General features: G+C 46.7%; 5 protein-coding genes across 5 annotated transcripts in view; 3 read left to right on the top strand and 2 right to left on the bottom strand.

The window, feature by feature from the left end:
- Positions 1-16,868, top strand: part of col28a1a (collagen, type XXVIII, alpha 1a) — a gene marked incomplete at both ends in the record, with an annotated part of 19,036 nt that extends 2,168 nt beyond the window's left edge. The window contains 30 exons of the mRNA XM_080527346.1: positions 1,120-1,173; positions 1,279-1,323; positions 1,436-1,462; positions 1,903-1,947; positions 2,053-2,097; positions 3,427-3,480; positions 3,637-3,705; positions 3,949-4,017; positions 4,272-4,340; positions 5,179-5,247; positions 5,364-5,432; positions 5,649-5,717; positions 5,850-5,918; positions 6,258-6,329; positions 7,339-7,407; positions 8,092-8,163; positions 10,088-10,156; positions 10,509-10,577; positions 10,681-10,749; positions 10,991-11,059; positions 11,223-11,291; positions 11,865-11,933; positions 12,563-12,631; positions 12,951-13,031; positions 13,278-13,313; positions 13,422-13,458; positions 13,585-14,139; positions 14,659-14,816; positions 15,593-15,884; positions 16,696-16,868. Of these exons, the coding sequence (XP_080383472.1) occupies positions 1,120-1,173; positions 1,279-1,323; positions 1,436-1,462; positions 1,903-1,947; positions 2,053-2,097; positions 3,427-3,480; positions 3,637-3,705; positions 3,949-4,017; positions 4,272-4,340; positions 5,179-5,247; positions 5,364-5,432; positions 5,649-5,717; positions 5,850-5,918; positions 6,258-6,329; positions 7,339-7,407; positions 8,092-8,163; positions 10,088-10,156; positions 10,509-10,577; positions 10,681-10,749; positions 10,991-11,059; positions 11,223-11,291; positions 11,865-11,933; positions 12,563-12,631; positions 12,951-13,031; positions 13,278-13,313; positions 13,422-13,458; positions 13,585-14,139; positions 14,659-14,816; positions 15,593-15,884; positions 16,696-16,868 (2,781 nt within the window). The remainder of the gene's footprint in view (positions 1-1,119; positions 1,174-1,278; positions 1,324-1,435; positions 1,463-1,902; positions 1,948-2,052; positions 2,098-3,426; positions 3,481-3,636; positions 3,706-3,948; positions 4,018-4,271; positions 4,341-5,178; positions 5,248-5,363; positions 5,433-5,648; positions 5,718-5,849; positions 5,919-6,257; positions 6,330-7,338; positions 7,408-8,091; positions 8,164-10,087; positions 10,157-10,508; positions 10,578-10,680; positions 10,750-10,990; positions 11,060-11,222; positions 11,292-11,864; positions 11,934-12,562; positions 12,632-12,950; positions 13,032-13,277; positions 13,314-13,421; positions 13,459-13,584; positions 14,140-14,658; positions 14,817-15,592; positions 15,885-16,695) is intronic.
- Positions 16,869-17,907: 1,039 nt separating this feature from the next.
- Positions 17,908-19,772, bottom strand: c1galt1a (core 1 synthase, glycoprotein-N-acetylgalactosamine 3-beta-galactosyltransferase 1a; the record flags this gene model as incomplete). Its single annotated transcript, XM_080527345.1, has 2 exons — positions 17,908-18,063; positions 19,167-19,772. The coding sequence occupies 2 exons, from the start codon at positions 19,770-19,772 to the stop codon at positions 17,908-17,910; spliced, it is 762 nt and encodes a 253-aa protein (XP_080383471.1).
- A 2,904-nt stretch (positions 19,773-22,676) lies between these two features.
- LOC308153505 (plakophilin-4-like) lies at positions 22,677-41,124 on the top strand (the record flags this gene model as incomplete). Its single annotated transcript, XM_080526664.1, has 20 exons — positions 22,677-22,820; positions 25,325-25,437; positions 25,980-26,014; positions 26,525-26,644; positions 28,403-29,170; positions 30,837-30,995; positions 31,631-31,808; positions 31,991-32,123; positions 32,999-33,212; positions 33,732-33,915; positions 34,922-35,039; positions 35,496-35,690; positions 35,980-36,156; positions 38,154-38,304; positions 38,625-38,817; positions 39,041-39,125; positions 39,646-39,763; positions 40,294-40,425; positions 40,698-40,771; positions 40,870-41,124. The coding sequence occupies 20 exons, from the start codon at positions 22,677-22,679 to the stop codon at positions 41,122-41,124; spliced, it is 3,546 nt and encodes a 1,181-aa protein (XP_080382790.1).
- Positions 41,125-71,238: 30,114 nt separating this feature from the next.
- LOC308154170 (protein TANC1-like) lies at positions 71,239-121,723 on the top strand (the record flags this gene model as incomplete). Its single annotated transcript, XM_080527344.1, has 30 exons — positions 71,239-71,302; positions 74,019-74,225; positions 76,026-76,112; positions 81,575-81,705; positions 83,118-83,364; positions 85,048-85,326; positions 95,434-95,553; positions 96,259-96,540; positions 98,906-99,051; positions 101,185-101,416; positions 103,869-104,035; positions 105,735-106,244; positions 106,963-107,066; positions 107,490-107,598; positions 107,905-108,027; positions 108,259-108,495; positions 109,155-109,349; positions 109,619-109,700; positions 113,706-113,839; positions 114,955-115,078; positions 115,348-115,523; positions 115,724-115,856; positions 116,321-116,350; positions 116,682-116,773; positions 117,149-117,295; positions 119,779-119,879; positions 120,145-120,331; positions 120,554-120,883; positions 120,965-121,125; positions 121,246-121,723. The coding sequence occupies 30 exons, from the start codon at positions 71,239-71,241 to the stop codon at positions 121,721-121,723; spliced, it is 5,415 nt and encodes a 1,804-aa protein (XP_080383470.1).
- Positions 121,724-122,508: 785 nt separating this feature from the next.
- LOC308152519 (WD repeat, SAM and U-box domain-containing protein 1-like) lies at positions 122,509-132,852 on the bottom strand (the record flags this gene model as incomplete). The annotated part of the gene is given in 12 exon segments (XM_080525517.1): positions 122,509-123,407; positions 123,595-123,729; positions 124,811-124,990; positions 128,499-128,522; positions 129,168-129,182; positions 129,489-129,595; positions 129,916-130,079; positions 130,082-130,148; positions 130,740-130,833; positions 131,166-131,252; positions 131,815-132,008; positions 132,455-132,852. Coding segments are annotated over 12 exon segments (1,617 nt in total). The 3' UTR covers positions 122,509-123,255.
- Positions 132,853-144,179: the final 11,327 nt, after the last annotated feature.

Genomic DNA, 144,179 nt, shown 5'->3' with positions numbered 1-144,179 from the left:
CTGATACCGTTCCTTATTCCATTCCAGTCCTTACAATGAGCCCGTCCCTCCGATCTCAACCTCCTCCAGCCTCCACCGGCCTCATCATCTCACCTAACCTCACCTAGCTTTAGCTTAGCAGCAGCAGCAGCATCCTCTAGAAGTACCTTTCCATTTGTGAACATGTCGAAAGAACAACCCCTTTCAGAGCGATTTTCATTTGAATGAAACTTTTTCTCTTTTCCCCTGATGATGTTACATCACAGACACATAGTATACACTAGCTGCTCTCCATCTTACCCTACTCTGTTGCCTCCACATCAACCCCACTGTGTTTCCCAGTATCTGGGTCCCCAGTGGGCAGTACCTCACATCGAGGTAGAACACTTGTTAGTGCCCCCCCTCTGTTTCCCAGTGTGATGTGTGTGATGACTCCATGTTGACAGTGGTTTATTCTGCTCTATGGAGGGGCAGTAATCCTCAGACAGGGGTGTGTTGTTCCTGGCTCTGGTTCAGCTGGATAACCAGACATCTCTCTCTGGGCCCTACTGTAGCTGTAGTGCCCCTACTCCTCTCATCCCCACCCCCCACCCCACCGCACACACCCCCACCCTCCCGACCCTGAATACACAACAGGTGCACGAGGCCTCTGTCCACTCAGGAGGGTCCGGACCAGGGCACGGCATCAAAGACTAGGAAGTGTGTTTCCCACACTGTCTGCAAGTGTAGCAGGCCTCAAACAGGGGGGTTACGGCAAGGCCAGCACGGCCGGCTGTGTTTTCACTAGCCGTGCTCCTGAATAGAGGCTCCCTCGCTGGACGCAAAGGTCAAGGATGGGAGATTAAGTGAATTAGGCAAACACACGGGGCCGGATCAGCACGGGGCGCAGAGCTAACCTTGCAGGGGGGGGGGGTCAGGGTTATGTTGTAATACACAGAGGTTATAAAGGGGTCACACATACACACACACACACACACACACCGAACGGCCGCTCTCACCTTATGCCATAACACGCGATGGGAAAGGGACTAGATAGGGGGCCCAAAAACTCACATTCTGATTTGTCCCCTTAATCTCCCCCTCTGTCTCTCCCTCCCCTTTAATCTCCCCCTCTGTCTCTCCCTCCCCTTTTTAATCTAGGGGAAAATAGGCGAACCGGGATCTGACGGGCCTGCCGGTCCGAAAGGATATCGCGTGAGTTCTCGTTTGTCCGATGATAATCCACCGTTTGTGTTGAATGGGATAAAGGAATGTTGTTTTTTGGACGGTAAAGTATTTTTCTGGTCTCTGTCAACGTAGGGGGAACCTGGTATCAATGGCCGCCCAGGGATAGACGGCTTGGAGGTAATGTGGCATGCGTTTTAGTAACAGGACTGTAATACCAATCAGTGCTGTGTTGTTGTAGGTTGTGGAGGTGGTGTGGAGCAACTTTAACGTGATTCTCCTCCTTCTATAGGGTCGGCATGGTACTAGAGGGGAAAAGGTGAGATATTTCATATTGTTGCCATATGACTCTCATCCATACCTCAGTGATAATTAAAGAGTACAAGCACATTACAGTATTTGGAAGGGAGTCATGTTCAGACGGTCCAATGGAAAGTGGAAGTCCCTGATACACAATGGAAACACTGTAAAAACATCCTGGAACACAATGAAAATGCAGTGAAAATGTCGTGAAAATGCAGTGAAAACGCATTGAAAATGCAGTGAAAACACAGTGAAAACACAGTGAAACTCAGCTTCACACCGCTTGTCGCAGTCTCTGTCCTGCCGTGACACCAGACAAAGGTGCCAATGCTGTTAGACATGGCAGGCATCATCAGTTGAATGAGTGAAATAACATCCGTTGAACGAGTGCCTATCGTCCTCCACTTGCACGCCATGGGTTTAGTTCTCACTCTCACCGCCCGTGCTGTTTTCCAGGGGGAGCGAGGAGAGTGTGGCGCCCCCGGGATGAAGGGAGATCAAGTAGGTTTTATGAATGGTCGTCCTCCGTGCTGGTTCCATTCTGATGGGTGGCTGTGGTCCGTGTGGATTAATCACATTGTGATCTGATCTGTTGTCTTCCCACAGGCTGGGGACGGCCCTCCTGGCCCACGAGGACCCAGAGGAGAGCAGGTGACTCACTGTGCTGCCGGCTTGGGCATTTTTCATGAGACATAACACTTAATTTATTTTTTCCCTGAAAACGTTAGATTGCACCAGATCAGTTTGCGTGTTCATTTTATGAGGCGGTAATGCAGGAATGGTCAGTATCTATGAAGGCATACGGTATATGTAGACACCAACTTAGGACTCTATTTGAAGAAAAACAGGTAACCAAATTCTTGAGATTAATCGTAGTCAACCTTTCTATAATCTCTCCTAATGTGTCTTCAACAAAACCATGTGACGTTTGCAGTGAAATGAAAATAAATACTTCATATTGATTCTCCCATAACTTTCTCCTTGAGCTAGAGAAAAGTTAATTGTTCTACTTTTTTTACCCACCAATTTAGATTGTAGAGCCCAAATAGACTTTGAATGCGGTACGTAAAAAAATGACAACATTTTGAAAAATTGAGGCTAAATAAAATTCAGTCCACTCAGTCCTCATTCATACCTGTGAATGAGTGAGTGGTCAAATTGAATGATTCCTGTGCGTCTCGCATCCATGTTGAAACAATCAGGGAAACATGGAGATGCACATTGAGAATGGCCACTCTCCTGCTCTGCACTTATGGAATGTGAAGTCCCGGATTAGATGTTATCCCCCTCCCAATGTAGCGTATCTAAAGCAGTGAATCCAAGCCTGCCCTGTATTGTTCTGATCTTTCAGCACACTTTGTTCCATAGGATTAGTGTTTCGGCACATTTTATCCATTCCCACTCCTCTTCTTAAATGCTTGCCCCCTCCAGCGTTGGCATGGTGACAGCAGCCAACGTCTGAGTGTGCTGAAGTGGTCAGACAGTCCTGCCCTGACCCAGGTTCCCATGAGGGCCACCTATGCGGATAATCTGACAACTATGGACGATAGTAGAGGTGTTACTTAAGCCCCCCTGTCCCCCCGCCCCCGCCCCCTCCCTAAAAACACAGGACAGGTTTCCCATTCCATAACTTGGATTTGAACTTTTAAACCCGAGCGTGGCGGGTAGGAGCTTTTAAATGAATTCCAGTACATGAGTCAAATAAACGACTAAATAAATCAACAATACATGTTATATACTTATAGTTGATTTATTGATTGATTTACTTGTTTGTGATGCATATCATTTGAATTCAACCACTGAATGTGTGTGTGTGTGTGTGTGTGTGTGTGTGTGTGTGTGTGTGTGTCTGTGTGTGTGTCTGTCTGTGTGTGTGTGTGTGTGTGTGTGTGTGTGTGTGTGTCTGTCTGTCTGTCTGTGTGTGTGTGTGTGTGTGTGTATGTGTATGTGTGTGTGTGTGTGTGTGTGTCTCTCTGGCAGGGTCCTAGTGGAGGCCCTGGGGAACTGGGTCCAGAGGGGCCGGCAGGGACTAAAGTAAGGCTGCTGTTCTGTACACCATCCTCTCCCTCCAGACATTTTACAATAAAAGAAAACACGGAAAAAATGTATTCGTCCAATTGGTAAAATGAATAATCCTACTGGCTCATTCCCAGGGTGATCGTGTTAATAATCCTACTCGCTCGTTCCCAGGGTGACCGTGGAACCGTCGGAATCACTGGACCTCCGGGGGATGCTGGGATTGGATTTCCTGGTTCAAAGGTGAATGGTTGGGTTCCCTTTATCCATCCTAAATGCAATGTAATGCAATGGTGCTGGTGGTGCTGGTGCTGGTGGTGCTGGTGGTGGTGGTGGTGGTGGTGGGGGTGGTGGTGGGGGTGCTGGTGGTGGTGCTGGGGGTGGGGGTGGTGATGTTAGTGATTCTTGAGACCGGACTAGCCGGCATGAAATCTCCGTTGATCTCCCAGGCTTCTAACCCCTTCTACTGTCTGGAACACATTCTAGGGGACTAAGGGAAACCAAGGCAGACATGGACCCCCTGGTGCGATGGGGATGGGTGAACCAGGACTACCGGTGGGTAACCTGTCTGACTGCAGCCACTCATACGGCTCCATCTAGCCCTCTCGTAGAATTCCTCACGCATGTGTGCTCCCAGCCAGGCACAGAACAGATATCATCAACTCAATTGCTTGTGTGTTCGTTGCTATCAGAGTCTCCACTAGGTGGAGCCATATCTCACATAAAGACGTTTATGACTGGAAAGCGAATGGAGAGCATTGTCTCTTAGACGGTATCCTTTTGTCATGTATACATGTGTTGTCTACCAGGGTCCCCCTGGTCCAGGAGGGTTGCAGGGGTCACAGGGCATTGCAGGAGAGGGCCTCCCCGGGCACAAGGTGAGTCTCACCATCACTGGCTTCTCAACGGTCCCCGTGGACCAGCTGTTGAACTCACTCATCGTCTGCCTCAAGAGCCTCTCTCACTCCCTTTGTATGTGACGATGTAAGTCTCTAGGCTGTAGGTGTTTGTGAGATAATAATAATAATAATAATACATTAGACTTATATAGCGCTTCTCTAGACACACAAAGACGCTTTACAAACTGAAAAGATCGAATAGTAATAATAAAAAGAAACAAAAGGTAAATAGAAGAAAGTATAGGGGCCTAATTAAGGTAGTGCTGGGGCAGATAAGGACATTATACTGTAGGACTGGTGTGTAAACATAGCTTTTCATTGTGATACTGACTTCAACGGCCTTGTGGTTAGAGCGTCCGCCCCCATGACTGGACGGTTGGGGGGGGGGGTTCTATCCCCTGGTCGAGTCATACCGAAAATACTATTAAAAATGGGACGCAGTGCCTCTCTGTTTGACACTCAGGATGATGGATTGGGGTTTAAGGCTCTGCGACAAAGTAGCAGACTGTCCAGGATTTTCTATGTGTATATTAAGCTGCCTCACACAATAGAAAGAATATATAGGCCCCTGTGCTATGCGCTGTTCTGTGTCCTCAGGCGACCAAAGATGAATAACTTTCTTTATGATAGCTCAAGTGTGTTAAGATAAGATAGGAGTTTAATCACCAGAGGGGGAAATTTGATTGCCCCAGCCCAATACGAACATTAAAAAAAACATTCAGACACAAAGAATATCAACGCAACAAATACAGGATGACAGCAACAGACAGACAATCAAAAGTGAATTCCTGCTGATGTCTCTGTGTCTTTGTTTCAGGGTGACAGGGGTTACGAGGGTCCTAAAGGGGTGCGTGGGCCCCCAGGATTGGGGTTCAAAGGTGACAAGGTATGATTCCTGAGGCCGAGGCCGCCAAGTGTTAAGTCTCTTATTTGATGATCACCATGAAAACCTCCTGTGCAGTCAAGGCATGACCTATGACCCCTTTCACCTCTGACCTCCAGGGAAATGGAGGAGCCCCAGGGTTGGCAGGAATCATGGGATTTCCAGGAGCAGGCATCCAAGGAGAAAAGGCAGGGACCTATTTGTTGTCCTCTTTTATTGTGCCTCAAATAGTCACTATGAACTGAATCTCTTCATCTCTTCATCTTATAAAGGAATGGTCTAAACACATTGACTTGTTGTGCCTCTCAGTGATGCCATTCATTTGATACTCATCCTTCTCTCTCTCTCTCCCTCTCTCTCTTTCTCTCTCCCCCCCCCCTACCCCCCTCTCCCTCTCTGTGCAGGGAGACCAAGGGCCGGTGGGGCCGTCTGGTCCTAGAGGTCCTCCAGGTCTGGGTATAGTGGGCCCAAAGGTAGGTGGAACAACATGTGGTTGTGGATGACACGGCGAAGTAGATAAATAGATGGAGATCTAGAATCTCAAAGAGAGGTCCAGATGTGTTTTATTTCATGTCATGTTGGAGCTGTGTTGTTTGTCTCCACAGGGGGACCAGGGGTTTCCGGGGGAGCACGGGCCACAGGGGGAGAGAGGGGTAGGGGAGCCAGGGCCAAAGGTAAGATGAGAGACCCCCTACCAGGCATACAGGGCGGTCTCAAAGGGCCCCAAACTAAGACAGTTCTACACTGCGTCAGCCTTAGGAATGAACTTCTAAATATCTGCCCACATCTAACAATTAGGTCTCTCGAGTCAGTGATCGACACATATTCTAGATTTTAATTGACAGAGTAGCGAGAGAGAGTAGGTTCATTGAACAATTCAATGAATAGATGAATTAAAGATAAGCAGGTGTTGAGCATGTGTGTACATACATACAGTACATAAGTATCATTGCATTTCTTTGGTGTTGAACGTGGATGCCTGTGTGTGACGTGTGATCTGTGGTGTCCTCCAGGGTGAGCCCGGTCCAGGTGGGTCGGCTGGTATCCCCGGGATCCCTGGGGAAGATGGAGCTGTCGGACCTAAGGTAACTGGGCCGCTGGGCACCTAGGTCAAAGTTCAACTGTGTAAATGGCAGTAGTACACAAGGCAGAGGACTCACATGCACGACTCAGGGATAATAACTTAAATCCAAAAGGATAGTCTTTAATCAAAATTTTAAAAAAGCAGCGTTCGAGCAGTCAATGAGTCAATGAGTAGGCAGATGGTCCAGTAAGGGGTAGGCAAAGAGTACAGTAGTACACAGGGTGGCAGTAATAGGGTATGCAGATAATCCAGTAGGAAGAAGGCAAAAGGCTAAGTCGGAATAAACTATCAGGGATCATAAACCTGGAAAGCTAAACACTAGGAAATAATGGCTGGGATGTTTTGATGAATAGTACAAAAAGGAACTGGCGTAGAGACAGGGGGAACACACAGACTAAATACACAGGCAGGGCTGGCCGCGGGGATACGCTGTCTACGCGATTTCCTAGGGCCACAACCACTAGAGGGGGCCACACTTTTGCCGTCGATTTAGCGCAAACTACCATCCGTCAATTAAAAACTGAGCTAGCATCCCCCCCAACCCCATCGACGAAACGTGGCAGGGGAGGGCTACAATCAAAGTCTTGCTTAGGGCCACCAAAGTCGACGGACCAGGCCTGTACACAGGGAAAGATGATGAGGAACAGGTGAAGCTAATCAGGGCGGGGTTAGACAATCACACAGACGGGAAACACAGAAGGGCAGGATGTAAAGTGAGACGAAATTTAGAGAGAAGGTGACTAAACACAAAAGCAAACAGGAACTATAAATGAATCACATGAAACAAAGACAAACATAAACTCAGGAACTGGGCGAGACGTTATAAACTGGACCTCATGGCGTTCCATCTTATTACACTCTGTGAAAACGAAGCGTTTGAATGACGTATTCCATAATGCACACTTAAATACTGGGCTCTCTGAAATGAGAAATGTTGATTGTGTACTGTAAGTTGTTGATTTGCCTATGTTTTTGTTTTTGTTGTTGTTGTTGTCGGTGGATTAAATCAGGGTGAAATGGGATTAGCCGGACTCCGAGGTACAGAGGGTGTGCCGGGCAAAGGAATTCCTGGAGAAAAGGTGAGAGTGTCACCTACGCTATAGGTTTCATGAAGGTGACACACCTTTAGTCATATTGGAGAGCACAACCTCATTTAACCTTGAGCAAATAATGCTCAAGTGCAATTGGTATGAATGGTTTAAGATTACTGTCAATGGGTGTAATGACAGAGAAAACACTGTGGAACCGTCACGGAAGTTGACTCAGTCAATAGACGTTCTCACAAAGTCAATATCCTTTAGAATAAAGTAAATATCCTTTTGACATACAGTTCGGCAATATATAATGCATTATAGTCTTACTCTTTTTATATTTGCTAAGTGTAATTATACATGTGTACACTATTTGTTTAATGTTTAGCATTTTCCTTCTTTTATTCGTTCTTTTCTCTTATCTCTTTTCTCTTCTCTCTTCTCTCTTCTCTTCTCTTTTATTAAAAACTGATTTTCTTTGATCTTTAAATTATTTGTTCTTTGATCGTTATTTTATTTGTAATTGATTTCTCCTGTGTGTGTGTGTGTGTGTGTGTGTGTGTGTGTGTGTGTGTGTGTGTGTGTGTGTGTGTGTGTGTGTTGTGCGTGTGTGTGTGTGTGTGTGTGTGTGTGTGTGTGTATGTGTGTGTATATGTGTGTGTGTGTGTGTGTGTGTGTGTGTGTGTATATATATATATATATGTGTGTGTGTGTGTTTGTGTGTGTGTGTAGGGTGACAGAGGTGACCGGGGGCTCAGAGGGCTGTCTGGGTCTACAGGGCCAGTCGGACCAGCGGGAGCCAAGGTATGTTCAACATGGGGGCATATGACGACCCCAACAGGTAAACCACTAGATTTTAGTTATGGGAATGTAAGGGTTAACGTCAGAGTCACATTTCTGGTGTGGGAATGTGATTCAGCTGCGTCTTGGTTGGTGTTCCATCATTTATGATAGATGTCAAGATGTTTGGGAATGCTAGGGTGTTTATGATAGGGTAATAAACTAAAACGTTTTCGTCACTGTTCCTGCACTAACTGATAAAAGTCGACACTTACCGCCAATTACATGCGTCACTGTTTTTTTGTGTCACCGCAGCACAATGCAGCTGTTTCATGTATTACTACCTCATTGTTTGCATGGCCACAATAGGTCCCCAGATGTCGACATCCAGTAGCGCTTATCTCCCGATTTGTTTGCTGATATTATTAGCGTCGTTATCGTCCAATATGGGAGGCGTACTGAAAGGCAGCTGGAAAATGTGTGCGTTGGATAATATCTGCGGACTCCCTATTGTTACAGAAAAGACATTGATAGAACTGTTTAGAGGAATATTGCCAGAATGCCTTGATTGCGCTCACGTAGTATATACTGCTTATGTTGATTAAAGAGGATTTGACAGGGCCATTGTTACTGAATAGATTTATTGTCGGGTGGGGACACAAAAGCCAGACAGGTTTTGCAAGATTTGTGATTATGTGCAGGTGCAAGTATGGTGGATATCCTTTTGGGGGGATAAAATATACAGTATAAAGGTTTAATTGTGTTAATATTGTATATATTGAAATTACCTTTGAGGCACAGAAACTGGAGGGAGGGGTTCGTCTGAGCAAATCAGCATAACTAGTCATTCTACACCTGAGACAATGGAGACCAGCTCCGCCGCTCAAGTGCTTGCATTTGCATAATTATCATAAGGAATAATTGTCATAAGGACCTGATCACCTCTTTTGTGTTCCCTGGGTCTGTCTGGAACACCCAGAAACTGGAAACAATGTAACCCGTCCACCTTTTGTGATCACTCTGCACAGAGGATCCTGGGAAGGATTGGGAGGCCTTGCCGACCTGTATAAATGTGAGGCTCTGAGAAGTGCTCAGGACCTCTGTTCATGAACTGACGTCGGCTCTGCATTGTTACTCACTACAATAAAGGGTCTTTCTCTGTGATGATCTACAGCTCAGTTTTCCTGAATTGTTTTATTGGTTAAGTAATTGAAACTATTAGAGTAAGGTTAAATCCACAACACAAGGAGATAAGCGAGGGCGTCTAGCACCCGAGAAAGGGGTAGAGAGTAGTTTCCCAGAAACCTCGCTTCTAGTTTAATTGTCTGGCTAATTGTACCCCCACCACTGGCCCAACCACACGACTACCACAGGCCCAACCACACAACATGTTGTTGTTGTTGTTTTTTAACGTAAATTTTTTCTGGGTGGGGCAGTCCCACTCATATATTTCATTTTATTGGATAGAGATAGTGAAGGTAGACAGGAAAGTAAGGAGGAGAGGGCATGTCAGCAGGGCATGGGCCGGATTCGAACCCATGCCAACACAGGCATATGTGTGCACTGTAGACCATGGTGCTAGACCACTGGACCACCCCAGGCCACTACGACCTGTTGTGAACTGTTTGTGACCTGGAATGTTTTTCCTCCCCTATAAAAGGGGAACCCTGAAGCCGCGTCTGAATGGATGCTCAGACTGGCCCCCGTTTCTGTATATATCTCCTTACTCATATTGTGGTGTAACAAGACTTTGTTTCTTAAACCTCATCTCTAAAGAGTCCAAATATGGTGGTAACCCTAGACTTCAACCACACTACTCATGACACTCTCTCGGTTCATAGTTGTGAGTTAGTCTGCAGGAACAAGGGAAAATACTGATAATACAGGAATTGACTTGTACTCAGTGTTTAATGTCCTGTACACAAGGTGACATCCTTCTTGTGTTTAGGGAGAGCCTGGCAGCTTAGGCCTGATGGGCTTACCAGGGCCTCCTGGGCGCGGCTTACCTGGATCAAAGGTAGGTGGCACACACACACACACACACACGCACACACACACAGACACACACACACACACACACACACACACACACACACAGGTGTGTATCCATTCCATGCATTACAATGAGCCCGTCCTCTGATTTCTCCCTCTACTGATACACACACACACACACACACACACACACACACACACGCACGCACACACACACACACACACACACATACTGATGACACAAGACAGTGTGTCAGTCCAGCGTGTCTCCAAAAACATCGGCTCCCACCACGAACAAACCCTTCCATTTCTGCTTCTGACTGAGTGAAATGAATAAAGTGATATGAAAGTGTCCATTATTATGTCCATGTTGACAGGGTGAACCTGGGCCGATGGGGCAGGCTGGCCACGTGGGAGAGCCGGGAGTAGGGATCGCTGGGCCTAAGGTAACCAGAACACACAGTATCCACCCTGTTTTCAATACCGAAAAGGCACTGCCCCGAGCACCATGGAGAATGAGTGCTGCGTATGTGTTTGTCTCTCCAACAGGGTGACAGGGGGAACCCCGGACCAGTAGGCTCACTTGGGTTGAAGGGAGACGGCTACCCAGGACCTCAGGTGAGTAGGCCTGGGGGAGAGCCTGGGAGAGGACCTGGGAGAGGACCTGGGAGAGGACCTGGGGGAGGGTGGCAGAGGGATTCAAGAATTGGTCCAGATAATATGATGATGATATAATGATGTTATGCTGATATTGCACATTTCAAGCACATTTCAAGACTAATGGCTTGAAGAACAGACTGAACATTGCATTGTGAGACAGCATTGTAAATGTGTTCCTCTTTTTTTTTTTTTTTTACAGGGTCTCCCAGGGTTACCAGGGCAACAAGGAGAGATTGGTCCTGAGGGGATAGGATTACCTGGTCCTAAGGTTAGCGCGTTACCCCACGAATCAACATTAAATACACACCATTCTCTCACGCACACACACACACACACACACACACACACACACACACACACACACACACACACGTCACTTGAATTGAGACAGTTCAACATATTGAGACAGTTCAACATTCAACGTATTTCAGGGTGACAGAGGATCATCAGGGGTACCAGGACCGTCTGGACCTCCTGGGATCGGCCTGCTGGGACTGAAGGTCAGAGCAGAACACAAATAATAGAATCCTGTTGGCTACAGTACTTCTTTTTAAAAAATGACGGTCGAGAGAGGACGCTGGCGTTGCTTGTTCGCCGCTTCTCCGCACGAAATCTAGGTGTAACTGCAGTATACAGAGCAGATTGTCCTACAAAGACACTTAGATTTAGATTTAGTAATCTAAAAATTAATTAGACCCCTATACTTTCTTATACTTTTATTATTTTTTTATTTTTATTTTTATTTTACTACTCGATCTTTTCAGTTTGTAAAGCGTCTTTGAGTGTTCACATTTTTTTTTAAAGCGCTATATAGGTCTAATGTATTATTATTATTATTATTATTACTTCTAACTGTAGAGATAATCCAGATAATCCAACTTTACATGTCGGTATATTACGTAATAACAATGTCATTACATGGTAGTCATAGATAGATAAGACATAGATAATGTCATAGGAACATTATGGGTGTACATAATAGCAACATTAGTATTATATGGTATTTTAAGTTGTAACATGGCAATTCTCCATTCGACTCGATGTTGACGGATATATGTGGATGTGTGTTGCAGGGTTCTGTGGGCCAGCCGGGGGCGTCTGGTCTGCCAGGCCTCCCAGGAGAGGGCATACAGGGGCCCAAGGTAGGGCCTGCTTGTTAGGCTGCCATGGCTGCTGCTCATTCAGACATAATGATATGATACAGTACTGCATTTCCTGGTACTCTGCATGTCTGTTACTCTGCAATGGCAATAATGTTCAGTCTAATCTAATCTAATCAAACATTGATGGGAATGATGACTAAGTGATTTATGGCCTCAGAGACTCAGAGACTGTGTTGTGTATCTGACATGTATAATGTAGAGATTTATTTGAAAGAAACCGGTCCAGCAGTTTTTGCTGTGCTGGTAGTCTAGTGTGTATGCATAATGTAGATGTGCTCCTTTTTTTTTTTTTGGGCTACTGTGCAATATTTTATCATGCTCACAAAATGTCTTATATTTATTTCGTTCAACCCTTATCTTAAGTTGGAGGGAGGGAACATATTCTCAGGACATATTTGCATACTCTGAGAACATGTTTATGTATTCTGAGAACGTATTTGTGGCAACGAGCCGGAGAAGCGTTACAGGGGAGAGGAGAGGGGATGAATTAATCATTTTTTTTGCTGATAGTGTCTTATGGACACCATGGGATCTGTAAGACTCCTTGATAAGATACCTGTGGTTCATCTGTTTTCTGTTTTTCTGCCTTGTCTTCTCGTGGCCTGAAGGGAGAGCCTGGCTTTCAGGGGCCAATGGGGCCTCGGGGACCGCCAGGAGACGGCCTGGAAGGAGAAAAGGTACAGAAACACAGACATCACTGTCAGTGACATGAGACAAGACCAAGTCTGGTACTGTGGACAGTGGACTCCCTTGTAGTGATTTGGCCAGCGAGCCAGCAATGACTACAGAATCTGGGGAAGATCTTCTGAAGCACAAATATGTTTATAATGAAGCGGTTTGGAGTCAAGCCAATTGGATCATTTTTTTCAAAACCGCCATCATACTTTTTAATGCAAATGTACTGTGTGGTCTGGCATCCAGGTTAACCTTTTGTCTATTTACTCTAAATGTTTTTGTTGATGTAATAAACCATTTGTTGTGTTGTCATATTTGCAGGGAGACAGGGGCAATAGTGGTGACCGCGGGAGGAAAGGTGACAAGGGGGAATATGGAGAGACAGGATCAACTGGACCAATGGTATGAGAGCCTCTGCCCTTCATTATACACACACCATGGTTTCACACCATGTATGCTAATTGCTAACCTACACTCACATTTCCTATGTGGAAACTTGTGAGTTCTGTGCATTGACTCATAGGGGCATTGACTCATAGGGGCTCATAGGGGCTGTTTAACACTATAAAGCCAATAACATTATTTGTGCATATACTGTCTGCAATGCAAGTGCCTAACCACAGACATAAACTGTGTTCTAATTTACAGGGGAAATCTGGAGAGAAGGGGGAAGCTGGACTGACAGTGAGTAGGGCATAAGAACGGACATGGTTTACTGTAAACCTGTACTGAATCAGTTTGAATATCTCAACAATTCAAGATACAAACACGTGTCTATTCTTTTGCTTACAGAGAGAGGAAGTCAGCAGAATAATCAGGGAGATCTGTGGTAAGTCATACTGAACATAGTATCTTATATACCAGGACGTGCACACGAAACAATCCCTATCGATTTCGATGTATTCAATTTGAGTGGGATCAAAATAACCATGTCTCTCTGTGTTTATTTCGGAAGGCTGTGGTCTCAAATGTCGGGAGAGCCCGCTGGAGCTGGTGTTTGTGATTGACAGCTCTGAGAGCGTGGGGCCGGACAACTTTGAGGTGGTGAAGGACTTTGTGAACGCCCTGATCGACCGCTTGACGGTGAGCCGCGAGGCCGCGCGCATCGGCGTGGTCCTGTACAGCCACGTGGACGTGGTGGTGGTCAGCCTGAAGCAGCAGTCCAGCCAGGACGACGTCAAGGCCGCCGTCAGGAGGATGGCCTACCTGGGCGAGGGCACCTTCACGGGCAGCGCCCTCCAGCGCGCCAGCCAGCTGTTCCAGGCCTCGCGGCCCGGCGTGAGGAAGGTGGCAGTGGTGCTCACGGACGGGCAGGCGGACCGGCGGGACGCCGTGCAGCCCGAGGACGTGGCCCGGGAGGCCCACGCAGAGGGCATAGAGATCTTTGTCATCGGGGTGGTGAATAAGAACGACCCCCTCTACACTGAGTTCCAGGCCGAGATGAACGCCATCGCCTCAGACTCTGACGAGGAGCACGTGTACCTGATCGATGACTTCATGACTCTCAACTGTACGTGTTCTGACTTGAAAGTTGAGAGTTTTGTGAAAGGGATTGGTTGATTCCTGTTCAATTTGCAATATGCTAAATGCCTACCAGGGTTTTTATTATGAATAGATTATTATTATTATTAGTACCGGTAGTAGTATTAGCAGCTTATTATCATTATTATTATTATTATTAGTGGTGTTGTTGTTGTGGTTATCATTATTGTTATTATTATTATTACTGTTATTATTATTATTATTATTATTATTATTAATTATAATAGTTTATTATAATAATCTATTAGTAGATTATGATGAGAAATTGCTGTTGTTCTCATTATTATTATTGTTATTATTATGAGTGCTGTTGTTATCATTATTATTGTTATTATTATTATGAGTGCTGTTGTTATCATTATTATTGTTATTATTATTGTTATTATTATTATTATTATTATTAATAATACTACTTTATTATTATAATATATTAGTAGATTATGATGAGACTTTGAGACTGACTCTCTATGCCAACCTGTATGTACAGCCCTGGAGAGCAAGCTGTTGAGCCAGATCTGTGAGCACGACGATGCGACACTCTTCATCTCCAACTTCCTGCCGCCTGCCCCCGCGCCCACCTCAGTCATCTACAGGGAGGCTCCAGACAGGGCCGTCGTACCCGACTTTGATGAGGATTATAGAAGAGTAAGCAAAGACACGTGGATGAACAAACAGGCATAAATTGAACAAACATGACATAAAGTAGGGTGGACCTACTGCTACTGTGTTTTATTGTCCTCAGAACAGCACATCTCCACAAGTTCAAACATTTACCCAGTAATTCACTATTTGGCTACTCTTTGTGGTAACAAGGGTATGTGGTAACCAGCACACAGCTACTTTTACGAGGAAAACACAAACTACATGAAGTTTCAAGTTGATTTAGTTTTAAAGTGCATTTTCACCAAGGTCTCAACACACTATATATCATATAAAAACCAAACCCATAAAAAACACAGCACATGGGAAGGCTACACAATGATCTCAACATGGGATATGGGGAAAGGCAGTGGGGACGGGGAGTTGCTATGGGCAACCGTATGTAGCTCTAAAAAGGTGGGTCCTGAGGTTAGTCAAAAGTGGTGCAGGGGATGACAAGCAATCCAGCATCTTTCAATCTGAGGGGTACAAGTGAGTTGGTAGACTGGTAGACTGTTGGTAGACTGTTAAGGGATGTTAAAAGTAATACCTTGAAGTCTGTGTGCTGTTTTGCTGCTCATCCAATTTTGACGCAATAGTTCTAGTGTATCAAGCCAGACAACAAACCATAAAATACCCCAACAAACAAGATACGATTCAAACCTTTTCCATCCATATTGTGGATTTGTATACATAACATATTGAACATTCCACTTGTCACATCCACAAATAGCTGTCATGCATTAATTACTCTATGACCCCCCCCCCCCCCATCTTTTTAGCCTGTACTATCAGTGGATGCTGAGACTCCCCGTCCCCCCCAAGTCCCAGAGTTGGGGGGCTTCGATGAGAACTCCATTGACACGAGTCAGATAGCATCATTCTACGAGGATCCCCTGAATGAGCTCCCAGAGTTAATGCCACCGTCCTCCGGGGGGAGGGGGAACCAACGCCCCCGTGTCATCTCTGTGGTGGGCCCCCAGACCCCCAATAACTGGCTGCACGTCCCCGAGACCACACAGCCCCCCCTCACACAGCCACCTCCTCCCCCACTGCCCGACATCTTTATACCAGGTGAGCCCTATGTCACTATTCACATTTTATTGGTCTTTAATAACTTTGCTTTTACAATACAAACTATCAATGTATGATGGACAATTTAAAAATGCTATGAATGTCTTTGCTAAAATTGTAAAAGGTTAATAGATACATACGTCTTACATAACACCGGGAAACAATGGAAATACATATCTTTTACACCACCTGCACCTGACAGGTCCTTTCTTTTAAGAGTGTGTATCTTTGATTGGTGTGGTCTGCTATTGTTTCTTTGCATTTGCACCACCCACTGGAAAAATTTATAGGTAGTTGGTTTATTTTGTTTCTTTGACTGTGCTATGCTATGCTACTGTGCAATAACCAAGGGAATAGTGCAATGTTCTATAACCGTGCAATGTGTTTACATTCTTGTGTTTAGGTGTACATACACTGTATATAAGTTACTAGTTCATATGTTTATATCTTTATAAAAGTACATAGTTACATGCTAACACCCCCCTGTCTATATACCCCCCTGTGAATAGGCCATATAGTGTATATAAGTATATAAGTTTACATAATAGATACATTCTCAGATTCCTACCGATTACTTATCCCCCTATTTATATCCCCCTATTTCTGTCTATTTCTGTCTCATTCTTGTTTTTTATTATCTGAGAACTGAGTTTTATTATCTTAGGACAGTGTTGATTGTTAGGACCTAGGGTTTGCATTTCAATTTCGTTGTACCCCTACAATGACAATAAAGATCATTCATTTTTCAAAACGGTTATTGCAGCTTCAACAAACCAGAGTAATCAAAGATTAATTTGTTGTTTTTTTACAGCCGTTGGATGTAGACTAACCTTGGACCCAGGGCCTTGCCGGCAGTACGTGGTGAAGTGGTACTACGACCCAGAGGCCGACGCCTGTGCCCAGTTCTGGTACGGAGGTTGCCAGGGCAATGGGAACCGATTTGACGCGGAGGCCGCTTGCATGAAATCCTGCGGCCAAACGTAACAGACACTGTACTACGACAAGGGCCGTGTGAAAAGCCTGCACGTTCCCCTGTGACATCACAACTGACCCAAGGGATGCACTGAGGACATGGGCCTACATCACTACCAGTTTGACCACAGCTCAGGTCCATGACAGCACTGCTAGACTGATACTCCATGCAATAGCAAAGGAGACAAAGTGACCTGCTCTTAACTACTCTGTTATGATCTTCATGTAGTCTGTGGACTCCCCCCCCCCCCCCAAACACACACACACACGCCCCCCTCCCCTTTGTACAAAATGTTCAATCTGTTTATATTTTTTACAGTGTTCTATTTTGCCTTTGGATATACAATGCTAAAAAGTTACTGTGCTGAAAAATGTCCACTCTTGTTTTCATCTGTCATACTGTCATATTGTATTCTGTTGCCATGGTGTCTTAAGGGACACCTTAATTTCTTTCCACAAATCACGAATTTACACCCATTAGAGTTCGCTGGTCACTGATCTATCTACATGTGTATTCTTAACCTTTTATCTTCTTTGACAACTTTAATCAACGCCATAGTGGGCTTTACTTTAGCAAACTGAATGTAACCGAGGATATATTAGACCGCCAGAACTCCATAGGAGACATGGCTACTTCTACTGTGTGTAGAGGTTGATGTTAACACAAATTATATATTAATATAATATTAACATTAACCCTTGGTATATACTGTATGTTGTAAAGAAACTGAACACTTGACTGTAAATATATTGTTTATTGTTTAACATTGTACAACAGAATAAAGAAGGAAATGTCAAACTCAGAAATGTTGTATTTCACATAACAGAATAAACTTAAAAATAAGAAAATGTAAAATTAAGAAATAAATATAATTATAAAATACAATTAAACATAAATCAAAAGAAAAATATTGTTATGTACACCAATATTATATATTGTAAAAAGAGAGACATTGAAATGGAATTCACAATGGCTATGGGGTACTGTATGGAATGACACAGACATACAGTACATACTGAATAGTGAATGTACAGGTATTAAGTGCTTTCTTCAGAGATTGACTGTTCTGTTAGCTGCCACATCAGGATTGTACCTGTGCTGGTATCCATAGGGCCGCAGATGGTAGGTTAAGTACTCCAACTCGTACATTTCCACAGAGTGAATGTAGTGAAAAGATATTGCGAAATCTGAACAGCAGTCTGGGCCCTGAGGAAACACGAAAAGCCAGACTTAAGTATACGGATCCTTTAAAATGTATAGACATAAATATGACTTCATGAATAACTGCGTTATCAATCAATGGCTGATAGCACACCATAGAATGAGGCACGATATTGATGATGCATCAAGTGGTACCACTAAGTGGTATGGCAGTGTATTAGAAGCATAAAAAAGACAACAGGCCTACCTCACCACTACAAACACCATACTCTTATACTGTATTGAATTAATCTCATCCACATAGTTCAGAACTAAATGAGTAAAACGTTTTAAAATACTGAAGCGAGCTGAATGTGCTAAATTAGATTTAATAAACCTAATAGAACATAGAACAAGAGACAGCGAAAACTATGGAAAACAATGTCAGCATACTTCACATAAGCTCAAGTTTGTTCAGAATTCAAACCCACCATCCCAAATTAAAAGTTTACTTTACTTATGAGATTACATTATATCTTTTAGAACAATAGAGTCAATAAAGATGAAATTAGATGAGGCTTTTTGTAACGTCATTTATAGTTCCTGTTTGTTTTTGTGTTACTCACCTTGTCTTTCGTTTCAGACATTTCCCTTCCTGCCCTTGTGCTTCCCGCCTGTGTGATTGTCTACCCCACCCTGATTTCACCAGTCCCTCATCATCCTGTATATTTAGTCTGTGTGTTCCTCTGTCTCTGTGCCTATTCATCTTTGTACCTTTATGTCATATGTCCCAGCAAATGTCCTAAATGTGTTAAGATTCCTGGTGAGTGTTTTTTTCTGACTTTGGCCTACCCTTTGACTGCCAACCTGTGTACCAAACGCAGATTTTAAAAAATTAAACACTATTATTTTGGATTTCTCCTGAGTCGTGCATTTGGGTACCTGCGTACAACAGCCATTAGGCCTACACTTTTAACAATTTTCATGTCAGGAAAACTGGGTGTGGGCTTCTATAGAGAGTTATGAACATTAAGCTGTTTTAATCACACTCTTTCATGGTGTCAAAGTCTGCAGCAGTTGGTCCAGTACGGTTATGAGCTTCCAGAATTCATCAATATAAATGGGCTCCCAGTAAATGTAAGTGACAGTAAATAGGGGTGTGTGCTTACTTCTCTTGGGGTATAGTGGTCGTAACGCAGGTACCAGGGCCGGGCTCTGGGTGTTCTTTTAATGAGATAATTCTGTGGTGGGAAGGGATGGAACGTTTGTCGTCCTTTCTCGTCTCTGGAGTCGCCCGTCTCCACTTCCATGGTCTGCATACACGTCCCCAAAGCCATATCCTCAATGTCTGAATTGTGGGTACATTTCCCCGAATCAAACCCCTCTATGAATCTCCTAAGAGCCTCCTTGCTCAGTACATAGCCCGCGCCACCGCTCATGTACCCTTGTCGGAGGAAAGGGGCAAACCTTCGTCCCAAGTACACAGGCTCCTCTGTGTCGTATCGAGACAAGGTGTAGCGTAGGTTGTCCACCACGACAAATGTGTCGTCATCCGCTTTCAGAAACCAGTCTGCGTCGTTGAGGTGGTTCTTATAGATGTACTGGAAGGCTCTAATGGTTTTCCAATAGAGCTGGTCCCTTCCCTCTGTCACATTCAGTCCCACTGTAGGGAAATCAGTCTCCACAGAGCTCATGTACAGGACCTTGTTACAGCGCTTTCCCCATGTGGCCTTAATGTGTTTGGTTCTGGACTCCAGGTTGTTGGGCCCTGTCATGACCCAGCACAACAGTCGAGTCGTCTGAGAAAGATTGGTAGCAACACTTCTGTCCTCAACTGGAATGGAAAGTTCAATGTTTAAAGGCACGCGCACACACACACACACACACACACACACACACACGCCTTACAAAATGTGTTCCCTGAGTTATATCAATAATGCACTGCCCAGACTACCAAGGTTGTACTCACATTGCCGTAGGCTACATTTTCAAGTAGCTATATGTACTGTAGAGTATCACAATGCATCACCATATGTATTGGATCTCATCGTGACATCGTCATATCCTATCACCAATACCGAGCCCTAATTGTTATGTCTCCCTCCAAATGTCTGTGTTGTTAATGGATTTTTTTTTTTTTAATTCTCAAGCTCAGAATAATTGTTGTTTGTTGTTTGGCTACTGACAGGTTGTTATTCCATTCACCTTCACAGCTCTGTTTCTTTGGTTTTTAGATCATGATGACATTTTACAGCACTCTAAAACTTTGTCTGACAGGCAAACAGGAGAAACAGGACATACAGGGGGAAAAAAAACACACACACACACACACACACACACAGTAATCTCCAGGATAACAAGCAAGCAATTTGTACTGTATATCACTATTACGAGAGGAAAACATTGTGTGACATTGTGATTCATGACATGCTTTCTATATACAAATGCAAATAGATTATCCAGGAATTACCTGAGTGATTGTGAATGTCTCGCGGAACATGTGTGCTGATATCAATACCACTGGTGAACCAAGGTGAGAACCATGGTGGTGCTTTATGAACAAAAATTCCCATGGAGACAAATCCTATACAAAGTCCAGACACAAAGAGTATTTGCGAGCCCTTATGCCTCATTCCCTCCTTTCACACCTAAACCTATAAATGACATAAAAAGTAGTAATGTTCAGTTGCAGCAGGTGGACAATCCAAATGTGTATAACTAAATTGTCAAAATCAATGATTGTCATGATCAGTTTACTAGTGAAATTGCTCATGTAAAATAAAGTAAGTCATTACAAACAACTGCTTTAAGAATATGATCTAACATTATATTATAGTCTGTTGATATCCTCATGATATAAACATCTTATCTTACAGTCAGTGTCCCAAAAAGTCTAGAATAATATTATTTATATAAAAATTATCTTACCTGTCCACACAAAAGTGTTTTCAAATAAGAATTAAAAAATGTAAAAATATATATTGTATTTTAACCTTACCATATAATAATATAATAACTTTTATTTGTAATGTACTTTTCCTGCAAACGTATATCCTATAACGCACAACCAACTGAGAGCACACACTAGGGTAGGTTTAAAGGCAGGTGTAACATACCTCCTACTTACATGATTTTTGTTTTCCTTAGCCACCACCCCTCTCATCGGTGATTAAGGCTGCGTTCGTAAATTTGCTCTGGAAATCTGATCAGCACTCATGGAATGCCTCTTGTCCAATCAAATTACTTGGTCCGTTTATGACGTTAAACCCAGTGTGCGCTCTGGCGCTCTCAGGGTGAGTTTACAAATGCAGCCTAGGTACTTTGTACAGTCAGCTGACCAGACATTAGTGAACTGAATCGTCTTTAGATCATTGTGTTATTGGTCGTTTGTGTTGCTAGTGGGAGCTGTTTTTGTGTTGAGGCTGTGTGGCCTGCAAGCTAGTTTGTATTGAAATCATTTTGTGTTTGAAGGTTAATTGCTGTCAGTTTGCACTTAATTTGCACTGGGAGGGGTTTCAACTCTTCTCCAGCAATGTATCAGGCTAGGGGAAAATATACCTACACTCATTTCAGTCCGGAATGTATTGCTGCTGCTCAATATTAATTTGCTGCTGTTAATGGCCAGTGATGAGTTTCCATTCAGAATACGTTTCCCATTGAAGATTTAATCAGGCATAGGGATGGGATAATGGCAGACAAAATAAATATGGGATGTTGTATGTATGTTAACCATGCCATCTCTATGATGGTGCTTTTAATTTGATGTCCATTATTTTCCACCTCATTATGAATAGATCTTTACAGTACACGAAGGGAAGTTTGCGTCGCTAGAGGGCAGTAAGAAATCATAAGCATCTTGAGGGTTTTCCGTCAAGGGTAGACGACAAGTAGGTAGCTTCATAATTTTTGGAGGATACGCTGTGTAGTGAAAATGATCGGACATTTCATCAATGTCATTCTCTGTCGTCGAAATGATTCGGTTTGTAAAATGTAGCTTATATCTCGTATGGAAAATGGATTCCCAACCGACCTATAGGATATATTACCCCTGATTAATACAGCAACATCTGGCTGGTAAGATATTGCAGCTCGTGCCTCGTAAGCAACTATTGCATATGAAATGCCATTTATTGATATCTACCTCCTTGCTCACCTATGCACGGTGTAATTCGTGATGTTAATCATGCACGCCTGTTATAACGGTGAGTAGTGTCGTCGGTTTTGCCCTCTGTGTATCGTACCGCTATCTGTCCGTACATTTTTATAATATATTATTATATTTGAACTAGCTGAACCAATGGTGACCTAATGCTATCCATTATCCATCTGACATTTTAAGAGACGTGGTTTCGGCTTATGGCTTCTTAAGTCTCTAAAAATGTAAGATGGATCATTCAGCCCATCAGTGAAATGTATCTGAAGGCTGTCTATCGCAGCTCCTATTGACAGCCTATATAATAATACGCAGTGGCCGGCTCTCTCAGTCTGTCACATCACGTTGGTGGTGTATCTGTATGGACTTGACATGTAGGTGGTTAGAATAGCTTCTCCCCATGCGCCTGCAATGCGTGATTGCTGTGGGTAGTGTGACCATGCAAGCCCTCTGTGTGCATAACTCCTGCAGAGGGATTCAGGACTCACTCAGCATCATCATGCCAGCTCCGGAGCAGCGGGGAGAGATGGAGGAAGGGGATGGGGAAGCTGGGCCCTTGCCACCCAGAGAGGGACCCAATGGACACAGCTTAGAGCCTGACACCTCCACCACCACCAACACCACCACCAACACCACCACCAACAACCTCTTAGCCTCCGTCAAAGAGCAGGTACAGCATCTACCTCCTCCTCCTCTTCTCTTATCCATACCTCCTCACTCCTCTTCCCTTATCCTTCTTGTCATTCTCTCCCATCTCAACTCAGATTTTGCAGTGTCAGCCAATGTTTCATGTCATGAATAATATCAGAGATTTTTGTTAGATCATTAACCTTTGAAAGAGGCTTTGGTTATATCACCATGAATTATTATTAGGCCTATATATAATTATGTTTTTAAATCTCAGATCATACAGCCTTGTATGAGTAGACCTATGATGCAGTGTAGCAATCTGATGGAGACGGGTTGGATTTTTTGTTGGGACAAGTTCACGGACAACAATGAAGTACTCTCTTACTTGTGACTCCTAAAGCCAACCGTTAAACTTTTGTCTTGTGAAATCGACAGCAGAGGTGACATTTACATAAATAGCTGAAACCTGATACAAGATAGAACAAGAAAGTACCAGATATTCTAGTTTTGTAGGCTACATTCTATTAGAGTGGAATGTTTGGTTCCAACATGAAGGATACCTCTTCTGCTGTTGTGACTGTCCAACTAGTTTTCCTGGAATGGTCTATCTCTAGCCTAATCAGGAGGAGTTAAACCGCCAGGGCCTGCTAATGTCAGAGTGGCAAGGCTGGCTCAGTCCAGTTACAACACTCTGCCAGGCTTCATCCGCGTATTTGAGGTCCCTAATGCGCAGTTTAACAGCTGTCAGGGTTTGGGTTCTCTCATATTTATTTTGTTGTTTGTGTGTGTGTGTGTGTGTGTGTGTGTGTGTGTGTGTATGTGTGATGTGGTAGAACACACACTAATTCCATGGGTCACTAGACATACAAGAGAGGCTTTGTGACCCCAGACAATGAGCAGACAGTGATCCCTTCCACAACAGTGTACAGCTGGTACAAGACATAGGCTGGCACTGCTTGGCATTGGACTGGCAGGACCCCATACAGAGAGGCACTGCAGTAACGCTGGTGACTGTGCCACTCGCAATGTCTCAACATCACAAGTGGCGTACAGGGCAGTGTCCGTCAATACAGTGGCATACAGGGGTAGTCCTGGCCTTGCGGGTAGTGAGTTGGACTGGTGATCAGAAGGTCATGAGTTCAAATCCCACCTGGGAACACCACCACTGGTGTTGTTCTGTCGGACATGCATTGAAACATAGATGGTTTCACCCTATGTACACTCTCAATGTCCCCTCAGTTGTTTACATAACAGGCTTACTGTATAGTCACTTTAATATACGGTACACATGGCCCTGTTGAGATGAAATGCCAACATCTTTAGATGCACTTATCGTGACATGGGCAGTGCTGACCCAAATACCACAAAGCCTCTTTTGTCAGAGTCATGTTTGGATCATGTCTTTATCATCTGGAGAGAAAGCTGGCCTCATGTTGACACAGAGACTTGGAAGAATAAATAGATTTGCGTACCTTCCCAACACTACAGTCACCTGCCAAATCTCAAAATGCCTGGGATTGGTGTTAAGATCCGCCAAAACACGACTTCATTCTAGTCCATCCTCGAACACATCCACTCATTCCACATTCCAACAGTTAGAACAGGTTAGGTTGAGCAGGCTGAATGTTTAGCTGAAATACCAGATGTGAGGAGCAGGAGAGGTTGGTGGAGGTAGACATCGGAGGACAGGCTCATTGTAATGCATGGAACGGAAGAGGAATCGCATCAAACACCTCATTTCGTTCCGAGCATTACAATGAGTCCGTCCTCCGATTTCCCCCATGGTTCCTCTCATACGATGAGGATCCTCTCATACGATCAATCATTGAAATCCAAAAAAGTGAAGGCTACTCTTTCCTGAAGGTCAAAATCGATTAAATTGTTGCTTGTAGACACATTTGGAGTCTTCCCTCACTTCTTGGAATTGAGTGTGATGCACATGAATATATCCAAGACTATGTCATTGACAAATCTGCAATGTCGGTGAAATGATCAAGTGTTTAACGGCTTGATGGAAAACAGGATTCAAATGGATGCATCCTGTTTGGTGTTGCGTACTGTTAGCCTAACAAGTAAATGCCTTGATCGCCTAGTTTCTCTGTAAAAGAAAACCTCTCTCTCTCCTTTATTCCAATTGGTTTCAATGCATGTCCAACAGAACAGTCGTGAGCGTACCTCCTGAGACATCTACTACCCCCAGCACTGCGTCTCCTGAGACACCCGCTTTTCCCCTTTACTGTTCCCCCCCAATACTTCTACTGCCCCCCCTGTACAGTTTCTCTGTTTCTCCAGTGTCTATACAAAAAAAAACTGTATTTTGTCTCTTTTTCTTAATTTCTTTTTCTTCCTTCTATCACGGAGACTGCCAATGGCCCCGGGCCTGAGCTAGATTACTCTTTCTGCTACGACTGGCGGATTGATGATTCACTTGCTTAGTCAAATGTATTAATTGTAAGTCGCTTTGGAATAAGGCGTCTGCTAAATGCCAAACATGTAAATGTAATGTAAATACCTGGTTTACCTCTACCTTCCCTGTTGCCATAGGAGCTTCAGTTTGAGCGGCTGACCAGGGAACTGGAAGAAGAGCGGCAGATAGTGGCCAGTCAGCTGGAGAGGTGCATGCTGGGAGCCGAGTCACCAGGCGGTGACAGTAGCAGGTACACACACACACACACACACACACACACACAGCACACTGAGAACACATCTCCTGTTGCCGTGATGAGCATCCCTCCTGCACTGGAGCTTGAGTAATGCCTTTATCTAGGCTCACCAATCACTCACATCCACTCACTAACTGCATATAGCTGTTCATCGGTGCATGGCACAAAGTGCATCTGAATAGGCGGGCTGGCTTCTCTGGAGGAAGAAAAGAAAAAGGCTTGACGCGTGAACGAGGAATTATAAGATACGAGATAAAGTGGGACGTGCTATCGGAAGAATGCAGAATGTATCGAATACTTACTGTACCTGTCAGCAATGTTTGAATGCAGTCAAAGCGGTTTTTCATACACCTTTTATTCATATGAAACACACTTTTCCATGGTTATATCAATGATGCATGATTCTGTGGGTTCTTATATCAGTCATCTGTTCACGATGCTGTGTGTGTGCCAGGTTTGGAAACCGCCAATGTATCTTTCTCTCTCTCTTTCTCTCTTTCTCTCTCTCTGTCTCTCTCTCTTCTCCTCTCCTTTAGCTCGTCAGAGAAGTCCTTTGCCTGGATATCAGCAGGTAAATATGATCACTTTTCAAAAAATGCCGGTCGAGAGAGGACGCTGGCGTTGCATGTTCGCCGCTTCTCCGCCCGAAATCTAGGTGTAATTGCAGTATACAGAGTAGATTGTCCTACAAAGACATTTAGATTTAGTAATCTAAAAATTAATTAGGGAGGAGTAGTACAGGAGTAGTCCAAGGTAGCACAAGTCCTTCAGTTCTAAAACATATCAACTACTGGACAGGACTGGAAAACAGGCCCCGACGGTAATAGACGGCCAAACTGTGGATGACAGCGTAATTAAGTGGCTTTTCAAAAATGTATGACGATAATGATGCTGACTACACAGTATCTAAGGTAGCAAAACATGCAATTAAAAAACTGTCAGGGCTAATTGACTACTGCCAAGAGCCAAACCAGGAAGCATTTTTAATGGAACAGAAATGTCTGTAATGTACATGACGCCATTTTCTTTTCTTTTCTTTTCCTTTTGTGTGTGTGTGTGTGTGTGTTAGATGCATCTGCAGCAGGAGAACTCCAGCCTGGTGGGATGGGGAGGTCTCAGTCCCCCCTTCGCCTTTTCAGACATGGACAACAGGGTCTCTACCCCCCCGAGCCAGAGAGAGCCTCCCTGCATGACAGTGAGGGTCTGTCTATTTCCTTATATGGTCACTGTACAGCGCTGAAGCCCTATTGATTCAAACATGAGCAGGATATTGAGCCAAATGATGAAAAACATTTGCTTTCCTCTGCCTCCCGAAACTCACCTGAATACCCTTTACCTCCCTCTCCTGGTCCCCTCCCCCCTTCCCTGTCTCCTCCCCTCCTTCCCTGTCCCCTCCCCCCTTCCCTGTCTCCTCCCCTCCTTCCCTGTCTCCTCCCCCTCCTTCCCTGTCTCCTCCCCTCCTTCCCCGTCTCCTCCCCTCCTTCCCTGTCTCCTCCCCCTCCTTCCCTGTCTCCTCCCCTCCTTCCCTGTCTCCTCCCCTCCTTCCCTGTCTCCTCCCCTCCTTCCCCGTCTCCTCCCCTCCTTCCCTGTCTCCTCCCCTCCTTCCCTGTCTCCTCCCCTCCTTCCCTGTCTCCTCCCCCTCCTTCCCTGTCTCCTCCCCTCCTTCCCTGTCTCCTCCCCTCCTTCCCCGTCTCCTCCCCTCCTTCCCTGTCTCCTCCCCTCCTTCCCTGTCTCCTCCCCTCCTTCCCTGTCTCCTCCCCCTCCTTCCCTGTCTCCTCCCCTCCTTCCCTGTCTCCTCCCCTCCTTCCCTGTCTCCTCCCCTCCTTCCCTGTCTCCTCCCCTCCTTCCCTGTCTCCTCCCCTTCCCTGTCTCCTCCCCTCCTTCCCTGTCTCCTCCCCCTCCTTCCCTGTCTCCTCCCCTCCTTCCCTGTCTCCTCCCCTCCTTCCCTGTCTCCTCCCCTCCTTCCCTGTCTCCTCCCCTCCTTCCCTGTCTCCTCCCCCTCCTTCCCTGTCTCCTCCCCTCCTTCCCTGTCTCCTCCCCTCCTTCCCTGTCTCCTCCCCTCCTTCCCTGTCTCCTCCCCTCCTTCCCTGTCTCCTCCCCCTCCTTCCCTGTCTCCTCCCCCTCCTTCCCTGTCTCCTCCCCCCCTTCCCTGTCTCCTCCCCTCCTTCCCTGTCTCCTCCCCTCCTTCCCTGTCTCCTCCCCTCCTTCCCTGTCTCCTCCCCTCCTTCCCTGTCTCCTCCCCTTCCCTGTCTCCTCCCCTCCTTCCCTGTCTCCTCCCCTCCTTCCCTGTCTCCTCCCCTCCTTCCCTGTCTCCTCCCCCTCCTTCCCTGTCTCCTCCCCTCCTTCCCTGTCTCCTCCCCCTCCTTCCCTGTCTCCTCCCCTCCTTCCCTGTCTCCTCCCCCTCCTTCCCTGTCTCCTCCCCTCCTTCCCTGTCTCCTCCCCTCCTTCCCTGTCTCCTCCCCTCCTTCCCTGTCTCCTCCCCCTCCTTCCCTGTCTCCTCCCCTCCTTCCCTGTCTCCTCCCCTCCTTCCCTGTCTCCTCCCCTCCTTCCCTGTCTCCTCCCCCTCCTTCCCTGTCTCCTCCCCTCCTTCCCTGTCTCCTCCCCTCCTTCCCTGTCTCCTCCCCCTCCTTCCCTGTCTCCTCCCCTCCTTCCCTGTCTCCTCCCCCTCCTTCCCTGTCTCCTCCCCTCCTTCCCTGTCTCCTCCCCTCCTTCCCTGTCTCCTCCCCTCCTTCCCTGTCTCCTCCCCTCCTTCCCTGTCTCCTCCCCCTCCTTCCCTGTCTCCTCCCCTCCTTCCCTGTCTCCTCCCCTCCTTCCCTGTCTCCTCCCCCTCCTTCCCTGTCTCCTCCCCTTCCCTGTCTCCTCCCCTCCTTCCCTGTCTCCTCCCCTCCTTCCCTGTCTCCCCCCCTTCCCTGTCTCCTCCCCCCCTTTCCCTGTCTCCTGCCCTTTACCCCCCTCACAGGGTCTGGGGGTCATTCGCTCCATATGACTTCCTACTCGGACAGTGGGTACCAGGACAGTAGCGTGGGCTACTACAGCAGTCAGAACGTGGTGCGCTCGGAGCCGCGGCCACAGCTCTCCAGCCCGGGGCCCAGGGCCGGCGCTAGCCCCAGCCTCTCCAGGAGTCCGAGGGCAGAGGGCCAGGCCTCGGCGTCAGGCCGGGTGATGCGGAGGATAGGCTCCTTACCCTCCCGGAGCCAGTCCCCGGCGGCGTGCGCGGCCCCGGGGGGGGCGGGGGGGCCCGTGTCCCCCTCTCGCGTCTCCCTGCGCACTTCCCAGGGTGGCAGCGCCTACGGCTCGCCCATCCTCTCCGAGCCCCGCCCCCTGGCCAGCGTTTTCCCCGGGACCAGCATGCCCCCTTCCTCCTCCTCCTCCACCTCCCCCCCCCCTCTGCCCCCCCCCGCCCCCGCCTCCTCCCAGTCCCGTGCCGGCTCCCCCTCCAACGGCCCCCCCCCCCGCAGCAGCTCCCGCCCGGGCAGCGCCTCCCACGCCACGTCGCCTCCGTGCCAGGCGATGGGGGGCGGCGGCGGCTCAGGCCGCCTGGGGTCCTCTCTGTCTCTGGCGGAGGGGAGGGGGCTGCCAGCGTCGCCCCTGCGCTCCTGTATGGTCGCGGTGCCCCAGCAGCACTACGGCTCTACGCTGCCTCGCCAGACACAGCCACTCCCCTACGGCCACGAGACCTACGGCCTCTACGAGAGGACCGCCCTGCCTCGCCCAGACAGCCTCACAGGTCAGGGTCTGTCAAACACACACACACACACACACACAAACCCACTTTATGAAATGTGTTCCGTATAGCTATTGAGTTGTATCAATAATGCACTGTCCAGACTATCACGGTTGTACACACATTGCCGTAGGCTGAATAAAATAGATGTAAAAAATGTATATATATATATATATATACATACTAAATATAAATATAATAATATAAATATATGTACTGTAGAGTATCACAATGCGTCACCATATGTTGTATCTCATTGTGACATTGTGATATCGTGAGGTCTTTGCCAATACCGAGCCCTAATTGTTATGTCTCCCTCCAAAAGTCTGTGCTGTTAATGGACTTTTTTCTTGCAATTCTCAAGCTCAGAATAGTTGTTGTTTGTTGTTTGGTTACTGGCAGGTTGTTATTCCATTCACCTGCACCTTCACAGCTCTGTTTTTTTAGTTTTGAGATCATGATGACATTTCACAGCACTCTAAAACCTCTGACAGACAAATAGGAGAAAATGGGGTTGCGTTCTCCTTTCCCTGTTCATTCCCTACAGAGGAGAGGCTCACAAACAGACAACAAACAGACAACAAACAGACAACAAATAGACAACAAACAGGCAACAAACAGAAAACAAACTGACAACAAACAGACAACAAACAGACAGACAACAAACAGACAACAAACAGACAACAAACAGAAAACAGAAAACAAACAGAAAACAAACAGAAAACAGACAACAAACAGACAACAAACAGACACAGCCTTTTAGATCAATCACATGACATAACTACCGTAAGCACAATGCAAAGCCATGATAGACATCATCAACGTTGTCTGAAGTGGATCGGGCTGGGTTGAAAGTGATTATTTTCTGTTACAAAAGAATAATGAAGTGTTGATCTGTAGCATTTCTTTATTTTATTTATTTCAGAGTTAACTAATAACATTGTTATTCAAAAAGGCTGCCTTTGTATTGTTTTTTCTTGGACTTTTACAAAGTGGTGTATTTGATTGTAAATCCCTTGGGTCTCGCATCTCACATTGAGTCTGTACGATTAGATTAGATTAGATTCAACTTTATTGTCAACGAAATGCAGTGCACATACAAATGCAAATGCAAATGCATGCACAACACAACTGATAACACAAGATACAACACATTTACTGTCGGGAGGACCATATTGCAGACAGAACCTCTTTTGAGCATAATGAATGTGCTAAGTCTTCCTGTCTTTCCCCCAGAGGGGATGCGGCTGTGTTGTAACGGTCCGTTGCTTTTTTGGATTCTTTCCTCAGTCCAATACCGCATCCAAGCTCCTCGGTATTGCTGGTATGATACTGCTGGTATGATACTGCTGCATGTGACATGGATGTGTTGGTCCTTCCTGTATCCAAGCACTTAGCCGGTCCTCGTGACCCAGATAGCCCTGTTGTATAAGCCACTTGTTCATAATACGCCTTCGCTGTATTGGGATTGTTGGTGTGTGTGTGTGGTATGCTATAAGACATTGCCTATCTTTCCCATTCGTTTGGGATTGAGGCATCGTGCTGCTGGCCATTGAAGATGGGTTTTGTTTTTAGTCTAGGAGTAGGTTTAATCCGCTGGGGGTGGTGGAATGTACAGAATGACAAAAAACACCCAACTGTGTGTGTGTGTGTGTGTGTGCCCACCCAGGACTGCACAGCTCCTACGCCAGCCACCACAGCCAGCTGGACCAGGAGCTGAGGGCCGCCATGTCACCTGACTGTCACATCACGCCCGTCTACGACGACAGAGCCTTCCACAGCCCCCTGTACCAGAGCCCCACCCACGGCGGCTACCGGGCAGCCACAGGTACTGCACTCGAGGCCAGCTGGCACAAACAACATCCCTCATAGAGCCATAGTCATGACTGGAGTGTCAGTGGAGAAATTATTATCTCTTTTTATGTCTTTGTTTACCATTTTTTCTGACCGAGTACTCAGTTTGGGTACTTTCCAATACCGAGTACCAATACGCATACTTTTGGAAAGGACTTCTGGCCAAGAAACCAATCAAATTGACGGAGGGGTTGGACAGCTCCATAAATATAGAGCAATATTTTTAAATAAACACTCTCTCAATGTATTTCACCACCTCTTGCTAGCACGCTACACAATACTGTTACAAGTATAGAACGCTTAGGAATGTGTTCATGTGAGCATAATCGCTAATCGTTGCTAGCTATCTTGCCAGCTAAAAACACTAAAAACACATATATATTTTTTTTGTAGGCTACTGCTTTCAGGTAAATCGGTGAGCAAAATGTGTTTTAGTATCGGTTTGGGGTATCTGGGCATTGCTAAGATACCCGATTCCTCGATACCAGTATCAGTAACGGTGATTCCCTGCTTTATCTCTCTATCTCTTTCTCCTGCTGGTTTGGAATGTCCTAGACTCCCAGTGTGTGTCGTCCTGAGAAAGTTATTATTTATTTACCTTCCCACCAGGTGTGGGGAGTCTTCAGAGGACCACAAGCCATTGCAGCACCCTGGCGTACCAAAGAAGCAGCTATGGGCTAAACTCCACAGGCTTGTACGTGGACCCTTACAGGGTCTCCCAGCAGGGGCCCACTGAGCTGTCCTACACCAGATCTCCCTCCATCGACAGCATGCACAAAGACCCCAGGTACACACGCACACACACACACACACACACACACACACACACACACTAATTGGCTGCACTGCGAGAGTTCAAGCTGCAGCAGGAGTAGTTTTTGTCTTTATCTCTCTTCCTCCATTCAACTATGTCTCCCTCCTCCTCTCCTCTCTCTCTCCCACTCTCTCTCTCCCTCCCTCCTTCTCCAGGGAGTTTGCGTGGCGTGACCCGGAGCTTCAGGAGGTGATCCACATGCTGCAGCATCACTTCCCCTCGGTGCAGGCCAACGCCGCCGCCTACCTCCAGCACCTGTGTTACGGAGACAACATTGTCAAAGTGGAGGTAACGTCTACCTGGCCGCTCCACACCTCCCTACGTCACCCGCAGCTACCGTATGTCCCTGAGCCCTGAGATTTGAATACACTACTTTGAAACACCAGTGAAGATGATTCAAAACGTGTTCAAACGTGTTCAACAACATGAACACCTACAGGTTTTTCCACTTGGTGAGGTGAAGCTAGCGACATAACCATTTTGGCATTTGGCAAAACACGAAGCTGTCATCAGTCAGGCTCACCCCAACCATACTGTGCATACTGTGCCACCTCCAATATTTCACCTTGTTCTTTCCAGCGTTGTTTCAGTGGCGAAGGTGAACGTGTCACTAGGCCAGCCTGGTACAGCTCAGCTCAGCTCAGCTCAGCTCAGCTTAGCTTGCTTTCGTTGCGCTCTGTTTATTTTTATTTTTTTATTATACCTTTATTTAACCAGGTGAATACTCATTGAGATTTAAAATCTCTTTTCCCAGAGAGACCTGGCCAAGCACCAGCATATAAAAACAGATACATTTAGGTTTCAGACATACAGTATATAACAATGAACATAAGGCAGTATCAGGAATGCATAGGTAGCTGCGTTAAGTACAGACACTCTCTCGTACTTTCCCGTTCAAGGTCCTTCAAGATTCCACTGAAGGCATCGTAGGAGATCAGTTTTGCCAGGTTTAAGTCTTTCTGGAGGGTGTTCCAAGCAGAGGGGACAGCGTATTTGAAGGCTTTTTTCCCCAACTCTGTGTGAACACAAGGAACAAACAACTGCAAAACATCTTAGTGTCAATGAAGTGAATAAAAACACCACAAGCTGGTTCCGGTCAACATCAGGTGGGTGTGTGACCCTGTGACCCTGTGACCCTGTCCTTCCCCTCCCTCCCCTTGCAGGTGTGTCACCTGGGAGGCATCCAGCACCTGGTAGACCTGCTGGACCACAAGGCTGTGGAGGTGCAGCGTTGTGCCTGTGGGGCTCTCAGGAACCTGGTCTACGGGAAGGCCACCGACGACAACAAGGTGGCCCTGAGGAACTCTGGGGGCGTCCCCGCTCTGCTCCGACTGCTGAGGAAGACCGCTGACAACGAAGTCAGGGAGCTGGTCACCGGTGTGTCTCTTTGTGTCTGTTTGTGTCTCTGGCCGTCGGCTGGATGGCTTGGCTGGGTGGGTGGCTGACTGACTGGCTGGCTGGCTGACTGGCTGGCTGACTGGCTGGCTGGCGGCCTTAATATGTCCTGTTGGTCGATCTTTCTGTTTTATATGCCTGTTTCTTTGTCTGCCTGTGTCCCTGTCTTACTTTCTATCTGCTTGTCACTCTCCCTGTATATACGTTCTTTGTCTACCTCTCTTCACTGTCTGTTCTCTCTACCCCTCTTAACATCGATCTGTGTGTTCTCTACCTCTCTCAACATCTGTGTGTTCTCTACCTCTCTCAACATCTGTGTGTTCTCTCCACCTCTCTCAACATCGACCTGTTTTCTCTGCCTCATTTAACATCTGTCTGTTTGACTTACGTTTCTAATGTGTTCTGCGTAGCCTAGACGAGGGGTGATAGGATAGGCTAATAGCAGCAACCTCTTACCAGCCATCCGTCTTCTTCTCCCTCCGTCCCTCCATGTCCGGCCAGGCGTGCTGTGGAACCTGTCCTCCTGCGACGCGGTCAAGATGACCATCATCCGGGACGCTCTGACCACCCTGACCAACACGGTGGTCATCCCCCACTCGGGCTGGAGCAGCGGGGCCTACCGCGACGAGCTCAAGCTCAAGTTCCACTCCTCCCTCCTCTTACGTAACACCACCGGCTGTCTGAGGTGAGAATCGTCGTGTGTAAGACCGATTCTCGTCCTTTCCCAAGATCTCATTGTCGTCGTCATCGTCATCTTAACGTCAAGACCACCTGTCTTATCCGTTGTGGAACGGTTCTTGATGGTTCTTGATGGAAAAAATGTTTTCCCCATCTGTGGAGATAAGAGTGCCATCCCATCAGCGAACCAAATCCGCCGCCTATTGCTTTCCGTCCAGTTATCTGTCGTAAGAGAACGCTCAGATCTAGGACGGTGTTTCTAGCACGATGTGATTCTCTCCTCCACACCTCACCACTGACGGCTGGTGGGTGCTGAGCTTTCTGGTGCATAATGGCTGCTGTGGCCTCCCCCAGGTGGGTGCTACTGCACAGTACACAAGGTAGTGATGAGCTGAGTTCTCCCCCCATACAACGTGAGGTCTTTGCGTATCGATAAATGCAAACGATTTGTATTCTTTTTTTTATGATCAGCATACTCAGCCCACATCCTGACCACAACAGTTAATTAATGTATGGTTAAACTCACCAAACTGACCCTGGATCAACATCTAGGGGTTAGACGTCACTTCAGAGACATAAAACACACCAGAGAGGGGTTACACTGATGAACAGTTTACACCAGCAAACGCCTCTGTATGTAAACGGATGAAGAGAATGTTTGCATTGTCGTCAGGGAAATGGTGTACAGTCGTTTGTCTGCTGTCTTGAATGACCAGCGGTCTCTATTGGAGGAGCGGTTTCTGTACTGTATCCAGGCAGTACAGTTCAGGTATCTGGAGACACCCTGTGGATGAAGTCATGCACTACAGACTAATGTGAACTGAAGTGGAGTGTATTTGAAATGTGTAGCAGCATTCTACATTCACTGTGGAATTATAACAACATTTGTGGTCGGCAGTGTGTGTGTGCGTGCGTGTGTGCGTGCGGCTGTTTAATCAGTATGTGTGTGTATTGTATTGAGTATTATTGTTGACCTGTGGACTCTGTGACTATGTGACTATGTGGCTGTACAGGAACCTGAGTTCGGCAGGAGAGGAGGCCAGGAGTCAGCTGCGCTGCTGTGAAGGTCTGGTGGACTCGATGCTCCACGTCATCAAAGCCTGTGTCAGCACCTCCGACTTCGACAGCAAGGTGGGCCCACATCCCCACTCAGACCAGGTCTTATGATAGACCGGCTAGATGGGTAGGCTGTACGGCCGCAACTGTCCACCAAAGTGTGCTCAAAATGTTATTAAATGAAATGCTATTAAATGAAATGCTATTAAATGGAAGTTGAAAAATGTTTTCATAGATGACACAAACTAGAGTATGAGGTCATTTTGATATTTGGGTGAGTTTTTTTCTCTTTGTAAGCTGGTATGGGTGTGTGAGCTTATGCTTTGGTGTGTGTGTGTGTGTGTGTGTGTGTGTGTGTGTGTGTGTGTGTGTACCTGCGTGCATGTTGTGTGTGTGCGTGTGTGTGTGTGTGCCTTTGTGTGCATTGTGCGTGCATATGTGCATGTTGTGTGTGTGTGTGTGTATTGTGTGTACCTGCGTGCATGTTGTGTGTGTGTGCGTGTGCGCGTGTTTGAAACGGTTCCCCTCCAGATCGTGGAGAACTGCGTGTGCACTCTGAGGAACCTCTCCTACCGCCTGGAGATCGAGCTGCCCTCCTCTCGTCTGCTGGGCGGGCCCCAGGAGGTGGACTCCCTGCTGGGCTACGGCTCTCCCAGCAAGGACTATGACTACCTCTGCTGGGGGAAGAAGAGGAAGAAGAAGAAGAGGCCGTGGATCGACGACAAGGTAGGAGGAGCGCAAACCTCAGGAACCAGAACGCTAGAGGTGCTAGATAAGGACTGTTTTTTTTTTTGTTTTTTTTTTGTCTGTAAACGCTTCTACAGTATGCTCACACACACACACACACACACATCCACACTGTAGAAAAGCAAAGAAAGTTACAAATCGCACCATCCGACTTGTAGATCTGCGCCAACTGATGTAGGGAAGACTGTGATTGTGAACTGAATCGGAATCGTTTCACCTGAACCAACTCTCTCCTCCTCACTCCTCACTGTACGTTGCGTGTCGGCAGTGGGACGGAGTGGGGCCTATCCCGGGCTTCTCCAAGTCTCAGGGAGGCGGGGCGGAGATGCTGTGGCACCCTGCCGTGGTAAAGCCCTACCTGAGCCTGCTGGCCGAGAGCTCCAACCCCGCCACCTTGGAGGGCTCCGCCGGGTCTCTTCAGAACCTCTCCGCCGGCAACCTGAAGGTGGGTCTCCAGCACCGCGTGACCACATAACTCCAATTCTGGCTTCACTCCACTGGCTCCCCATCCACTTCAGTATCGATTTTAAATTATTTTGGATTGTTTTTAAAGCACTTAACGGGCAGGCACCCCCGTACTTGGCTGACCTATTGCGCCACCATACTCCATCCAGAGCCCTTAGGTCAGCTGACCAACTGCTACTGGAGGTCCCTAGGACCAGACTCAAAACAAAAGGGGGTTTGGAACAAAATGATTTCTATAGGTATCTCCAGGTCCGACACCATTTCAATCAGAATTTAGGGGGAGTATCAGAAGAGGGGGTAACAGGAATTATGGAAGTATTTACATCAGCAAGCAAATCATTGATATGCAACAAGGTGGTATCTAGACTATACAATGGCTTCCGCCAGATCAATCTCAAAACAGTCAATACAATATTAAAGAGAAATGGGAGAAAGAGGGTAATTTTACTATTTCTGGGAAGGATTGGGACAGATTATGTAAACTACAATGGGAAACGACATGCTCAAATACGTGGCGAGAATTTAGTTGGAAAAACCTTAGAAGGTTTTTTATCACCCCCCTACAAAAACGACACCAGGGGACGGGTGTAGCGTGTTGGAGATCCTGTGGACTGAATGAAGCCAATCACTACCATGTATTCTGGGAATGCCCAAATCTAGTCCCATTTTGGCGGGAGATACACAATAATCTGGAAGCTATTTTTGAAATTAACATCCCCTTCAAATGTGACACCTTATACCTGGGAAACATCTCATTCGAAAATTGGGACAATAACGACAGAAAATTGATATTGATACTTCTGGTAGCAAGTAAAAAGGCTATCACAAGAAAATGGTTAAAGCCAGACGTACCCACAGTGGATGAATGGATAGATATAATTCATGATATATATGTAATGGAAAATATGTCATACTCCCTTAGAATTCAGGTAGAGAAATTCTAGCGGATCTGGACGAAATGGACTGGATATGTTAAACCTGTAAGGTCAGATTTCTGTTGAATTGTTAAAAGAACATGAGAGGGTGATGTAATTGTGTTTATTTTCTTGAATCATTTTCTATTCTAATCTATCATATGTAAGATGAAAGCTCCCAAAGTTCACTCGCTATTGTTTTTCGTTTTTCTTTGTTTGTTTTTGTTTTCGTTTTGTCTTGTCTTTACTTTACTTAATATAAAAAAGAAAAAAAGACTTTGGTCATAGGAACTGAGTTGATTGTGATATGTTGTAACCAATGACCATTGACAATAAAAAGAAAATTTCAAAAAAAATAAATAAAAGGGGATAGAGCCTTCTCTAAAGCAGCCCCTAGTCTCTGGAATAGCCTCCACGTCAGATCTGCCCAGAGCATCGAGGCTTTTAAAAAATGAGCTAAAACACATATTTTCTCCCTGGCCTTTGACCTGAGGTGAGCCTGCCTCCCGACTGTCAAACTTTGTACTTGTACTCTTTTTCTTTGTACTCCCGACTGCACTTTGTACTTGTACTTTTATTTCTGCACTTGTATTTGTATTGCACCTTGTTTTTAGTGTATTTTATCTGTTGTTTTCTCTTTTACTAGTGTTTTCTGTTAAGCACTTTGGGCGACTGTTTGTCGTTGTAAAATGTGCTATGTAAATAAACATTACTTACTTACTTACTTACTTACTACACCGCGAGGAGGAGGAGGAGGGCCGCTGGTGCTGCTCACCCAATGACGTGATGTGAGATTAGCGTTGTTGACGAGGTCTCCCCAACCCCCTGTCGACGGTTCACATATCCCTCTCCTCTCCTGCTGAATGTTCGGTGTTACTATCAATCTGTAATGAGTTACTTTGTAGCACATTTCGGCCTCTTTTTTCAATCTCACCGGTATTCTTTCTCCTTGTGTGTGTGTTTGTGTGTGTGTGTGTGTGTGTGTGTGTTTGTACCCATGTATACTATGTACCCATGTACGTACCCGTGTGTGTATTACGCGTGTTCCTGTTCGTGACGGCAGTTTGCGTCCTACATCCGGGCGGCGGTGCGTAAGGAGAAGGGGCTGCCCATCCTGGTGGAGCTGCTGAGGATGGACAACGACCGGGTGGTCTGCTCCGTGGCCACGGCCCTGAGGAACATGGCTCTGGACAGCAGGAACAAGGAGCTGATAGGTCAGACAGACACTGTCACTCACTCACACCTGTCTGGGTGCTGTTTTTCTCTGGGTGCCCACCTTATTGCCCACCAACATTATGCACACACACACACACACACACGTGCACGCTCGCTCGCGCACGCACGCATGCACATACACACACACACACACACACACACACACAATCACTGTGTGTGTGTGTGTGTGTGTGTGTGCGTGCGAGAGTGAGCATACACGTGTGTGTGTGTGTGTGTGTGTGTGTGTGTGTGTGCGTGCGCGAGCGAGCGTGTGTGTGTGCATAATGTTCAGCATAATGTTCACCTTACGGCCACACAGGGAAGTACGCCATGAGGGACCTGGTGAACCGCCTCCCCGGGGGAAGCCCCTCCCTGCTGTCAGATGAGACGGTGGCGTCTGTGTGCTGCACGCTGCACGAGGTCACCAGCCGGAACATGGAGAACGCCAAGGCGCTGGCCGACACGGGCGGCATCGAGAAGCTGGTCAACATCAGCAAGGGCAGAGGAAAGGGGTACGGGAATGCCTTCTGAATGACAAAGTCACAACGATGATATCATCACAATCGCAATCACGAATTCTGAATTATATCAAAATAACATGATGATCCAATTTCGTTATGATCTTATTATTTCTGTGTGTTTGCCGCAATGCGCCCTGCAGTAGGATAGTTTGCAATATAAACAAAGAACATACTTTACCGATTCAGAGAAGTGTGACTCTGCTGCTTGTCTCAGGTATTCCATGAAGGTGGTGAAGGCGGCCGCTCAGGTACTGAACACACTGTGGCAGTACAGGGACCTGCGCACCCTCTACAAACAGGTGAGCCCTCCCCCTCCACAGCCACAATCCACTGTGTCTACTCTGTATGCTAACTTGACATGTTGGCTTTTGATAATGACATTGAGATGCATTGGTGGTGAGGCGTCCTGAGACATCTATTACCTCTACTGTTTCTCCTGTGTAATAATGAAAAAAATAAAATAAATAATAATAATATTCTTTCTTCTAGCATGGCGACTGCCAATGGCCCCTGGCCTGTGCATAGATTACATTTTCCTGCTGTGATTGGTGGATAGATGATTCACTTACTTAGTCAAATGTATTTGTTGTAAATGGCTTTGGAATAAGGCGTCTGCTAAATGCCAAAATGTGAGGCTAGTTCGAAACAGATTCACAGATTCTTTAATCCAACTTCTGCTGTGGCAATGCAACTCCAGAAAGTAATGTCTTCTACAGTTGTTTACAATATTGATATCTAAACGACCCAGTATACAGTAACTTCACTTGTTGGTCTGGGTATGAGGGTGTTTTTTTTATAGCCTGTGGTCCTATTTCGTAGGACGGGTGGAACCACGTCCATTTTATCACCCCAGTGTCCACGCTGGAGCGGGACAGGTACAGGTCTCAACCAACCCTGCCTACCAGCACCTTACAGATGTCCCCCGTCATCCAATCAGGTGAGCTCACTCAACCAGCATGAGAGAAAAAAATGGGCACCAATTCCCAAGAGATTATTATTTTTATTTTTTTTACAATGCAGTATTGCAGTATTGTATGCAGGGTATCCGCAGTGTTTTGAAAAGTATTAAAAGTTGATAAATAAATTTTGGGAAAATCAAGACCCTTAATAAGTATTAAAAAGTCTTATCATGGTTTTATGAGGTCTTGAATTTTGTAGGTATTTTTCTGAATTAGACTGTCCAAAGAGTTTGAGTCCTAAAAACCTTTAGTAAAAGTTCGTGAATTTATTCGTTTTATTAAAAAACAAAGAAATTCTGTTGTATGATAGTGGTCTAGTCTATTGCAAACTAAAACTGTTAAGTTAAAGGTGTCACTGATGTAAACGGTTACAGCTCGAAGTGGCGGGGAGGTCTGGAAAAATATTGACACAGTCTTTAAAAAGTCTTAGAAAGGTATTGAAATGAACCTCAAGATTCCTGTATATACCCTGCATCATATTACGGTAGCGTTTCTGTTTTTTTTTTAGGTGGCAGTGCAACTTCCTCACCAGCAATGTTGGGGATCAGAAGACACAGCTCAAATTACCAGAGGACGCAATCGTCTATGCAACTGGATACGTATTACGGAGACAACAGTTTACATAAACAACAATATACAGGTAAACCACGCTACCCGGTGCCTCCCACAGGGGCTTTTCATCAACAGACCCAACAGTACATGTATGACAACAACAGCTCACTAGAACTGAGGCCATCTTGGATTGAGAGATAGCTTCCACGTTTTTTTGGGGATATTGTTTGAAACGTTTTGGTTGTACAAACTGAGGACACCGGTCTTGTACAATACTGTAAAGTATATGACTTTGGTTCATTGTGCATACTGCGTGTGTGTATTTGTGTTCACAAGAAGTTGTGTTTTTTTTCGTTCTAGGGTCAGAAAAGCAAACACCATATTTTATCGGGTCCTATTCCTCCCCATCAAGAGAGGACTTCAGAAGATCCCAGGTTAGACCAGAAAAACATAGTCCCTAATTATTTAAAATAAAAAATAAAAACATGGTCTGTGGTCTGTGTTTGTCTCATAACACTTCTTTTCTGACCAGCACACAGAGCTGTTCTACGACGAGCCGGATAGGAAGACTTACAACACCTACGGAATGTACCTATCATCACCACAGGGTTATGGGGAGGAGGAGCCTTACCAGGATGAGTCTGTCCACTCAACCTCCACAGAGAGATATGCCACCCAATCTCACAGACTCAAATCCACCACTAACTATGTGGACTTCTACTCCACCACACGAAGGCCTTCCCAACGGGCCAACCAGTACACCGGCTCTCCTGACTCCTGGGTGTAGAGATGTTACTCAACAAACCATCCATTCATATGCGAACATTTGTGTTTGTGTGTGTGTGTGTGTGTGTGTATGTGTGTCTGTGTGTGTGTCTGTGTCTGTATTTGTGTGTGCATGCGTGCTTGCGTGCGTGTGTGTGTGTATGTGTATGTGTATGTGTATGTGTGTGTGTGTGTGTGTGTGTGTGTGTGTGTGTGTGTGTGTGTGTGTGTGTGCGTGTGTGCGTGTGCGTGCATGTTCAATTATTCAGAATGGAATGAGAAACCTAGTTGTTTTCTGGGGTGCTTAACAGTGTCAGTCAAACTATTTCTCAGCCGCAAGAGGCTGTATGTGGTGGCTTTATGATGAGGTGGGTCAGGTAGGAGATTTGTAAAATGAACTGTGTGGAAAGGTTATGCTTTAAGGGAATTAATTGTTCTGAATATTAGCCAAAAATATATTATGAAGTCATACCCGTGAAATGTGTAATAGTATTTGTACAGATGAATAAAAGTATTACACTGTCTTGTTACATTGCTGTTTTCAACGTATAGACTGTGTATGCTACAGTATGTTGGGTCGGTTTCCTGGAAACATTAAGCCTAGTCTTGGACTAAATCACACTTTCAAATGAGAATATCCAATGAGGATGCTTTGTAGTTTAGGATTAGGCTCAATCGGTGTCCGGGAATCCAGCCCATAGTGTCTAGTACATTTTCTATGGTTTATTTATGAATTTTTTATTGTGAATATTGACCCAAATTCCCTGTTGTCTGTACTGTCCAACACCCGTTATCATATGGACCATGTCACAGATGGAAATGTATAAAGATTAAAGAACTGATCATAACATCAAAAAAGCATCTTTGCATGGTAAACCTAGTTGAATGATCTTTGGAATGGCAAGTGCTTGGGATTTTTTCAACTGGATATCTGGTTGCAGGGCCGGCTGCTGACATAAGCAGTCTATGGGGTTACTTAGCGCCACAACCACTAGAGGGGGGGGGCCACACTTTTGCCGTCGGTTTGCGCAAGCTACCGCCCGTCAATCAAAAAATCTGCCATGTTCTATGAACTGAGCCACAGAGTTAGCTGTTGTAGCCATTGAAATATAAGCACATGGTATATCATGGTGTTTATCATGATGATTATTATCATCAATACAGCACCAATTTATTTCCACTATGATTGTTATCACCATCGTTGTAATGATCATCATCGTCATCAACCAATCAAAGAAAAAGATTGATTTGGATTTATTGCCAGTTAGGATACCACTTTTATTCTCTGGTCAGACGTCTTGATGAAACAGAATTAATCATGTATGTTTGACTGTCTATTTATGCATCAAATCCCAAAATAGGATGCGACTGGAATCAGTTTTATTTGTGAAAGAAATGTCCCTGCACCACAGAAACATTTAGATGATGGCACCAGCTTAATGGAGCCTCCCACCTTCTCTTTCTGGAGGGCCTCGCTGATAATCGGCAGTGCCCTACTATATGGCCCAACTTCAAAGAGTAGCAGATCTGTGCGGTACAGGGGCGTACAGCCGTCTGATTGTCCACCCGGCTCTGTGAGGTACAGGGTGGCGTTGCCAGCTGATTGGCCACCCAGCTCTGTGAAGTACAGGGTGGCGTTGCCAGCTGATTGGCCACCCAGCTCTGTGAGGTACAGGGTGGCGTTGCCAGCTGATTGGCCACCCAGCTCTGTGAGGTACAGGATGGCGTTGCCAGCTGATTGACCACCCAGCTCTCTGAGGTACAGGGTGGCAAGGCCAGCTGATTGGCTGACCTGCTCTGTGCAGTACTGGGTCCTGTAAAGGGCTGAGTGCCCTCTCCTCAGTAATGGGCCTGAGATGGATGTTCACACTACATCTCTCATCCTGTCATTGTGACAACTGTTGAAGAGGAGCTAGGAATTCTTGATCTGACTGTCCTGTCTTTTCCGGCACGTCGTTACAGAGCAACCTTTCCTTTTTCTTCTTCTCCAGAGTGATTAACTGCTACCTTCTCTTCGGTTTGGTGAGGTTGAATGAACAGTTCTGACAGCCCAACTACACCTTGATAAGGAATCTAATAATTATACGTGACCTCTTGCAAACCTTAATCGTGGCAGCCTTTGTGCCGTGTTCTCTACTGCCCAGGCGTACCTTGGTTTTCGGTGGCATGTGTTAGGAACAGTTCAATACCATGGATAGTGTCTTTCTAATCTCTCAGACGACTCTGCCTCTCATAGATGTGGAAGGCTATGTGTACATCTGCCACAGCATGGATGGATGGATGGATGGATGGATGGATGGATGGATGGACTTTATTTTGTCATTGCTACAGTACAGGTACCAAACAACGAAATTTAGGAGGGGTGGCTCCCTGGTGTTAGGAAAGGGGGAAAAAAACACATTTTAGAAAAAGCATAAAATCACAAGAAGGTAAGGAGCTGGTTTACATAAATAAAGGCTATGTACACAATCCACTGTACTATACTGCACAGATAGTCAACTAGGGTTGTCATATTGCACAAAAGTATTTTTTCACGTTATTTTAAAGTGTCACAGTTTGCAGGCTTGAAATGTACATGTTTGTGCCTCAGCACTAGCTGCCATACAATCCGTCCGGACTGTCCTGGGCCCAGAACTTAGGCCTTTGCTGTGTTCAGGGCCTTGACGGCCCTGTGGTAGAAGCAGTTCTTCAGTCTGTTTGTCTTAGCGGCCGGGGTCCTGTACCTCCTATTCGAGGGCAGCCTGATAAAGTGTTCGTGCCCAGGGTGGGTCGGGTCCCTGGAGATCTTGGAGGCCTTCCTGAGACAGCGTGTGTTGTACAGCTCTTCCAGAGAGGGGAGGGGGGCGCCGGTGATCTTCTGTGCTGTTCTCACGACTCTCTGTAGCGCGTTTCTCTCCGCTGTTGTGCAGCTGTGGAACCAGTTGCAGATGCCGTAGGTGAGGATGCTCTCCACTGCGCCGTGGTAGAAGGCCACCAGTATCTCCTGCTTGTTGTGTTCTTTCCTGAGGCATCTCAGGGTGTATAGCCGCTGTTGTGCCCTCTTGATGGTGCCTTTTGTGTTGTCCTTCCAGGCCAGGTCATCCCGCATGTGATGTCCCAGGAATCGGAGGGTTGAGACTCTCTCCACGCTCTCTCCGTCGATGAGCAGGGGCAGGATCTCGGACTTTTTCCTCCTGAAGTCTACGATGAATTCCTGGGTCTTTGACTTGTTTAGCAGCAGGTTGTTAACCTTGCACAGCTTGCTCAGTTGCTCTACCTCATCCCTGTACGCCGCCTCGTCCCCCCCCGAGATACATCCCACCACGGTGGTGTCGTCTGCAAACTTTACGATGTAGTTGCTGGGGTGGACGGGGGTGAAGTCGTGGGTGTAGAGGTTGTAGAGGATGGGGCTTAGCACGCAGCCCTGGGGGGACCCAGTGCTGAGGCTGAGGGCTGTGGAGGTGTGGGGGCCCACCCGCACCCTCTGGTGGCAGTCGGTCAGGAAGTCCTTGATCCACGCACATATAGAGTGTGATAGACCCAGGTCTAGTAGTTTGGTCACTAGCCTGTCTGGAAGGATGGTGTTGAAGGCGGAGCTGAAGTCCACGAAGAGCAGTTTCGCGTAGCTGTTTCCCCTCTCCAGGTGGGATAGAGTGGCGTGGAGAGTCGTCGCTATGGCGTCCTCTGTGGACCTGTGGGCTCTGTAGGCGAACTGGTATGGATCCAGGTTGGGCGGGAGGCGTGTGAGTATGTGGGCCCGGACTAGTTTCTCGAAGCACTTCATGATGATTGGTGTGAGTGCCACCGGGCGGTAGTCGTTTAGGCAGCTCACCGTGCTTTTCTTCGGGACTGGGATGATAGTTGAGGTTTTCAGGCAGGGTGGGACGGTGGCCTGGGACAGGGACTGGTTAAAGATGTTGGTGAAAACCCCGGCCAGCTGGTCGGCGCAGTCTCTCAGCACCCGTCCCAGGACGCCATCCGGCCCCGAGGCTTTCCTGGGGTCCACCGCCTTCATTACGCGTCTCACCTCATGCTCTGTGAGGGTGAGGCTGCTGAGAGCTGGAGAGAGTGGTGTTTGTGTTGCGGTTACCTCCGTTCGCCCCTCGTCGAACCGGGCGTAGAAGGTGTTCAGCTTTCCCGCCAGCAGGGGGTCGTCCTCTGCGGCTGTGAGCCTGTTGGCTCTGAAGTTTGTCATCTGTTGAACCCCCTGCCACATCCGCCTGGAGTCGTTGCTCAGGAGGCATTCCTCAATCTTCTCTCTGTGCTCTGCCTTGGCCGCTTTGATGCCGCGCTTTAGGTTGGCCCTGGTGGAGCTGTACAGCGGTGTGCGCTTCCCTGCGAAGAAGGCGTTGTCCCTCTCGTTGATCAGTTTTTGGACCTTCCCAGTCATCCATGGCTTCGTGTTGGGGTAGACCCGGACCCGTTTGTCCACGGTGACTGAGTTGGTGCAGTTCACTATGTGGTTCAGAACCGACGACGTGTACTGTTCCAGGTCCTCATGCTCATATTCCTGCCATAGGGTGTCATTTAGGCAGATCTGCAGTGGAGCGGACCCTTCTGGCCAGGTTCTGACAGTCTTAGTGGTGATGGGAGCACTTTTCCCCATTGTAGTGTATGCAGGAATCAGGAGGATTGACACATGGTCAGACATGCCTAGATGAGCTAGCGGACTAGCCTTGTAAGCACGTTTGATGTTGGTGTATACCTTATCCAGTGTTTTTTCTCCTCTCGTTGCACATTTCACATGCTGGTAGAACTTGGGTAGTACTGCCTTCAGGTCGACATGATTAAAGTCCCCCGCTATGATGTGAATAGCCTGTGGATCAGTGCTTTGTTGGCTACTAATGACTTCATATAGTCGCGCCAATGCTACTTTGCTGTCTGCGCTAGGCGCTATATACACACATGTAATTAGCACCGCGTTAAACTCCCTAGGGAGGTATGTGGGTCGGCATTTAACAGTCAAGTATTCCAGGTCTGGGGAGCAGTGGCTACTTACAGTTTTCGTGTTTAAGCACCAGCTGTCCTTCGTAGATATAATGAGGCCGCCTCCGCGGGTCTTCTCACTAAGCTCCGTTCGGTCAGCGCGGTGCAACGTACGTCCCTCCAAGCTAACAGTAGCGTCCACAATGTTGTCATTTAGCCAGGTTTCGGTCAGAATAATCACACAGCTATCCCCCACGATGTTGTTTTTGGCCACCTGTAGTCTCAGTTCATCCATCTTGTTCGTCAGGGATCTGACGTTAGAGAGGAAAATGCTTGGCAACGCTGGTTTGTTTGGGCTTCTCCTCAGCCTTGCTAGCAGGCCTCCCCGGCGGCCTCGGCGTTGTTTACGGTCTCGCCTCCGTCGCTTACGCCTTAGTGTTGGGATAGCGTAGTACTGTTCACCCGGCGATCTCGCGATGTCGAAAGGGATCCTTTGTTGTTCTAAGAATTCCGCCATTACAGTCCCCTCGTTTTTCGCACCAACTTCTAGTAAGTCAAGTCTGCTGTAGGTACTATTTACACAACCGTTCCCTATAAGTACTAAAATAAAAATGTACATACAAATATTCTTAAAAACACTAAAAAAACACCAGCGTGGAAGCCACTCCGAGCCTCGCGTCTGAGCGCACGTCTGAGCGCGCCGCCATCTTGGAATATGACAAGCATCCGCTGCCTGAGCATTATGACTATGAGGGCTGTGCAGCTTGGCTTGGGGCTTATATGGTTACTGAGCGGCTTAATTGGTATTTTGGAGTATATCCTGCTCCACCTGGGAAATGGTGCATTGAACAGAGCCACTGCAGGACTGCTCTGTGAACCAGGCATTGTGATGAGATCTATGAACAAGAGATGCTGATCCATGCCCCCAGTAGTATCACAATTTCTCTCTCTCTTTCATCACTATCTGCTTCTGTAATGGATGCATGTACACAGAGGCACGCAGGGCAGCAGTGGCCCTGCAATTAAATATCCACCACGCTTGTCATTCCTTGGCCTGTTTTCCCTGCGATTGGTGCTGGTCGTCTTCACTGTCACATCAGAGCTGCTGCAAGAGCAAACCGTGTGCTTTCATTTGTCTCTGCAAGGGAGGGTCTGTCATATCACACTCCTGGGGCCCTATTATGCACTTCATAAGTCTTAAGCAATAAGACGAGGCGGTAGATCTAAACTTAAGACGTGGAGGCGTGGTCAAGGCCACTTTGCTATTATGCGTGCGGTAGTGGGCGCCTAAGACCCGGCGCTAAGCCCAAAAATTAGTCATGGGTGTGTTTTGGGCGTCTTCTCAATCAACCCAATCAGCGTGCCAGGTGCCAGTCCCTTTAAGAACCGGCTGCGTTAAGTCTTAAGCGCTATGCTATTATGGCAGTCCTAAGAAGTAGGTCAGCGCGCTTCTCTGCAGAAGAAAGTAACAAGCTTGTGCATGAGGTCAAGGCTCGTCAGTTCGCAATCTTTGGAACGGCGCGAAATCCTCCCCGACCCGAGGTGGTGAAACAGGCGTGGGAAGAAGTAGCAGCGGCCGTGTTTGCCTCCTCCGGCATCCGAAGAACCGTCAGCCAAATGAAGAAAAGGTTCTCGGATTTGAGGAGGAAAGGCAAACACAAGGTAAATTGAGTTCAGTCCAGATGGTGACTATTTAGCCTACGTCGTCCACAATGTATTGGTGATTAATGCAATCAGCACCTTGTAGCCTCCTTTATAGCCTATTGCCGTAGACACTGAAAATAAAATATTCACTCCAAAGGCCGCTGCTAAGAGACGGCATCAGTTGGCCACGGGAGGAGGAACAGCTACGGTGGAGGTCCTGACCCCGTCAGAGGACGTCGCCGCCTCCACCCTCTGTCCCTTTGGGGGGATGGAAATTGGCGGGGTATCTTCCTCTGGTAATTAAATGTCCTTTTCACCTGTACTTCATTAGGGGGATGTGGAGCATGGTATTATGACCATGTTCTGTTACCGTAATTATTTTATCCTATATATAAGTATATGTATGTATGTATGTAGGCTACTGCAGATGTTGTATTCATTGTGTTTATGTTCTATGTAAGGACTACAGATGGAAATTAGCTTTCTTGCTAAATCTGGTGCAAAGCATCTCCTTGTTTTACTGAAACAATCAATGTATGTGCACACTGTCCTTTTAAACTCAATAAACTAAACTAAACTAAACTGATGCGTGTTTAGTTGTAGCCTACCAAATTAACATCAACCTGGCGATAGCCGAAGCTAATGCCAAGTAATCCCATGAGAAAAAACACCTGAGTCCTAATCCAAACGAAAGAATAAAGAGGAATTAACCAAGATAATGCTGCTTGATCCAATTTGATAGTACCGAAGATTCTCTACTTCCAAATATCAAACCTATGAAAAGTTATATTCTAATAATATTGTTATGTTCAATAACGGAGCCTGAACTCAGAGCTTCAAGTCGGAGCTGGTACTCCATTTATTCAACATCGTGTGTAACACATAACGTAACACGGCACTGTATGAAGTTCAAACTGTCGTAAAACTACAGACGTAACACTTCCCCCCCCCCTCACACAACCTAGGTGTGATACTCAGTCATGTAGTCACGCAAGTGATCGGGCCTGTTGCGTGCTCGAACCAGACGTGGTTCTGGTGCAGCCACAACCACTGGTGGCGGCTCCACGCCTTGGGGCTGAGCCTGGTAGGCCGGGGTTGCTGCTTCATCCAACCGTGCGGCTGGCAAGACTGTGGAAGAGGCCACACCCAGCGCTGGGCCAGGGGGAGGCTGCACCTTACGCAGGCGGGTAGCATGCCAGCGAGTGCCGTCGGCCAGCCTAAACGAGGCCGGGCCAAGCTGTTTGCTGACCTGGACAGGGTCAGACCAAAACGACTGGAGTTTGTTGTCCCGATGAGGTCGTCGGATCCTGACCCAGTCTGACACAGCAATGACAGGTGGCCTAGCACGTCTGGCCCTGTCGAAACGATCCTTCATCAAGCGCTGGTGTTTGGTGACTGTGGCTTGAACTGGATGGACCGGGGGCTGAGCTAGTGTAGGGCGGAGCCTATCGAGAGGCAGCTGGAGCTCCCGCCCCAGCATGAGGGAGGCTGGGGAGACTCCTGTAGTGGCGTGTCGCGTGGCCCGATAATGCAACAGCGTCTGGAGGAGGCTGGTGGTGAGCGTGCACCCTTGTGCCAGGTGGGCCCTGATGCCATTTTTCAGTGTTTGGTTCAGCCGTTCCACCCCCCCGTTCGCAGCAGGGTGGTAGAACGCTGTGCGGATGTGGTGGATCCCTTTACCCACTAGATAGGAGGACAGTTCATGGGAAATCATTTGAGGACTGTTGTCAGTCGTGATCCTCTTGGGCAGGCCCCAACGTGCAAACAGAGCGTCGAGAATGTCGATCAGCACCTTTGCTGTGACCGAGCCCACAGGTGTCACCTCTGGCCACTTAGAGTGGAGGTCGTAGGTCACGACGAGAAAACGCTGGTGATGTGGTACCCCATGCAGCTCGCCGCAGGTATCAAGTTGCAGGTGCTCCCAGGGTTGAGATGGCCAGTCCAACGGCTGCATGGGCGGGGGTGGAGCTGGAGCCCTGGTCTTACCACTAAGGAGACAGGCAGTGCAATCCTTGACCAGGGTTTCGAGTTCCCTGTCGATGCCTGGCCACCACACAACATCACGACAGCGCTGTTTGAGCCTGACTATGCCCAGGTGACCCTCGTGCGCCATAGCAAGGATATGCGCCCGAAGGACACCTGGGACCACAGTGCAGAACCCGCGAGCGACACAGGTGTCATTCCAAACCGACAACTCCTCCCTGATCCTGGAGTAAGTGAGTAGCTCGTCAGGTACTCTTGCCGGCCACCCCTGCGTGATGTAGGTTGAGAGTGTAGAGAGGGTGGGGTCATCGGCTGAGGCATCCCGGAGCTCTTTCAGCGACACCGTCTCCTGAAGGGGTGTGTGGAGGAGCTGGACGAGGTCATGCTCAGCCTGGTCCAGTCCGGGGGTCAAGGTTGGGGCTGTGGGTGGGCTGGGGATTGAGCGTGATAGCAAGTCGGCTACCACGTTGTCTCGTCCTGGCGTGAACTGTAGCCGATAGTTGTACTGCTGCAGGCGGTCGGCCCAGCGGTGGAGGCGGAGTGGCTTGTGACCGGTGCCAGACGTGGCCAGGAGGGTGATGAGGGCCTGGTGGTCTGTCCTCAGTGTGAATAGACGTCCATAGAGGTACATGTGCCAGCGCTCACATGCCCAGAGGCATGCTAGGGCCTCCCGCTCCCCCACCGAGTACTTCTGTTCCGTGGGGCTGAGAGCACGGGTTGCGAAGGCGATCGGTCTCTCCACCCCCCCTTGCAGCTGGGACATCACAGCACCAATGGCTGTGGCAGAGGCGTCGCACGTGACAAGTGTGGGGCTGGCCAGGTCGAAATGCGCCAGGACCGGTGGCGAGGTGAGTTGGGCCTTCAGGAGGCGTACGGCGTCTGAGCAGGCAGACGTCCAGAGCCAGGGCTCGTCATGCTTCAACAGCTTCCGCAGTGGTGTGGTTGTGGCCGAGTACTGTGGCAGGAAACGGAGGTAGTACGCCGTCATGCCTAGGAAGGAGGCCACCTGAGCGGCTGTGGTGGGCTCCGGGACATGATGGATTGCCTCGGTGTTCGAGTGCAGCGGGTACGTACCATCAGCTGAGAGGCGGAACCCCACAAAGTCAATGGCTGGGGCGGCGAATACACACTTCTCACCATTGAGTGTGAGGTGATGCTTGGCCAATGCACTGAACACACTGTGGAGACGCTCGTCGTGGCTCTCGACGGTGGCCCCGTGAACCACGATGTCATCAAGATAGATGGCCACACCTGGGATCCCAGCGAAGATGGAGGCCATGATCTTTTGGAAGCAGCTGGGGGCGGAGCTTAAACCGAAAGCCATGCGTTTGTAGCGGAAAACCCCTCTGTGAGTGATGAACGCTGTGAGGTTGCGGCTCTCGGGGTGTAGTGGCACTTGGAGGTAACCCTGACGGAGGTCCAGTTTAGAGAACACGCTGGACCCGTAGAACTGGGCGGTGAGCTCCTCTATCGTTGTCAGGGGGTATTTGTCAGGGATGATGGCCTTGTTTACCGCTCTCAGATCCACGCAGATGCGCAGCCCCCCAGACTTCTTCTTCGCCACCACCAGGTTGGAGATCCAAGGCGATGCATTCACCTGCTCAATGATGTCGCTATCGAGCAAGCTTTGTAGTTGAGAGGAGATGTCATCGCGGAGAGCCAGGGGGGAGCGGCGGAGGGGCTGTATAACAGGCATCACTGTAGGATCTAACAGAGGCTGGTGGGCAAAAGTGTCGAGGCAGCCTACACCGCTGAACAGCGCAGGCCACTGTTGCTGCCAGGGGATGGAAACGGTGTGAATCTCTGAGCCAGCTGTGTCTAGCAGGGTGAAACCGAGGGCGTTGAACAGGTCGAGGCCTAACAGGTTGGTCCCGTGGCGTGCAACATTGAACCTGAAGGCCGGCAGTGTCCTCTCCCCGTACTTCACAGGCAGCTGAAAAGAGCCATCAATGTCAATCTCAGAGTTGGCATAGCCACGCAGAGTGGTGGAGGGCAACCCCAGGGGCACATGGGAGAAAAACTGTGTATAGGTCGTCAAGTTCACAAGGGACACTTTCTCGTAAAATCTCTTAAAAGCACCTCAGTGGCTCCTACGTCGCCTATTAACTCATTGACTGCCAAAGACGCCATTTGGCGTCTTATAAAATAGTAACGTTGACTGCCAAAGACGCCATTTGGCGTCTTTGTTTTTTTTGTTTTTTTCTCCCGGGAATGGCTTTATTGACATCTTATACACCTGGTGTGTGAATTTCAGACTTGGGTGTAATGTATTTCTGTCCCAGATGGGGGCAGCAGTTCGATTTAGCTCAGCTATAAAACGCTGGACACGGAACTGGCTTTTTTGTGGGTTGTAGTAATGGCGAAACGGATAGCGAAGACGAGAGGTTCAGGAGACAAGCATTATAAGCAGTTGACACTGGCACAGAGCTTGTCGGCAAGCAGATCTGGTGTAGGAGATGTGCCAAACGCGGAGCCAAACAACGCGCGGCCATCGCGGCCATCGGAGCCAAACAGTTCTTCAAACAGTTCAGAATCGGAGGACGACGAACCAGACCCCGACTCGTCGGACGAGTGGTTGCCATCCGGATCGGGTAGCAGCAGGGGATCCTCTCCAGATCAGCGCGGATCCACGATCCAAGACAAAAGTGTGAAAAGCAAAGGTAAAAATGTGTTGAATGAATGAATGAATGAATGAATGAATGGTCTTTATTGTCATTGCTACAGTACAGGTATACTGTTGCATGTGTTGCTGTGTGTGTGAGGTGTGTGTTGTCCGTGTTGTATGCAGATGTGTGTGCTTTGGACTGCCTCATGTGCTTTATGTAAAGCACTATGGGTCTACATTTATGTGCTACACAAATACATTTGCCTTGCTTCAGGTCAGAGAGGCTCTGTTTCACCTGTGCTGACTTGTGTTTACTAGGAGTCGCGTGTGTGTGTGTGTGCGTGTGTGTGCGTGCGCGTGTGTGTGTGTGTGTGTGTGCGTGCGATGTCTACCTGTGTTGATGTCTCCCTCTGTGTTGATGTATACCTGTGTTTGAAGTCTACCTCTGTGTGTTTGAAGTCTACCTCTGTGTGTTGATGTGTGTGTTGATGACCTGTGTGTGACCTGTGTGTGTTGATGTCTACCTGTGTGTTTGAAGTCTACCTCTGTGTGTTTGAAGTCTACCTCTGTGTGTTGATGTGTGTGTTGATGACCTGTGTGTGACCTCTCTGTGTTGATGTCTACCTGTGTGTGTTGTGCTGAAACTATAACCATACACTATTACACTATTACACTATTACTATTACTATTACACTATTACACTACATCATTACAAAGCAATAAAACATGCCTTTTGTATATATATTTTGTATAAAATGGTATATATTTCAATATTTTACAGTTCCTGAATCGAGCAGAGGACGTGCCTCAACCAGTGGGTGTGCTGCAAGGAGACGGCTGTCTTCAGAGAAAGATGCTGGTTGGGGTGACGGTGACTGGCAACCCATAAAGGTTCCATTCACGGCAACCCCTGGACCCCAGAATGCTGCTGCAGAGCTGGAATCTGACCTGCCGGTTGATTTCCTGGAGCTGCTTATTCCTGTTGAGCTGCTGCAGCACATTGCAGATCAAACCAACCTGTATGCCAAGCAGTTTTTACAGGCACATCCCGACACATCCCGACACTCCAGAGGGAGGTCATGGAAACCGGTGACAGTCCCAGAACTGAAACGATTCTTTGGACTCACTTTCATCACCGGTTACATAAAAAAGCCAAAACTAGAAATGTATTGGAGTGTGGATCAACAGGACGCCACTCCATACTTCAATAAAACCATGTCCAGGAACAGGTTCCAGCTCATCTGGAAGTTCCTCCACTACAACAATAATGCATCACAGGACGCCACAGATAAAATGTATAAAGTGCGTCCTGTTTTAGATCATGTTGTAGCCAAATTCAAAGAGCTGTATCAGCCCTTTGAAAGTATCTGCATTGATGAAGGAATGATGCAGTGGCGTGGCCGCCTATCATTCAAAGTGTATAACCCTCAGAAGCCGGTGAAGTATGGAATTAAATCCTACATACTGTGTGACTCTTATACTGGGTATTGTTTTAACATGAAGCCTTATGTTGGCCAGCATAACACACTCCCAGACACAGTGTTCTCCCTCCTTGACCGTCTCACAGGACACGGATACACACTGTACATGGACAACTTCTACAACTCTGTTCAACTGTGTGAGCAGTTGATCAAAGCCAACACCAACGTCTGCGGAACACTGCGAAAAAACAGGGGGGAACCGCAGATCATAAGGGAGCCGACAAAGGCCGACTTGGGTGTGGAGGGGAGGCTGGTGCGGCACAATGGCAGGGTGCTGGTTATGGCATGGCAGGACAAGCGTCTGGTGAGGATGGTGACAACCTGCCACCATGACAGCATGCAGAGGGTGGAGGTGTGGCAGAAGGGGAAGAAGGAGAAGGTGGGTCAGCTCAAACCGCAGTGTGTTGTGGCATACAATGCCTGCATGAATGGGGTGGGCAAACTTGACCAGAACATTGCATACCATTCATACGGAAAACACTCAACTGGTCAAAGAAGTTTGTGGCATACTTATTTCAGCTTTGCGTGTTCAATGCATATGTGCTGTACAAGGCCAGGAACCCGGGGAAGTGCAAAACACACTTGGAGTTCATGAGGAGGGTGGCGAGGTCGTGGACTGAAAAAACCTATGTAGCGGAGGAGGAGGAGGAGGAGGAGAGAGGAGGAGGAGGGGGAGGAAGAGGAGGAGGGGGAGGAGGGGGAGAGAGGAGGAGGGGAGAGAGGAGGAGGGGGGGGAGGAGGAGGAGGAGGAGGAGGAAGAGGAGGTCTGACAAACTAGGGCAGCAAGACAGAGAGACCCAGACAGCAGGCTGGATGGCCGGATGGCCAGGCATGAGTTGGAACGCTTAAGGCCCACCAGCAATAACACAAAGCCAGCAAGAAAATGTAGGGTCTGCGTTCGAAGGGGTAAAAGGAGAGAGACCAGAATGTGGTGCAGGTCCTGCCATGTACCCCTGCACTCAGGAGAGTGCTTCAAAGCCTACCACACAGAAAGAAAATATTATTGAGTGATGATTCTAAATGTTCTAAATCTGTGAATAAATGTAGTTATTTTGTCATCAAAAGCCTTTTTTCCTGTGTTGTTTTTATTGTTTCATACAAGTAAACAAACTTTTCAGATGTTTGAGGTGTCACTAAAACTAAAATATGTGGACGTCAGTCACCGTTTTGCTTGAATTTGCTTCTCTGCAGAAAAAGCTCGTTTTCTCTGTTTATTGGTCAAAATCAGGTGTTTTTGCTGAAACCACCCTATGTTCTACGGCGATTTCTAAACACTCAAAGAGGCTAGAAACAAACTTTCTTTTTCTGATGAAAGAAGAGAGTCTAAAGTCTTGGTAGATATGTTCAATGTTTATGTAGTCCGAAAAGTCAATATTTGGTGGGTCTTCAAAGTTCAGCGAAAATGCCCCAAAAGTCTGGCAGTATGGAGCTCTCCGCTCTGAACATGGCTGGCAGTCAAAGTTAATAACAAATTGCCCAGGGGAAATGAATGAATTTTATTTTATTGAACAATTTATTGTATATTCTAAATGTATGCAGTCAAACAATGCGTTTAATTTAAATGTTTTTCCACAGACGAGTCGTCCTCCACCGGAGCTGACCAGGAGGTCGTTTCTGGTGGCTCACCACCGCCACCAGAAACGGGGGGAGAGCGGGCGGAGGGGATGGATCCGGGCGAAGGGCCATCGGCGAGGGCGGAGACGGCAGAGGCGAGTCGTCCCAGACGGGAACCACGCCGGGGCCTCGCCAGGGACGGCGACCAGCCGTTCCTGGAAGTACAGCAGGCGGGGTTCCGGATGCTGGAGACCCAGCTGGGACTGCACGCTAATGGTACAGGACCCCGGCCGCTAAGACAAACAGACTGAAGAACTGCTTCTACCACAGGGCCGTCCAGGCCCTGAACACAGCAAAGACCTAAGTTCTGGGCCCTGGACAGTCTGGACGGATTGTATGGCAGCTGCTGGACTGAAAAAATCAGGTGTAGTGCTGAGGCACAAACATGTACATTTCAAGCCTGCAAACTGTGACACTTTAAATAACGTGAAAAAATACTATTGTGCAATATGACAACCCTAGTTGACTATCTGTGCAGTATAGTACAGTGGATTGTGTACATAGCCTTTATTTATGTAAACCAGCTCCTTTACCTTCTTGTGATTTTATTCTTTTTCTAAAAGTGTTTTTTTTCCCCTTTCCTAACACCAGGGGAGCCACCCCTCCTAAATTTCGTTGTTTGGTACCTGTACTGTAGCAATGACAATAAAGTCCATTCATCATTCATTCATTCATTCATTCATAATGCAGTGGAGCGGCTCGCTCCAGCGCTTGAGCGCACAGCTGCTTCATTGGAGTGCAGTGCTGAGGCGCTTGAGCGCACAGCCGCTTCATTGGAGCGCTGTGCTGAGGCGCTGGCGCGGGTCGCTCATCTGGGCCCTCGTCTGACGGCCCAACCCCCTCCATGTCCTCTGGCAACAGCGGCATCGCCACCAGCCTTGCGACCTCGCTCTCCGCCCAGGCGTGGACAATCAGCCCCTCCTGGTCCCTCCCGTGTCCAGCCGCGCCGTAGCGGCCCACGCCTGCGCCTGGGAAGGGGAGGAAAAGGGCGGCCTTGACGTCATGCACGAGCCATTTAGTTTATGTTAATAATTTGTTAATAAACATTTATCTCGAGCTTACTCGTTTTCTGTGCAAGGGAACCTTATACTCAAATTCGTTAAAGGAAAGAACAGGTCAGCTGGTTTAAGTTCAACTGCAGACAGGGAGACGGAAGGGAGACAGTCACCTGGCAACATGGAACAACCTTGTGTGATATAGTATTGTAGCGAACGGGAACTGGTAGTGTAACTCGCCCCATGCGGGGGTCGAACCCCGATCTCCCACATAACCGCCGGCCGCGCTAACCACAACACCAAGAGAGTTAACTCCCTTGGTGGAGCTGCTAACGGGCCTCATACAGGATCGTCACACTATCCTCACCGTTCGGGAGAGCGTGCCCTCACGCTTCACTATGTCAAGTCCCTCACGTGGGACACGGCTTTCCGATGGCCTTCCTTCCATCCCAACTTTCTGACACCAGTGTAGCGAACGGGAACTTGTAGTGTAACTCGCCCCATGCGGGAGTCGAACCCCGATCTCCCACATAACCGCCGGCCGCGCTAACCCCAACACCAAGAGAGTTAACTCCCTTGGAGGAGCTGTTAACGGGCCTCATACAGGATCGTTACACTATCCTCACCGTTCGGGAGAGCGTGCCCTCACGCTTCACTATGTCAAGTCCCTCACGTGGACACGCCTCTCCGATGGCCTTCCTTCCATCCCAACTTTCTGACACCAGTGTAGCGAACGGGAACTTGTAGTGTAACTCGCCCCATGCGGGAGTCGAACCCCGATCTCCCACATAACCGCCGGCCGCGCTAACCCCAACACCAAGAGAGTTAACTCCCTTGGAGGAGCTGTTAACAGGCCTCATACAGGATCGTTACAGTATTCAGAATAAACACAGCAATCATTATTTTCTGAATAAACACGGCAATACCTCCGCTTGTGAGTTGAGAAGTATTACAGAGGGGTCGCTGGAAGACTGCAGGAATGACAGATGTTGATGTCATTATATTACGCACGGCATGCTCGTACTGTATGTGCACAGTATGCGGAGGCAACATACTGTACAGCGCTGGCCTCTCCCTTCTGAAATAAAGCATTAAACTAAATTAGGCTGAGGAACTAGCACAGCGAATAGCTCAATTAAATGCAATTTAGTAATTGTAAGAAGGAAACCGCTTACCAGGCAGGCAACTAACGGCGGTGTGGCTGTCGCGCCAGCTCATCTGCCAACTGATCCCTGATTGCCGCTGCGTTTGCTGACACTATATCACCTGGCACTGGGTATGGCACGTGCAGATCAGCTTGCTGCCTTTGCAAATCCTGTAATCTGTCCTCATCGAAGTCTAGCATCACTCCATGGCGTATGGCAATGTTATGCAACACACAACACGCCACAAAGAAGGATGCTACCTTCTGAGGGGTGTACTGGACCCCACCTGACCTGTCCAAACAGCGAAATCGCTGCTTGAGCAGGCCAAATGTGCGCTCAATGACACCTCGCACCCGTGCATGTTTTTTATTATAAGAAACTTGACGCACGAATGCTGGTCCCACGTATGGCACCAACAGCCAGGTCTTAGATGGATATCCGTTATCACCTAACAACCACCCGTCGGGAGGGGGGTCCCTCCCGAAGATTTTAGGGATAACGGAGTTCTCCAGGATGAAGGAGTCATGGCTAGATCCAGGATAGTTTGCGAATACATGTGTGATGTTGTTACATGCATCGCAAACAACCTGGACATTGATGGAATGCGTTCCCTTACGGTTCACATAGATCACACTGTTCACAGTCGGAGCCCGGATCTGAATGTGTGTGCAATCTATGGCCCCCAGAACTCCAGGGAACGCATACTTAGCCATAAACTCACGTTTCACCCTTTGTTGGCTGTCTGGTGTCATAGGGAACGTGATGTATTCTCGGGCATGTCGGATTAGGCTTTGAGTGACTGCACGTATAGCCAGACTTACGGAAGGTTGTGATAATGTAGAATATTTTCTCTGTTTCAGTGATACAAGAAGAGGTGAAAACTTCTGGCCCAGGTTAAAAGTATTTATTCAAAAAAGGTCGGGTCTTCAGATTACAGGCACACTAAACAGTCACAGTCGAGATAATCAGCAGAGCAGGGCGCTCGCGCCTCTGCACAGAAGTCTTATAGCCCTCCTCCTAGGCCTCTGATTGGCCCAGACCCTCGGGGGCGTGCATATGCGTGTGTGTGTGACTGCGCATGCGCAACAATTCGTGTGTGTGTGTCAGCACATGTGCGACAACTCGTGTGTGTGTGTCAGCACATGTGCGACAATTGAGATCGTTCGTAAATGAAATAATAAAGTATTCAATAAAGTGTATTTGAGGTAATAAAAATATACGTGTAATATGTGTAAAATATACGTGAATATATGTGTAAAATATACGTGAATATAAGAAGGCCATTAATGTGTAAAAATATACTACACATCCCCCCTCGGACCACCCAGAGGGTGTTCCGAAACTAAACGATCACATAAACCAAAACAAAAACACAAACCCCACATATCACAGCTAAGAAAATATAAAAAAAATTTAAAAAATCAAAAATCAAAAAACAAAAAATAAAAAATAACTAATAAGAACCCAAAGACATCACGCAAAAAATAGAAATCAACCAATAACAAAAAGAATCTTGAAAATAACAACCACAATTAAACTAAACACAGTCCATCATGCACAAATTAACATAGAAACTTCCAACGACCGATGTTTTCTTTGTCCTTGAAGCGCCAGGGACAGAGGTTACTAGCACATGAACCCAGTTGGAGAACAGCCTTTACCGCTGTCTCAGAATGATATCCTTTCCCAGTCAAGAGCGTTTTCTTCGTTGCGCTAGGAACAGAACCGCTTTCCTATCTTTGCATAACCACCACACCACTTCTCAACTGACATCAATCACATGATATAGAAAGAAACAAACAGTAATCGACGCAAATAATCACAAAACATCACTTAATAAACAAATCATCAAAAGAGGAAACAAAATCAGAAAGCAAAACAGAATCCAGCTTTTGCTCATCAGCTACGTTGGTCAACACCAAAGCATTAATAGGAACATCCGAAATACACTTTCCAAAACATTTGATCAAAATACCAAGTAACATAATACAGATGATAATGACAACAAAAATAATAGCGACGGACCTGATCATATTACCAATACCTGAAAAAGCAGAATCAAAGAAATCTAACATATTCCAACCGTGTTCTTTATGTAAATCCTCTACACCCTTCTTGTTAGATTCATGAAAATCATGCAAAGCGTTACCAGAATCCGAAATATAACTGCAGCATTCACCGCCTATCAAAGCACAAGTACCACCCTGACTGGCCAAAATAATGTCCAAAGCCATTCTATTTTGGAGAGCTACATTCTTAGTTTCAGTCAATTCAGTGGCCAGGGCAGACACTACAGCATCCGAAGCATTAATGTGTTTTTCAAGAACGGATGATAAGGCACTTAATTCAGTCTGAGTGTTGTAGACACCATAACTTGGGAATATTAGGCCAAAAAACTTCTGAGCGGCAGACAACGCCCTACGACTACGATGGGTTGCTTGTTTGTGAAGTACAGACATCTCCTCCCGAGTAACTTTCCTAATCAAAGGTATCAGATGAGCCAAATAACAACCACCCTCAATCGAAGCAGGAAGCTTAGAGAATGCATCATTATCACACACAAGAAACACATGTTCCGGGAGTTGAAGCTCCGTACCAGGATACGAGAAAATGGTTCCACCTACACAAGACGCAGCCCCTAACTGACGAACCGAGCTGATCTTGGGCCGTACTTGAATGTCAATACAGGTTGTAACATTTACGAGAGGCATGACTTTAAGCTGCGTGGTGCCTCTCTGCCGTCTGGTAGTATTGGTATCATGTAATTTCATTTGAGGCACCATAGCACAATCAACAACTTTACATTTTAATCCAGAAATAACAACTGAACCCCTCCACCGTGTAGAAGTCACACTCCCAGAACATGACAGATGAGGACTCAATGCAGTACCATTTAATTGAGCGAACATAGCTTGGATAATATATATCTTCTTCGGACCTGTTGGTTGTGACAAATGTGTAAGCCTATCAATAATAACCTTCCCCACACCGCTAGGCCTATGGTGTTTGTTAACCGCTGCTGTCAGACGTTCCAACACACCAATATCCACACCTGCATAGGAAGAATTTAAAGGAACCAGAATCGTGCTGGGCTGACAAGAAGAGCTCTGGTTCTTGCCCTGTAAAACAAATGGGGCTAAACCCTGCCAATTATAATGAAGCCATTCTGCTTTAGTTAAAGGTATGGGGAAAAACATAGGAGCAGACGCACTTACAGGGACCTGTTGACAAATCCAGCAATCAGAATAATTCATTTTTGAAGCAAAATCTTTCATGATACTAGTGGCAGAATTAGGGTGGGACCGTGTCCCCAGGTGATTAGAATCATACAACAAATAATCGTCAGTAGCAACTACAATCGCCTTCGTAGGAGCCTTCACAGCAACATTTTCAACCTTTCCTGGTAACTCATCGTGAACATATTTATGCACCAATGTCTCACAGTCCGAGGTCCTATAGTGGTGTGGATAGTCAGGCCTGGTCCTACAAATTTTGTCCTTGAAATTGTTGGATTTACTAGACACCGGTTCACCGATATCACGTCTAGCACACCAATACGAGCTCTCTTCCTGGTCAACATTAGTTAATGTCACACGAGTTTCTTGCATGTTGCTTGAGTACTGATCAAGTGTAATATATGTAGTATCCAATAAATACCACTCGCTCTCTTCGGCGGTATAGATCAAACAATCATCAATAGTACAACGTGAATGTGGGCAAGTAAAAGCTCTACTTGCTATGATCATTCTTCTCTGACGTCCAGGCATAACAGTGTGTGAGTAAAGTGTAACATTGTCCAAAGAAGTCAATGGGGTAGGAACACTAAGGGGTATATCAGTCTCTGAAACGGCATGGCTTGAGTTTCCTCCTAATTGGCCTTGGTGTTTTACGGGGTCTGACTGGTTGAGGTGTATCACTGACAGGTCTGTGTCTCTCAATGGTACCTCGGTCCGGGCATCCGCCCGGGTTGCTGACATCTCCGTCTGGAGCATTGTCAGGGTCGGAAGGGGTGACAACAGGGGCAACACCAGGCTCGGTAGAACCCCCAAGAGGGGTGTCGCAGTCACTGGATCCTTCACGGTCTCCGTTGACCCACTCATCAGTGGGCTGGACAGGGTCTGGGACGAGGCCCCCGGCATCATCTGCATCATGACGCAGATACTCACCAACATCTTCGTCAGCCTGGATGTCCAAGCTGTGGACTTCCTCGTCCCCAGGGATCTCCTCACCATCCTGCTGAGGTTCTCCCTCATCGTCCTCATTGGGTGCCTTGATGCAGTGATGAACGTGATACCAGGTGGGGGACCCCTTGATTTGGAGGGCAGTCCCAGTGCACCGAACGACCTCGTAAGGTCCTTCCCGTCGAGCCTCATGCCACTTCCGTCTGTAGACCTTCACGTAGACCTTGTCACCCGGTTGCAACGCGTCCTTCCTCTCCTGTGCGTTCACCTCCTCTTCACGTTCCTGTTTGTGGAGCACATAAGAAGAGATACTCTTTTGCCGGTTAGTCATGTACTGTACATAGGCTTTCATGTCACTCTCCAGGAGAGCCAAACTTGGCCCTTTCCCACTGGTTCGTACACAGGGAGCTGTCATTATCCTCCCCATTACCAGTTCATGGGGAGTCAAGTGCAGCCCTCGAATCTCACTGGAACGACAGGCCATCAATGCAAGAGGGAGTCCTTCCAACCAATTAAGACCTGTATGCTTACAGACCTTAGAAAGACGGTTCTTAAGGACCCCGTTCATCCTCTCTACTATCCCCTGGCTTTGAGGTGAGTAAATACACCCAAGTCTCTGCTTGATTCCCAACTTTTGTAGTATAAGCTTTACCGTCTTATCCACAAATTCCTTACCATTGTCTGACGATATCCTATCTGGAATTCCAAACCTAGGCATGACTTCCCTGCATAGGAACTTTGCTACAGACTGAGCATCCTTTCTTCGAGTGGGGCAAGCTTCTACCCATCTGCTGAACCTGTCTACTACAACTAGCATGTACCTGTATCCTGCAATAGGTTGAATCATGTCCACATAATCAATCACTAAATGTTTCATTGGCCCGTTTGGGGTAGGGATATGCCCAGTCCCCACTGGTATTCCAGGTCTGATATTGTTCTTCAAACAGACCACACATTGACCAAGGACATGGTCTATTTGTTCCAACAAATATGGAGCCCAAAAACCATATTCCTTGGTGATCTTGCGTCTTACCTCCCCCCTGGACACATGTGCTAATCCATGAGCTTCCTGTATCAGTACGCCTAATAAATCTGGGGGTGCCACAACCAGCCCCTCATGATTTCTCCATAGACCTGTGTCATCCTGACTAGCTCCTCTTGTTAACCATAAGTTTTTGTCTAGCGCATTTGCCTCACTCTGTAACATCAACAAATCCTCAAGCGTGACCATGCCCTGTAACTGTACTTCATGTGTGACCAGCAGAACTTTACCTGCTTTGTCTGCTCCTGTAATAGCTTTGGCTGCATCATCTGCAGCCCTGTTACCTTGTGTGACATGTGATGAGTCAGATCTGTGTGCGGCACACTTCACTATGGCTAATTCCCTTGGTTTCATCATGGCTTGTAACAGCTTCATGATTTGAGCGTGGTGCTGAATAGGCGAACCATCAGTTTTCTTAAAACCCCGTCCCTTCCATACAGCTCCATGTAAATGACACACATTGTGGGCATAGGCAGAGTCGGTGTATACTGTCACTCTTTGTCCGGTTCCCAAATTGCATGCTTCTGTGAGGGCAATCAATTCAGCCAACTGAGCTGAACAAGGCTGAGGAACAGCCTCGGCTTGTTCCACAATGAACCCCGAATTTTGGGATCGGACTATGGCATACCCGGCACGTAAATGTTCTCCTACCCGGTAACAAGATCCATCAGTCCAATACTCAACGTCAGCTTCCTTTAAAGGCAAAGCTAGTAGATCTGCTCTAAGCTTAGAGTACCTCGTAGCTTCCTTCACACAATCGTGTGGTTCCCCATCTTCTGGGGTTGGCAAGGTCTCTGCTGGGTTAAGTGTGTTACATCTTAGTAAGGTTACATCTTCCCTTTCCAACATCCTGTAATAATCCCTAATCCTAGGCATCGTCAAAGTGTACTTGCCTTGATTCAAGAGGTTCCTTAGACTGTGGTGGCAGAGAATGGTAATTGGGTACCCCATTGTTAAGGCTGTTGCCTTCTCGTACATAAGATAAGCCCCGGCCATTGCTCTGTAACATGGCGCGAAACCCATTTCTACCTCTGAATATGCGACAGAGTAATAGGCTATGGGCTGTGGACTAGGTCCAATGCCTGTTGGTTGCGTAAGAACAGCGCAGGCATACTTCCCCTCGGCTGAAGAAGAAACATACAATCCAAATTCTTTAGAATAATCTGGAAGCGCTAAAGCTGGCGCTTCTTGCAATTTGTGTTTAATTGTCTCAAACGCCAAATCAGCTTCCCTTGTCCAAGTAATGCAAGATTGGAGGTTATCGCTACCTGTTTCCTTAATCATCCCCCTCAATGGAGCGACTAGTCTAGAGTAATCCTCCACCCATGCTGAACTATACCCAGTAATGCCCAAAAACATCATCATTTCCCTAACCGTTCGTGGTTTTGGAGCCTTCTGAATAGCTTCCAAATGTTCATTTGTGACGCTGCGATGTCCCTGTGTAATGGATTGTCCTAAGTAAGTTACCTTTTCCTGACAATACTGTAGCTTCTTTTTAGACACCTTGTGTCCCTTCTCCGCCAAAACCTTTAACAGTTTGACGGAATCCCTGTGACATGTTTCTTCATCTGGGGCACAAAGGAGTATGTCATCCATGTACTGAATGGCAGTACTACTTATCATCTGTTCTAACCCGTCTAAGTCCTCCCTTAAGACCTGATTAAAAACATGAGGACTGTGTTTGTACCCCTGTGGCATTCTGGTATATTGATAATGCTGACCTTTGTAGGTAAACCCAAATAACCCTTGACTTTCTACACTAAGAGGTATAGAAAAGAAAGCCCCGCATAAATCAATCACTGTAAATACTTTGGCTGTAGATGGAATCTGAGTCAACAGCACATGAGGATCAGGAACTTCAGCTGGATAGCTGACGACTACCTCATTCACAGCCCGTAGGTCATGTACCAGACGATATGAACCATCAGGTTTCGTCACTGGCAGAAGAGGTGTATTGCTTAACGGATATTGAGTTATCTTCAGGACTCCTGCCTCTAACAGTCCTTTGATCTGTGGCTCAATTCCATCAATTGCTTCCTGTTTCAATGGGTATTGGTTTTTCCAAGGGGGTTCTGCACCCGGTATGAGTTCAACTCTCAATGGACGAGCTGATTTCACAAATCCAATGTCTGTACTGTTCTTTGCCCACAGGTCGGCTGGCACGTTCTGCATCATTTCTTCTCTGAGGTCTCTGTCAGCTTGTACAGGAAGGATTAGCTGGTTCATTAGCTTCACAGTCTGCGGATGTCCTATTCCTTGAGCAGAGATCATCAGTTTTGTGAACTGTCCATCAATGCTCCTCCAGATAGCAGGGTTTTCTTTTGTCGTTACAAATCTGGCTTTTTCTGAGTCTGCCATCATTGCCCCTAAATGCTTCTGCTTATAGTGTTCAGATATCATAAGTGTCACATGAGGGATGCTACCCTCAATCTTATGCTCCTGATCTAGATAAGTGTCACTGTTTATCTTCATAGCCACTCCCTGAGGGCCTAGGATTATACAACTTGCACTAAGCTGTACCTGTTTTGGCTGATGCTTCAGCCACTCATCTGGGGTTGCATCTGCAACTTCTCTAAAATACTGGAGTGTACAATGCAATGGATCAGTAGGCCTTCTGGCCTCTGCCATGTGTGCCAGGATATAATTGTCCCACATCCTTGCTGGTTCCATTAGGTCTGGGCTAAGCCCTCCCACCCAATATACCATAGATGCGTTGTTGTCCATCATGACAGACAGTTGTCTGTTCTCTTGTGGCACTGTCACCTGACAGCCGTCCGGTGTGCATTTCACGGTACAATTTAACTGGCATAGTGCATCTCTCCCTAGTAGCCCTATTGGCGTGTGTTCTGATACAAGTATTGACAGATTTGCTCTCTGTCCTTTGTACTCTAAGCTTACAAGCTCAGTGGTAGGGATCAGCTGTTTAATTCCCTCGAATCCGATTGTCTTCACATATTTCCCAGACATAGGAAGGTGCGTGGCGTCTTCAGGCTTCAGACAGGTGTAGGCTGCTCCACTGTCCACCATCAATTCTAATGGACGTTGGTTGACCGACACCCATATTGTAGGTTCATCTTCAGGCCTGTTTGTCACCACCAGCTGGCACCCCCCTTTCGGATCTTCTGGGCACCCCTATAGCGCAGCTGCTGGGCCTCCATAGGGGTTCACCACTCCTGGAGCCGGTGCAGCAGGGGGCTTATTTCCTCCTTTCTGTTTCCCCCCTGCGCCCCCCTGGTTCTTCTTAAAGCAGGTACGTTTTAAGTGTCCATACTGGCCGCATACGAAACATGGTCCTAGTACCCTCCTCGGTGCTGTGGTCCATCCCTCTTGTGGTGGTCCTTGGCCAGGCTGGTTGTATGGAACCACTTGCACCCCTGGTGGCCCCTGTGGGTATGGATTCCCCCCTTGTGGCCCCTGTGGGTATGACTGGGGAGGGACAATTTGCAGTTGCTGTGGCTGAGATGGGACCTGTAGGGCCATAGTCTGCTCTCTCTCTTTGGTTTTCTTGCCTTCTGTCAATTGCACTTGAGTTAGTTTTCTGAGTGAGTCCTCGTCTTGTGCCTTCTGTGCCTGAATCTTCTTTCTAAATAATTCTACTTGGTGTGCTATGTTGTCTATATAAACAGCCTTGCTCATGTGTCGTAGGCCCACCACTTCTGCTAACTTGTTCTTAACTGGGATAGGGAGACCTTGTTGAATCTTTTCCCTGATTATGGCTTTTTCTAACGGGTTATCTTCGGCATCCTTCCCTGTCACACTTCTCCATTGAGAGTGCACACGGGCAACGTACCCCCGGGGATTTTCATCTCCCCCCAGTGGCTTCACAATGACATTGTCTGGATGAATGTGAGTAGGGTATGTTTCTCTGATTGCCTTCCACAGCTTGCCTCTGTTTGCTGCGAAGAGTTCTGGATCATAAACGGATGTATCGATATATCTATGAAGTCCCGCCTTCATCAATATTTCCTGCATGGTGTCCAATCCTGTAATGGTAGCTAAGAGTCTTTTCAAATCCCCCATAGCAGCGTGCGTCCCTGTCAATCTCACGTCGACTTGCGCCGTCCAAGGGTGGCCTCCATCTTCCAGGACTGGGAGTTTTTCGATCACTTCTGACAGATCCGTATGATTCCAAGGACGATATTCCATCTGGTTACCTCGAATCAGCACTGGGAAGTTCCCCTGAGTTTCCTCTTCTTCCGATGCTGTTTCATAATCGCTTACTTGTGGCTCTTGTGGCTCCGTTTTTACTTCCCGCCTTGGTGTCGCTTCCCGCCTTGGTGTCGCTTCCCGCCTTGGTGTCGCTTCCCGCCTTGGTGTCGCTCCGGACCTTGGGGAGTTCAACCGGGATGCAGGTGATGCTGCCGCTTGAGATTGACGACACGTTTCTCTCTCTACGTCTAGGTCCTGCAGCTGTTGTCTGTAGTCCTCTTCGTTTCTTAGGATTTTCGCACGGAGTTTTCTTGCCCTCCTTTCTCCCTCCTCTTCATCCCTGTCTTCCTGCAGCTTCTTCTTCTTTTGCTCTAAACTCTCTCTTCTCTTCCCTGCCTTCAGAGACTTCTGCTCATCTTCAGAACTATTTTCTTCTTTTCCCTTCTTATAGCGTATTTTCCCTCCCTGCTTTTCGGCCCTGGCTAGTAGTTTTCTTATCGGAGAACTGTAGCCTCCTTGTGCATTGCTGTCATCACTGGAATCTTTGCCATCTCCTCCACTGCCATCTTCACCGTCATCCGTCTTGTCCCTCCTGTCGTCCCCTTTTCCCCTCGGCTCCTCCTTCTTTTTCGGTTTGGCACCTGACCTGTTCTCTGGTTCGAAGTCCACGGTCACTTTCGCTCTTCCCCTCTCCAGTACATTGTCATCCTTATCTTTGATAGTGAAGGTTCCACTCGTACTTAGGACAGGGACCTGAGGGTAGATCCGCTGAGAATTGTCCTCCAGTCTCTTGGCATAGGGAGGAGGACTGGAGATTGGAGCTGTGTGTGAGAATGGAATGTTCACTTTCTCTTCCATTGCTTTGGCCAATTCATCTCTTTTTTCTGGATCCATGTGAGCTGTTTTCTCTTTCCAAGCTAATGCTACTTTCTGCCCCTCTACCTTGAAGAGGTCTAAAATAGCTAACTCTAACCTGCGTTTCTCTGATCTAATCTTTCCTTTTTGATGCGCCTTATGTGCATTGATAAGTATCTCCAATGTTGCAATTAATTGTAAATCAAAGGTGCCCTCTGCTGGCCATGGTTGTTCAATGTCTGCCCAACGAATATTCCATTTCGTTGATATCTCGCTAATCTCCTTAACAAGAGGATTCATTTTTTCCACTATAGCCACAGGAGATGAATTTGCTAATATTCCCTTGTCTGTATTAACAGCCCTCACAATGTTACTGGGTTTGGCTCCCATGTTTGAAGTATTTATACTGCTTAATATGCTGAAAATATGCTATAAGGTGTACTTTCCTTACAACCCACCTTCTGTTGCTGTATCTGCTAAACAGATGCTAGTCCAACTCTTAACTGTGTCAACTGTCCACACAGAACACTACAACTCCGGAACAACGGATTGTTTCAGTGGTATTGTGTATTATTGACTTAAATGTAATCTATGTGTATGCGTTTTATCGTTATCTTTTAAGAGATGAGTACTGACATTTATCAAAACCCGCGCGTGTGTATTTGAAAAAAAAATGAATGTCAGGGGGAAAAAAGCCAAGACTGTAAGATTAATCTTCACAACACTGCTTTTCCACAATAATTATTATTCTCCACGACACAGCAATTCTCAAGATAATCTTATTCAAATACTTCTAAAATGGCACATGCTTTTTACTAGGCCCTGTGTGTCTACTGAGGCTGCATCCTTTCACACAAAGGAAGAAATTGGCGCCAATTCAGACATGCATTCACCCAAAGAAAAAATAGCGCCCTTTCCAACTAGCGGCCTTGTTCACAGGTCTGACATGCGTTTCAGACAAAGGAATAATATGGCGCCCTTTTCAACTAGCCACGTTTCTCCTCCGTGCTCCCAAGTAATTTAACAATGCATATCTCTAAAATAGCACGGACTCTGCTCTTTCAAACTAGGAATTCCAATTCCATACCATTTGAATAAAGCTATTTTACACTCCACCAGACTATTGCCTGACACAAATCACATTTATTAGCCTGCTAGAAAAACGTCTTCCCCTAGCTTGTGCTAATACCTTGTTCTTACAACAAGACTACAGCAGCTGTTCTCTGCTATACCACAATAATAACCACATACACGATAAAAATCGTACAATTAAAACACTTTTCTCAATACAGGCTTTATAACCCGGCTCTCTCTGACTAATCTCGACCCAGTTATATATTAAAGAGGATCCGTTTAAAATATAGCCCATTCGATTTACACAGTCTAATTTGCACAACTTCGCCTTGTACTTACCGTTCCCCTGAAGAGATGCAAAACGACCGATCCAGAGCTATTAAAAAGGGTCCCTTCGTGGTTGCCACTTATGTAGAATATTTTCTCTGTTTCAGTGATACAAGAAGAGGTGAAAACTTCTGGCCCAGGTTAAAAGTATTTATTCAAAAAAGGTCGGGTCTTCAGATTACAGGCACACTAAACAGTCACAGTCGAGATAATCAGCAGAGCAGGGCGCTCGCGCCTCTGCACAGAAGTCTTATAGCCCTCCTCCTAGGCCTCTGATTGGCCCAGACCCTCGGGGGCGTGCATATGCGTGTGTGTGTGACTGCGCATGCGCAACAATTCGTGTGTGTGTGTCAGCACATGTGCGACAACTCGTGTGTGTGTGTCAGCACATGTGCGACAATTGAGATCGTTCGTAAATGAAATAATAAAGTATTCAATAAAGTGTATTTGAGGTAATAAAAATATACGTGTAATATGTGTAAAATATACGTGAATATATGTGTAAAATATACGTGAATATAAGAAGGCCATTAATGTGTAAAAATATACTACAATATTCCTCCAAGTGAGCTGATGGGGTGTTGGAATGACCCACCAGCATAAAAATACAGTGCAGCAGTGACCTTTACAGCAACTGGCAAGGCGTAGGGACAGTTGGCATTGGTGGCTATGTCATTGCTGACCAAACGATGTCAGTTACTGCCTGACGGGTGAAGCGCAGCTCATACAAGCATTGCTGCTCTGTAAACAGAATAAAAGAATATATATAGGCTATATTATACATATTTTAATAATAGTCTATAATATAATTGTAATTGCAATATATTATAGCATTATTAACAGTTGGATCAACAATTGAAAGCGCTAAAATGCTTAGATCACGAATCCAGGATTGATTTGAGATTTGGCCTACCTGTCAGCCCGAGGTAACAAAGTCGTTGCCGGTATATGCGCTCGGCGCGCCGTCTTCGTCTATCATAATTCCTTCCTAGGATATATTCCATTGTTCTCTCTCTCTGGCTTAGCTTTTTATCTCTGTCCTGCCATGTTTCTGCATCTGATGGGTGTGAGTGTGACACTGAATTCGTTTTGTGATTTATTGATCTACCAATCAGTGGTAGGAGAGTACTGAATGTTTCTTCTTAAACATGTTTGAGAGTGAGATGCTATGTTTGTCTGTGTGCTATTAAAGATGAATAAAATGAATTCAAGCAACAGCTTGTGCAAGACGCTTGATTGGGTTACTGTGGTGTGGATGGTTGGGTTGTCGGGTGGTTTTATGATTATATGATTGGGAACACTCTGCCCTACATAATTAGAGGGTGCGTTCGTAAAAACGCTCTGGAAATCTGATCAGCACTCATGGAATGCCTCTTGTCCAATCAAATTACTTGGTCCCGACGTTGAACCCAGTGTGCGCTCCGGCGCTCTCAGAGCAAATTTACGAACGCAGCCAAAGAGACAACAGGAGCGCCGCGCGCACGGCGCACCAGAGTCTTGCGCCACGAACTTCCAAGGGACCTTTTGGTTGGACCTACATTTGGTGGGTAACCTACTACTACTAATCGTATGGATTGATTATACAACTGTGACTGTGAGAACAGGTTTTAATCAATAGCAAATACTGTAGATTATTTTTCTAGTTTCTTTGAAAAAAGATATTTCTGCTGTAGGTTACACTATTACGATGTCCAGATCAGCTTCGCGCCACGAACTTTCCAGGAGCAGGACGAAGCTTTGGATATATCGCTGACGGACGATACATGGTGAGGTATTCTATTTTTTCCCTTCTTTCTTTCTTTCCTTCCACGTCAACGGTCAAGTAGTGTAAGATTGTGTATTATTGAACCTCAGCGTTAAAGTAAATACAAAATAGCCCTGGCATGCATATGGAATTATTATCATTAATGCTTATGACATGATTATGTACGTTTGTAATTACACTGCCAATGCAATGCATGTGCTTTATAAATGAACCACCGCCTGCCATGCTGAATAGCCTAGGATTTGTGCTGTTCAAATCCCTTTCTTTGGTAAATCGGTAATTTTGAATGCTATGCCTCAGTGAGAATAATAGGTTTTATTGAATTAATTTCTTCAGAACCTGGAAGCCAGTGAATCGCTGAAAGTATTACCATGTTCAAAGCAGTATTTGGGAAGAATAGAGAAGGAGGAGGGAAGAGGAGCAAAAGGGACACAGGTAAGAAAGAAAAAACACACAAACTTGGTATAAAAAGTGGAAATGCTCTTACACAATTGATGCTCAATAATCGGATAATCTGTTGTTCTGTGGTGTTGACACACACACACACACACACACACACACACACACACACACACACCCTTTCTTGTCTGATATGAATACATAACATGTACAACAATATCAATGGATTTGAACAGTCTCTCTGACTGCGGCGACTGCACTGAAAATACAATAACAGACAAAGAGAAACGGATCTTGAACATGTGTAGTTTGTAGAACTTGACCTAATTGAATATCAGCCGCTCCGAATTTTCTTTTCCTTGGTGATTTAAGTTGAACCGTTTCAATTAGCCTATTTTTGTGAGTGAATGCGTGTCCCAGTCCTTTAAGCTCACTCAGTCATAAAGTGTGTCAAGAGAAGTTTGAGTGGTTTGAACAAACATCCTGACCCACAAAAAAAAGATTTTTTATTTTTATTTTTTGTTTTTTTGTTTTTTTGTTTAAACTTGTTGGTGTTGCAGAGGAGGATATCATATTATGTCTGCGGCATGATGTCAATTGTTGTTATTATCTCTAATTAAACCCCATAAACAGGCTCATGCTTGGTCCTGTAACTGTTTGCTTCCATTGCAGGGCTGCACTTCTCTGCATCTACTAACCCTAACCCTATAGTTCTGATATACTTATACTTGGTTCAGGCAGGAAAGCAAAGCTAATCAAAATGGCAAAATCTGTACGTGTCTCATAAACTGACTGTTCACCAGCAGATGAGAAATTAGAACACACTGTGGAAATGTGGATAAAGAGTGAACATATTGCGCATGAAATATTTAATGCACCACACCATATTGGCAAGGGTGGAAGGCAAGAAGTGTGTCAGTTCTCATTGAGTTTCAGCTATAGTATCAAGATGTTCAATTCAGTCCATGTTACACTCGGGTATTCCACTATTCTAACATAACATAGACTCCTCTCTCACCCAGCATCAGAGTATGATGGCGATGCCCATGGGTACTGTGGTAGTATGTACATATATGAGGCTAACTACTGCATACAGCATGTGGATGAAAAAGGCCTGACAATGTTGCATCATTGTATGATAAGCAGCATATGTTTCCCATAGGGCTAGCTGTGTGAATGAATGTGGCCTGGAGGGAAACTAAGGAAGATCATGGAAAGTTTAAATCATAATGCCAAGTATCACGGCCACAGCCCACAGCCCCGCGCTCACCAGATCAGATCTTTAATTTACCGTAACTCATTTCGAAAACTTTTTCTCAACGTTCTCAATTTCCCTCCTCATCCTCTCCCTCTGTCCATTTTTGTAGCTTGGACATTTGTAACTTCCTCTTGTTTCACACAGGAAAGAGGTCACTATTACTGTGCACTTGGAATAGGATGGATAGTACCAATGGTGGGATAGTACCAATGGTGGGATAGTACCAATGGTGGGACACATTGAAATGGACCTCTTCAATGAGATTTCCTTGTAGCTTTAATACACTACCCAAACACTCTTGATGATATGTCATCAGGTAGTACTTGGATCAAGTGAGCATCAATTGGCACCCTGTGCACATCATTGAAGCCCTCTATGCTGTTGCTATTATATTTAGCACAGCGAGAAGGCAGAAGTGGAACACCCTTGCCCACAAAGTGGTGGGTTTCTAGTGGGTGGTCCTGGCTTCAAAGAGACACAACTCAACTCATAATTGTTCAAGATCAAGATGTTAATCCATGATGAGATGATGATGATCATTTAGACTGTTTATTTATTTATTGTAATGTTTTTGTTTTAATTTGTTATATTTTAAAGATGATTTAGACTGCTAGGCCTTGGAATCTTTTACACAAGCGTTACAGAAGCACACTTACTGATTTCTCCAAAACATGTATTTGACCTATAAAAGCTTCAATGTTATTGCACAACGATTCAATCAGAAAATGGCTATTTAGGTCAAAATATGTTTATTTTGGGTGGAAAATTATTATTTTTGAGCTCCTCCTAAAATGACTTCCGATATGCCATGACATGATATTTCATACAGCCAGTGTGACATGGCTAGCCTGTGTGTAAAGTTAGCACACAGAGTAAAATATAACCCTCTGAACCCCCTTTATCTGCTTTTTCACGACTAAGTTAAACAACCTTTCCACAATTTCTATTGAGAATTGCTCCTAGCAATATCATAATAACATTATTTTTCCAAATACTTCTGATGACTAACATCAGTTGCATCTGTTCTTTGACTATGTTGTTCAAGAAAAGCCAGGAAGCAAAACTGACCGGCGTTGGCCTTTAAACAATCTGTAGTGCAATTGTTTGTTATTTTACAGATTTCAAAATTCAGCATTACAAATAAAAACAAAACAAATCAATAAAAAGTATAATTGAAATAGAATATCGATTTGTAGGATTTGTTTGAATTGAATGACGTATCCAGAGAAACCGAGGCATCATGAAAGTTGACTGAAGTCGACTATCATCCCCAGGGTTGAATCTTTAACGGTGTGGACCTTTATTTCACAATATCCTCTCCTTCCTTGAAAAATAGCCTTAACTATATATGACTGTTTTTCTCCAGACTGCATGAAATGATTAACAGCTTATTCTCTCTCTCCTTCTTTCCTTTCTCTACCTCTTCCCTCTCTTTCCACTTCCTTTCTCTCTCTCCTGCTCTCTCCCCTATTCATCTCCCTGTTTTCTGCCTAGTGGGTGGTGACTGCCACACCCACAGTACCCAGCGAAGGGGCCCTGGCGGACAGGGCTCGTATCTCCAGGAGCCTGCCAGGGCCCATGCCCGCGCCCCAGGGGGCTTTCTGAGATTGGCCAAGGGGGGGTCTATTTCCCTGCCCTCCTCCCCGTTGCTCCCTCGCCAAGCCGTCATGGTGCCCTCTCACACCTTCATCAAGTCCCCAGGTAACAGCCAGCCATGCCTTCCAACATGCTGAAAACACCCAGATACCTCCAAGCCTACTTATGCACTAAAGAGTGTTCTCTATGGAGACGTTAAACACAAGTTTAAGTTCAGGAGTAGGCTTTATTTGCTTCAAAATAAAGGCTTCATTTGCAACTGCCCGAGTGCAAATGAAGTCTACAGTATGCCAGATATTTTACACCATTTGATGCATTCAGTCTCTGCTGATATATGGGGTTCTGATGTTTTTTCATTGCTGAAACAGGGCACTATATTGTGGATGTATTCCTATTCACCTACACAGACCAAGTAGCCTATTGTGGTGAAAAGGAGGGTCTATGTGGGGCTTTCCTCATTGACCCTCTTATGTTTGTTGCATCAAAACAAAAAGTGTTAGGGGCTGTTTGTAGAGATTGAGCTATGGTTGCTATGGACGTTGTTGTTGTTTTACTGGTATGTTTATTGTCTCTGCAGTACATGGTGTTGATTGATTAAGGCTTGATTAAGGCTTGATTAAGACGTATTCACCGCGTCAATGTTTATTTCCCCAGGGAGATTCAGTGATAATGCTGAAATGTCACATTAACATGTTGTCAATGCTAAGTCAATACAACAACATTTAGTAGCTGCAGGATGGGAATGCTCAAAGCGAACAGGCACTTTCATCACTCACAAACGCTTTTGAACCTTTGGAAGTGATCATGATTACTCCATGGCAGGGCTGTCATAATACATGGTCTGCGTCTTGTTAGTTGATTTATAGGTAGTTCATCTTAAAGGCATAGTTCACCCATATAAAAAAGCACATATTTGATTCTTTACCCAAAAAGGAGTTTATGGAGAAGGACAGACTTCAATACACACGTTGGTTCTGTTTCTGGGCTCTGTAACTGACAGCTAATTGTTAGAATTCATTTTTTATTTTTTTTACTAAAACCCAATGCAAGTCAATGGACTCTAAATTAGCATGTTTGAAATGTCATGATCTAATCAAAGTAATTTAAATCAAGTAATTGAGTATTTTCAGAGAATTTGAGATGACAGATTGACAGACGGATACAATTTCAAACATGCTAATTTAGGGTCCCTTGACTTCCATTAGATTTTGAAAGTTTGCCCCATCAACTCATTTCAGGGCAATGAACCAAATATATGATTTTGTAATTTGGGTGAACTATTCCTTGTGTCCTGGATGGAGGGAATCGACCCTGGACCTGGAAATTGGCAGTGAAGTTATGACATACGTATTAACTACACATCATTGCGATTCTTTGCAATTAGTGCAAACAAACACTAGGTGCCAGTGTTCATCAAGCTGACACTTGGAGCTCAGCAGAGAGGCTATTTTCCCTAACATGACATTAAGAAATTAACTTATTTCTTCTGTGACCAGGTTAATATGGAATAGATTCGTATTTTACATCCACAGTTTTTTTTATCATGTTTGGGATTTTTTCAATTCGCCAAATGGTTGATTACTTTATGAATGAGAAATTGTTCTTCAACAGAAGAAAACGCTCACCCATGCACACACACACACACACACACACACACACACACACACACACACACACACACACACATACACACACACACACCACAAATCCGGAAAAGCTTAATATCTCTCACTCCCTCTCTCTCTTTCCCTCTCTCGCTGTCTCTCTCTCCTGCGTTCTTCTCCGTGTCTCATTTATTCCATCCTCTCTCTCTCTCTCTCTCTCTCTCTCTCTCTCTCTCTCTCTCTCTCTCTCTCTCTCTCTCTTCCTCTCTCTCTCTCTCTCCCTCTGTTGCTCTGACTGAAGGTCTGATCAGGAAGCTGGAATATGTGGAGAGCCCTTTTCCCGGAGAATCCATCATCTTCGCTCTGAACGACAAGCCTTCCCAGAGAGGTGAGTGTGCGTGTGGGGTGTCCTTGCAGGGAAGAGAGGGTGGAGGAGGACGGATGGTGTAGGGAGGGAGAAGGAGGGGAAGGAAGAGGAGGGGAAGCGATAGAGAGAACAGATGAAGAATAACTCCTCTATGACTATGACATTAAAAACAAGAGGTTGTCCTTTTTAAGTTTCTACTTATTTATCCTCTACCATCATCTTTTCCAAACAGTGTGTTTGCATATCCCACTTGGATTTTAAAGTTGAGTGTGGTCTTGGTGTCTCCTGTGTGTGTGTGTGTGTGTGTGTGTGTGTGTGTGTGTGTGTGTGTGTCTGTGTGTGTGTCTGTGTGTGTCTGTGTGTGTGTGTGTGTGTGTGTGTGTGCCTGTGCGTGTGTGCATGTCTGTGTGTGTGTGTGTGTGTGTGTGTGTGTGTGTGTCTTTGCGTGTGTGTGTGTGTGTGTGTGTGCACATGATTGTAAGTTTGTGTGAGTATGTGTTATGCTGGGTCTCTCAGGGCAAGTGCCATCCATCCTTGCCCAGCTGTTTACGTTGAGCGGCTAAAGGACTACCCTGAGGCGATGCAGTCTGTCTCTAACATCTTGCCCTTGTGTTGCCAAGCGCCTCTCTGCCTCTCGTATCCAACGGCAACGGCATAGTGGTTTATGTTTACTGTAGCAATACTTGAATCTCCAGTGTTTCCCTCCCTGTATTATTCCTTCGGCTGGCTCCTCAGAACTGTATCCAGGGCAACCGAAAACTAAACACATTATTTTACCAATTGGACGTATTGACATGGGACATGGGATTTAAATTGGAGTTGGAATTGCATTGCACTTCTGAGTTTACTGCAATTATCTAAAGAACACTGATTAGTGTTGAGTTCTCTATGTGCACCATATCTCCTAACAATCCAGTGTCTGTACTGACTAGTACTGAGAGGGACTCTTCAGTGCAGCCCAGCCGACGTGGGAGCAGATGGGTTTGCAGTGAGAGGTGGAAAGAGATTCATTGGCAGCTTGTTGTGATCATGTAGCATGCAGCTAATGAGCTTGATTCTGGTTACTCGCTAATGAGAATGGGCTGTGGTAACTTCACTGTGTGAGGTCAGAGGTGTGTGTGTGCATGTGCGTGTGTGTGGGCGCGCGTGTGCGCATGGGTGCATTCGTGGTGTTTTTTTAGTTATTTTTATTTTTATAAATAAATAAATAGATACTGTACATGCTCTGACCACCTTCAGATTTTTCTGTACAGTAACAACCTGCCAACCAATCAGAGCCATACAATAGATGGGAGATGATAATCAGGAGATAATAATCAGGAGATAATAGGGGAGTTTATTTTTTCACTCTCTCTCTCCAATACGTGGAGCGAGTGGGTTTGCATGCATTCAAGTGGGTTTGCATGCATTTACATTGATTAACATTTGTATTCTGATCATTAACATTGGTCTGCAGCCCCTTTTACTAATGTTATGAAGATAGCTTTTTACATTTACAGTCAGTGAGGGTTTGAACCCAGTCACTGAATGTATATCTAGTCAGTAAAAGGCAGCGGTGACACAGGACATTGTGTTGTGGGGTTTTGCCTCCATGGTCAGATCTCACTCATGTTGACATAAAACATCACACCCCACTACTCCAGACCTGGATCCAACAGGCCTAGGGCTGAAACTATTTCAGGTGTGCTCGATCTTGTTTGAGGTTTGCACTTTTGGGACTCCCAATGGTTCCATTGTATTGGAGTGTAGCTCACATGTTGGACATGTGGTGTCCCTCATTGTTGGACCCAGGTGTGCCTCCCTCTCCCATCTCAGTGTGGTTTCATTAGAGCAGTGGTAGCAGTTAGTCATTGATGTCATTAGCTGTTGTTGTTGCTGTCGTCTCATCATGGGATGGGAGTCTGTTTATTTGCTTTGGGAGAGACCATTCAGGTGCACTGGCATACCGCAGTTTCCCTACGCCCCCCTGCAAGGTCGAAATTCAGGCCTCTCCCTTCAAAATTGTCATAAAATGTAATGCGTCAGTCCCTCAAATCACAAAGTAAGTATCATTTGAAAGTTTAGTAAAAAACGGATAGGTAAAGATAGTCCACTGTACAATGAAACAATCCCTAGTCTTTTGAGGGTGGACTTATTTGGCATTAATAGACTGGTTTAACACACCACACTGAACTTTCTGTCCAATCTGTGAGAAGCGCAAACCGCAAGGATGGCTCATTGTGCAAGCTTAGGTATACAGGACAGTTGTAGTATATTCTAAACGGCCCATTGGTTGCTGATTAGTATGCACACTGTTGCTTCGGAAAATTGGCGATGTGAACTCATTATAGAATCTGCAACGTTTGAATTTCGGTCTTTACTGAACAAGTGAATAGGCCTACTAATGTACTGCAAAACTGCAATAATTTGCAGCCTAAATAGCAACATGGCGACACCACGTATTCGCTACAGGAAACATAAACATATGTTAGGCTAAAGAGGAGAAAATTAAGACCTATAAACATTGCTCTATTAAAGCATCCAGCCCTGATTTCAGCACCGCAGAATCTGGTACGCCTCAAATTAAATCCTAACAGCCTATCCCTACTTGAGAGGCTGCTGTCCTGATGTGGTCCTCCTGTCTTCCTGCTTGCCTACAGGCCTCCTAGTAGCTTATGCACAGTGTCACTGACTCCTGATCTTGTTACCTGCCTAATACTAGTAGCCCAGGGGCGGCTGTGGCGCAGGAGGTAGAGCCGCCGTCTAATGATTGCAAGGTTGGCAGATCGGCGATTCGAGCCCCGGCTGGCCACATGTCGAAGTGTCCTTGGGCAAGACACTGAACCCCAAATTGCTCCCAGTGAGCGGGCCGGCACCTTACATGGTAGCTTGCCGCCATTGGTGTGTGAATGTGTGTGTGAATGGGTGAATGAGAGGCCTTTGTAAAGCGCTTTGGATAAAGGCGCTATATAAGTCAGTCCATTTGCCCACGCATCGTGTCGCTTTGCAATTCTTGGTGCAATGTTGTAACTACAGCCTGTAAGTTACAGGTTGCGGGCCCGGCTGTTTTCCATTCAGAGTAGAGGGTGGCATGGGAAGGAACATGATGTTCTCCCACTATAACCTAAAACCTGACGCACGTCTCCATGAAAAGTCCTCACTTTATTCTGTAGCTCCTAGAGCGTTGTTATAGTACGGTACATCTCCTGCCCTATTCATTCATCTCAATTCTCTGCTAGTTCGCCTCCCGTCTGTCTGAGAAATGGCTAATTTGACAGATGGGCAACCGTTTCAATGTTGTCAATAGCGTGTCTTATAGGCTATTCATGTTAAACATTATGAATTAACTGTTGGCACACAATCTGCAACGTGTACCACGGAGGGGAGCATAGGTGGTGTGAGTTGACAGGAAACAGACAGGTCCCCAGGGTTTCTCTTGCTGGGAGCTGTGGGGGCGGGTGGTACTCCAGTGTTCATGGGTGCAGTGAAAGCCTGTCAGATGTTGAAGGCTGGTGAGCAGCATGGTAGTTAGTATGGGCGCTGCTGTCAGAAACACAACTCCTCCAGCACTGCCTTCCCTGGTTCTTGTCAGGGGCAGGAGTGATGCAGGGATGGGAGCACGTTGTTAAACTCTGGGTTGGCACTCACAACCCTTGTTAACTATTTTGTTGGACCATTAAAATGACAGATTTATTCTCCTGAGCACAACCTTTTTTCTGTAGACCTGTCCCTGATCCCCTCCTACCTCTCCCCCCTCTCTTTCTCCTCCTCTGTTCTCTGGCTGTCTGAGACTGTTTAATACATCAATGTGTGTGTGTTTTTTTTTGTCTTATGCAAATGACATACTGTCTGTATTTTCACTCCCATGCATTTTGCCTGATGAGTGAGTGCACTATCCAGTAAACGTGAATGTGTGTTGAATGTTAAGTAACTGTTAAAACCTCCCGGTGGTGAGGATTTAGATAAGCTGACGCAGATATGATGCAAGAATGGCAAATAACAAATAGATTGTAAGGGGTCTGTCTTTTATCATGCATGCCAAGGTCCAATCCACCAATTGGGCGTATCGAAATGTGTAAACCAATCCAAGGTGACCACCATTTTCCACTGGACACAGACCCATTCCTTGACTCATAGTCTGGTCCCAGATCTTGGCATGACAACGATGGGCAGAGAGGTTGGCGACTGTTGAAACAGCTCTGCCAGCTACAACAGCCCATTGTGAAAGCATAATAAATAATTAAAATACAAATTGACCAACTGTTGTATTCATATTGCAGTGCTATATTTGTCATTAAAAGCTTTTAAATGCAGGAATTTCCATTCGTTATTATTCAATTTGCTTTCCTCGTTGAATGAATCGAAATAAACCTTGACCAGACAGGTTTGATCATCATTAGATCATCTTTTTTATGCCCCCAAAAAAAGAATTGAATGATTGAACATGAACAGTTTATTATGCATTCGAAAATAACGTTGATATCCAAGCCACATCATTATTGCCATTGAAAATGTTTGCTTGTTATGTATGTATGTATGTATGTATGTACATTACTTTCTGTACATTGCATCTCTTCCATGGAGAGAGTAGATGGTGGTGAGATCAATGGTGAGAGAAAAGCGTGAGGAGATGCTGAGAGACAGAGAGAGAGAGAGAGGGAGAGAAAGAGACTGAGTATGTGGAGAGACCTTGAGAAGATGGATTGAAAGGATAATGATTAATGAGCTATATCTACCCCCCCCCCCTCCTCTCTCTTTACCCATAGTATCCCTTTTCCCTATACAACGTTTGAAACTCCTATTTTTCATCTCATTTGCATACTGTATGTAGATGAGATAGAACTGTGCTCATGGAATGCTGCCGTCTCCTTAGAAACGGTATGGTGGTGTAGCGAATAGTGATGGCGAGGTGAGAGGTCATGGCAGCAGGACCCGTCTCAGAGAGGTGTGCACCGTATTTCTCATCTCAGACAATCTGTCCGGTAGCAGCAGCCAAGGCGGTGTGACAGCACATCAACCCTCTGCTGGAGGGCCAACGCTGAGCTCATTGAGATTCACCCCCACGTAGCGCTGAGCGGGCACACACACACACACACACATGCATACACACACACATACATACACACACACACACACACACCTACACCTATACACACACACACACACACCTATACACACTCACACTTACACTCACACACACACACTCACACACACATAGACATACACAGACATACACCTATACACACACACACACACACTCTCACACACACACACACACACACACACACGCAGCCAGGGACTGAAAAGCCACTGCCTGTGCATGCGTAATGAGGGCTGTGCTGACCTGTGGGCACATACATTATCCTCAGTCGACACAGCTGGATAGGAGAGGAGGGCTGGGCTGAGCTGGGCTGAGCTGAGCTGAGCTGGGCTGGGCTACAGCACGGTGGTCTCGTTTTCATCACTCACAGCCGTTTTCCTCCTCGTCCGTCTGTGTTTTCCAGAGCTGCATACGGAGCTCCAGCCAGGCTCCTCCCTCTCCACCCAGGAACTGATGACCAGGCTGGGCTTCTTACTGGGAGAAGGGACCCCCGCCTCATCCAGCTCCCCCATGGAGGACAGGAGGGAGAAAAAGGTATGCCCCCGCCCCCCCACCCTCCCTGCTTGCGTCCCCATGTACGGCTGGAATCAACAAGGCAGGGAAGGAAGGATGTAGGGAGAAGAGTAGTTTCGGAAATGATAGAGGATGCTCACTGTCTTGCTCTTTTCTTTTTTCTTTCACGAATTGGATGTGAAAGTATTGTTTTGTAATGACGCAGATGGGAGAATAACACAGGAGTTTTTGTACGCATTTCTCTGAATCGATCGCAAGGTTTTGTCTTGTGCCATGACGACAAGTGAGATGATTTGAGAGGCTCGAGGGCTTTGTTTGTTTGAGAAGATGCTATTTTAGAAACTTCCTTACAGACTCTGAATGGAACAGAATATAGCTAATCATAGTAGTTCATAGTGTGCATTTTGTGTGTCTGGCAGAACTGTACTCTATCAAGTACTTAAGATACACTTGCTTCAGCTTTCTAAATCGGGCAGGATTTGCACTTTTAGGACTGTTCCATTGTTTCTGTTGCCCCGGGCAATGCTAGATCAAGCTCACCTAAAGTGATTGAAAGAAGAAGAAACTATTTTGATCCAGAAGGTATAGTAGCTGGGTAACCAAGCTCCTTAAGAAAAGCAGATTATGTTTTTTATGGAACAAACAGTGTATTCGCTAAAATAATCTTACCATCAACTAAAATGGATGCCAATGGACATGGTTGTTTTTATTTCTTGATGCAGTGGCTCTCACCGTTATAGATACATGTGTATGTGAGTCTCTCGGGCCCATGTGAGCATTGGCCCACTTTCTTAACCTCTTTCCTCCACCTGAGCTCCAGATTCAGCCAGTTTTAGTCCGAGGGAAACGTGGGTTATGATGAGCGATGTGGGTTGTCCAGGCGAAGATAAATGAGGGGGTAGGTGAGGCAGGAATTTAGCACAGAGCTGAATCGACCTGATCTCCCCTCTCTACATGGAATGGAAATGTGTAAGGCAAGGCAGAAAACACTGGACAGCTGAGGAGGAGACGATGAGGAGGCGTCACGCTGTGCCCAGGAGAAGGAGGTGTTGTGGAGGTGTTGGAGGATGATGTTGAAGGATGAGTCGGGGGGGTTAATGGCGTTGGGTGAGGGGTGGGGAATATGTTATTGATTTATCCATCTGACACGAGCGCGAGCATAAACGCAGGCCACACCCACCACACACACACGCTCACCACACACACACACACACACACACACACACACACACACACACACACTCACACTTTTTCTCTTGACCTATATATACATATAGCACGGCAACCAGTGTGCGTCCAGCTGAAGAGGAAGGGCCGACAGGGGCTTTGTCTCTGATGAGAGATGTCCAGAGACAGAGGTGTTTTATTTACAGTTCTGTCTCTCTTTTTCTCTCTCCCCCCACCCCCTCTCTCTGTCTCTCTGTCATGTGCAGTGCGTTGCGTCTGCTCAGGCAGTGAGCCCCAGCTCCACGTTGACTTGCAGCACCACATCCCCCTGCTCCGACAGTCCCTGTTCCACCCTGAGCAACAGTGTCGCGGGTGGGGTCGAGGGGGGTGGGGGGCTGGCCCCCTGTCGCTCCAGCCCGAGCGGGACCCTCCTCAGCCCCAGCCCCCGTCCCAGCCCCTGCCCCAGCCCCAGCTCCAGCTCCACACTGGAGAGCAAGGACAGTGGCATCATAGGTGAGTGGCCTGAACACATACCCATGTATATGCTTTATATATGTTACCGTACGTGTGGGAAAACTAGGGTTAGGTTTAGGTGCTAGGGTGCTAGGGTTAGGGTTAGAGTTAGGGTTAGACATGCCAGCATGTACCAAGTCGACGTTTTATGCTGCCATGTCCCCGGAAATGCCAACATAAACCATTTTCCTACTTGTACCGTAACATATGTTATATATATATTTTTAAACGAATAAGGCAGTGAAAGGGAGCCTCACTCAGATATACGCTCTTAAGTTCACAACGCCCTCCAGCTCATCCTGTGGTCATCAATAACCCCGATAGACCGTATCTCATTACTGGCATAATTGATGAGCCTGTGACTGGGCCTGAATGAGACCGCGAAGCTGAATGAGTCTGTGATTATTACTCAACACCACGACACTGGAGAGAGAGACGACTAGACTCTGTAGAGGAGATACTACACATACAGATCTGGGACCCGGCTTGAGAAAGACATGGGAGATGGTATCGGTTTTTCTCTTTCTGTTTGTGAATAACTTCTGAGATTTTTTCCGAATTATATAGACTGTATACTTCCCTGTGGACACATACAGTGCATATTTGCTATTACTATATACCTCAGGAGAGATAGATGTATTCCATCAGGTACAGTATGTACTCCTAATGTACAGTTTCCGCTGGCTTTGTTAGAAGTCTCTCTTTTAGCCTGTGCCACTTAGAGCTTCAGCTCCCACCTGACAAAACTGGGACATTGCTGTCTTTGTTTCATATGGGTCTGGTCGGCTTAAAATAGGACATTTTTTTCACTGTCCCTAAATAGAGCTTGTATTTATAGGTAAATACAGAAGGGCAAAGGCTGTGTAATGCAACTGTTTGTTGGAGATGTTTTTCCAACGCGTGGCGGATGAACTAGATCTCCACTCATCCACGGTGGCTGTCACACATCACCGTTGATGTGATGGAGTATGCTCTGCCTCGTTTACTCTGCAAACACACCACACCATCAAGGCCTCATTCATGTAACTCTACATTTCTACTATACTCTTTGTGATTCTACCTCCTGAAAGAAAGAAAAACAAATACAATTGCTTTGAGAATCGATTGGTTCTTCAGTGTCTGGTAGAATGTAGTGTGTACAGTGTGTGTACAGTATGTATTTACAGTATGTATTTGACTCAGGTCAATAGTGCACAGATACGTCGTTTGATTGAGTGGTTTGACCAGCTGACCTCTGTCCGCCTCCCTTGTTGACCCAGTGTCAGATTCAAATACACAGAATGCTAAACTTTGAATAAAAACCTTTTTTTTTTATCAAATCAAAGAGTACTCAAAGAGTATTTATTTACTTCTTGCAAAAAGGAGCGTTTGTCCGGCCAACAAAAATGGGGTTCTCGGTACAATGGCTCAACTGGGGCAGTATTTTATAAGTGTACAACATCACATGGCCAGTTTGTCCTGGGGTTGGCCATAGTAGGTTCAACTGTTGGTCAAAGTAGACATAACTGTCACAGAGTGAGAAGGAACAGCGCTTCTTCTCTTCCTAAGCCCTCTATTATCAGTAGTCGTAAAACCTCTATCTATCACATGAGAGTATGGTGTCTTCCATTCTTGCCATTCATACAGTCTTAAGTAATCATTGTCACATTGTTATTGTATTAAAGACATTTTTCCCACACCCAGCGCCCGCCGTCAGCTCCTCAGAGAACGAGGATCGGAGCAGCTCCAGTGTGGACCTGAGTAAAGATGGCGGCCGGCGGGGCGCTGGGCGTAATGGGCGGCCCGGTGACGACCTCCTCACTCCCGGGCCACCCAAAGACGACCCCTCGGCGCCCAAAGACTCAATGCCCAGGACTGACATCACAGACACCAGGACGCCGCCCCCTGCCAATAGGCCCCTCCCCCAGCTCCATCCACAAAGCACGTCCTCCCTGGTGATGCCCCGTCCCAACTCTGTGGCAGGTGAGTGCCCTCCCACTTCTCATTGTCCAATCGTGGCAGGGGAATGGTTATGATGCTAATGCTAGTTGGAGCAGGGGAATGGTTATGATGTCCAATGCTGCCTGGGGCAGGGGAATGGTTATGATGCTAATGCTAGTTAGGGCAGGGGAATGGTTATGATGTCCAATGCTAGCTGAGGCAGGGGTATGGTTAGGGGCCACTTTGATCTCTTGCAGATATCTAGAATCAAGCATTTCCTATGTACCTATCTACTATCTACCTTTGATTTGAGTGTGGAGACTATCTACCATTGGTTTGAAGGGTGCATTTGAAGTTGTACTGACCATGTTGTTGGTTTGATGCGGGATGTGCGAGAGCAGGCCCATCTGGTTGCTGTCAAGTGTCTATGATTAGACGAGGACGGATATTGTGCATCTAGCTGCACCCCGGGGCCATGGAAAAAGACACTGAAAGCTACCAGTTACAGTTTCCTGGATTGAAGTTGCCACAGCTCACCTGTTTTTCTCCCTCTGCGCTTGCAAGAACAAAGACCCCATTTTCTTCCCTCAGATGTCACTCCATTTAGAGAGAGACAAAGCAGCCTCCCAAGGGAGTGTTTCCGCTCTAACGCCTGACAGAATGTGCCCGTGTGGGACGGCTGCTGCTTTCATCAAGTTCGTCCAACTGAAAATAGGTTTAGCTAGCGAAATAGTTACTGTTTGAGCGGAGAGCATGTAAGTTTGAGCGATTGTGTGTGTGTGTGTGTGTGTGTGCGCGCGTGTGTTTTTGTCTGCAGGTGTTGAAAGATACAATAGTTGTTGTATGGTTGGCTAATCTCCAAGTCCATGTACCAAATTCAACAATCTCGCTCTTGGACAGGTCCAAGCATTGAAGCTGGCTTAGTCCTACATGTACGTATGTGCTTTTGATGATTTCAGTGTACTGTCACTCACATCAGTAAACTTTGAGAGCCATATAGGTTTGTGAAAAATTAAACCAGATAATCATCTGTGTATCTAGTTTCTCTGTGTGCTAAAATGTTATGAACATATCAATGACATCAAACATCAAAATGGGTCTTCCATTGCTATGGTAATGACTTTGAGTCTTGAGAAGGTACGAAGGCACTCATGGAGTAACTCATCGTCTCATTGGACGGTCATAACGATGGCATTATCCTAAGCCAGTCCGACTACTGGCAGGCGTATCACAGGCGAGTGCAACATGACATTCCTCTTTTTATTCCTGGGAAAGTGTAGTCCACTAAATCTAAGACTACAATTGATGCCTAGCCACTTTTGACACAGGTGTTGTGTATTGGCTAAATCAAGTGATGTTGTTTGAACCCTTTATACCACTGCATTCACTTGTCTGCTTTATGCCTGAAGAAGGTCTATGACCGAAAGCTCGCAATAAAACGTTTTTGCACAGTGTTTGAGTGTGCGGGTGCTGTTATTTTGCACTCTATTCCTGGGAATGTAAAACCAATTAAAAAAATTAAACACCTTGTTTTATTCCACTCCGGGGGAATTAGCAGGCTCAGTAATGCCAGATTACACTGAAGGTTGGGGCAGGTATGGATTTGTGCTCTTGTGTTTGGGATGGAAAGTCGTTAATGAATGAGGGTGAATGAACGACCCAAGCCTAGGTTCGGACATTTCAAAGACAGCATTGATTGGCTCGGCTATGATTGACTTTAGTCAACTTCTCTCTTGAGAGATTGTTCAGGTTCATGCCTTTTAAGACTTTTAGCCTTTGTTTTGTTGTTGTTGTTGGTAAATGGTAAATGGACTGCATTTATATAGCGCCTTATTCCAAAGTGCTTTACAACGACCTCTCATTCACCCATACATTCACACACCAATGGCGGCAAGCTACCATGCAAGGCACCGGCCCGCTCACTGGGAGCAATTTGGGGTTCAGTGTCTTGCCCAAGGACACCTCGACATGTGGCCAGCCGGGGCTCGAACCGCCGATCTGCCAACCTTGCGATCATTAGACGGCAGCTCTTTTTTTTTTTTTTTTTTTTATCTTTTATTAGAAAAATATTCTTTTAAATACAATCATAGCTATACATATTCATACATGTTCATTTTATAGCCTTCATTGTATTCTAATTCAAATAAAATAAATTAAAAACCAATAGATAAAAACAAAACACACCCATACCATTTTGGTATGAGATGCATCCATCTATTATTCCGTCAGTCCTTCATAACCAAGATAACCCTTTATCATAAATCAATAACAAATGAATGCAACACAAAAAACATCTTCAAAAATCTAAATCAAACTCCAACCCTCCATCCACCACCACTCTTATAAACCCACAATCCCTAATAAACAACTTCTCAAAATCTTTTTGCCCTGTCTTGTGCATCAGTCCCACATTCTTCCTGACCAATCCCTCAAAGACTTTCCACACCGTTATCCACTTTCCCTCAAATCTTGCTAAATTCCTCCTCAAATAAATTGCATACCTAGCCTGTGATAATACATAATTTAAACACCATATATTCACTCCCCTTCTCTTTCCCTCCACCCCAAAAACCACCATCCTCCTCCACTCCTGCATCCCCACCACCTCCACCCCCCAATGCTTCTTCACTAGTCCTTTCAACCTTTCTTCGAATCCCTTCATTTCTTTACATTCAAACAGCATGTGCATTAAGTTCTCATCCTGTATCCCACACACATCACACTCCCTCGAAACTGTTCTGTCTACCTGATGCAACACCACCTTAGTATAAACCCTGTTATGCCTAAGCATAAAATCAAAATGAGTACATTCTAAACTATTATATTTTAAAAATAAATTCCTCCATATGTTCTTCACCTCCAATCCTGGGAACACCTGCCTCCACACCTTCTCTGCCGCAGGCTCCTTCACTCTGCTCTCCAACAGTGCCCAGTAGCACTCCTTCACCTTAACCGCTGAGAAGTCCCGCACTGTTTCCCCTTTCCCTAGTCTTAACTTAGGTAACTCTGTTTGCTCCTTCCCTTTTAACTCCCTATCTAACCTACTCACCCACTCCCCTGGTATACTCTGCTTTATTTTATTATACATGCTCACTATTTCTCCCCTTCTCATCTCCTCATCTGTTTCCCTAACAACTTCTATAATTGCCTGCTCTGATAGGAACCCTGGCACTACCTCATACCTAAAATCCCTTACTCTAATCAGTCCTGCCCTCCAGAAACTCCTAGATTCTAACATTTTCCCCTCTCTTCTAATTACCGGGTTCAATAAAACTGGAACATTTAGTATCTCCCCTCTCTTCTCACACTCATATCCTACCTGAGGCAAAAAACTACCCCAGGCTTTAAACACCTCTTTATAGAATTCCGGCACCCTATCATACATCCGTACTTTAAAGCACATCAACAACCCATAATCCCCACACCCCCCACATCTATGTACCCATTCCCTAAAGTATCCTTTCCATCCATGTCCTTCCTCCCCATACAAAAACCTTTTGACTGTTCTGACTCTCATTGCCCTCATCTTTACTTCCAAATCTACCAGTTTCAACCCTCCTTTATCATAATCTGCTACTAATACATCATACGCTATTTTAACCCCCTTTCCTCTCCACAAAAAATCTGACACTAACATCCTGGTTTCTTTTAGAACCCACTCTGGTACATTCAATACTCCTAATACATAAACATATTTTGACATTAACAGTGCATTAACAATTACAACTTTTCCCTTCAGTTTCATGTTCCTTTGCTTCCAATAATTCAATGTTGTTCTTATTTTATTCAAAACCCCTGTCCATGTGTAATCAACAGCCTCCCTGTCATCCTCTCCAAGATATATCCCCAACACTTTTATCATCCCCTTTACAATTTTCAAATCAAAAACACAATTGTCTGTATTCACTCCCCCTATACACAACATTTCAGACTTGTCAACATTCACTTTTGCACCAGAAGCCTTTCCATATATGTTTACACACCCCATTATTTTGTTCACACTATTTACATCCCTGACAGTACATGTCGTGTCATCTGCATATTGATGGATTATGCTAACTCCTCCCCCCGGCATATTTATTCCCTTAATTTCTTTCTCCTGCTTAATATACGCTGCCAATGGCTCCACAGATATGCTATATAGCAATGCTGACAGTGGACACCCTTGTCTTATTGATCTCCCCAAAGGGAAGGAGTCAGTCAATAATCCATCTATCTTTACTTTACTTCTTGCATTCTTATATAATAGTTCAATCCAATCCCTCATAACAGTCCCAATCCCAAAATGTTCCATTGTTTTCAATAAAAAAACATGTTCCACCCTGTCAAAAGCCTTATTTAAATCCAAAGATAACAATAAACCCCCTTCCTCCCTCATGTCCTTCACAACATCCCTTAATGTGCACATATTCTCTGCCACATCCCTCCCTGGGACTCCATAGGCCTGGGTAGGTGCAATCATGTTTTTCATTACTTTATTCAATCTATTTGCTAATACTTTTGCTATGGTTTTATAATCACAATTAAGTAATGATAATGCTCTATAATTCTGTAATTTGTTCCTGTCCCCTTTACCCTTATACAATAACGTGAGCACCCCCAAACCCATAGAGTCCGGAACAACCCTTTTATTCCCCATACACGTATACACTCTGCACAATATAGGGGCCAGGATGTCAACAAAAGCTTTATAAAATTCAGCCGTCAACCCATCCGAACCCGGACTCTTATTTGGGTTTAACCCCATGATGGCTGTCTTAACCTCCTCCACCCTTAGGTCTGCATCACACATTTTCCCTTCTTCTTCTGTCACCCTAGCTTCCACTGCTTCTAATACTTTATTCATACATTCCTCATTCACCCCCCCAGATGTATATAGGTCTGTATAAAATGACTGCACAGTATCCATTATTCCCACTAAGTCTGTTATTATTTCACCGTTATCATTCTCTAATTCCTTAATTTTCCCTTTCTCTTTCTGTCTCTTCTCTAAACCTAAAAAGAATGCTGTACTCCTTTCTCCCTCAACCACATACCTTGCCCTACTCCTTACTAAAGCACCTTCACACTTTCTCTTCTCTAGCTCCCTCAAATCTTCCCTCACTCTCATATACTCTGCTAAATCATGCCCTGGAATATTATCAACTCTTTCCTGTTCTATTGCTAACCTTTTCTGCAAATCTCTTTCCTCCCTCACCCTCTCTTTTCCTCTCAGTTTTGCGAATGCTATTATTACAGCTTTTAATTTATCCTTCATCCCTTCCCACCACACACACACATCACTCTCATACATCTGGTCTTCCATAGCAACACTCACACACTCTCTTACTATCACCCCAAAACGTCTATCTTTCAGTAAACTTGCATTAAAGCACCATGTCCCTCCTCTTCCCCCTACGTTCCTCGCACCTAGCTGGAAAGACTGAGCATCGTGGTCGCTAAAGGCCATAAACCGATACTCAACCCTTCCAACCAGGTGCCTCACCTCCCTCTTCACTAAACATAAATCGATCCTTGATTGTCTCAAAACCCCCATCACCATTTGTCTCCTTGAAAAAACCTGTGCATCAGGGTGCCCCTCCCTCCATATATCCACCATTCCTCTTGTGCGCATCATTTCTAATAATACTGGGCGTGACGGATCATTCCTAAATTTCACCCCCCTTGTTACATCTAACCTGTCCACCACCACATTATAATCCCCAACCATAATACAATTCCCAACACATTTCTCTTTCAAAGATTCAAAAAAAACTTTCCTATATTTGTCCACATTTGGTGCATATATACAATATAGTGCATACTCTATCCCTTGATATTCGAACCCCACTCCCACCACTCTTCCCTCATTGTCATTCATTATATTCCTTACATTTTTCACTACCCCATTCTTTACCAAAATAGCCACCCCACAAGCATACACAGTTCCATTACTCACATAAACTTGTCCATTCCACCTCCTTCTTACATCCTCCATTATGTCCTCTGTCCAATGCGTCTCCTGGAGGCATATAATCTCCTCTCTGTATGCTGCCAACACAAGCTCCATCTTCTTCCTATCCCTGAGTCCATTTGTGTTGACAGCAACAACCCTGACCATCGTCAAGATTACAAAGAAAAAGATCATGTACACCGCCATGTCATTTTCCTACCTTAGTCTTCTTCCCTTGTGCACCTTTTGCACCCCTTCCCGATCTTGTCCTCACCCTCTGTACATCCGCATATAGTCCTTCATCGGAACCTTTTCTTTTCCCCACGCCCTCTGTTGAAGGCCCTGCCTCATCCATCTCTCCATCCCTTACTGCGTTGTCTAGGCTGGCTCCAATCTCCTCTCTCTCTTTACCCTCCATTTCCACCGGACCAGGCCCCTCCGCTCCTCTCTCCACTTCCGGCTCCATCTGGGTCTCCTCCACCACCTCAGCTTGTCCTCCTCCCTCCGTCACGTCTTCATGGCTCCTTTCCCCACCTTCTCCTTGTGTCTCCACCACTTCCTCCTCCACCACCTCCTCCTCTCCCTCCATCTCCTCTTCTTCGTCCCCCTCCTCCTCCTCCTCCTCCTCCTCCACCACCTCCTCCTCCTCCTCCTTCTCCTCCTCCTTCTCCTCCTCCTTCTCCCCCTCCTCCTCCTCCTCATCACTGCTCACTCTCTCTCCTCCATCATATCTCCTTCCCATGCATTCACGTGCATAATGTCCTTGTTTATTGCATTTGTAGCATACGAACTCCGGGCATTCTCGGATTACATGTCCTGGTTTGATACATAGCCTACATACCCTCACCTGCTTATCATGAATCACCCTAAAGTGATCCACTCCAACCAGGGTCTCAAACTTGGTAGAATAGGGCAAAGACCTCACCTCTTCGGTGAACTTCACCTTCATGTATCTCGTCCCGTCTGCAATGTCAGTTCCCGGCCACGTCTTTCTTTTGATAGGTGATACCGCCTTCACCCCCCACGACTCCAGCCTGTACCTGATCACGTCGTCCTTCAGATATACCGGGAGATGCAAAAACGAGACCACCATTTCATCCACCGCCAAGTCCCTTCCCATTATTCTCACGTCTTTTATCATGAACCCATCCGTGAGCTTGTCCTTCCCTCTCCTCGATGCCAGCGTGATCTCATATTTCCTGTCTCCTTTATCCCGACAGCCCTCCACATTTCCACACACCTCCTTTATGCCTCGTAACATTTCCATCATGGTTATATTACTTCCCTGCTCCAGCCGCACTTCCACCGTTAAACTTGCGTCATACCGTTTGTCCGTGTTGCTATTATCGTCGTCCATTCCATTCGCGTTGTTCGTTGCCATGTCGTCCGTCCTTAGAAGCCCCCGATCAGCACGAAGCTGTCGGGGTACTCAAAATCCTTAACTCGCTTAAATAAAGATGTTATTATGATGTTCGTTTGTTTAAAGACACGCTCAAACTTTTTCTCAGTCCAAACACACCTGTTCAACTTCCGCTCATGCGCATAGACGCCGGCTCTACCTCCTGCGCCACAGCCGACCCAGCCGTTGTTGTTGTTGTTGTTGTTGTTGTTGTTGTTGTTGTTGTTGTTGTTGTTGTTGCAGTTACAGTTACAATGCAGCCTCCACCCTACCAGGATCTTGCTCCTTTTCCACCCAGACCCCACCAGCAGATTGCTTCACAGAGGAAATGTCTGTAATCTAGTTAGCTGGTTCCTCGCCAGACGTCCTCTCCACTCACTCACTGTCTTTCAGAATGCCCCGTTGTGGCACACAGAGTGCTAGTGGATTAGAATGGAAAACACCGGGGGGGGCGCGTTCAGGGGGGGTAAAGGTTTTTGCAACGTTCAGTGACAGTACGTATTGAAATGCACATTCTCTCACACTGGTGCACAACTTGTTCTCTAACTTTCTTTAAGGCGTGTTTGCTCCCGTTGGCTGGGCATCGGAGCCAGTGACAGGAAATTCTATTTCTGTTTCATTAAAAGTTGCATAACGTTGTGCCCATCTGGTGCATAAGTGGCGTAGCGCGTTAAGGCGCATTTCTTTTGGCATTTAGCAGACGCCTTATTCCAAAGCGACTTACAATCAATACATTTGACTAAGCAAGTGAATCATCAATCCACCAGTCGTAGCAGGAAGAGTAATCTAGCTCAGGCCCGGGGCCATTGGCAGTCTCAGTGATATCATTGCAGGGTCCCTGGTCCACTTCCGGTCATCCACATATCCCGCATGTCATCCCCCCTCTCTCTCACCCATCCTTCCTGTCAATCACTACTTTCTCTATCCCAATAAAGCAGAAATGCCCTAAAAACATATTGAATTATCTGAACGCGGCCGAGCTTCTTAATTTTGCACTGTCTGGACCAGAAGCCTAACCTGTCATTCTGGTGATTACCCAATGGAGGCAAGCAAACACCATAGAGCCTTGAGTCTTGGATTCATTTTAATCAGAGTAACCATCAAAGATCCGCCTGCACTTGCAACCCTATTGAACGTCTCCCTCAGTGAAAGTCTCCATTGCAACTAAGTGGTATTTTTAGTTGGAACTGGAATATTTAGGGACACTAATTGGGACTTAGCTGTCGCTCTGGGGAATAATTTGGCGATTTTAATATAAAATCATGCTGTGTGAGGAGAACAGTAAAATAGGCTGGTGGAGGTAGAAATCGGTGGCAGTGTTGCCAGATTGGGCTACTAGTCCAGCCCAATTGGGCTACTTATGATCACACTGGGTGGTTTTTAGACTGTGATTAGGCTGGAAAACAATCCCATCTGGCTACACTGATCGGTGGATGGGCTCATTGTGATGCCATTCCTCATTCTGCTCCATGCATTACCATGAGCCTGTTTCCTACTTCAACCAGTCTCGCCTGGAGTCCTGTCCTGTGGTCTGTGTCATCCATATGACAGGTGGTGCACGTCAGTGTGTATGAACGGGCTCTGCTGCCTCTCACAGCTACTGACATCCACTGATCTCTAGCCCTGTCTTCCCTGCAGGGTAGTAGACGCAGGGTGTTGCTCTGGTCATAGAGGCTAGAACAGACTAGTTACTGTATGGATCGAACAGTGATGTCATCCACCCAGATTCAAGGTTTTTAGAGCTTATCAATGAGCATCCACTCCTCTGGAGGTTAACGGCCATTTTACGGCTGTTGATGACGAACTAATGAGAGTTTGAGTGAGACGCGGGGGAGAGGGTGGAGTGGAGAGAGAGCAAGAGGGGGAGAGTGAGTGAGAGTGGATGTGTGCGTGTGTGTGTGTGTGTGTGTGTGTGTGTGTGTGTGTGTGTGCGCGTGTATATGTGTGTGTGTGTGTGTGTGTGTGTGTGTGTGTGTGTGAGAGGCGGAGGGAGATTTGCCTTCAGCCCTCCGAAGCAGTTTTTCTTCAGCCCTCTGATGTCTGCGTAGGGTATGAGTGATGATAGCAGGGTGGGCATTCTCTCATACCTCCCCTCCTTCATCTCATCTCCCAACCTGTCACACAAGGTGAGCAGGATCCTTTTCTCTTTTCCTTTTTCTCCTCATCTTTTGCTTTCCCTCCATATCTCTCTTTCCTTTTCCCTCATGGCCCCTTACTCTCTCTCTCTTCTTCCATTATTGTCTTTTTCTCTTTCTTTCTTTCTCTGTCTCTGTCTCTCTCTTTCTCTCTTTTTCCCTCTCTCTTTCTCTCTCTCTCTCTCTCTCTCTCTCTCTCTCTCTCTCTCTCTCTCTCTCTCTCTCTCTCTCTCTCTCTCTCTCTCCCCTTCTCTCCCCACTGTTGCTTAACAGAGGGAGGCTGATGCTGTCTATCTCTGAATAAATGAGCAGTCGGCTCCCTAGAGGTGTAGGGTTTGTTATGTAGGCAGGTCCTGCCAACTGGTTGTGTCTATACAAACAGGTTGTGTGTGTGTGTGTGTGTGTCACCTTGATGTTCATGTTGTAAATTAATGGATAATGGTTTCTCTCTCTCTCTCAGGTACAGGTAGTTCATTGTTTATTCCTCGTGGACATAACAGCTGGTAGCCAAACTGTCTCTCCTGCTTTCCCCCCTTTGATTGTGTTCTCTTTCCTCTCTTCATCTCTCCTTCTCCTTCCCTCTCCCTCTCTCTCCTCTTAACCCCCTTTGATTATGTTCTCTTTCCTCTCTTCATCTCTCCTTCTCCTTCCCTCTCCCTCTCTCTCCTCTTAACCCCCTCCAGCGACCAGTTCCACTAAGTTGGAGGATCTGAGCTTCCTGGATGAGCAGAGGAGTGCTCCTCAGAGGAGCTCCACACGCCAACCTTGGCACCATTCTGGGGCGAGGACGCAGGACTCTAAAGGTACGCCAGGGACACGTCTCTACACTCCACTTTAAAACTAGGGCCAGGAGTTTTACCTGGCCAGGAAAAAAAACACCTAGCTCCACTCATTACAACAGTTATGGTTTAGCTGGATAGTTGCTAAACAAGATGCAACAAGCCTAGTACAACGAAAATTATACTAATTGATTACATTTACTTTGCATTATAAAAGAATGATCTCTGACTGCATAGAATAATTATGAATAATTATTATTTTTATTTTTATTTATTTTTAAGTAGCCATCAAAGTCTAGTAGGAAGGGTAGGCCATATGTATGGACAGTGGTGGTGGTGGTGGCGGGGGGGGGGGGACAGGATGTGTGGATGAAGTGTCCCTTCCATAGTTCCCCCTCTCTCTGTTGTGGCTAAGCTCCCCCGTTAGGGCTGGCCGGTGTCTGCTACCTCCCTCCTCTCTGAAACCAACATAATGACATTTATATGTCTGTAATTGTATGTAAGAGCTATAATAATAATAATAATAATAATAGCTTAGATTTATATAGCGCCTTTCTCAAACCCAAGGACGCTTAACAGATTTCATAGACAGACAGTCAGACAGACAGAACAGAAAAACAAAGCAAAGAAACAAAGACAACGAGAGTGACAAAACTAGACTAGGGGCCAAAGGCCTTAGAGAATATGTCAGCTATGTTCTTCCCCTCTGTTCTCTCTCTCTCCGTCCAGCGCGTTTCGCCTCCTTCAAGCCGACAGACATCATGCTGAAGCCGCTGCTCTTCGAGGTCCCCGGCGTCGCCGCCGACTCCGCCCTGGTGGGCCGCGATTGGCTGTTCCTGCAGCTGGAGAACGTCCTGAGGAAGAGCGAGGACTGCGAGGGCGGCGGCGCCGTCGTCACCGGCAACGTGGGTTTCGGAAAGACGGCCATCATCTCGCGGCTGGTGGCTCTCAGCTGTCACGTCGGGCGCATGCCACACGCGGCCCCACAGAGCCCTAGCTCCTCCCCCAAAGGTAAGTGACACACACCCTGGGAATCTCCATTCTCCATACTCCATTCAGGGGTGCAAACCTCTCACCTTTCTGCTAAATTAGCCGTTTTTACCTCAAAATAGGTCATCCATGTGAATCGTGTAGATCTGCAAAATATGTTTATTTGGGGCGGGGGGGTTCCTAAGTCACATGATGAGCGAGCGAACTAATCTTCCTGCTAAACTACACCGCTGTTGAAATAACTTTTAGCTTCAGGCAGCTAGGTACAGTTCCAAACAGAATTAATTCTGCAGGGTAAGGTCTGGGCTGCCGCTACTTACATGTGCATCATTGTTAGACCACTGTTAGTGCTAGCGATATCTACCGTATTCAACATTCTCCTCTAAGGTACAGGTAGATGGTGTGTACATTGAAAGAGTTCATGAAATTAAGTTTCTTGGTGTGATAATTGATGGTAGAATAAGCTGGTCATCTCATATAAAAAATGTCCGAAATAAACTGTCAAGAAGCATTTCAGTACTGAGTAAGGCAAGACACGTTCTGGACCATAAATCACTCCACACTCTCTACTGCTCACTGCTTTTACCATATTTAAATTATTGTGCGGAGGTTTGGGGCAACACTTATAAATGTAGACTACAATCACTATTAATATTGCAAAAAAGAGCCATAAGGTTAATTCATAATTCCGGTTATAGAGATCACACAAATTCATTATTCTTAAAATCAAAAACATTAAAATTCACGGATCTGGTCCACCTTCTAACAGCACAAATAATGTATAAAGCAAATAACAACCTACTCCCTAGGAATATTCAAAAATTGTTTTTTGATAGAGATGGGAGTTATAATTTGAGGGGGGAGTTAAATTTAAAACATATTTATGTACGTACAACGTTAAAACGTTTTTGTATTTCTATATGTGGAGTGAAGCTGTGGAACGGATTGAGTGTGGAGCTAAAGCGGTGTCCAAGCATGACCCAGTTCAAAAAGCGGTATAAAAACATGGTTTTCACCAGGTACGAGGAGGAAGAAGGGCTTTGGTAGTTGTTGTTTTCACAGATTATTTGTTTATTTACATGATCTGTTTTCTATTGTTGGTCAATATGTAAATATGTAAATACATTTGATTTAATAAAAAAATAAAATATATATATTATATTTATATTGAAGTCAACTGCTGATTATTAATTATTAATCTCTGTTTATTGGAGAAGGGGTAGGATTAAATAAGTTTATGCTTCTTCCTACTCCTTTTCGGACATGTGAAGTAAATAGTGTTTTTTGTTTTGTTTAGTTGTTTTTTTTCTTCTTTTTTTTCTTGTTTTTGTTTTGTCTTTTGTTGTTATAACTATTTCTCTCTACACATGTTCGAAATAAATTCATTCATTCATTCAGTTATTCATTCATTCATTCATTCATTCATTCAAGGTTAGCCACACATTGATAATTTTCTTCGTTTTCACCTTTTTGGGCCATCACCAGTTTGCACCCCTGTCCATTGCCTGTCAATCTGGCTTGATGGAGCTTGTTTCAACCATCGTTATCAGGGCTACCACTCTTGTAGCTGGAGTTCATGAAGTATTTGCGTTCTAGCGGTTCTAGCGGCTTGCGTAATTGAGGGAATCTCGGCTACGGCAGTGAGTGTGTGCTAGGATTGTTGGCACAGCTCGAGATGTTTCTACATCCCACTCCTTCCCACTACTTTATACTAGTACATCATTCCCACACTTCACAGGGCGCTTACCACCCAAGTATCAGTGTCAACCATATGTATGTATGTTTGGGCCAGATTTATTGTTATTAATAATAGTAAATACATTCGTGTTAATAGCACTGCACAGCTCTGAAGTGAAATGCATGTTGACATCACTGACATCCTGAAAGTTCCATTGTTTTATCCTATTGCTCTGATCAAATTGTATTTTGTCTATTTTTTGTTGTTGATCTGGTGTTGTTTTATTGTGCTGTTTGTTTTGGCTGTTGAAACTTGATGTTTGAGCTGCTGTCTTGGCCAGGCTTCCTTGAAAAAGAGACCATTGTGTCTCAATGGGACCGACCCTGGTTAAATAAAGGCTAAATAAAATAAAATAAAACTGTGAGCTGATATCTAGTTGATAGCGTCGTGCTGACATGACTCAGCGTCCTATTCTTATAACCAAGGTTACCTAGTTGCTTTTGGGATTCACTCTAACACGACTGTTTATTTAATGAAACAAACTGCTCAGCAGGATCGTTCTGATATAAGGGATTGTGTTTATTACAACCCTCAAACCACAATTACACATTTTGTTTGAGTATAAGGCTCCAAGCAGTTTGTGAGTCGTTCGACATGAATGATGCATGTTTGCGTTGCCACCCCCGTGTGCTTTGTGTCCCCCTGTAGGTGGGAAGAGGGAGGCAGACGGAGCCTCCAACCAGCCCCCCCAGCCTAGCACCCCCAGCACGGACCCCCAATCCAGCCAGACATGCCCCGGGACCCCCGAGACACACAGACACAGGAAAGAAGCTGTCAAACGCCTGGCTGGCAAGGTAGGCACTATTCTACACATGCATGCACACACGCACACATACACACATGCACGAATGCACGCACATATGCACACACACACACGCACACGCACACACACACACACACACACACACACACACACACACACACACACACACACAAACACACACACAGACATCCAACCAATCTGGTTTTGAGAAGAATCCTACTCTTGTTGCTAGAACAGCTGCCAAAGAACCACCCTGTAATACCCATAATTGATCTCTTAAAGTGTTAAGATGAAGTATCCTCACAGCAATACTTAACGCTTTATCAAGACAAATTGGGTCTCAAGGCGACTGGAGGATGTGTTCTGAGACTGGTTGTGGATGTTTTCCCTCTCTGATAAGTCACTGAATTAAAGATGACCCCTGGGTGTGTGAACGGATGCTTCCCCTCCGCAACATAACAAGATGGTGGCTCCATTTATCTCCATCACGTTATTGATTTTGTTTACAGGGCAACAATGACAGCCATTATTATCTAGTTCTCTGTTTACCTCATTGAATCTTGTCTTTTTAGGCCACACTCCTTCACCCTGTAGGGGTGTTGTCCCTACCTACAGAACCTTCCGGAGCGTAAATGGCTTCACATCACGGTGAAATGAACCATCGGAGTTGCGTGCAATTTCCTGTTCCATCTCCTCCTGAAAATGTCATGATTGCATGTCCTGTAAAAAAAACGTACGATGTATCTGGCCTCAATCCAGTTTCCATGGGAACGGAGGTCGGCATGCGTTGGGTGCGTGAATGTGTGTGTGTGTGTGTGTGTGTGTGTGTGTATGCTTGGCATGTGCAATGAAAAGAAAGGGTCCTAAAATACAAGGCTGCCGAGGTCACAGCTTAATGTGTAACATGTCGGCTGACATTCTGAACCACGCAGGAGAATCGTGCAACATTCATAGCCGATAAAAGGGTGGCTACAGTGTCTACTCTCTTTGTCGCTCTCTAGTTTGAGTGAATTTTCGAGTGAATAATGAATTCAAGGACATGGGGCCAGACAAAGCGAGGTGTTTGGAATGTACTGTAGTAATATTCTCCTGCAGCTCTTAAGAGTATGTCAACTCCATACCAGAGTAATGATGTATCTCATTCTCAACCCCCCCCCCCCCCCCCCATTTCGCTTATGCTGCTTCAATCACCAGGTCCAGCAGTTCTGTGCTATGGTTGCCCCTTTTTCTGTCTTTGTCTTCCTCTCTCGTTCCTCCCGTCTCGATGTAAACGTCGAGAGAACCTCGAGTTCTGCACTTCAGACGGTCAACGTCTACGCCTCTCTGTTTTTTTCCGTTCCATCCAGGGTCTCCTTCGTCACGCCTACGTGATTCATCATCTGCCAATTAGAGACTCATTTCAGGCATCTTATCCATTAGTGTACGGAGGCCCGTCGTGACTTCTAGCGCCGGCTAGCATCACCAGCTCTGCTGTTAGCGTGTGAGTCAGACTTCAGTACGAGGAGGGCAGAACAGCAGTATCAACCCTCTTCTAAAATACTTTGTCACCAGGGATTCTGTTATCTGATCGTTTTCCGTCACTTAAGTGTACAATTAAAAAGGGACATGAACGAACTACAAAAAAAACAGCAAAGAATCTGTGTAAACAGCCATCTGTAGTTTTAGTGCCCCCTTGCTGTTTGACTTTACTGCTGATGTCATGATGATTGACGATGTCACCAGATCGGCACCAGTCCTCTACCTGTCACTCATCCTCAGAGGTTGTCATTGTGGATATGAAGGTGTTCAAAAACAAATGAATTTAATCCTACAGCTTCACAAAGTGAATACTCTCTCTCCCTCTCTCTCTCTTTCTCACTCTCTCTCTCTCCCTTTCTCTCTTTCTCCCTCTCTCTCTTTCTCTTTCTCTCTCTCTCTCCCTCTCTCTCACTCCCTCTCTCTCTCACTCTCTCTCTCTCTCACTCTCTCTCACTCTCACTCCATCTCTCTCTCTCCCCCCCTCTCTCTCTCCCCCCCCCCTCTCTCTCTCTCCCCCTCTCTCTCTCCCCCTCTCCCCCTCTCTCTCTCTCCCCCCCTCTCTCTCTCTCCCCCTCTCTCTCCCTCTCTCTCTCACTCTCTCTCTCTCTCTCCCTCTCTCTCTCTCTCCCCCTCTCTCTCTCTCTAGGTGGTGGCCTACCACTTCTGCCAGGCAGACAACGCCTACACCTGCCTGGTGCCAGAGTTCGTCCACAGTGTGGCGGCCCTGCTGTCCAGAGCCACCCAGCTGGTCCCCTACAGGGAGCTGCTGCTGAGGGAGCCCCACCTCCAGAGCACCCTCAGCCTGCGCTCCTGCGTCCAGGACCCCATCTTGGCCTTCCGCAGGGGCGTCCTGGAGCCCCTCGCCAGCCTGCGCAAGGGTAACACCGCAGCCCCCTTCTTTCACATAACACTTAATCAGCCACAAGGGGTCATTTGAGTAAAACAACATGTTATATCTTTGCACTCAATCAAATTTCAGGACCCCCTTTCATGACTTTTCCTAGATATGTGCGTTCTACCACCCAGTATCCTTACATTTTCAAAATCACATCAGGATAAGCTAGTATAAAGCTATAGCATTGAGCTTGAGCATTGTAAAGAGGCTCTTATAGTAGGTAAAAAGGCATGGCTGTTCTAGTGTTAAGCAATGATAAGACCCCTGCAACCTCCACACCTCCCCTCCCCTCCTTTACTTCCCCCATGCCTCAGCCTTCAAGTTCCACCTCAGCCCTTCATCGACTTTTACAGTTTTTCTCTATCGCTTTAACACTAACATCGGAACCTCAAACACACATGACCAAAACTTGAAACTGGTGTATTTTATCTCACACCATTTCTTCACAATGACAAACACATTTCTTGCTTATCACTCATTTTGTAGCTCTAAACCACACAGTTAACAAAACACTAAATACAATTCTCTACATTTGGCACAATCTTCCGAGCTAAAATCTGTTGTGTTCACATGGAAAACACTACCATTCAGAATGCTAAACTCAAACCACCAATCACACAATCACACTCCTCATATGGGCACAGGTTTGCTTTTGAATTAGCAATCATAGCTTTAGCAATAAAAGATGAGCTCTCCTGTGTTGGAGAACAATAGATGCCAACTTTGCAGAGAAAGGTAGAACAGAGGCCTGTGGCCAGACAGAAACGAAAGGCAGGATGCAGCCTAATTTTCTTTTTCTTTACAGTATAATGCAGAATGCACATACTGCACATCAGTGTTCAATTGGTTCTAACAAGTGTCTATTCATTTGATGGTGTGTGTGTGTGTGTGTCATTTGACGACAACATTTCATTTTGAGAAGACATAACATTATTTTGAATGCAGTGTTTGCTTTTGCAAGAGATTTGTGGAGTTTATGGTTGTGTGTGAGTTTTTGGATTTGTGTTAAGAGTTAAGAGAAAACGAGCTATGCTTTGACTAAACGTGTTAAAGCGATAGAGAAAAACTGTAACGAGGGTAACCACGGTCTTTCCCTCCCTCCCAAACGCGCTAATGAAGAGCCCATAGATGTGTCACTGTTTCTCTACGTAAGGGTGAGACCGAGAAGTCAGGTAGCCTACAGAGGTTCCGAATTTTAACGAGCACCAAAAGTTTAGTGACATTGCGGCGATAATACAAATTTAAATGTCACGGCACTGACGTGGAATCCTTCTCCCTCTCATCCCCGCAATTAGCTAAACTGCCAGTTCCACCGTGAAATGGCTTATTAGCCGTCTGCGGGACGGCCGCGTGGGGGACGTTACACAGCTAAGGTCACCGGATTTCAAACGCCACAGACCGTGACGTTAGATCGTACGATCGTTTAAATAAGGAAATTACATTTTTTTTATTTTTTATTTCACAGTTATTTTCCACAGCTCTTGCGGGAAGAACACTTCAAGGCCACCGTGATACAGTACAGCGGGCCGACAGAAATAACACGAGCCCAGAGCTCAGTATCCCCCTCATCATAGTCAGTCATGTTGATCAATGTGTTATTATGGCCGGGGGGCCGGGAGACCGTCACGCCAGATGCAGACGACTGACCCTATATTCCATCTCTCTGATGAGGGGGGGGATTAGAGGAGATGGGAGACCGCTGTAGCATAGAGCGTATGAGGGGCCCGGGCAGGCGTGCGTGGAGGGCTCTGTTGACGGCTCAGGTAGTGGGGAACGTGATGGATGTGTCCGGCCAACTGGCGCTGCGATGCCTGTTCGACAGGGGCATAATGAGCCATGATGATAGGGCCCCATGTGGTGGAAGGACACAGGGTCCCTCTCCATCTGTGCTGCTGTCCTGCGACGCTGTACTCCTGATATGACTCATTATATAGATCTATACGATCGAGAACGGGGAGATCTGGGTGAGTTTTTTTTTTATGACGGCAGCAACACACGTGCACCCTGGACTCGTGCGCTCTAGTTAGCTCACATTAGCCAGGTTTCCACTGTCATGCTGTCCCTCTCTGAGGGAGCTAGCCTAGCGCATGGAAGCACCAGAGACGGTTTTGAAACGGAGAGAGAGAGGGGTTGGCAGATTCGTTTCATGCTTGTTATTTACAGGGAAATGTAATGTCGAATCGAATGTCTTGGTTCCAAACCTCTCTGCCTGTCTACGTTCACTTTTGATGAGTCTTCCTGTGACGCAATTAGTCGAATTCCGCCACTGTGCATTACAGTCTTGTTTCACAACCTGAGTGTTTTTTATTTTATTCTACAGTCAAAATGGTGACTTACTGTCTTTATCTGTCTGTCTCTCTCTGTCTCTCTCTGTCTCTCTCTCTCTCTCTCTCTCTCTCTCTCTCTCTCTCCCTCCCCCCCTCCCTCCCCTGTAGAGAAGAAGCTGCCAGAGGAGGACTACATTGTCCTGGTGGACAGTCTAAACGAGGCGGAGTTCCACAAGCCAGACTACGGCGACACCATCGCCTCCTTCATCACCAAGATAGTGCCCAGATTCCCCTCCTGGCTCAAACTGGTGGTCACGGTCCGGACAGGCCTACTGGTGAGGGAAAGGCCCGTCCGTCCACAAAACAACTAATCTTCCTGTATTTACATCACCACTCTTTGTTTTCTCTCCATTTTTTTATTGGACAGAGACAGTAGAGAAAGGCAGGAAGTAAGGGTATGTCTGCAGGGCATAGGCGGGATTCAAACCCATGTCGGCATGGGCATATAATATGTGCACTGTACGCTGTCGTGCTGTACCACTGGACCACCCCAGGCCACAGTTTTACTGGTAACTCTTAACGCTAGAACAGCCATGCCGTTTTACCTACTAAAAGAGCTGCCTCAGTACGATGATCAAGCTGCTATTTACACACAACGACCACTAGTTCCTCATTCCATTCCATGTGTTAGAATGAGGGCCCCCTCCTCCGAGTCCTACCTCCACCAGCCTCCCCCAGGTATAGGCAGAGTATGGGTATTTATTAGGATTGGGTTGTTCTGGAGGTGGTCCATGATGGGAGACGCTAGTCCTTGTAGCTTAAAGGAGCTGATCAGCTGACGCAGGCTCTCTTGGCAGGGGGTTTCCTCAAGCCTGCCATTAATCCGGCTGAGCTGTGGACACATCTGCCTCCCGCCACCCTCCAAATCTGCTCTGGATTACTGTACGCTTTTCTGGCCGGCTGCTAATGCCCCTGGGAGCCTGCCTACCATCCTGACTGTTGTGTAACAGGGGTGCTGCCGAGGACAGCAATGCGCACCGCATCCCCCCCCTGCTCTCCACCCTCTCCTCTTATTGGTTCCCCAGCTCTGTATCCCTTCCCCTCATTGGTCCGTTCCCGGAGCCACCAGGAAGGCGTCATCCTCCCCTGCAGGAGAATGCACTTTACAACAAGTTTGGCACGCACAACAAGGGAGATGTAACGTGCAGCAACTTCGGTGATGCATTTTTTATCCAGTTCATCTAGAATGTCCTTCTCCCTTTGGTTCATACGTGGTCGCTTCTGATGCCGCATTCCACAAATCTGGTCTCCGAGAAATGTGTGAAATGTTGTTATTGTATATCTGTGTTTCTTCCCTCGGTGAGTCAGAGGAGGCAGCATCTGAGGAGAAGGACGCTGTTTTCTCCTGACTAATCAGCTGTCTTGGCACATGCAGTTTATTGTATACTGTATATCTCCCTCGAGTGTCAGCGCCACTGTACTCACCTCATGGATTATTCAGAGCGCCCAGCGTGTTTCTGCTCTAAAGTTACACATCCCCATCTAGAAGAAAGTGCATTCACTGTGCCTCAAGTTAGGGACTAAACCTAACTGTGAACCTAAAGAACCTGAAGAACCGAACTGTGGAAGGGGTAGTGTGCTACACTACTAGTGGACTTGAGGAGTGGAATTCAAAAGTCCTCCTAATATGTGTAGCAACATTTCTTATGGAATCGCCACCGGTACGTCCTTAAAAGGACCAACGATAATAGAATTATGAATAGAATTTAGAATGATGAACTAATAGATAAATTATAAGATACGCAATACAGTACAACATGTAGCCTAATGCACAACAAAACCATTGTCTCTTTGTTGGCTTTTGTCATCATACATTTTAATATTTTGAGTTTTGAGTTTTAAGTTTTGCATGCAGTTATGCATAGTACTTGTTGTAAGTCGCTTTGGATAAAATCGTCTGCTAAATGTCAAATGTTAAATGTATAATATATACTTTTGTCAACATGGAAATCTCTTCTTTATGTCTCCCCCCAGGACATCACCGCCCTCCTGCCTTTTTCCAAACTGTCCCTAGACGACTTCCCGGACAGCAGCGAGATCGGCGCCGACCTGAGCGACTACATCCAGCACCGCGTCAACGCCAGCCCCGAGATCGCCGCCAACGTGACGGCGGCCAGCGGCTCGGCCCCGGACCCCCTGCTCCTCAGCAAGTTCAGCAGCCACCTGGCCACCCGCAGCCAGGGCTCCTTCCTCTACCTCTGCCTGACCCTGGACCTGTTCCACAGGGGACACCTGCTGCTCAAGGGGGGCAACTACATGGTGGTGCCCGTCTCCCTGGCCGAGGTCTACCTCCTGCTGTGCCACGCCGCCTTCGCCGACGCCCGGGACGTGGAGCGGGCGCTGCCCGTGCTGAACGTGGCGCTGGCCTCCCTGCACCCTCTGACGGAGGAGCAGCTGTTCAGGGCGTTGAACGCAGGCAGCTTGACGGGGGAGATGGCCTGGGAAGACTTCCAGCAGCGCATGAACACTCTGGCCTTCTTTCTGGTGAGGATGAAGGATTAGACAGGTGGCTGGTGTCGCCTCCAACGTCTCCACGCAGGAACGGGGATGGGAGACAAGGGATGGAAGCTATTTAAAACTGCTGTCTCACGGTGTTAAATAGGTTCCTTTCCTTTTGGGTCTCAAGTCTGGTGGTCAGTATAGGCTAACAGCAGCAGAGTTACTTGTCTTAGCTCGCTAACTGCTGGTGAGTCCTAACTTCAGTGAGTAACAGATATTATATTATGTTATTATTATATAATTGCATCATAGCCAAGTTTGTGTGCTAAAAAACGTACTACTTGAAACCAAACTTGCTTTAACCAGAATCTCAGCCAAAATGTTTTCAGGTCCAGTCTTATATGTTATTATAATGATAATCATAATCATAATCATAAAAATGAGAATAGTAATAGTAATATAATATAATAGTAATATAAAAATATATATAATAAAGAAATAGTAATAATAATAATATCTCAATCAAGCTTTCTAAAAAAATACCCAGAGCCTTTGACTGTCACGTTTAAGGACTTGAATATACTACAGTATATTAGAAAGTAACAGTTAATCCTTCTACCTACCGTGCACAGTGCTCTTGAAAGGACACATGGATGGTAAGTTATAGAAGGAGTGTTGAGGCACAGCCATACTGTACGTTATGTCACATGTTTGAAGGCACAGCCATACTGTACGTTATGTCACATGTCTGGTCTGGTTCTAGGTGAGGCGCAGGGACGGCACCCGCATGCTCTGCCACCCCTCCTTCAGAGAGTGGCTGGTGTGGCGGGCAGACGGAGAGAGCACTGACTTCCTGTGTGACCCCAGGTGAGAGGGGTTAAAGGTCAATCAAATGAGAGGATCTGGAGACGTATTTTGTACAATCTTTATTATCTTTATTCGTTTTTCACATATGATTTTGTACAAGTCACAAAGACACAAAAAAAAAGTATGGCCGATCTGGGAAAACAGTACAACTGTGATTTCGTCTCTTCACTTAATCCTAAATTGTCTTAATGAAAAGGGAACTGGTCCCATCCCTAGCTTGTAAACTTTGTGTTTACATATCATTTTGTAGAGATACTGATGATTATAATGATGAGGATGATGATGATGATGATGATGATGGTGATGCTGGCGATGACGATGATGACGATGACGATCTAGAGGAATACATCTTCATCATCATCATGATCATCATCATCGACTTTCTTTACCATGACTGTACAGTGTTCTGGTTTCTCTCCACAGGAGTGGCCACGCACTTTTGGCCTTCATGTTCTCTCGACAGGAGGGTAAACTGAACCGCCAGCAGACCATGGAGCTCGGCCACCACATCCTCAAAGCACACATCTTCAAGGTACCAGCGCTGAAACAGATCCCTTGTATTAGTCTAGGGTTAGTATAGGGTTTTTCCTGGTTATTTCATATGGTCAGGAAAATTCCCTTTGTGCATGCATGTATGCATGTTGTTGGGTTACTTCCACAATGAAATGTTCTCTCTCTCTCTCATTACCTCTCTTTCTTTCTCTCTCTCTCTGTGCCCCCCCCTTTCTCTCTCTCTCTCTCTATCTCTATGTCGTCGTCCCCTCTTCCTCTCTCTCTCTCTCTCTCTCTCTCTATCCCCCCCTTCTCTCTCTCTCTCTGTCCCCCCCCCCTCTCTCAGGGTCAGAGTAAGAGGACAGGTGTGTCCTCCAGTGTTCTGCAGGCCCTGTGGGTGAGCTGCAGCACAGACAGCCTCTCTGCTGCCCTGGCCTCCCTCAGAAACCTCTACACACCAAACGTCAAGGTGAGACACACGCCCACACACACACGGCCACACGCACAAACACACACATACACACACACACACACAATGTGACCTGTGACTCATACTGTGATACAGATTATGCTGTGATACATGCTGTGATATACTGCATGCTGTGAAACAGGCTATGATATAACGCTGTGAAACACTGTGACCCTCTCTAACACGAACACACTCCGGCCTACGCTCCGTTCCGTCGTCGGTCCTCCGCAGGTGAGCCGCCTGCTGATGTTGGGCGGAGCCAGCGTGAGCTGGCGTACGGAGGTGCTGGGCCGCACCCCCGTGCTGGGCGTCCACGCCCACCTGGGTCACCCCGAGATGGTGTCCCAGCTGCTGGAGCTAGGAGCGCCTCTGGATGGACCCTCGGACAGCGGCATGACCCCCCTCTGCCTGGCCGCCGCCGCGGGCCACACCGGGCTGGTCAGCCAGCTCTGCAAGAAGGGGGCGAAGGTCAGTCCCTTTAGGCCACAGTTACCATGGAGACACATGGAGGTCACGTCGGACAGCACTCTGGAGATTTTCCCCCTGGAAAAAAATCTCACTCAAAATAGACTTTATTTAGCATTTAGCATTTCACAGGCACATATATTATATGTTTATATGTATTATATTTAGCTAGCTAGGATACCGAGCTTGCTAGGCTAGCCGGAGTCAAACATTCTATAATAAACAGATATCATTTCTAGAATACATTCACGGAAAAAAATGTTGTATTGTTATCCTATCTCAGCCTTGTCTTATATCCAGCACTCGAATTGGGGGGGGGGGGGGGGGGGGTGAGGGGGGATGGCATCCCCCCTGAAATAAAAACGGTCAAAATCATCCCCCTTCTAAAACTGCCATCCCCCCTTTCCATCCCTTATGTCATTGTATAAATGAACGTGGTATTACTGCTATTTCAATATTTAGTTTTGCGCATATTGAGTAAAATACTGTGGGTGAGGGGGCACGCACACATACAATGACATTTTTACCAAGCCACTGACACTGAAGTCACTGACGCTGCGGGGATGCTAAAATTGTCCCCATATGACAAAATCCACCATCCCCCCTGATTTTCTTTTACAACTTGAGTACTGCTATCTAAGCGTGTGTTGTCCCTGCGTCAGGTGAGCCACGTCGACAAGAGCGGCCAGTGTGCCCTGGTCCATGCCGGGCTGAGGGGCCACCCCGACATCCTCCACTACCTCCTGACTCAGGACTGGGGTCTGGAGACCCCCGAGGACCCCCAGCACCACCGCACTGTGAAGAACCAGGCCCTCCAGCAGGCCCTGACCGCCGCCTCCAGCATGGGACACACACACGTACGCTACAAACACATTTCTGCAGGAACGAAAAAGCTTTAAAAGCTTTTAAATCAGGGGGCCGTGTTGTGAGATGTTAGATACAACATGAATGTCTATGCAGGAGATTTCCCTTCAGACGTCAGTGATGTTGTGTGTCCTTCAAAGAGGGGCCTGCGGGGGATGCCTTTTCTCATTCCCGTTCTATGCATTTACAATGAGCCCGTCCTCCAATTGTCTACCTCCGGTAGCCTCCCTCTGACGTCAGTGTTGTCGTCCTCGTACTGTAGGTGCTGAGCAGCTTGCTGGAGCAGAAGGAAGAGGAGCTAGCTGTGCAGATAAACGGTCACGACACTCTCTGGGGAGAGACCGGTACGTTCCCTCCCCTCTCTCTCTCTCTCTCTCTCTCTCTCTCTCTCTCTCTCTCTCTCTTTGTCTGGCTACCTTTTTCTCTTGAAAGGTGGTCAGCACTTAGTAGCCAAAGTTAAAAGGTTGTTGTTGACTCATGACTTGACCAGGACAAGAAAACAAACTGAGTTCCAGTTATGACTGAACATAAGTGAACTTATGTTGACCGCATGCTTCTGTCTTGGTACCGTGCGGGGCAGATGGTCAGGCAGAAGGAGGGACAAAGTGCTATTTGGTGTTGTGCAGTATACTGTAATTGATCTACTTATCCTACCTACGTACTGTATGTGTGCAGGTTTTGCACTATTTGTATGATTTTAGTAGTACAGTATAATGATGAATATCATATGGTTGATATGATTGTCAGTTGTGATTATTTGAGTGATAGAGAGGCGCGTTCATCAAGGTTCAGGTTGTATTGAGCCTGGTTGGAGTGTCTATAAAGCGTGTGTTATCCAATAGCGATGCTCTCTCGGAGCTGTCCGAGTATCTGGTGTAAATCCCAGAAGGCATGAACTCCATCTCCTAAGAGCAGGAGAAGAGAAGTCTGGCTTTTATCCATTGGACTCTAATGCAATCACCGGTGTCTTGACGGCTCCCATGGAAGCCCAGTGGCTAAAGGAAAGCACTCTGGAGTGAGACTTGGTACCTGAAAAACAATTGCTGCCGTGAAAAAATCCTGATTGAAAAAAAAGAACTCTCTGTTTAGTGAATCAATATGTCTGATTAGGATGTTTTTGTGGCGAGTCCAAAAAGAAACTGTTTCACAAAGTCGATTCAAGTGGCCTGATTGGGTGAGAAAGACCAGAGCAGCTGACTTCCAAACCTGTTTTAGTGGTTGGTCAAGGTCATCGTTTGGGTACAATTTTCTGCATTTTTTGGCATCGACAAATCCCTCTACGATGTGTCTGTGTCAGACTCAAAACGTGTTTGATACTATTCGTAATTCCATTCCATGCATTACAATGAGCACCGCCCTGGTATGCATGTACAGCATATATGAAGATTTTCAGGTATGCTAATCTATTCCGCTGGAAAAACATCTGAGAGCCCCGCCGCTTGTCATATCCAGTGATACGTTCTCTATGGAAATGCTTTCCTGTTTGCGTCTCAGCTCATTACTGCGGGTAAATGAGGATATTCTCCTTTGAGGGCAGTAGCCTGCTGTTGCTGCTGCTGTGTGTGTCTCCTCTGTGTGTCCTCTGTGTGTGTGAGACGCCGGTCGTGAGCTACAGTACATCAACATACCCTGCTGGGAAGTGTTTGACACATGCTCACAAGGGGACCTTATTCAGACTTTGTCCAATTACGCACACCCGTAATTCATTCCCATTCATATGAAAAATATGTGGGGGGGAAATGGATACGTATTTAGACCTCTGCTGCGACCTCACCGACTGTGCACCTGCTTAACTCGGAAATGGGGGGCGTTCCGTTTGAAGAATTTTTAATTGGAACCTTCTAAGCACTCGTCTCCTGACGGCCAACAATAATGACCTATTAGTTTTATTTTGAATAGCTTTTTAGCTCCGTAATCCCTTTAAAAAGCTTGTGCCTTTTAATTGTACAATGTTGGCTAAATGTTATTCAGATTAAATCTGTAGGATACTATAGCTACAATCAGGGAGCTCATATGTAATCACTTGTTAATTTTTGGTGGAGAATACACACAGCAATATTGTAGCTTGTTCAGTAGCTAGTAAGCACATAAACCATTGTAGTAGCAACCCCAATGGATTGACTGTTTAGTGTGCGTTTGGTTTGGTCTTGGGAGCCACCATGTACTTTGTACTCTAGGGACATGTCCCATGACAGGTCACAGTTTATTTATGAGAATCACACAGGTGATCAGGAAGTAGACCAACAGTACACAGGTGATGGGAGCATGACGGTTGATAACATTCCTACCAGAAGTAGTGGACTGTCTATGGCATGGAATACCATGAACCTCCACCAGGGCCGGCCGCTGGCATAAACAGTCTATGTCATCCATAAACCGTCTGTCATCCATAAACAGTCTATGTCATCCATAAACAGTCTGTCATCCATAAACAGTCTGTCATCCATAAACCGTCTGTCATCCATAAACAGTCTGTCATCCATAAACCGTCTGTCATCCATAAACCGTCTGTCATCCATAAACCGTCTGTCATCCATAAACAGTCTATGTCATCCATAAACAGTCTATGTCATCCATAAACCGTCTGTCATCCATAAACCGTCTGTCATCCATAAACCGTCTATGTCATCCATAAACCGTCTATGTCATCCATAAACCGTCTGTCATCCATAAACCGTCTATGTCATCCATAAACCGTCTATGTCATCCATAAACCGTCTATGTCATCCATAAACCAAGGTATGTGGTTGTTTAGGGCCACAACCGCTTGAGGGGGGCCACACTTTTGCCATTGATTTAGTGCAAGCTACCATCCGTCAATCAAAAACTCAGCTACTCCGTTTGATTTCTACTGCCACGAGCCTTCCCTGACACTGATGATCCCTGTTGAAAACAGAGATAAAGACTCAATAGCTTCTATGTTGAAACAGAATCAAAGGTTTTCAAAAACATCCCCAGCCACAATCTTTTTTTTTATATAATCAGGAGGAGGAGGGAGTATTTTGGCCTAAGAGATCTGGCATTAGGGAAGTGAGATGATGAGTGTGTGTGTGTGTGTGTGTGTGTGTGTGTGTGTGTGTGTGTGTGTGTGTGTGTGTGTGAGAGTGTGTGTGTGTGTGTGTGTGAGTGTGTGTGTGTGTGTGTGTGTGTGTGTGTGTGTGTGAGTGTGTGTGTGGCAAGGTGAGGTGTCCCTTGGGGGCAGATGGGTAGGATGAACACTCCTCCCACCTCCCACAGATGGATGGATCTTATGACATCGCCACCCCCGTACAGCCAGACGAATGATGTCACGGCTCCTGTGAGACTCCCAAGGTGAAGCAGAGGTTGAGACATTAATAGTCTCTGTTGGAATACCCTTGAACACCCTGGTTCATACGTAACTACTCTGTAACATATAACACATAACTCTATTCCTACATCCTTTCCTTGCAGGAAATTACTGATCTGGGAAAACCAATGTCAGCTTTTCCACTGCATTGCTTTCACCAATCCAAATCGGTGAAAGCGATGCAATGGAAATAAACATCTGCCGACACACAGTGATTACTACAGGGAAGGTGAGGCAGGAAGAGGGCCTTCCTTTTCCACATTGTTAGACAGGAACAGGGCCTCTATCTCTGTCTGATCTTAACACCTAACAGCCAAGAGCTGTGTGGACTGGGCCAGCTGTGGCCATGCTGGCCCGATGGTTTGAGGCAAGATGGCTTTCCCCTCAGGAGCAGCTGCAGGACACAGCCTACCTCTGACAGTGGTAGCTAAGTGACTCAGAGCCTGCTGGCTGAGCCTCTGATACAGAACAAAGAGCAAAGAGCAAAGAAGTGTCGTGTGGGTTCACGCTGGCAGGCCACAGTGAGAGGCAGCTCCTCCATTTCAAAGGCAGAGAGTTCAGGAGAGTTCTGGCTGTTTTACACTTCATAGTGCTTCAGAGTCCCAGGTGTGTGGCTGACACCTTCTCTTCTCCTTGTCCTCTTCCTATCTCTCCCTGTTTCTTTGTCTCTCTCTCTCTCCTCCTTGTCCTCTCTCTCTCTTCCTACCTCTCTCTCTCTCTTCTCCTCATCTTCTCCCTCTCACTCCCTGTCTCTTTGTGTATCTCTCAAACTACCTCTCTCTCTCGCTCTCTTCTTACTTCTCTCTCTTCCTATCTCTCTCTCTTCTCCCTGTCCTCTCTCTCTCTTCTCCCCGTCCTCTTTCTCTTCCTACCTCTCTCTCTCTCTCTCTTATCCCTGTCCTCTTTCTTCCGACCTCTCTCTCTCTCTCTCTTCTCCCTGTCCTCTCTCTCTCTTCTTACCTCTCTCTCTCTTCTCCCTGTCCTCTCTCTCACTTCCTACCTCTCTCTCTCTCTCTCTCAGCTTTGAGTGCTGCCGCGGGGCGAGGGAGGATGGAGACGTGTGTGTTTCTGTTGGAGCAGGGCGCCACCGTGGAGCAGGTCAACCGCCGGGGTGCGGTCCCCCTCTTCAGCTGTGTCAGACACGGACACACCCAGGTGAGAGGCTACCCCACACACACACAGGTGAGAGCTTACCCCACACAAACACAGGTGAGAGGCTACCCCCCACACACACCCACGTGAGAGGCTACCCCACATACACACACACAGGTGAGAGCTTACCCCACATACACACACACAGGTGATAGGTTACCCCACACACACACCCAGGTGAGAGGTTACCCCACATACACACACACAGGTGAGAGGTTACCCCCCACACACACCCAGATGAGAGGTTACCCCACATACACACACAGATGAGAGCTTACCCCCCACACACACCCACGTGAGAGGTTACCCCACATACACACACCCAGGTGAGAGGTTACCCCACACACACACCCAGGTGAGAGGTTACCCCACATACACACACCCAGATGAGAGCTTACCCCCCACACACACCCACGTGAGAGGTTACCCCACATACACACACCCAGATGAGAGGTTACCCCACACACACACCCAGGTGAGAGGTTACCCCACATTCACACACCCAGATGAGAGCTTACCCCCCACACACACCCACGTGAGAGGTTACCCCACATACACGCACCCAGGTGAGAGCTTACCCCACATACACACCCAGGTGAGAGCTTACCCCACATACACACCCAGGTGAGAGCTTACCCCACATACACACACGCAGGTGAGAGGCTACCCCACACACACACCCAGGTGAGAGCTTACCCCACATACACACACCCAGGTGAGAGCTTACCCCACACACACACCCAGGTGAGAGCTTACCCCACATACACACACCCAGGTGAGAGGCTACCCCACACACACACCCAGATGAGAGGCTACCCCACACACACACACAGGTGAGAGGCTACCCCACACACACACACAGGTGAGAGGCTAACCCACAGAAATCCTCACTGCCAGTGAAGTCACCTTGTCAGTCAGCCACAGAGAGCAACAGTCTGTGTGACAACTTGATGTCACTTTCCTCACACTTCCAGCTTTGCAGTTCTCAAGCAGGTGTGTTACTGAGTCTCCCTCTTCCCCCTGCCCCCCCCCTCTCTCTCTCTCTCTCTCTCTCTCTCTCTCCCTCTATCTCTCTCTCTCTCTTTCTCTCTCTCTCTCTCCCCCTCTCTCTCTGTCAGGTGGTAGAGCTGCTCCTGCAGCGCGGTGCAGACATCAACACCAGTGACAAGCAGGGCCGTAGTCCTCTCATGGTGGCTGCCAGCGAGGGCCAACTGGCCGCCGCCGACTTCCTGCTATCAAAGGGTGAGACTCGAAACCAACGACCCGATGTTCCTTACAGATCCTAAGCATTTTGGAATCCAAAAAAGTTGATATGCACATCACCCTAATATAGTTAGTGCTGGGCCATCAAAATGACTGATCAAAAATAATAAAGAAAAGCCTACACAATCTGCTGCTCTAAAGTACTTTATTTCATTACTGTGCAGGGCTTGTGTTCCTTACCCTGGTCCGTGTGTCTCAAGTCGCAGCTGAGTGAAGCGTGTGTGTGTGTGTGTGTGTCTCTGATCCAGGTGCCAGCCTAGCCTCCACCGACAAGGAGGGCATGACCGCCCTGAGCTGGGCGTGTCTGAAGGGTCAGAAAGGCGTGGTGCAGCTCCTGATGGAGCAGGGGGCGGAGATAGACCACCCGGACAAGAACGGACGCACCCCGCTCGACCTGGCCGCCTTCTACGGCGACGCAGACATAGTGGGTTTTTGTCACAGTTTTTTCTCGTTTCACCCTGCTGGATTAGGGCCTAAAAAAGATTTCATGCAGATCAAGACTAGGGTTAGGGTTAGGGTTAGTGACCGTGGTTGTGGTGGTGATTAGGGTTAGGGTTAGTGACCGTGGTTGTGATTAGGGTTAGGGTTAGTGACCGTGGTTGTGGTTGTGGTTGTTTCCTCCAGGTGCAGTGCCTGGTGGAGAAGGGGGCGGTGGTGGAGCGTGACGACCACAGCGGGACCAGGCCTCTGGAGAGAGCCGTGGGCTCCAGGAACACCGCCGTGGTGGTCACGCTGCTGAAGAAAGGGGCCAAGCTGGGTGAGTTCAGCCCCCCCCCCCCCTCTCTCTCTCTTTCTCTCTCACTCTCACTCTCACTCTCACTCTCACTCTCACTCTCACTCTCACTCTCTCTCTCTCTCTCTCCCTCTCTCTATCCCTTTCTCTCTCTCTCCCTCCTCCGTGACTTTGTGATCGGAAAAAGTCTCTGAGATGTCCTGGGTTCAAGCCCCGTCTCTCAGTCTCTCTCTCTTCCGTCCTTCCTCTCCTCCGTTTCCCTGACTACGTGTTTCCTACTGTGTCCATAAAAAAAGGAAAAACTCAAATACAAAAGGAGGGTGGAGGATTATGAGTGTGATGGTAGAGGATGGTGTGTGTGTGTGTGTGTGTGTGTGTGTCCTAGTTTGAGAAAGTGCAGGTAACAGTGCACCGTACCATGCTCTCCTTTTATAATACCTCCTCCCTCTCTCTCCCTCTGGACTGCTCTCATTTTCACCTTCTAAAAGGCTACAGAACCTCTCCTTATGATCGATCGGGTCATTTCGACCCTGTATCAGAGACTTTGGCAGTATTGCCTGTGCTGTGCTGTGCTGTGTGTGTGTGTGTGTGGCCCCCATCCTCTCTCACCTTCAAAGAGAGAGAGAGGGAGAGATAGAAAAAGAGATAGAGAGACAATGGCATGAAAGGGTAGAGGATTCTGTATGAGAAGGATTCTAAAGTATGTGTAAGGTATGTGTGTGTGTGTGTGTGTGTGTGTGTCTCTCCCTTCAGGTGTGCGTGTGTGTGTGTGTGCGTGCGTGCGTGCGCGTGCGTGCGTGCGTGTAGCCCCCTCTCCTCTCTCATGACCTTCCCCACCTCCGTCACCAGGTCATGCTACGTGGGCCATGGCCACATCCAAACCAGAGGTCCTCCTCATCCTCCTGCAGAAGCTAATGGAGGAAGGAAACCTGCTCTACAAGGTGGGCTGACAGCAGAGACAGAGAGGCCTAGGCTTAGATCTCCCTCCAGCAACAAACCCCCTAAGCTCCACCGCCAGTTGAGGATGCAGCAATTGTTCAAGGCTATTGCTAGCTACTACTGTTTTGAATATACCAAGGGACTCTTTTCTATTGACTGCTGCCTGGGAAGGGGAATGCATTATGCAAGTGTGTGCATGTGTATGTGTGCGTGTGTGTGTGTGTGTGTGCGTGTGTGTGTGTGTGCGTGCGTGCGCTTTGTTCTGGGGATGTGTGTTTCTGGTTGATGAGTGTGCACTTTTGGCTAGTGTCAGTGAGTGCGTCACTCAATCAATGCCCCCCCCCCCCCCCCCCCCCCCGCTCTCTCTCTCTCTCCAGAAGGGGAGGATGAAGGAGGCAGCCCAGAGGTACCAGTACGCCCTGAGGAAGTTCCCCCGCGACGGCCTCGGAGACGATCTGAAGGCCCTCAAAGAGCTGCGGGTCTCCCTCTACCTCAACCTCTCACGATGCCGCAGGAAATCCAACGTGAGTGAGACCCTCCCTCCACGCCACCGCCGCTCGACATACAGTCCACTCCATAGAAATGAAGTGAGGAAGTGCACTCCATAGAAATGAAGTGAGGAAGTCCACTCCATAGAAATGAAGTGAGCGTCGAAGCCCACGCCTTCGATTGCCAGAGGGGAATGTAAAATAGTTAGTGTACAAAGTTTCGATTGCAATCTTCTTGCAAGTTTCTTTATTGCAATTGCAATAAAGGACTTAATAAAGGCTCTCTCCGTCACTAGCCTCGCCGAATGTCCTGCACACTGACAGTTTATGTTGGATGCCCTTTCACGTTGTGGCCGCTCAACTAAGGCACCTCACTAGACTCTTAATGTCAACTTAGCTGGGACTCTATTATACAAACAACCAGTTAACAAGAGATCTCAATGGTCACTTCCTGTAAGATAGAGTGGCTCTCTATCTTACAGGAAGTAACAGTACAAATTGCTGAATTCTCTTGCCACACAGAGAGTGATTGTGTAAACACATGTAAACATAATAAGTGGTCACGATTTGAACCAACGACTGTCATCATCATTTCAAACCAGTTTTACTAATCAGTCTGTCTTGAAATCCATCTACAGAAACACACTTCATACAGTCTTGTTGAGTGTACACATATCTGGAATGTAAAGTCACTTCATGTACGCCCATTTTTTCACGGTAATGGCTGTCCTATAAATTGTATTTATATGGCTGGGCTCCCTGTAATTTCATAGAGTTGGAGTGTTTACCTGAAATACTATAAAGTCATGAATAATGAATAGATGTGTGTGTTTGTGGCCCGGGGCGAGTGATGTAAGCCACACTGGTAATAGCAGAGGAATAATAGGAGACTATGTAAAATGTCATCCCGTGGGTCGCTCAGGGAGATGAATAATGGAACGGATAGGGAAGATGTGATAAGGTCATCCTCTCCCATATAATGGGGTAGGCTCACACACACATATACACTCACACACGCACGTGTGCACACACACACAGTCACACAGTCACGGGCACACACACACACGCACACACACACAGTCATGCATGCATGCACGCACACACACACACACACACACACACACACTCACACAGTCACACAGTCATGCACGGGCACACACAGACACACACACACAAACACAAGGACACACGCATGCACACTGTCGCTCACTCTCACACACACGTGCTGAGGAGAAAGGAAAGGATTTTTGCCTCCATTCATGCTGGCAGGGTCCAAATATGATCAGAACGCGATAGGGAGACGAATTATATTATACCGTCATTAAACATTCAAGAGCATATTCAGAGCTTTAGATTCAAGGCTGTAAGCTCGCCCTCCCTCTCAAGGACAGAATCACAATGTGTTTGTCTCATTAAATACTCACCTGAGAGGGGGGTGATGAGGGCAGCTAAAGCTTATTGAAAAACTCTCTAGGCATACTAGATAGCTTTTGTACTCACACACACACATATACACAGATCCACAGACACACACAGATCCGTACACAGATCCACACACACACTTACACATGTATACACACACACACACACATATATCTACTCACACTTACATGTACACACACATGTGCACAGAGCCACACACACACACACAGCATAAGGCCAGTAGAAAGTGGTTATGAAAACACCATTACAGTGCGTCAGTTTTCATCTCCCGACATGTGATTGATGCAGTTATTTTTAGACCAGCCGAGGAGCTATGACCACCCTACTGGAGGATCCATTAAGAAACTGGGGCGCAGACGTACTTACCAAATAACAGCTATTAACCACTCCAGTTAAGCAATGCTGATTGCTAATTCAAGTCACTTAATTGCAAAGTGCAGCCTTCCCGTGGATTCAGACAGCATTCAGAAGTGCTTTCACAAACACATTACTTTGGCTAATGACCTCAAGCTGTCTTTTCTGTTTCATGAGATTTCCAGGAGGGACTCAATTCGCAGCAATGGGAGGCGGCTGGTGATCAGAAAATAACTAGCGTGGAAATTCTCTCTTGAATCAAGAAAAGAAAACTAGTAGTGACACATTAATCCACTTAAGGACAATACCGAACTTGAATCCAGTTTGAAGCGTCAAAAGAACAATTATGAGACCATGATGCATAGGCCTTTTCACCTCAGAAACGTCACACATTGGTTATTATATTTAGTATTTTGGAGCTTACCATACTGTACATAGCTACCTTAACTGTACATAGCTTACTACTATCCTCTCATGTATATAGCGCTAACTACCATACTTGCCATACTGTACCTATCACTATCAATATTATGTTTTATATCACTGTCTATTTGCACTACTGGTTAGATGCTAAACTGCATTTCGTTGTCTGGTACTTGTACTCTGCAATGACAATAAAGTTGAATCTAATCTAATCTAATCTAATTTTAAATATGGAGCAGACCTGGGTGTAAAATGTAATGAGTGAATCTCAGCTACCTTCAAATGCCCTTTCACTGCAGGACTTTGGCATAGCTGAGGAGTTTGCCACCAAGGCCCTGGAACTGAAGCCTAAGTCCTACGAGGCGTTCTACGCCAGAGCACGAGCCAAGAGGAGCAGCAGGTTGGGCCCAGCAGCTCTCTGGGTGTTAAAGGGAGAATCACAGTCAATTCGTGACCATAAAAATTATCCTTCTATAGAATAATGAATACTTGAATGAAGTAAACGTTAACTGAATTGACAATTAGTAGAACCCCCCCCCCCAGCCCTAGTAAGTGTTATCTAGCTGTGTGTGTGTGTGTGTGTGTGTGTGTGTGTGTGTGTGTTTGTTTCTGTGTGTGTGTGTATGTGTGTCTTATGACGTGTGTATCTCCTCTGGCCCTCCCAGGCAGTTTGCGGCGGCGCTGGCAGACCTCCACGAGGCGGCTCGTCTGTGCCCGACCAACCGGGAGATCCGACGTCTGCTGACCCGCGTGGAGGAAGAATGCCAACAACAACAACAACAACAACAACAACAGCAGCAGCAGCCTCCAATCCCACCTCAGCACCCCAGCCAGGACCCCCACCGCCCCCCAGCAGACCACTGCTCCTCCCTGGGAGAGAGCAGCCCCGACACACACAGCAGGACGGACCTGGATGATGACGACGACGATGATGATGGGGAGGAGGAAGAGGAGGAGGGAGAGGAAGAGCCCTCACAGCGTAAGAAGGGCGTCCTGGAGTCCTGGCCTCAGAACCCCTACGGGCCCAACAGGACCCTCCCAGTCCCGGGTTCTCTGGCTTTGGGTTCCCCTCAGGATCCTAGGCACGGTTCCCCAAAAGAGGGCTCGGCGCAGAACCAACCGTCGCAGGCCAAGCAGGGCGCCGTCGTCCTCCAGAGCGGCAGGCACAGTCAGAGCCACCACGCGCCTAAGACCAAGCAGCACTGCCACTCCCTGCAGCCAGGGGGCAGGGTAGCGGGTAGGCCCGTCTCTCTGTGCGCCCCCTCTAGCCCCCTGCCCGGCCGACACATCTCCACCACCCTGAGACCCAGTCCCGGCCTGGGCATTGACATCAGCCCTCCGCCCCCCTCCTCCTCCTCCTCCTCCACAGACCACTCAGGGCTGGGCACTGCCAACCACCACCACCACCACCACCCCCACCACCACCACCTCCCCCACCCCCACCACCACCCACCCTGCTGCTCCTCCTCCGTGCTTCCCTTCCAGGCCCACTCCTCCAGCCTCTCCAGGGCAGCGGCAGCAGACAGGCTCCCGGCCCACATGGTGGTGCCCTGTGTGGACGGGCCCAAGGTGGCGGGGCTCCTAGCCGGTAAGGAGGTGAGGAGGGAGACTGCTGTTGCTGTCCCCTCCGGGCTGGCCTGTCAGACGTCAGGCACCAGGGGCTCCAGCTCCGGCAGCAGCGGGGGGGGAGGAGGAGGAGGAGGAGGAGGGGGGGGAGGAGGGACCCTGTCGGACGGCGGCAGGACGCTGGAGACGACGCGCACCAGGAGCGGCAGCGGCGGCGGCAGCAGCACCAAGACCAAACCCGAGCTCAAGCCCCGGCCCTTCATGGGGGTGATGGACAAGGCGGTCCGTGTCCAGGGTCAGCAGCCTTCCCCCGGACTGGGCAGGCAGCAGCAGGGACAGGGGCAGCAACCCCTCCAGCCCCCTGGAGGAGGGCCAGAGAGCTTTAACATGGCTGCTATGGACATCCAGGGGTTAGGAGGTGAGTTCCAGCAGCAGCAGCAGCAGCAGCGTGTCTCATACCAGGAGCAGCTGGGCCAGACCAACGGGCAGCAGCAGGTAGTCAGGGAGTTGGGAGAGAGGTTCTACCACAGGGAGGCCAGGCCGGCCGCAGGCCTCCAGCTGGCCTTCCCAGACCCAGACCCAGGCAAGCACAGGCAGGCCGGCCTCACCAGGGACAACCCTGCCCTCCACATGGCCCCCATCAAACCTAAACGCTCCTTTATAGAGTCCAACGTCTGAATGGACTTTCATCCCCTGTACACACACACACACACACACACACACACACACACACACACACACACACACACACACACGGCAACACTCCTAGCTACAACCGACAGTGGACCATGTTCCAATTCCATAGCAAGTTTCTCTCCGAAAACAAGTAGAGGTCTGTGTCGCACTGTGTTTTTAAGACTAGCGGAGTTGTAGAGTTGAACTACGGTAATAAGGCTATTTTGCTTTCGCTTAAGCATGCCAACAACAGCTCCAGTAAGCCGATGACTGCACAGAAACCGTGGCACTATCTACCCAACACAATAGAACATTAGCACAGCGTCTTGCGAAGGGAAATTATGTAATTATGACGTAACCATCTTTAGGCAACACAAAAGGGTTTGATACTGACGGTTTGATCAAATAACTGGCTACTGATAGGCATTCCTATTGAAAAAGGATATTTATAGATTTGTATATGCAGCGTTTATAAATTCTATATTTCTCTCTTAAGTGGTGATACTCTTTGTCCGTGTAAGTCTGCTCAACGTGAACTGGTTCAAAATGGGTTCATTGACGGTTTCTGCACCTTTGTACATTTGATAAATAATCCTATTAGAGAGAGGTAGAGAGAATAACTATTGTACCTGCTTGTTGTTGCAGACAGTCCATGTTCATTTATTTATTGCATCGATGGCTTGGTCGATTGTTAGAGCAATCTATTTTACTTACTACCAGTTATTTATGCACAGCTGAGAGAGACATGTTCATTGAAAGTCCATGGATTTATTGAAGAACGTGTGTGCAACATAAACAGTTTACAGCAAGGAACAGGGGAGCTAGGGACGATATCGGTCACTTGGGAGACAGACCACATATTCTACATGTCTGTTATGGCAACAATGTACTACAATGTATGTTCAAGCACTACTATCATTATCCTCATGGGGAAATAAAAGCTCTATTGAAAACCAACCTTTGTTCTCTTCCACAATCACATTCAGAATCCCATCAGTAATAAGGAGTGTATCTGTTGTAATGGTTTTATCACAAAAAAAAAAGATATTTTTAAAGATGTGTAAAAAAGATATACACTACATAGCCAAAAGTATGTGGACACAATTGTGGTCTGTGGCTGTTTTTCATGGTTTGGGCTAGGCCCCCTAGTTCCAGTGAAATCGTAATGCTACAGCATACATTATGTGATTCTAGAGAATTGTACGCTTCCAACTTTGTGGCAACAGTTTGGGGCCCTTTCCTGTTTCAGCAATACAATGCACAAAGCGAGGTCTATAACGACTTTGTTTGCCGAGTTTGGTGTTGAAGAACTTGGGTGTGATGTTCAGGTGTCCACGTACCTTTGGTGTAGTGTATCTCTTCTGCTATAAATATTTATAATAAAGAAGAAGAATATAGACATTCCAGATTTCATTCCAGGAAAGGAAGTACAGACAAATGCTTTAAGGATTTTGCACAGGGTATTACATATCTACATTAAATTAACCAAATTTTGTTCAAAATTGAAGTATAGATAGTCTTTGGATAGAGAGATGCTACTGGCTGGTCTGCCACCGCCCGATAGCCATCTTCAGGGTGCGGTTGGGCGTCAGCAGAATGGTCTGTAGGGGCAGATTGGTCATCGGGCTGGAGCGATTCTTTGTGTTGATCCAGCTTTCAATCGCCTCTCTCTCATAGGAGTATCCATCTGGTAACAAAACAAAGAGTGTTTTTTGTTGTTGTTTTGCATATTAAACAAAAACAGGCTTTGATTGCACAGTTTTAGAAGCATTTGTTGTCGCATGCATACCATATTGAGAGAAATAACAAAGAGAGCTTAAGGCACAAATGAGTTGTGTGGGGGGGGGGGAGGGGTGGTGCTGAGCTGTTCCCACCTGCAGCCATGACAGGGTCCTTCATCAGCTCCCTGGTGATGGGGCACAGGAACTCATCAGGGACGCCCGTACACGCTGATGCCCCCTTCAGCTCCTCCACCTTCCTCAGGACCTTGCCCCGCAGGCCCACCGACTCTACATGATTACACGTTATAGAAAGCAGCCAATCAGTGTGTGCGTGCAGAGTTTTTCCTGAGTGGTAAAAAAAACCCTGCTAATGCTAATGGACCTTAATGAGGGGTAAAATGGAGAGAACAGAGAGAAGAGATAAAAGGAAGCTCAAATGAACAGAGAGAAGAGATGAAATGGACTCTCTCCATCTGCCAGGTGGGTTACAGCTGGAGTAGTCATCGACAAAATAACTACCTCAGTGAACGAGTTGAAAAAATAACCAACATTCACGTGGGTCAAGCAGTTTGCCGTTAACTATAATCCTTTCAAAGACATTTAAAATTCCTTTACAATATTTAAGAGATCAGATCCCAATAAACCAAAAATCCCTACAAAATCTAATTTTCAGACAGATTTGGGAATATTTCAGACAAAATTATAATAGATGTAAGCCAGATGGAAGCTGGTATGTTACAGGAAATGTATTTTGGGGTCTGTGATTGTGTTATGTAATGGTTCAGCAGTCTTAAAGCAGATTACACACCATGTGGCGGAAAAGCCATAGCACACTTGTACATTACCACCTAACATTATTTTATTTAAATTAAATTAGATTTTACTATTCATTCTTTTATCAGTGTTTGCTTGTTTTCTTTTGTTTCTACCCATTCCAAAAGTTACAATTCTGAATGAACCCATCTAAAAATACTGTGTGTGATCATATGATGATATGCACTTCAATTTATCAGGTGCAAGACAGAAGGACATATCAAAGGAACAAAAGGAATGTCTGTGTTTTGATTTCGAAACGTTGTCTGGTTTGTGCGTCTGAATTAAATCACCATGAAACATACAGTACTAGAGTTGCGGACATTCCTTTTTTCTTTTATCACATGATGTTTCCATTTTGTGGTCAAACCACATACAGTACTGCATAACTATTACAGCAGCATCAGTGATGGAGTACATATTAAGAGAGTGACAGATAATCATTTCACCAATACATTAGCACTGGTATGCCTGTGTGTGTGTGTGTATGTATGTGTGTAAGTGTGTGTGTGTGTGTGTTAGACATCCATCCGTTGTGGTCCTGCGTGGTCCTCACCTATGTGGAGCTCTGAGGCCAGGGTCTCCTTGTTCATGCTGAGGAGCTCAGGCCCATCTATGTTGTTGGCCTTGAAGGTGACCACCAGCGCCTCCAGGCCCTCCTCACACAGCCAGGCCGACACATCGCCCTCTGACCAATCACTCACCAGCAGCCTGGAGTGACTGGCCAATGACTTCCCTGAGGGACACCCAAACAGGAAGTCCTTTCCCATCAGTATTATTATTTTTTTGTAATCAATTATTTATTGCAAAACAGTACACTTGAAAAACTCACATTATTACACCAAACAAAATAAGTGTCTGTCCTGATTTTATTTAATTTTATCTTACCCCACTATAAACACATGAGTAACCCCCCCCCATGGCGATAACATTAAGATAAGATAAGAGTATGGGTGTGCCACTTTAACTGAGAGTGAGTAGCCTTCTCTACAGCCAGCCATACTGATAAAAGAGAGGACATTATAGGGCCCAGCTTAGATTTGGATTGTTTAGTAGATAGACCTGAGTACACTAAGTCCTGTAACCGGTGAGGGGAAGCCAAATTTTCCTCTATCGCTCGCCATGAAACCGATGCATTACAATCTAACCAGGTTGATAAAGGGCGCAGCACATACGCCCAAAAATAAATTTTAAAATTGGGCACAGCTAGACCTCCATCCTGTCTGCTGCGCTGTAGAGTGGATAGTTTTAAGCGAGGGCGCTTGCCTTTCCAAATACATTTTGATATAAGACTATGGATCTTGTCCCAGTAACCCTTGGGAGGTGAGATTGGCAACATATTGGAATAAAAATGTACCCTGGGAAGAACATCCATTTTGACAATGGAGACACATGCTTGTAGGGAGAGTGGATGAAGTGACCATCTATTCATGTCTGCCTCCACTCTGCTTAAGATGCCTTGGATGTTTTTTTCTGAATACAGAGAGGGAAAGATATCTACCCCAAGGTATTTAAAATACTTAACGACTGGAATGTGAGATGGTAGGGTAGATGGATCAAGAGAAGTACTGAGAGACATTAATGAAGACTTGGACCAATTGATCTTGTAGCCTGACAGAGTGCCAAACTCTTCAAAAGTGTCCAACACTCTGGGAATGGATGCTGGAGCCTTATCCATATATAACAGAATATCGTCGGCGAATAATGAAATGTGGTGTGATGTATTAAAAACTTGATAGAGGAGATAAGAGGGTGTTGCCGAATCTTTTGAGCTAATGGCTCGAGTGAGAGACAGAATAGGATTGGCGAGAGCGGACATCCCTGCCTAGAGCCCCTTGAAATTTTAAAAGAAGGTGAAATGATATTTCCTGTAGTGACCATAGCTGAGGGGTTTGAATACAAAACTTTGATCAATTTAGTGTAGTCTGAACCTAAGCCAAATTTGTCTAGTACCAGCCACAGATAGTCCCATTCCAGCCTGTCAAAAGCTTTTTCAGCGTCTAATGATAGGACTGCACATGGAGACTTAATATCCTGAGAGAAGTGGAGTACATGGAGCAATCTACAAATATTGTCCGCAGCTTGGCGAGTTTTTATGAAGCCTGTTTGGTCATGATGAACGAGTTTGGTCATATGCACATCAAGTCTAGAGGCCAGCACCTTGGCATAAATCTTTACATCGGCATTCAAGATTGATAATGCTCTGTAGCTGCTACAGAGGGTGGGGTCCTTGTTTTTAGGAGGAGAGATAGAATGGCAGAGTTGGCGTCCCTATTGAAACACCCTTTCTCAACAGAAGTAGTAATCATGTCTAACATGAATTGGCCTAACACATCCCAGAAGGTAAGGTAGAATTCAGGAGGGATGCCATCCCAACCCGGCGATTTACCCTTCTTCATCTTTTGAATAGCGTTTATCAGTTCCTCCAGAGATATTGGAGTCTGCAGCTGGTCAGATTCGTCCTTATTCAGGGAGGGAAGATCTAGGCTCTGCAAAAAAGTTTTACAATTGTACTTGTCTAGAATGACCTCGGAAGAATATAGCTTACAATAGAAGTTACGGAATTCAGAGTTAATTGCTTTGGGGTCGGAGATGGTATCATGAGAATCACTAGGCTTGATAGTTGATATAGTTGAGAATTTTTCGTCGTGTTTCAGTCTAAGGGCTAGGAGGTGGCTAGGTCTGGGGCCGTTAAAATTATAATTTCGTCTAGTCTTATGGATTAAGAATTCAGCTCGTTGTCTAAGAAGAGAGTTAAGTCCTAATTTGGTAATACGGATATTCCGGTCCCTGGTTTCAGAGAAAGATATCTGCTGCTGTTTGTCCAGTGTTGCAAGATCGGATTCCATCTCATCAATTCTGCCCAACCGAGTCTTGTTAAGGTGGGATGAAAAAGATATTGAATAGTTCCTGATACACCCTTTCAACGCATACCAAAAGATACGGGGGTCATCAACACTACCAAGATTCTCAGATACAAATTTATCAAGCTCGCTCCTAAAATAAGTACAATAATCAATATTTTTCAGAAGAGTTGTATTGAAGCGCCAGCGTGATGCTTTAGTTGGTGTATTAGTCAGTGTGACCATAATGACACAGTGATCAGAAAGTGGACAAGGAAACATTAATGCATCATGTAATTCAGAAATGGATGGAGAAATGAAAATGTAATCTATACGCGAGTATGTTTTATGTCTGTTGGAAAAGAAGCTGTATTGTTTAACCGAGGGGTTAATAACTCTGAATGTGTCCAGGAGGTTAAAGTCTGATATAAAACGTGACAGAAAGGCCGATGCTGAATTTTGGGAGTGAGAATGTTGGTCCTGAGGATGTGAGCGATCTACGGCAGGGTCCAGGGTCGCATTCATGTCCCCACCCATGATCAAAGCATAATCTTGCAACTCTGACATTATCACTGACAGTTGTTGGAAAAACTCTTTGTCAAAAGGGTTGGGGGCATAAACAGACAAGAACGCCAGCTTTCGCCCAGCAATAATGGTTTTGATCAGTGAGACCCGCCCATCAGCACTGCCAGACTTCTCCAGAACATTTATAGATAGGGAGCGTTTTGTTACAATAAGAGAACCACGGGATTTGGAATTATATGAAGCCGACGCTGCTATACAGTAGTGTCTGTTAGCAAAACGACGTACATCAGCTGCTTTAAGATGTGACTCCTGTACAAATGCTATATCAACCTTCTTCCTATTGAGGTAATCTAGACATGCCGCACGTTTGATCGGGCCATTTAAACCATTCACATTCCAGCTGGCTATTTGAAGAGTTGTCATACTAGATGAGAGTTGGGCTGTGTAGAAAGAGGGGCAACAGTAGGAATTACCCACTCCCTAGAAATGAACAACAGGAGTAGACCTGTGGGTCTGGTAAACAAAGACAGTACATCAGCATGGCCGCTAGCTCGTTTGTCTCCACTTCGTCTTGAGAAGATTCTGGGTCAGGAGAGGATGGCTTGGACTTTCTTGTATGCGGCATTTTGAGCTATGAGTTGTTAAATAACATTTACTGCATCAGAATTATTAAATAAAAGTTTACTATGAGTAGTTTCAAAATAAATAAGGGAAATAGGGCAGGAGCGAGCGCGCTAAGCAGCCATCTCTTCTGCAGGTCACGTGACTCCTCCCATCAGTATTATTAAGACTATAAGAAGACTTTTAAAAAAGACATGAAATGACTACATACATGGGATTTCACTGAGTATAAACTGCATGAGTTTGTCTCCCTACCTTCACACGACGATGCGGCTCCGCCTGGAAAACACAACGTTAAATACGTTTACTTTTATACACGTTAAAAAATACACAGTGAATGGTGGAACATTGGCGATTTGTCAAACGACTAGCCTCTCTCAGGGCCGTGTGCAGACTGAGATCAACTACAGGGCCCTCCGCATCTGTCCCTTCACCTTTGGTGCCCTGAAATAGGGGGGACGGGGGACGGACTACTGTATGTACAAACAGTGTTGTCATTTATAAATGGTGAAACCATTTACCATACAAATAAAAACGCAATTTAAATAAAAACTCATAGTCTCAAAAACATTCGGAGTAAAGAGCCATCGGAAGCCATCACTTACGTAGGGCACTGTATACCATGACGAATGAGAGGGAAACCTCTGTGAAGCTTTAATACAGTAAACCACAGGACAAGCCAAAAACCAATTCAGCTCTCAGCAGGCAGTGATTCCATAGAAAGGTTGCCTGGAACCGGCAGTGACGGCCCATTCCCATTATTCCAGGGAACCAACACCACGGTTGGCCCCCCCTCTGCTGATAAAGCCTCCTTTGATATCAGTGGGACCTCAGGGTCTCCTGGGGAGACCATCAATACCTGACCGCGTTCAAACACTGACGGACCTTCTGGAAGTGGTGCAGATAAGGAGGTCGGAAACTCACCAGATTTTGATTTTTCTTCATTTCCAATGAACCACATATGGGAGAGACGTGCACACAGACACACATAATTACAAATGATGAAACCACAATGCATAAAGCAGATCTTATGCATATACTGTACAGTCAACAATCATCATCAGTCCAACAGTTACAAGGTCTGTGTTTCTGTGTGTGTGTGTGTGTGTGTGTGTGTGTGTGTGTGTGTGTGTGTGTGTGTGTGTGTGTCTGTGTATATATATATGTGTGTGTGTGTGTGTGTGTGTGTGTGTGTGTGTGTGTGTGTTTATGTGTGTGTGTGTGTGTGTGTGTTCTAATACCCACCATGACCACTGTGTCCGTCCTCTACTCTCCAGATGTTGACGGTCTTGTCCATAGAGCCAGTAGCCATCAGCGGCGTGGTTGGAGAGAAGGTGCACGCTGTCACATACCTACAGCAAAGGATCATGGGAAAACATTAAAAAAATAACCCTCCTGGCTTCCTCCCACCCTTCCTGGGTGTAATCATAGGAGGAGGGGGTTCACGTTAAAAGAACTCAGGGGGCCATGGAAACAGGGAACTTTACTGCAGGGGAGGCTGGTGGAGGTAGAAATTGTGAGGATGGTATCCATGCATTACAATGAAGGATGGCATCATTCCTCATTCCATTCCATGCATTACAAGGAACCCATCCTCTGATTTCTACCTCCTCCAGCTTCCATTGTTTTACTGTATGTAAAGGCGACTGTATGTGAGTCTGCAGGAGCTTACCTCTCATGCTGGTTTAATGTGTAGAGCAAGGCACCGTGGCTCTGGAAGGATAGAATCATGACAAGTTCAGTAGAAGAAGACGATGCCAAGGATTTCAATTGTGGAATTGGCAGCATGAATGGCTTTGACGTGTACACATCGACATACATAAACAGCTTAACTGAAAATGACATCGTAATACCAAATGATTGAGACTTACAGCACTATACACCGTGACAGTTTTGTCCACAGAGCTGCAACAAAGTCAAAAGACAAGAGATAAAACACATCATTTACTGTTATTCATTGTTACTTCTTTCTTTCGTTTGCACTGTGTTGGTTTTAATCAGTTCTTTTCCACTGTACAGCACTTTGAGCTGCATTCTTACAGTATGTATGAAAGGTGCAATATAAATAAAGCTTATTATTATTATTATTATTATTATTCATTAATAATATTATTCTTATATATCATTCAGGATTAAAAATATATCTCTTTTCACCCTAACACAGTAATACTATTACTATATAACATCAGTATTATATAGTAATAATGTAGCCTACAGTATGTTCAAGGAACAGTATAACAACAAGGAGTGAACAAAGGGGAAAAGTTATACACAACTCCCTTTAGTGGTAGAACAGGGTAGTCCCATGAATTAATACATATATTGGGCCGGTTTCACAGACAAAGCTTAAGACTAATCCTAGTCCTAAAAAAGTATCTTCAATGGAGATTTTACATTGAAAATATGATTTAGTTCAGGACTAGGCTTAAGCCTTGTCTGTGAAACCAGCCCATGGTGTTTTTCTATGTTATGTCTGTATGATTGGTTCCGGCTTACCCAGACACAAGCAGCTGTCCGTCTAAGGAGAAAGCACAGGAGAGCACAGGGGCAGACTGGCCCGTCAGAGTCTGAAGCAGCTGCATCTTACAGCCTGCGGGTCAGAGGGATGGATAGAAGAGAGCACAGTCTTAGCTTGATCACTTATCAGTACATATCCACCAGTCATCTACATGATACTGTCACGGGCTGAGTTTCACAAAAAGCTTCTTGGCATGAAGATCATCATTGTAGGCTATGGACAAAAGAGTATCTCAGTGCTACGAAGGTTTCGTGAAACTCACCCCAGTCTATGAATACAAAGGGTACATCCACTAGCTAGTTTGTAAGTCTGAAGTCAACCATGTCGATGGGACTTGTGTGACGTGTGTGTGACGTGTGTGTGTGTGTGTGTGTGTGTGTGTGTGTATATATATGAGGACATACTTCCTGTGTTGGATATGGAGACGCTCCACATCTTCAGTTGACTGTCCTGCCCACAGGAGGCCAGAGTGAACTGCACCACACAGCCGTCTGAAAGACCCAGGATCACTCAGTTAGCACATAGCACAATAACACACCAGCTCTCACTGCCGAAACAACCTCTGGCACGGAGACTCTGAGACAGAGAATCCACCAATATCCCATTCATGGGTCAGACAAAATGTCTTGATGCTGCCAGTCATGGCAAAGATGCTGAAGAGCTTTGATACAGAATTACAACATGTCTAATTTGAACATGTCGTTTCCCCACATGATAACTTATCTGACATCGATACAAACCCTATCCTGTTCGATCAGATCAAGGTTTATTGATCAGGGCAAAAGTCCTCAATGGTCAACGGTGGGGATGGGAATCGAGAACCGGTTCCAGTTGACAAATTGTTCAATCCATCGGAATAGTACGCCTCCAAGGTTATCGATTCCTTTTATCGCTGCCGGCATGTTTTTCTGACAGTCGCGCGTTGAAAAAACTCATGCGTCAAGGTAATAGAAACATCAGACACATCCAGAGACAGTACTCTCTGCGGGAACACAGTCTGACTCTACGGGCACAGCAGACAAAGACAGAGAGAGGACAGGGCTCATCACTCACTCTCCCCACTGAGGATCTTAGGAGCGAAGCAGCAACACGTCACCCCCAGGTCGTGAGCGTTCTTCTCTGCATGGAGCTGGTTCATCTGAAGGTCCCACACCCGGAGGTCTCCGTAGGTGGACCCGCTGACGAACACCTGTCCACAGGGGGTGAATGAGCATGCCACCATGGTGGTGTCACTCACCACCCCTGTCCTGTTGATAAACAGACAACCAATCATTAGCACCACCCAGCAGGAGACATCAAGGCTCATCAAGATTGAAACATTGAGTGTTGGAATAACCGCGGAGATCAGGGGAGGCAGAAATCGGAGGACGGGCTCATTGTAACGCACAGAGTGGAATGAGGAATGATTTCAAACACACGTTTGATACCATTCTTCATTCCATTCCATGCATTACAATGAGCCCATCCTCCGATTTCTACCTCCACTAGCCTCCCCTGGTGAAGATGAGATTCCTTGTTGAGAACAGAATAGCATGTACTAGTGACATGCATGAAAAATACTTTTAAAATCAGCACAAATTGTGTTTTAAACGTTACAGCCTATGGCCCAGAGTTTAAATGAACAGGTTACAAATTGTATACAGCTTAGGGGCCAAGTTGTGAACACCAACCAAACACCACCAGTCAAGTTCACCTGCGCAACGTTTTAGTGGGGAAATCCCAAAGTGCCAAGGTGCCATCAGATCCACCCGAAACCAGGTGTGAAGAGTCGGGCGAGAAGGCGCACACCCTGACCGGACTTCGACCTGGGTGCTCCAGCACAGCCTCGATATCACCTGTGGCGGTCAACCATACCACCGTGGTTCCGTCTGTCGAACATGAGGCTAGGAACTGACCACAGGAGCTGAAGCAACAACAGTGGACGCCGTAGCCGTGGCCTGACAGAGGGGAGTAAGGAGCCTCGGAGAAGTCTCGGGTGGAGTAAACTCGGATGGTTTTGTCCGCTGAACAGGTGGCCAGCAGCGTCGCGGAGAACGCGCACCAGTTGATATCATCACGATGGTCTTGCAAGGTGCAGATTAGAGACACCATTTGGATTTGATTGTGGGGGTTTTTGTAACTCCTTCTATAATACAATAAAGGTGCATTAGAAACATACACCATGCATGTGAGAACAATGCTGTGTAAACACCTGCTGTGTAAACAAACCACACCTGGAAACCTAGAACTTCCTGTTTAGTAGTTGTACAGTACCGGTACTAGTAGGCTATGTTACATTAGCTACATGGTTATTGCTGACAAATTCCTTTCACCTATTCTAATACAACTTTCACCGTCTTTTGAGGTATATTCGTGATCCAGACCTTCTTGGAAAATAATTGAATGCAAAAAAATAAAACATATTGAAATATCTGGTTTCGTGCGTTATTTTTGGTGACCAGTAGATGGCGATTAGTTATTATTGTTACACAAAGCATAGCAAGTTGATTTGATAGATTTTATAAGCAGCGACTGATCGCAATTTTCCAGCGCCATCACATTTTAGACACGCAGTGACCACCAACAAGGCTTGTGAATGTGATCTGCAATAAGTATGAGGTCTTCGATCGAACGGTGTGTAATCACAGTCCAAGTGAACCATTGTGACTACAGGAAACCTTACAGTGTTATTTGCCCTAACAGAATATTTCCCCCATGTCGAGCACATCGTTGCATACCTAGCTAACTTGAAAGAAACATTGGAAACCAGCTTATTTTTTTGTTCAAGCAAAAGTAGAATGTATAGGCTCTTACAGAAAATAGGTCTTACCTCTGGTCAATGTTTACTTCCTGTCTCACGCAGACCAGCTGATCGTGATGTCAGAGAGTGAGGTCATTGGTTAGGCCTCGTTCCATTTCTGCCTCCCTCAACCTAGCTTGTCCTTTTGGGTGGTAAACTCGACTTCACTCAACCATAATGCTATAGGCCTATTGCTTATTGCTATTTACTTTAAAGTGCTTTGGAATACGGCACTAAGTGCAGTCCATTTAGAATTAATGTGTTAAATGTACTGTATGTGCTCCCCCCCTCACAAGTTAGTGTGTGGATTGATGGCAAATTATTTGAATTTAATCCGTTTTAAATTGAGGCTATAACAAAACAAAATGTGGAAAAAGTGAAGTGGACTGAATACTTTCCAAAGGCACTGTATATGATGTGAAAGCAGCTATTTGCTGTGTTCTGTAGTCAAAGGGACTGTGAGTTTAACTCACCAACTAGTGTTTTATGTGGTAGGCTATTTATGTTATGCACACCTTGAAACTGGAAAAGCCAAATGTGGTGGAACCCCAGAGAAACAGAGACAGAGGCCAGGAGAATATATAATGATTTATTATGGATGATATAAACAAAGAAATAGGCCCTACACTAACTAGTGGAAAAACAAACATAAGGTGTGATGCAGGCGATAGTTATGGGGTGTGTAATTATACTATGTGTGTGTGCGTGTATGAGGTCAGGGGTGTTGTATTATGTGCTGCGATACTACCCTAGTGAGCAAAGTCCGAGATCCTTTTCGGGCCAGGGAGAGTGATCCATGAGAGAGTAGTCCAGAGGGGAGTCCAGGGGTCGAGCCAGGGAGGGAAATCCAGATGAGAGTAGTCAGAGGGGGTCCATACAGAAAGTTATGTCCAAGCGTTGGATCTCCGTCTGTAGCAGGGTTAAGTAGGCGGCTGTCCAGGTGGTGATTGGGACAGCTGGGCTGAAACGTAATAGCCCACACCTGCTGCAAACAGAGCCAGAGATCCGGCCCACTCAATCCGGCCGGGAGGGGGCGCCAGAACGAGGCTCACGGGGGCGTGTCGGATTAGGAGGCACAACAGTACCCCCTTCCTCAGGGGAGGCACCGGACGACGGACCCAGGGCCCCGGGGTTGGCTCGGTAGAAATCCTCCAATAAGGACGGGTCGGCGAGATAGGACGCAGGCACCCAAGTCCGGTCCTCGGGCCCGTAGCCAACCCAGTCCACTAGGTATTGAAACCCGCGACCCCGGCGGCGGACCTCCAGTAGTTTGTTTACCGTCCATACCGGGTCCCCATCATCCAGGACACGGGGCGGCGGCGGAGCCGGGCTGGGGGAAGACAAAGGGCTGGCGGCCACAGGTTTAAGCTGGGAGACATGGAACACCGGGTGTATTTTGAGGGAGGGAGGAAGGGTCAAACGTACCGCCGTGGGGTTGACGATACGGTCCACGGGATAGGGACCAACGTACCGGGGGTTGAGTTTCCGGGTGGAGGTTTGGGAGGTCTGGAGGGGCAGGTCCCGGGCCAACAGCCAAACCCTCTGACCTGGCTGGTAGTCAGGGGCCGGCACCCTCCGCCGGTTCGCGCTCCGCCGGGCGCGCTCGGTGGCGCGGAGCAACGCCGCCCTGGCGGTCCTCCACACGTTGCGACACCGGCGGAGATGGGCCCTGGTGGTTGGGACCGCCACCTCCAGCTCCTGTTGGGGAAACAGAGGGGGTTGGTAACCCAGGGAACATTCGAATGGGGACATACCAGTGGCGGCGCTCTCCATAGTGTTGAGGGAGTACTCCACCCACGGCAGGTATTTCGCCCAGGAGGAGGGATTGTGGGCGGAGACACATCGGAGAGCGGCTTCCAGAGCCTGGTTGGCCCGCTCGGCCTGCCCATTGGACTGAGGGTGGTACCCGGAGGTGAGACTGGTGGTGGCCCCAATGCCTCTGCAGAAGGCCCGCCAGACCTTGGAGACGAACTGGGGGCCCCGGTCAGAAACCACATCCGAGGGGATCCCGTGGAGGCGTACGACGTGGAGTTAGGAGGTCCGCCGTCTCGGCCGCTGTGGGCAGTTTCGGGAGGGGAACGAAGTGGACCGCCTTGGAGAACCGGTCCACGATGGTGAGAATGGTGTCGCACCCCTGGGAGACAGGGAGCCCAGTAACAAAGTCCACGGCGATGTGCGACCACGGTCGGCTGGGCACCGGGAGAGGCTGCAGGAGACCCGCAGGAGGCCGATGGGAGGCCTTACTACGGGCGCACACCGTACAGGCGGCCACAAACTCCCTGGTGTCCCCCCTGAGATTGGGCCACCAGAACCTCCTCCCGATGAATGCCGCCGTCCGCCGCTCGCCGGGGTGGCAAGCGAAGCAGCTGGAGTGGCCCCACTCCAACACCCTGGCTCGGACAGCTGTAGGCACAAACAAACGGTTAGGGGGTCCGGTCCTAGGGTCTGGTTCGGCCCGCTGAGCCTGTCTCACCAAAGCCTCGACGGGCCAGGTTACGAACCCCACCACCCGGGACGGGGACAGGATGGTATCTCCCCCCTCAGCGACACCCGAATCCGCCTTGGGGAACTGGCGGGAGAGAGCATCAGCTTTGACGTTCTTGGAGCCGGGACGGTAGGTAAGGGTGAAGTCGAAACGACTAAAAAAAAGAGCCCAGCGGGCTTGTCGAGAGTTGAGCCTCTTGGCGGACCCAAGGTAAGTGAGGTTCCTATGGTCAGACCACACCAGGAACGGTAGTTTGGCTCCCTCCAGCCAGTGTCTCCACTCCCTCAGGGCCTCGTGAACCGCCAGCAGCTCCTTGTTGCCCACGTCGTAATTTTGGGCCGCGGGTTCGTAGCGCCGAGAGAAGTAGGCGCAAGGGTGTATCTTCTGGTCCTCCCCCGACCGTTGAGAGAGGACCCCCCCGATCCCCGTGTCCGAAGCATCTACCTCTACGATGAACTGTCTCTCGGGGTCGGGGTGGATCAGCACTGGCGCGGAGGAGAACAGGTGTTTTAGTGTGCCGAAAGCGGTCTCAGCAGCGGCGGTCCAGCAGAAGGGCCGTGAGGTGGAGGTAAGCGCAGTGAGCGGCGCTGCGACCTGGCTGAACCCTTTAATGAACCGCCTCACAAATCCCGCGAACCCCAGGAAGCGTCTAAGTTGGGTCCGGTCCGTGGGCTGAGGCCACTCCACGACGGCCTTGACCTTGGCAGGGTCCGCCCGCATCTGTCCGTCCTCCACCACATTACCCAGGTAGGTGACCGAGCTGGTGTGGAAAACGCACTTCTCCCCCTTCACGAATAAGCGGTTCTCCAGGAGCCTCTGCAGGACTAGCCGGACGTGCTGGTGGTGCTCCTCCACGGACCGAGAAAAAATAAGAATGTCGTCAAGGTACACAACAACAAAAATGTTTAACATGTCCCGAAGGACATCGTTGACCAGGGCCTGGAAAATAGCAGGGGCATTAGATAGACCAAAAGGCATGACGCGGTATTCAAAATGGCCGAGGTGGGTGTTAAACCCGGTCTTCCACTTGTCCCCCTCCCTGATGCGGACTAGATGGTAGGCGTTACGTAGGTCCAGCTTGGTGAATACCTTAGCATGGGTGAGGGGTTCGAAGGTGGAGCTAATGAGGGGAAGGGGATAACGGTTCTTTACAGAAATGTCATTCAGAGCCCGAAAATCAATGCAAGGTCTGAGCCCACCGTCCTTCTTGGATACGAAGAAGAATCCAGCCGCGAGGGGAGAGGAGGAGGGCTGGATGATACCAGAGTTGATGGACTCCGTAATGTAGTTACGCATCGCCTCCTTTTCAGGGAGTGAGAGGCTGTAAAGTCTACCTTTAGGAAGGGTGGCACCAGGCAGGAGGTCTATAGGACAGTCATACGGGCGATGGGGTGGAAGGGAGAGTGCCTCGTCCTTGCTGAACACCTGGGCTAGGTCGTGGTAGATGTGAGGAACCCCGGTGAGGTCAGGCGGAGTGATCTTAGACTTGGGGTCGCTAGAGGGAGACAGGGCGGAGCGAAGGCAGGAGGCGTAACACGTACCTCTCCAGCCTAGGATCTGGCCCGAAGCCCAGGAGATGTGAGGTTCATGTCTCTCGAGCCAGGGTCTACCCAGCACCAGGGGAGACGTGGGGGTCTGAAGGACAAAGAACCGGATCTCCTCGGTATGATTCCCGGAGATCGTAAGAGATATAGGCCCAGTGGTGTGGGTGATAGTTCCTAGGGAACGGCCATCAATGGCCCTAGGCATGATGGGGCGGTCTAGAAGGACTAGGGGGATGCCCGCCTGGTGGACTAAGTTTTCATCGATTAGACAACCATCAGCCCCGGAGTCGATGAGGGCGCTGACAGACAGGGTGTCCTTCCCCCAGGTGAGAGTGGCAGGGAATAGGCGACTGGGGGTGACCTGGGGCTGAGAGAGAGAGGTGTTGCTCACCAGTATGCCCCCTACTGGTGAGCTGAGTCTTTTGGCCGGACAGGACACGCCCGGATGATGTGCCCCTCCTTGCCGCAGTACAGGCACTGCTTGTTGAGAAGCCTCCGTTCTCGCTCCTCTCGCGAGAGCCGAGAGCGGCCGATCTCCATGGGCTCCCCAGCCCCGGAAGTAGCCACGAGAGGAGGCAGCATGGGCAGAGAAGGGGGCGGGGTCGTTCCGGCGCGATAGGTAGGTAGTGGGGCGCGTGACAGCTCGCTGGACGCGGTCGGTGCGTCGTACCTGGAGGCGTGCATCCATCCTAAGGGCCAGGGTAATCAGCTCATTAAGGGTGCCGGGATCGTCGCGCACCAACAGGTCCTTGATGGAATCATGTAACCCCTTGTGGAAAAGGCTGAGGAGGGCTCCGTCATTCCAGCCTGTCTCCGTGGCTAGAGTACGGAACTCGACCATGTACTCGGCTACAGAGCGGGAACCCTGGGAGATGGCTAACAAGCGGCCGGTTACATCCTGCCCGTCCTGGGGGTGGTCGAACACGAACCGAAACTCCGCTTTAAACAGGGGGTAATCCGTGGAGTATCTTGAACTGCTCCCGACAGCGGCTATGGCCCATTTGAGCGCTTTGTCAGCGAGTAGAGACATGATAAACGCTACCTTGGCCCCGTCGGAGGAGTACTTGGAAGGCTGGTGCGTAAATACTAATTCGCACTGGGTCAGAAAACCCCGACAACAATCAAAGTCACCATGGAATGGAGCGGGGCTGACTAACCTGGGTTCCCAGTGAGCGACAGGAGGATAGAGCGAAACGGGGTTCACAGGATCGACCGGGGGATTAGTCATCTGCCCAGATATGGAACTCGTGTCAGGGGGTGGTCTGCTGCCAGCGGCGATGAGGTCCAGAGAACGCTGGATGGAGGCGAGAGACCCGGACAGGGCGTCCATCTTCGTCTCGAGACTATTTACAGCCCCGACGGTGGCACGGGTGGTATTCTCCAGTACGGCTATCTGGCCTTGGACCGTGGGGAAGGCCTTCTGGAGTTCGGCCTGCAGACTGGTAAGTTGCGTAGCATGGCTATTTACCTCTCTGCGTAAATCTACGACTAATGGGAGAACCCCAATACCCGGGGAACCACCCTTGTTCTCTGGAGTTCCACCTTGGCTCATAATGGCTTGGACATACTGTTATGCACACCTTGAAACTGGAAAAGCCAAATGTGGTGGAACCCCAGAGAAACAGAGACAGAGGCCAGGAGAATATATAATGATTTATTATGGATGATATAAACAAAGAAATAGGCCCTACACTAACTAGTGGAAAAACAAACATAAGGTGTGATGCAGGCGATAGTTATGGGGTGTGTAATTATACTATGTGTGTGTGCGTGTATGAGGTCAGGGGTGTTGTATTATGTGCTGCGATACTACCCTAGTGAGCAAAGTCCGAGATCCTTTTCGGGCCAGGGAGAGTGATCCATGAGAGAGTAGTCCAGAGGGGAGTCCAGGGGTCGAGCCAGGGAGGGAAATCCAGATGAGAGTAGTCAGAGGGGGTCCATACAGAAAGTTATGTCCAAGCGTTGGATCTCCGTCTGTAGCAGGGTTAAGTAGGCGGCTGTCCAGGTGGTGATTGGGACAGCTGGGCTGAAACGTAATAGCCCACACCTGCTGCAAACAGAGCCAGAGATCCGGCCCACTCAATCCGGCCGGGAGGGGGCGCCAGAACGAGGCTCACGGGGGCGTGTCGGATTAGGAGGCACAACAATTTACCTAGCAACAACACTTTGATTGGCTACAAAATGAAGCATCATTATTTATGCATTTTTGGTGAATAAAGTCACCCGTGGCACTCTAGACCGTTAACTAAACATCCACCGTATATGCTGAAATAAAGTTTGGTGGAATCAAAGCCTGAGTGTGCGTGTGACCCCTGACCTTTACAAACGTGGGGCCCAAACGCAGGATTCTCTGCCCCTTTAAAACCTCAGCCAATCCGTACTTGAACTTTTCAAATCTAGCCACGCGGCTTGCGTAAAGGCTAAAGAAGACAGACAGTCCCTGAAATTGCGAATTTACGGTAAAGATTTGAATGGTATGGCCTCATACCTACACCCAACACAAAACTTCTACTTCTAAAAGGAAACAAACAGACATTTCCACTACCTTGTCTACTGTTTCCTTTTTTCGGGGAAACAAAAAAAAAGGTAAAGGTAGCCTACTCACCGCCCTGCTGGGCAAAGCCAAAAGAAAGTCATATTTCACGGGGAGAAATCAAACACAAACTAACCCCATAACAAAACCAAGTCAAAAGGAAATCAAATGAATGTCAGTTAAGCAAAGGAAACCAAAACACAATGTAGGAGGTGTGGAGAGTCAACAACATTCCCACAGTCAGTAGCCTATTTTGTTCTTGTTTTTAATCTAACAGCCTCATTTTCTCACACGGTGTTGTCCGCGTCTTCCCCACTTATGCGACGCATATGAAATTCAAACCGATAGTTGTCGAGAGAGACGGAAAGAAACGCAAGCAGTTTATAGTGCGTCTTGAAGGTAAAACATTCTAGGCATAGGCCTACATTTATTTGAATAAAGCATACACTGAATGAATGCATACATATATGTATAACAGTTATAGGCTGCAGACATAATGACATTCTCAATGGTATATGCTTCCATTTACCATTGACCATTTATAGTTTAGGCAGAAGGAGATGGGTTAAAGTAACAGGCTACTGTAAAATCACCTGTCTTCACCTCAGTCCTCTTGAACAATAGCCAACAACGATACTGTCTCTCACGAGAAAAGATGGCACAACGACTGTATTGTTATTAATTAAATGTGACTTAATTCTCTCACGTAATTTAATTGGCACCACTAAACCCGACACAGAGTAATCAGGCGAAAAAGAAAACCCTCTAGGAACGAATGCACAGACAAGCTACCATAAGCATTTGAATAAGGAGTACTTTGCCTTAATGTAGGCTATCCATTTAAGAATACATGTATAACATGCAAGTAGAACGTAGCCTACGACATAGGCCTACTTTTAATGCCAACCAATTCTGTGGTTTCAGGCTAGTATCAACTTTAAATTAAAGGCCTAGTTGGCTCTTGCGCTTCCCGCCGTGGGCCTCCTCTCTCAGACTTCAATCCAAAATGTGTTTAACTCCTCCGTCTGTCATGAAAAACGAAACCTGTCAATAACATTCAGCGTTTAGTAAATAGACTATGGGGCTAATTCTCTTTTGCAGAAATAACCCAACGGGAAGGGGAAATACTACGTGGGATTTGGCATGAAAGAGGAACGGGATAACTGAGGGAAAGCTGACCTAAGGTATGCGCTTTAGCACATTTAGTCGAAGCCAACAACCGTTTTATTTCGCTGTTATACTTTTATTAGGCTACTTGATTATTGTGTATTGTTGATGTTCTATTTTTATGTTAGTCCTGTCCTTATTCACTGCTCTGCTGAGAGGGATCTCGTACTAAGCATTGATGCTGGGCTATCCTGTGCACATGATGAATACGTTTTGAATAAACTAGTTGTGTCCTATAGGTTAATGTTGTCTCTTTCCCTCAGGTCTGCAGCATCTCAGGGCTCCTGTTCTGCTCCGGTGACTCAAAGTCCTGCTAGACGCTTTACAGTAGGTGGCAGTTTAACACCACCATGGACACATCTTAGGGATGCTCCGATTTATCGGCCACCGATTTAAATCGGCCGATTTCACTCCAAATGACTCGATCGGTGATCGGCAAAAATGGCCGATCGCAAAACCTTTTTTTTTCTTTTTTTTTTCTCCTACATCTTACTGGTTTATAACACCACCATGGACACATCTTACTGGTTTATAACACCACCATGGACACATCTTACTGGTTTATAACACCACCATGGACTCATCTTACTGGTTTATAACACCACCATGGACTCATCTTACTGGTTTATAACACCACCATGGACATGTTACTGGTTTATAACACCACCATGGACACATCTTACTGGTTTATAACACCACCATGGACACATGTTACTGGTTTATAACACCACCATCAGGGGCGGCGCTAGGGGGTGGCTACTTGGGCTCAAGCCACGGATGTTTTCTGAAAAGCCCCGAATGTTTTACTTAAAAAAAAAAAAAATTAAATAAATAATAATAACTCGTGAGTAACGTGCAGTACCGGAGTCCAACAGAGAGGCAGCAGCTACGCGACATTAGCCTGCGTACTGCGTAGCCTGCCCTGCCCTGAAGAAGAAGTGATCTCAATCAGTGCCTGACTTTGTAAGGATGGATATCCCAAAGTTTTTTTCAACAAAACAAGCGCCTTGTTGCAGCAGCAGTATCAGCAGCTGACAACAATGACATCACCAGCAGTGATGACATAGATGATGTTTCAGGTTTGTGAATCTTATTAGAAAGGTGACTGACTCACTGACACTACTTTTCCGGTTTGCTAATGCTAGCTGGCTATCATAACATAACGTTATGTTATAATGAAAATGAAACATAGCAAGGTACTGTTACGGTACATGGTAAGAAATCAAACAAAGGATAATACTTATACAAATAAAGTGAATAACAGGCTGATAGTCTTTGATATCTGCACTCTGGTTGACTGAGTAACAAGTGAAAAAGAATGATGTAACGTTAATGTTACAGCTAGTAAACATGAAGTAACCACATTAAGTATGCCCTTATGGTAGTATGTATGTATACAGAACATGACTCAAATCTATCCTAAGATGTAACACTAACTAACTAAGTTTGTTTAATGTCCCAGGGGGGATTTGATTTCACAGTACTATACACAGGCCAACAATACATGTAATATATCGTCATATAACACAGGACAAGACAATCAATACAATATAAGTGGTGAGCCCAGAGTCTGCCCTGATATACATACTGTAACATAACTAGCCTCAGCCCATCAATTCTGTAATTCTATACAAATATAAATGATGGTGACTGACGTGTGTGTGTGTGTGTGTGTTTACTGTCTATTTTGTAATACAGCCTTTTGTCCGCTTTAAGGTGGTGGTAAGTTGAAGGTTGAAGGCAAATTTTTTCTGCGCGCTCCGCGCGCACATTATATTCTCCCTCTGGGCTAAGCCCCGGATCTCCTACGATCCTAAATCCGCCTCTGACCACCATGGACACATCTTACTGGTTTATAACACCACCATGGACACATCTTACTGGTTTATAACACCACCATGGACACATCTTACTGGTTTATAACACCACCATGGACACATCTTACTGGTTTATAACACCACCATGGACATGTTACTGGTTTATAACACCACCATGGACTCATCTTACTGGTTTATAACACCACCATGGACACATCTTACTGGTTTATAACACCACCATGGACACATCTTACTGGTTTATAACATCACCATGGACATCTTACTGGTTTATAACACCACCATGGACATGTTACTGGTTTATAACACCACCATGGACACATGTTACTGGTTTATAACACCACCATGGACTCATCTTACTGGTTTATAACACCACCATGGACACATCTTACTGGTTTATAACACCACCATGGACACATCTTACTGGTTTATAACACCACCATGGACACATCTTACTGGTTTATAACATCACCATGGACACATCTTACTGGTTTATAACATCACCATGGACACATGTTACTGGTTTATAACATCACCATGGACACATGTTACTGGTTTATAACATCACCATGGACACATGTTACTGGTTTATAACATCACCATGGACTCATCTTACTGGTTTATAACACCACCATGGACACATCTTACTGGTTTATAACACCACCATGGACACATCTTACTGGTTTATAACACCACCATGGACTCATCTTACTGGTTTATAACATCACCATGGACACATGTTACTGGTTTATAACACCACCATGGACTCATCTTACTGGTTTATAACACCACCATGGACACATCTTACTGGTTTATAACACCACCATGGACACATCTTACTGGTTTATAACATCACCATGGACACATCTTACTGGTTTATAACACCACCATGGACACATCTTACTGGTTTATAACATCACCATGGACACATCTTACTGGTTTATAACACCACCATGGACACATCTTACTGGTTTATAACACCACCATGGACACATCTTACTGGTTTATAACATCCCCATGGACACATCTCACTGGTTTATAACACCACCATGGACACATCTTACTGGTTTATAAC

This window comes from Nansenia antarctica, assembly GCF_963989245.1.
Source record: "Nansenia antarctica genome assembly, chromosome: 3".
NCBI lineage: Eukaryota > Metazoa > Chordata > Actinopteri > Argentiniformes > Microstomatidae > Nansenia > Nansenia antarctica.
Note: the sequence above shows the minus strand (reverse complement) of the source record. Positions and strands in the feature narration are given on the sequence as shown.